At 41.0% G+C, this 144,179-nt stretch overlaps 4 protein-coding genes across 10 annotated transcripts; 3 read left to right on the plus strand and 1 right to left on the minus strand.

The window, feature by feature from the left end:
- Positions 1–26,592: 26,592 nt before the first annotated feature.
- On the plus strand, positions 26,593–32,560 carry si:ch211-203k16.3 (techylectin-5B). Its single transcript, XM_040125977.1, has 9 exons — positions 26,593–26,606; positions 27,271–27,454; positions 28,300–28,515; positions 30,237–30,356; positions 30,503–30,617; positions 30,726–30,863; positions 31,091–31,307; positions 31,410–31,605; positions 31,681–32,560. The coding sequence occupies exons 1-9, from the start codon at positions 26,593–26,595 to the stop codon at positions 31,825–31,827; spliced, it is 1,347 nt and encodes a 448-aa protein (XP_039981911.1). The 3' UTR covers positions 31,828–32,560.
- A 977-nt stretch (positions 32,561–33,537) lies between these two features.
- Positions 33,538–50,543, minus strand: snx9b (sorting nexin 9b). 6 transcript variants are annotated; one of them, XM_040124951.1, is made up of 20 exons: positions 50,186–50,543; positions 47,977–48,063; positions 46,495–46,569; positions 45,288–45,419; positions 44,679–44,756; positions 43,374–43,536; positions 41,920–41,955; positions 40,082–40,220; positions 39,580–39,667; positions 39,205–39,330; positions 38,872–38,989; positions 38,622–38,752; positions 38,272–38,375; positions 38,027–38,130; positions 37,785–37,862; positions 37,436–37,512; positions 36,066–36,155; positions 35,437–35,551; positions 35,251–35,342; positions 33,538–35,079 (listed from the first exon to the last, which is right to left on the minus strand). In XM_040124951.1, the coding sequence occupies exons 1-20, from the start codon at positions 50,195–50,197 to the stop codon at positions 35,032–35,034; spliced, it is 1,893 nt and encodes a 630-aa protein (XP_039980885.1). In that variant the 5' UTR covers positions 50,198–50,543; the 3' UTR covers positions 33,538–35,031. The 6 variants fall into 6 exon arrangements, with proteins under 6 accessions (XP_039980885.1, XP_039980886.1, XP_039980890.1 ...); XM_040124952.1 differs by having other exon boundaries at positions 39,580–39,664; positions 50,186–50,542; XM_040124956.1 differs by lacking the exon at positions 44,679–44,756 and having other exon boundaries at positions 50,186–50,541.
- On the plus strand, positions 50,451–59,038 carry moxd1l (monooxygenase, DBH-like 1, like). 2 transcript variants are annotated; one of them, XM_040124959.1, is made up of 14 exons: positions 50,451–50,512; positions 52,508–52,725; positions 52,910–53,056; positions 54,066–54,218; positions 54,489–54,572; positions 54,846–55,001; positions 55,131–55,233; positions 56,214–56,386; positions 56,509–56,597; positions 56,839–56,935; positions 57,090–57,149; positions 57,666–57,784; positions 57,960–58,053; positions 58,452–59,038. In XM_040124959.1, exons 2-14 carry the CDS (start codon positions 52,528–52,530, stop codon positions 58,608–58,610), a joined length of 1,632 nt encoding a protein of 543 aa, XP_039980893.1. In that variant the 5' UTR covers positions 50,451–50,512; positions 52,508–52,527; the 3' UTR covers positions 58,611–59,038. The 2 variants fall into 2 exon arrangements, with proteins under 2 accessions (XP_039980893.1, XP_039980892.1); XM_040124958.1 differs by lacking the exon at positions 50,451–50,512 and having other exon boundaries at positions 52,434–52,725.
- Positions 59,039–59,506: 468 nt separating this feature from the next.
- On the plus strand, positions 59,507–85,443 carry rps6kc1 (ribosomal protein S6 kinase polypeptide 1). Its single transcript, XM_040125883.1, has 16 exons — positions 59,507–59,696; positions 60,848–60,883; positions 62,200–62,320; positions 63,802–63,917; positions 63,996–64,089; positions 64,193–64,246; positions 64,373–64,795; positions 65,441–65,565; positions 65,994–66,092; positions 68,233–68,280; positions 68,913–69,045; positions 70,917–72,560; positions 74,039–74,128; positions 80,796–80,878; positions 82,634–82,729; positions 83,700–85,443. Exons 1-16 carry the CDS (start codon positions 59,595–59,597, stop codon positions 83,799–83,801), a joined length of 3,366 nt encoding a protein of 1,121 aa, XP_039981817.1. The 5' UTR covers positions 59,507–59,594; the 3' UTR covers positions 83,802–85,443.
- The last annotated feature ends 58,736 nt before the right edge of the window (positions 85,444–144,179 follow it).

Below are 144,179 nucleotides of genomic sequence, written 5' to 3' on the forward strand. Positions count from 1 at the left end.
TTGAGCTGCGTTTAACAAAGCACTGGTTCACTGGCTCTTGATTGCAGGCAGAGCTCAAAAAGAATAATTGTGGTTTCGCAGTAGACCCGAGTCTTTCATCTCCTGCTTAGTCAACTGAGCCCTGCGAAAACCAATCCTCACGTACGACTGAGCGAAATTTACTCCAGCGATGTGCATGTACACATGAAACACCTGCAAAAGCACACACACACACACACACGCATGCACATCCTTGGCCTGTTAGACGAACACACAGGATGTGAACTCTCTCTGGTGCCTGTGGCGCTTTGAAGTATGAAAGCCTGGAGAGCAGTTTTGAAGTGTGAAGTTTGTGCTGCTACAATAATCAGGTGACAGTCTTGAATACGTACATCATCAGGCCGTCGAGGGCACCTTATGCACATGTTAGACTATCAAAGAAGGTGAATGAGTAAAAGTAGTTAATGCCAACAGTGTTTCCCTCAGTTCAGATTAATGAACATTGCTCTATTTGCCTCCTGATGAGCAAAAATAGCGCTGAGGCATGTACTGCTAGATCGAATGCTTTGCGTAAATGCATTAACTGTAACAGACTCAAAATCAGGTAGAATTATTTTAATGTCTGAACTAGGTTAAACTTGTCTGGACCTGCTGGATTTAGATGAGGTTGAAGTTCAGTGTTGGTGTAGATTGTTTTGGTTCAGCAACAGTAGGGGTAAGAGTAAAAACATCTTTAAGGTCACTGACGTTCTATTATCACTGGATTTCTGCTTGAAGAGACAATTTCAAGTGTCATACTGTGCAAAGCCCAATGCTTTTTCTTTCCATTTAGAGTCTAAGTAGAGTCTATTTTTTTGTCTGGTCACTTCTACTGTAGAAAGTTACAAATAAACGCCCACACGCAGGACTCTTGCATAACTGCTGAAAATAGTCAGAAGAGGTCAAAACTTCAGCAACACTTGTAGTATAAAAAAACAAAAACTTTATTGTGAGACCAACACTTTTTGACTTGTAAGCCTTCATCAGGGTTATAATTCAATACATGACAAAGAATATTTAAATAGCATGAGCATAAAAATTTAAAAATGTAATAAAGTAAAGAATACATGCATATATATATACTCTCAATCAATTATATACATACACCTACGTATGAGTTTGTGTGGTTAAAAGTAGCATAATGATCAGTCATGGAAGAAGTATTCAGATCAGATCTTTTCTCTAAGTAAAAAGTACCAATACATTAATGTAACAATAATCAACTGCAAGTAAAAGTCCTGCATTCAAAATCCTACTGAAGTAAAAATACAAAAGCATAATCTGCAAAATGTACATGTTACATAGAAAAATGGCCCCAGGAACTGATATATTATTTTGCAGTATTCGACATTATAAGATTGTTAATACTGATGCATCAATGTGTAAGCAGCAGTAACTATATAAAGTTAGTAGTTTAGTCCAGTGGCTCCCAAACTAGGGGTCGGGACCCTCCAAAGGGTCACAGGATAAATCAGCGGGCTCATGTATACATATTTCTATACACACACACAGACGGGTGACAAAATAGAGGAAAAACCTGAAAAATAATTGGAGAAACAGGATGACAATGCCCCCGTCTGTGGGGCACAATGGGTCACTGAGTGGTTTGATGAATATGAAAATTTGTGAATCATATGCTGTGGCCTTTGAAGTCACTAGATCTCAACCCAGCTGAACACCTATGGGAGATTTTAGACCGACGTGCTGGACAGCGCTCTCCACCACCATCATCACAACACCAAATGAGGGAGCCTCTTTTGGAAGAATGGTGTTCATCCTCCTGCAGAGATCCAGAGACTTGTAGAGTCAATGCAAGGGCGTATTGAAGCTGGTTTGTCGGCTCATGGTGATGAGCCGACAGATGCAGTGAAATGTATTCACGAGACTGCAATTCAATATGGAAATAGAAAGTTATAAGGATAAAATATTGATGTTCTTACTGCGCATCTCAAGTGTAACAGATCAGAAACTTTCATTTCATCTGCTAAAATGATGAGTGTTTATTACAACAGAAAGCACAGGAGGGCCAGACTACAGATTTTGTTGATACTGAATACAGTTTATACTAGACCCGCACCAAACAGATTAACAGGCAACATCATATCATGGTCCTTGTTTGAGTTAATTCAGTTTCTTGTTAAGATTTTAGTTATATTTAAGTTTTTGTCATTCTATTTTCTTATCCACCTCTTTGCATGTCCTTATGTTGTATTGTGTTGTGATTCATGCGGGACTTGGCTGTTTTAATGCTCCAATTCCCACCTGGGATTAATAAAGTACTCAAATCTTTATGATGAAACTGAACCAGATACGTTAATATCATGCGTCTGAATAAAAGTAAGGCCCACGTGGATGTCCCTGAACTAAACTCATTCAGGATTGTTTACGTGTGGAGAAGCATGTTCTAGCCTGGATAAATTCATTATTTGCTTTGGTCTCGTCAGGGGAATATTTAATAATAAGGAAAAAGATAAAAACAATACCAGCTCTAATGAGGTGCAGGAGGAAGGTATTACGTTGAATATCTATCAGCTGCTGACAAAAAAAGCAGCAGGTGGTGTGGCTGAAGCTGTGAGAATACTGCTTGTTGAGAGTTGCTTGAACCAATTACATATTAGATGTGGTAACGTGTCACATATAAAGCTGCAGAATTCTCTTTGTTGCTGAAAATAGCTTTTTTCCCCCTTTTTCTTTCTTTCTTTTTTTTTTTTTTTACCTATGACTCTGCTCTTTCCAGCATTTTCTTCCTCCTGCAGGATCCAAGATTATTATGGGATCGGTGCCACATCCTGTCATGAAGAAAATAAGGAACTTCTCCTCTGGGGCTGTTTGTTTGACAGGGACACAGACACACACACACACACACACACAGTTGTTTAACTATATTCGTGGGGACCCTTCATTGACATGATGCATTCCCTAGCCCCTTACCCTAACCCTAAAACCAAGTCTTAACCGTCAGACAGCCATTCAAAGTTGTGGGGTCCAGCATTTTGGTCCCCATAGGTATGGTGGACTCGTGGTTTATCTGACCCCACGAATCTCGTAAAACAAGGCTTTGCCCATGCACACACACATAGACAGCAGCAGCTGCAGAACCAGCACTTGAGGTGAGCTTTTTAAATAATATCACCGTGTGTGGTCAAATGATGGAAGCTATTCATACAAGTGACAAAATTGCATTTTTGTCTAATGGTCTGAATTTCACTCCCGACAGTAGATTGATTCGTAAATTAAGAAGGTGTCGCTGGAGCAGAAAAGTGATGAGTTTAATCATGCCTGTGAAGATTCTCAGTCATCCAGGGCATGGTTATCCAAGAAGAGTTGAATCGAGGGCAGCTGGATTTGGTTGTAGATAGGTTTTAGATGGGTTTAATAATAGCTTGAGTTTCTCCATTTTCTGTTGCTGCTCACCTACTGTCACTCTGGTTCTCTGTGTATTTGTGGATAGCCACACACACACACACACACACACACACACACAATATACACCGGGGAATCTGCACTTTATTTTTAGAGCACTTGCCTGAGTATTTGCCTCCATCTTCAGAAAGAAAGTAACAAACAGTGTTCAGAGACAATGACAGACCAATCAATACACACCTGAGAGCTGAACTGGGAAATCCATACAAGTGAAATGGGCTCATACATTTAACTCCCAACTCATCATTCCCTGTAGACACAACCACTAAACAACAACATCATGATTTTTAACAAAGAGGATGTTGCTGTAGAGACGAATAGAAAATGCCTATTGTAAGATAATCACTCTTTTAGATGTCAGGGAAACCTGGGTCTGACTGTGAGTCTGCTGAAGCATGTATGACTGGGGTTTTGCAACTTGCATAACAAGCTCTCGCCCAAGGATATTATTATGTGGTGGGCTTTGATAAGGAAGCACCCACAGAAGTCCTCCCTCTGCTCCTATCACATTGAATTTTGTAGTTACCCGTTTCCTTTTGGAGTTTTAATTATATATATATATATGTGTGTGTGTGTGTGTGTGTGTGTGTGTGTGTGTGTGTGTGTGTGTGTATAAATATATTTATATATGTATGTGTGTTTGTGTATGTGTGTGTGTGTGTGTGTGTGTCTGTGTATGTGTATACACCATGCGGCCACATTAGAATCAGTAACTGCTGTTAATGTTGTGGCTGAATGGTGTATATGTATTTAAGGTGATAGTTGCATAACAGTCTATATATAAACTAAACTGTTACCATGTGCAAAAATCCATATTCAATTTATTCTGGTGTTTACTGTACCTCTCATTTGAGAAGGAGTTGAAAGTGATTGACATTCCCAACTTGTCCTGCAGCACAGACCAGACATTTTTATCGCTGCACTCATTGTGATACACATCTATTAGATAAATAGTGTGGGTGTTGGATCACAGTGCTCCCTGCCATGTGGGTCACAGCAGATAAAGCTTGTTCTGTCACTCTTAGGTACACACGCAATGAATAGGAAGAGGGAAATTTATCTGTGTTTGAAATTCATCTCCATGTGTTGTGGGCTTTCTCCTATCATGCAATCCACACCAGGAAGCAGGTGCCATCTGGGTGGACATTATGCTGGTAGGGAATGGGTATGGGCTAACCAGATGTTAATACATGGCCTTCTGTTACTCTGCAACATGTGAATTTAATCAACAGTTATATCTTGTCTTGGTGGTTACTACTGTCTGTTTTGCTGCCAGTGGCTCAAGTGGCCGATCACAGTAACAATTGAAGGGTAGATCTGACGATATTGTCCACAAATTCCATCCCATGAAAATAACAAAACCCACAATGGATTAATTCTGCCAACAAGTAACCAAAACCTGATACAGATTATTCCTCAAGCATAGACCCCACGTTCCTAATTACATTTTCTATCAACGTAATGACGATACGTTTTTAATTTATGCATTTGGCAAGTTGCAAATATGTATATACTAAATCTAACACTAAACCTGCTGCTTAAAATAGTCCCCAACAAATACACTATTTATTTCTGTTTGCTAAAAACTACAGTACCAAGCTGTTTTAGGAAATTATTTTGCTTTTTTTTTGTTTGAAAAAATACAAGTGTATATTCATGACCTTTTTTAAAAAGAAAGATTTATGTCTTCAATAAGAAAAAATTGTCTTTCTAGGTAAAACCTACCATACAAACTTACAGTAACTACCTTGTTTGGGGTAATTCAAGGTAACTCAACACTAACAACTGGAAATTGCACTGGAAGAGGAGTGCCAACCAAAAGGTCATTGAAATTCCTCTTTCACTCACAACTGGAAAAATTATTAGTCCAGGGGCTTGTACTCTCCTTTTCCAAAAATTGTGTTTTGTATGAAACATGTCATACGACCAGCATTCATATAGGCCCACTGTTTAAAAGGCCTCCATAAATTTCTGTCTTTTTTTTTTTTGATGAGTGCCCACATTTAAAAGAGTATTATTGAAATGAGGAAACAGCTCAGTCTGTTAAGTTCAAGCCTTTGTAAAATTCCTCAAAAAACACACCAAACTTGGTACAACCGCTTGCCATTACCAGCCCTTTCTCTAATATGGCTTATCTGTTAGGCTGCATTTTGTTTTATAGCTATTGTCACAAAAAAGTAGTATCAATATCCCTGTGTTTAATTTTCTCCTCAAAGCTCATCATTCTTTTTCAAGCGAATCATTTTCTTTTTTCTACACCCTGGAGGTTAATTGCAGTCTGCTGTGCTCCTTGTGGGTCAATGTGCCTCCCTGCTCGCATCAGGTCACAGTTATCGTCCTAGTGCCGTTGAACCTCAAATGGTAGGTGCAGGTAGTCCAAGAGAGCACAAATTAGTTTTTTTTGTTTGTTTGTCTTTTTTAACAGTGAAATTGAACTCATTATATTTAAGTGATAAAACAGACCTAAGAGAGGGTGCTAGTGGTTTGACGTTCCACCTCGGTCAAACAGGAGAGTGTAGGAACAATAGCTTGGGCATTTTTTCACCTGTTTGGCGCCGTCTTCAGGTGTGAGGTGTAGAGTGGGATGCTATGCAGGATCTGCGCATTTGGCAGCATCACAGTCTGCAATACGATTATGCAGCATTTGAAAGAAAAATCTGAGCCTATTTCTATTTGGCAACGATCTCTCTGAATACACACATAGGACTGTAAGAGGTGTGAAGCTGAAGCATTACAACAAATCCTCATTTTATAGATTACATAACACTGAATAAAGAACAGATTGGAGCTCTAGGATATGATTGCCTTCAAATGGGATGCTGATTTAAAGGGCATGGGAAATGGAGGTTAAGAGTCAGAACTGTGACTGACTGACCTGTATTTGCTCCTTGATGCCCGTGACACAGGTGTGATAGCGAAAAGAAAGCAGTAACTGCAGGTTGTGTTGCTGGGCAACCGAATTGCAACCCCCCCGCCTTGCTTCCATACTACACAAACACACACACCAGTAATAGTTACTTACTTTAGATGAACTCACTTCACAACTCATCTGGTATGCAGTTTTCAAAAGCTACAGTGTTTCTCCCTTTTTGACTCAGTCTATCCACTTGGTCTGGACCTTTTTTCAGTATCATATTGTGAGCACACAAAAAGCTTTTCACATTTTGATAAGGTTGCTTAGAAAGAAAACCTAGTGGTGCACAAAATATAGAGGTTATGATGTTGAATGAAGGGAAATGAGTATAATCTTCTTGGCGACAGTGGCATTAAGATGCATCAAAAATGCAATAAAACTTTGATCAAAAGAAAACATTTTTCACAGAAGGCGTTCTGTGCTGAGCAGAAGCCTCTAAAGGAAACATCTTTCTCCTGAAGCTACCATTACTTTCTCCCTGCTGCAGTTCAAAGACTGAAAAATGTATTTTTTCTGAACAAGCACTGTCAGCATTGACTAACACAGCTCGCTACTACAATCTCTTCTTCCACTACTGTGAAACATAAGTGCTGTGGGCTGTTCGTTCTTTTCAAGTGTAGCTGCCAACCTGAGGAACAGCTAACCAGATGGCTACAGCAACAGATATTTCAGGGCCAGATGAGCTTGGTAATTCTCAGAGGCGTTGCCCGTTCATATGTCAAGTGTTGCGTGATGAGGTGTTGGACAAAACGTTTTCTCACCGTGAGACTCGGATGTTGTTTACAGCTCTGCAACTAATGTAGAAGTCAATTTCTAGAAAAGAACGGGGTGTGGACTGTAATTTCAAACTTTTCTCTCCTGGATACTGTGGGCATCTGAAGCTCCATTAGCTGAGCCAGAACATGACGTGAGATGGAACAGCAATGACGTACAATACTGCAGGTACCTGCGGTTACCTATTAGCAGTCATTAAACGCAATCATCTCAAATCCATGCTTATTCTCATAGCCATTTTGATATTTTGTGAATCGTCTTGCTGAGAGTACACAGTGATGACAGGTGACATTACTAGCTGAACTATTCAGAGGAAACGTGCAGAGCTGCCAAGGTGAAGCTTCTTCAGTTTCTTCTTTGTACACTTAAGGTCTAACATTGCTGGTATTCTATATTTTCTTGCTGTCAACAAATCCCATGAAAAGAGCAAAAGCAACAATAAACTGATAGTGTTGGCTATGTCGTAAGTCTGATATCGCTCACTCCTCTGTGTCAGAGGCCTCCATTGTTGTTGTAGTTTATTAGATGGTGTTGATGATGTGAAGAGGATGAAGGATACTCCACTGACAACTTCTTGATTGCATACAAAGGTTTATTACAAAGAAGTACACCGTCAAGTCAAGCATCTGCAGATCTGCTTGTGAGAGGGTGTGAAGCCGATGAACCACTCTGAAAATCAGCCTTGGTCACCGACTCTAAATAGGACAGTTGTTTTCCTAAGAACTGTCACTCACATATGGTTTCAGTTACAAAGATTTACCTTCCTTTTCAAACTGCAAGGCACCTTCTGAGGACTTTTGACCTACGGCCTGTGAGCCATATCTCTATTTTCAACACATGGTTTCAATTCTACATATATGACCATACACCTCATTGTGTTAAAAACACGTTAATGAGCTACAATGTTGCACTGGATGATGTTTTCCCTCATGACGTGTACCTGAGTGCCGTAGTTTACTTTGAATCAATCCCACATACTCTTACTCTTGTTTGAGTAACATTTGCTAAAAACTACAGGGCCCAGCTCGTTTAGGAAAGTGATGAGTGTTTTCAAAATAATACATCTTCAGAAGCAATAAACGGGCTTGGGTTTGAGGGCCACAGGAAATATTGAGACACGGACTAATGTTTTATTGGTTTTGGTGATTTATTGGGATTTGTTCACAAAATTAAATATATATAATAACTTATATTTTTTTGATGAGACTTATCCTTTGATAGATAAGTATCCTTGAAGAGCTAAAGATCTGTTCCTCATTCATCAGTACTACAAAATTGCATCTTATATGGAACGCTGAATCTTACATGTGGTGTGATGAGCCAGATCCATGACCTCCTGATTTGCATAGATTTTGAATTTATGGACCTTGAATACCGGAAAATTGTCAATGTGAAATTCATCAAATTTATCTATAATTCAAACATTTAGTGAGCTTCTTTCTCACAGTTATTTGTGGACCATGAAAATACTGGAAAATTGAGGCAATGAAAGAAATATCACAACCTTGTATCTTTCTCAGCGTTGCAATTTGTCAGCCACTGATGTGCTACCAAGAGCAGGAGCGCGTTTGATACTAGTATACTGGTGTGCAGTAGCCTATAATCATTACCATGATCATTACCAAAATAAGAGGATATAGTTTGATGGAAAATGTAAAATATTAAACTATGACATGTACCTCATCGGTGGAAAAGAGGGTGTAAGAGTGTGAGATTACAACACATAGTGTTGCCATGCTGGCAAATACATGACAGTAGCTTTGAGTCTGCAGAGAGATGAAAGACTCACCCTGAGTGGTGGCTCCTGTATTTGTTACCACGAATGACCCCTGGTTTTAGGGAAAATGAAATTACCCTTCTCCTCTGGTTGAAATATAATCCTTGATTTAATTCAAGAATGCAGTTTTCATTATCTTTGTCTCATGCCTGTAAGCACTGGCACAGGTCTTGGGCTTTCAGACTAGGAGGGAGACTTACAGTCTCATAAAATTTTGAGAAGGTAAAATGAGCATGAACTGCCTGACAACCCACATTACGCGAATCCTTGTCTCTTAAATGGTTCTTCCTCTCTACCATTCTGACCACAGGCAAGACATCCAATATTGTAGAAGTAAAAAATCTTCAGGCTCCAATAAAGCCTAAAGTTTTTTCACATGACCCACTAAAGTATTAAGTGAAAATATCACAAATTGGATTTTATGGCTAATTTTTATGGCTAATTTACTGCGAAAATGATATCCATAACAGTTTTGGTTAAAGGCTGATCAGGCTGGGGGGACATGTCAACCCCCAGTAATTCACTGTTTTGATCAGCAAGAGGCACAGCCACACATCAAAATGTTTCTCTCATCAATGGTGTTGCTGGCTAACATTTTCCAACATTTACACCCTGCTGAGGTTAGCCACGCACTGTAGATGACTAATGTTAGCTATCGTTATCCCAACAGTCGTGAAGGTTCAGACATCAATTTCAGGGTGTTTGCGCTAGCTAGCTAACCTTAGCATGCAACCTATCCCCATTTGTGACACCACTTTGTCTGGTATTCCATGAAGCAGCTTGTTCTTCAAAGTTTTGATTGTAATATTTCCACAGTCTGCTTTCTTTCAGTGGATGTAAATTAAGGTAGCCTATGGCATGTTGGGAAAGTGGCTGGAGCAATCTCTGGCAATATTGGATTGAAAAGTTGGTTTCGCCCCAGGTAAAACATTTTAGAATTCTGGGCAAACAGCAGACAACTGTTAGACCACAAAACACCTTCGAAGATGCAATTCGCTGCTGGACAACAGGTAAAAAATAAGATTTTGATTTTCCACTAGGGTTTGTGTAGGTAAAGCTCTCAGACCGAATGATAGCAAAATGTAGGGGGTGCTTCTAAGGTCACAAATGGGGCCACAGGCAACCTGGTAAACAAGATGTGGCTAGATTCATTTGGAAGTGTGTGTGTGTGTGTGTGTGTGTGTGTGTGTGTGTGTGTGTGTGTGTGTGTGTGTGTGTGTGTGTGTGTAAGGCAAAGCAGCCCTTATGAGAAAACTGTAAGTTTAAACCTCAGTCAGACAAAAACATTTAACATTACCACTACCACTGTGTAAATCACAGTTTGAGTAACATACTCCTTTCTCATACTTGTCGGCACAAGTTGTCAGTTTACGTACCAAAGACGTAAATACAGTGTACTGTAAAGACACACCTCTCCTGCTGGTGAACACTTAAACCGTCATGGCTCCAGCAGTAATCAGTAGATGTCTCCTCAAAAGCTAAAATGAATATCATGCCCCTGACTGTGCTGGTCTGTGTCGTTAACAGAAATTGAGCTATTAACAGCCACTTCATCAAGTGGTCTGACCTCCCCATATATCACCTTTCATGCTTCATCTTGGGAAAATAATTGTACATGTTCACAAGCCCCCTCGACAAGGCACAAGTTTTCAGTATCAGATGTTTAACTTGATGAATAAAATATGAAAATAAGGACCATTGCGTTTATTGAGCAGACTGACTAGTGGTGATCTTGCTATATACAGACTGAAAACTGACTTTAGAAATGCAGGAGCAATTGAGAACAAGTGGGATTAATTCCTTTGAATAAAACCGAATTAATATCAGACTGAAATTCATGGATTCAAGAGAATTCACTTCATCCTCTGGGTATAAGACATATAATATTACAAACTAGCTTTGTCATTGGCTACACATAAGGGTCTAGTGCCGAGGCTTTTATGAATCAGAGAAAGTCTGATCCCAGCTGAGCATACAAGTATCTGTGTATAGTGACCACGTCTACAACAGATGTTGGACAATATCTCTCACAATTATCAGTGACTCAAGTATTAGAATGGATTGCCATTAAAATTGGTGCAGACATTCTTGTTCCACTTGGGATGAATTGTAATCATTTTGGTGATAACTTTTCATCCAGCACCATCATCTGGTTAAAACTGTACTTTGGTTTCTACACACAAACGCAAGTGCTTCATGCAAATGTTAGCACGCTAACACGCGTAACTAAGATGGTGACAATGGTAAGCATTATTCATTTTAAAACATCACCATGTTAGCATTGTTATTGTGAGTATGTTAGCAAGTTGATTTTGGCATTTAGCTCAGAGCACTGCTGTGCAGCAGCCTCTCAGACTTTTGGTCTTGTTTTAAGTATTCGACTGTCCTGAACAGGACTATACAAAAAATTACAAATCATAATTTGTGTTGGTGGTAGTATCGACTTTGCATTTTAGAAGTGGACCAGAACCAAAACTACCATATGCCACCACCGTCTTTCATATACTTTCCCTTTCCTTCGTTTTTACAACATTTTTTTTAACAATTATGAATCACTGGTTGTTTGTTGCACAGGTTATGACTTTTATCTGAAAACCACGGTGAGGATAATCTCGTGTTTATATTTGACCTAAAAGACTGCATTTTAAATCAGATGATATAATGAATGATGAGTCATCTGTAGGATTCCCAGTTTTTAAGCTGGGTAATCGCTCTCTTGTTGCCAGGAATGGGGATACCCACTAAAACCTGTTGATAGTCCTAATAGAGGCAGCAGAATCCTCTAATTACAGCTTGCCAGGCTGCAGAGTGGCCAAACACATGCGTGTGCACACACACAAACACACAATCCTCGTATCACTATCATTATGCGAATGCAAATGAAAAAGAGAGCATGCCACTGTGATTAGAATATGAAGTGGGCAGAGAGAATTATAAGTTAAAAGACCAGAGTGGGAGGATGGAGTTATGCTTTGACGTACAGTCTGACGGATTATGGAAATTCACCATTCATTGTCAGTCATGAAAGCAGAGGGCAGCATCGGAAGCTGGCTTCTATGCGTCTTCTGTAGCCTTATGCGAACATCTGTTCTTGGTCTCTCTGTGTTTCATCTTTTAATTGTTTTTTCACCTTCATCTGAACAGAGAGGAGAGTCTTTCCTCTCCACAATCGACCACGTGGTGTTGTTGCCATGGTTACTAGGTCATGTCAGGCAAATGTAATATGTGGCTGGGTATTGGATTTATAGACTCATAGTATATGTTGCTTACTGAAACTTATGTCAGCCTTTATCTTATTCAATTTTCAGCCGGACTGTGGTCACTTGGTTGTTGTTTGCTGAAAGTTGTTTTATTGTCCGTTTGCACTGGGTCATGTTTTTGGCCACAGCTTCTTCCTGCAGCAAATTATATTTTGTTGTAGATTATAACATGAAAGACTGAACTGAACTGAACTGGAGTGAACCTCTGGTGTATCCTATAATATTGCTTTTGCAGCCTTCAGCAAAGAGGAAACCAAAATGATGAAGGTCACACAGATCCCATTGAAAACATTTCTGGAAGTACTGCTTCAGAAATATGTAAATACAGTTGTATAAGTTGCTTATTTGTTTCTTTGCATGGCAGGATGCACAAGTTGCAACTTTACAAACTTTTATATACCACGTCAGTTTGCATTCATTACCAAAAGTGAACAAGTGATTAATTTTAATTGCTGTTAAAATTTCTGTTGATATATAGTGTGTCTGCATTCTTGGTGTGTTCAGAGCCTTTCCAGGCAATTTGGCCAAAAAGCTTAAAGCATAAATACACTTCAGCTACCTCTTCAACAATTTAAGTTTCTCATAAAGTTCTCTGAACACCAGTGATTAGTTAAAAATAAACTTACCTGTAATGTGAATGAAATAAATTACCTGACAAATCCACTCTCACAGAGGTATACAAGGCAGCACATACCATTTTCTCTTTTCTCTCAGTTTATTGATGCCTGTCCAGTGTCAACAAGATGCATACACACGTAACATTGCATACACACTATTGCTGCATTCCTGCTTTGAAAATGTGAAACCCTGGGAAAAAAATGCAAGCACAGTTACAGTAATTGCTTCCCAAACAAGAGATATATCAAAGAAGGACTTAAAGAATACTGTAAGATGGGAATCCATAAGTACAAGTGAACCAGTTCATTTCTAGTGATCATCATGTGAAAATCTCAGACCTCCAATTTTATTACCTTTAAGTTCTTCTAAGTGGGACCGTCGGGATGCTGTAGAGGAAAAAACACACCTGTCCACAACTGCAGAGACCCTGAGACTCAGTCCTTCATTGTTTTCAGCTCGCAGCCAGTTGGCACCACAGTGAACACAAGTGGGTGTGTTCGTGGGTGGGAAGTCAGTGAGGGATCATGACCTTCTTACTACATTAGAAACTCCTACAGGTTAGTGATGGCACCTGTGTGAAGAGGGTGGGACAGTGGGAACCCACTTACATTCTATATGTTTCCAGTGTACGGTAAAAGGGAAATTACCATTCCTCTTTAACTACAAAATGTTATTGTCTGCATCGAGAAAATCTCACAATTTGTATATTTGTGTACCGTATATAAACTGCTTTAAAACCCACTGAAACCTGCACACTGGCCAATCTGAATTTCTTTAAGGTCACAAAGTCTGTCATTGAGGAGATACAAGGTTTCCTAGTGTCTACCGTGTCATGCTAATTAGCAAGATGTTAAATTCTGTGCTGAAAGGGGACAGATAGCCCACTGCTGCTAATATAGCTGCTCTAATTCAGTGTGAAAAAAAAACTAAAGTGGGATTAAAAAATTTCACCCAAAATGCACACAAATACTTGACACTTGATTACATAAAACTCTTCAAGTGTGAGTCATTGTCACGGCTCGGCCCGACTCAATAACGTAACAAATGTGGAAAAAAACGTGAGGTGTATGGTCATATACGTGGAATATAAACCATGTGTGAAAATAGAGATATGGCTCAGAGGCCATGGGTCGGGGGTCCTCAAAAGGGGTCTTGCAGACCCCAAAGGCAGGTAATGCTTTGTAACTAAAACCATATGTGCCTGACAGTTTTTAGGAAAACAACTGTCCTATTTAAGAGTCGGTGACCAAGGCTGAATTTCAGAGTGGTTCATTGGCTTCACACCCTCTCACAAGCAGATCTGCAGATGCTTGACTTGACGCTGTTCTTCTTTATAATAAACCTTTATATGTAATCAAGAAAGTGTCAGCGGAGTCTCCTTCATCCTCTTCACATCATCAACACCATCTAATAAACTACAAACGCATCAAGGGTGATTAACTGATTTGTTCGAGTAACCCTAAGAGAAACAGAAAACAATATCAGTGAGGTCAATGCATTTTCCAGTCCACAAACATTTACCAACCACTTTGAACAAATTTAAAACAATTTTACAAATAAATACAACTCAACTTGAATAAATGTCATTATTCTACAGATATACAGATACAGATATATTTCCGAAGTTTATTATTCTGACATTACATTAATAACAACTAACACTAGCATTAATCCTGTAAATTGTCACCAGCACTGACATAAATTTGTCTCCACAGAATAAACACTGAGGTCATGGGAAAAGCTGGAGAAAGGCAAGGCAGTGATATTTATTTCTTTATTTAAAGTATAGTATAATACAATCGTTCAGTTCAGATCAAACCTGAATTCCCCTTCCCCGCCATCAGTGCATCTATGTGTGTGTGTGTTGTCGTAATGGAGGCGCCCTTATCTTATCTCAGCTATCAGAGGATGTATTGGCAGGCAGGGAAAGAGTCAGTATGGATAATGCAATTGGCAGAAAAACCACAGTCCCTTTTTTACATCATCAGCTGGGAGAGAGACTTCACATCCATAAAACATTCATTCAGCAGTTCATTCTGCTAGAGAGTAGCCACATGCTGTGACTAAGGATTTCATGTGTGCAGGGTGGTACATTTTTGGGTTAGCAGTGGAGGCTTTGAAAATATTCATGCCAAGCAAAATAATGTGAGTTCAGCATTTTACAACAGGGGACTAATGTGTCGTGACTCACCAGTTTTACCACTGCTGAGGTTTTACATAACCTCAACAATTGTCAAATCAATGTTATGAATTGACTTTATGATCCAGGTGTGTCTGTGAACTGTGTTTTTTAGTCACTCGCAGGCAGAATCTGTGTGCACGTGAGTGTTTTTGAGTGTATGGTGTTGCTCTTTTCTTGTTCGATCTTTGAGTGTCTCCATGCCATAGCTGGCCGCAGGGTATGTGTACAGACACAGGGGCACCAAGAGGCGACAAAAACAACAGTCGTCTCATTTAATCAGTAGCCTTCATCAAATTTTAGGAGAAATGCTAAAAATAGCATGATTTAAAAAATAACCCATTTCTAAGAATTAGAGAAGAAGGTGTGGCTGTTGAAGCTGTAGCTACACTTGTGTCTATGGGGATGGCCACGCCATATGTCTGTCACTTGGTCGGTCCACCATCTTGGTCCAGACTGAAATATGTCATCAATTATCAGATGGATTGCATTTACATTCGTGGTCCCCAGAGGGTGAATCCTACTAAATTGGGTGATCACCTGACTTTTCCTCTAACACTACCAGGAGAATGACATTTCTGGTTTTGAGTAAATATGAATAAATATTCACATCCCCTTCAGGATGAATGGTAATAAATTTGGTAATTCCTTAATTTCTCCTCCAGCACCATCATCAGGTCAAAATTGTGATATATTCAATACTTTTGATTTACGACAAAATACCCGACTTTTCCATCAGTCACAGCTATACTTTGTGTTTAGTGTTAATAACCAAATGTTAGCATGCTAACATAGTAAACGTCATACCCGTCAAACATTAGCATGTTAGCATGTTAGTGTTAACACTGCTGTGCCTAAGTGCAACCTCACAGGGCCACTAGCATGACTATAGTCTATTACTCTAGTTTTCCTACTGCCTCACTGAGCAGCTGCTTCCCAACACTGTGTTAAATTATCTTTCTTTCCCTGTCGCTTTTGATTTGCACCTCATGCAGAGGACTCCAAAGAAAGAACAAAACAACTTGCAGAGGCAATTTTTTTTGTTTTTGTTTTTGTTAGAGACAACTGCTGAACAAGACGAGATATGTCAGTTTCAACATTGATTTTCTTTGTTCTTTATGCCTTGGTGCATGTAAGAACAAACGCTAAACAGAAACAATATAATGATGAACATCTGGAATATGTGTGAAACAGCTGGAGGAGGGCTATCAACTGTCTCTTTAAAAAAATATCCTGCTTGCTTATTCATTGAACACACATTTAAAAAAAAATAATTTAGCAAAAATGATTATAAATGCTATTGTTTTCATTAAAAAAAAAAGGATTAAAGTTGAATTGTTCCTAAAGTCTATACCACTCTCTTGCTGATCTTGGTAAATTATATGTTAATTCATTTGACATCTTCATTTATCATAGATTTTTATTTCAAGTCACGTTTTAAGAGACAAATTTTTATGTGTCGGAAGTTAAAGGGAAAACATCTCAAAATCTCTCTACTTAAATACAACAGTAATTATCTGAAGTGAAATTCCATTGTCAGAGCAGACACTTAAATAGTCATGAAATCCAGTTTGTCAGCATTAGATGGAGTCTAACAAGAGGCCGTTTCAATGATCTGTGTCTCTAATTTAGTCATTTTTGGTTGGTGCTATCTGCTTCTCCTCTCAGAGAGATTTCTAGAGTGCTTTTCACATTAGCCAAAGAATATTGATTTAAATGCTAACAATAACATACAATTTACCTTGAGAACTTGTTTCTTATTTTCTGGGATTGTACTCTTCTAAATAGATTCTTTCCATTACTATGTGTTTGTACTGAATTTCATTTCCTTGTACTCACTTCCCTCAATCACTCTGTGGGTTGAAAAGAAGCTATACTCTAAAAAAAGGCATAATATTGTTAGGGGTGACTGTTCCTGTACATGTGTCAGGTTTTCTGATAAGAAGCGCACATAAAATGTATATGTATTGTTATAGTAACAATTGATCAGGTGACTATGTGTAGTATGTTAAAGAGGCCACTCTTAGTAACAAACTGTGTAAATTTGCAGACCAGCTTTAAAGCTGTGACGAAGATGGTTGACATAGTTGTTGCTTTTTCATCCATGGCTTTGGTGGTTTTCTGTTTTTTTTTTTTCTTTTGCCGGATTTACCTTTTAGAAAATGTTCCTTGACAAGATGTTGGATATCTTCTGATGGTGACATTTTGACGAGATGTTTGACAAGACATCGTTTTCGAGATGTCCAAACTGATCAGAGCTAGCAACGACGTCAATGCTTAGTTCATTCTTAGCATGAGTTAGCATACTCATCTACGCTGCAGTGTGGGAGAGTAATTTAAGTCTGCCCTCAGGAAAGGCAATGAAACAGAGGCAGTGGTCTGTTTGATGAACCTGCCGACATGCCACTGACATGGTAAATTAGGGTAAGTGATGTTTTTGAAGTGGACTCTGTTGTCTCAGAGTCCATCCAACTCCCAGGGGTACTAGAAAAACAAAAAATGCTGCTGGGAGTAAATTATCAAATAAGTGTGACCCCTTCCAATTTGCGATGATGAACGCTGATGCAGTTGCCATCAAAGATACTAACAGTCTGTGTTAGCTTGAGCCACCTCGTCTCACTGTTTCTGCCTTTTACTTTAGTAATCTGCTTTATCTCTTCCCTGTGGTGCATTCAGGTAATAATTTCAATTCAGTTCTACCAAACGGCCTTTATCCGTTTAATGTATTGAGGCTGTAAGTAATGTGCAGTCTTTATCAACCTCCAAGGGTGACCAGCAGGAACTACATTAAGACTTTAGAGGACACTAGTACAGTTTTTCAAGTCTGTGTTTATAAGAATAGTTGGGTGCCCGTATGAACATTTGAACATGTTTTGTTTATTGTAATTGTTCACTGTAAGTTATGGGGGGCAATATACACAGTCCCTCTTCTGTACAAAAATGTATTTAAAAGTTGATCTGAAGCCAATATTAGGTGTCAGGTGGATATCTTCCAAAGGTACAATCTTTTTAGTATAAAGTGCACTCGCACTTTGAACTTTTACCCTCAGGGAGATGCTCTGGACAAGTAAGAACCACCAAAAATGTGTACACCAAGTCTGTCTTGCCAATATCATCTTCTGCTAGAGTTTTGGAATGTTTTTTTGTACGGAACATGGATCGTGGATATTGTCCCCAATCACTTACATTGAAATTGCTTGAGAAGAGATCTCATTAGGACCAGTAGGATCAGGAGGAATGATTACAGCAAACAAAACGTGTTTCAGTGCTCATATGGGCACCTGACCATGGTTTTAGGGCAGACTTGAATAACTGTATCCTGTAATGTGACAAACTCCATCAGCTGAGAATTGGTACAGTCTGTATCTAAACACATCTGGCTTTCCATCGAGACAAATTTATATTTTTATGAAATATTCACACACGTGTAAATATAACTAAATATTTCCTAATATTTCTTAACGTCATTCTCCATCTTGATAAAGGCTAGGACTTTGAAAACATCAGGGACAATATAAAAAAACATAAAATGGAAATAAGTTCAACAGTCAATTATTTCATCCCTAGCAAAGTCTGATTTATTGTATTTTAGAAAATATCAGAATGTCGTCAAAGAAAAAACCCAGACCAAAATTAACTTTGAATTCAGAGAGAAGATACCGGGGCAGTTTAAAGGTTGTGGACATATTTTGTCCTCTGGCAGACACAACTCAACACTACACCTACTCAAGCCCATCACAGCAGTCCATCGAATCCTACACAAAATATCTGGCAAAACATATCTACACAGACATATCAATAAATGTGAAGTCAGCTTGTGAATAATGGAGGATAAGAGTTAAAAAATACTGTTTTGATTTACTTCACAAGCTCTTTGTCCAGTCAGCAGGGGTGAAGAAGCTCTAACTTGAGAACCAGGGTAAGATTTTTTCATTCAACCAAGAGAAACATGTTTGGCAAAGATTTTATTCACCACTGCACTAAAGCAGAGGCAAGTCTTCTATTTATCTTCTTCATATTTTGGTCAAAAGCCTGAACAAACGCAACAAATCCTTTTGTAGACGGGAGAACCGTCCAACAGTTTGATGAGTTAATATGTCATGGTTAAAATTTATTTTATTTTACCTCACCAATAAGAAGCTACAGCTTATGACTTGTAGGAAAAACAGCCCAAAAATACTGTGAGAAATACTGCAGCTTCGATAAAGTATATTTATATTGATCAACAAATGAAATATGGTGCAATGTTATCGATTAAACTAACCAACAGCATATAAAGTAATTAAAATAATGTTAAAAACTGATTACAAATTAATGCGTCAATGGCATATATGAAAATATAAAATTTTGAAAGGAACCATTCTGCATTTGAGTACTTTTTTTACTATATAATTAAATAATTGATCATAATTCTGTACTTTCACTTCAGTAAAATTTTCACTACAGGTGTTTTACTAGTAACAGGGTATTTTTACAACATTTCATTACATAATGGCTACATTCTCTTAATAAAAGGATCTGAGTACTTCTTCCAGCAGTGAGGATGGGACTAGTTTTAGCAAAACACTTTATGTATATTGTATATTAATGTCTTTCAGGCATCTGGTAGAGTGCAGACTGGCAACACTACCCAGCATTTCAGGCCACAGCATTATGTGCCACATGCAGCAGTGCCTCCCAGCTCGGATGTGCACTCCCCCAGACAAAGCCTTTCTTTCCGCTGAAGACGACAATCTGAACCTGGCCTCTGAAAACGCTGCACTGGGGCAAACAAAACATTGAGGAGTTGGAAAAGGCTCTAGAGGCGACAAAGGCAGGCTAGGATGAGGACAAGAAGAGGGAGGAAACTCACAGAGAGAAGGAAAGAGAACTCCATTCACTTCACAAGCATTCGATCCCTTTCATCCCTGCTGAGCCTCAAAGAGACTGAAATGAACCAGAGCATAAACAGGTACAATGCTTTGGAGGAAAAGTTCAAGAAGGAGCTTGTTGAGAGGGGAGAAGGAGGAGAGCTGGAAGACGAGACAGGAGGAGATGGAAAAGCCGTGGTGCAAAAAAAAAGAATATGCTCTGATGTAAAAGGCGAGCAAAGCAGAGGAGGAACTAAAGCTTCGGACTGGTAAGTAAGTATCCGTCTTCAGGTACGCTGCTTTACCTTGAAATTTTCTTTGGAAAAATGGTTCTTCGGGTTAGGGCACCTTGTGTCAGAATTAGCCTTTTTGAAGTTAAATCGAATATATTGTCTATTTCTTTTCAGGAGCTCACCCTTAGATAGAACAAAAAGAAGGTGAAAACGTGAGGCTTCTGGAGAAAAAAGACAAAAACGTAGCACTGTGGAGGAGGAGGCTGCAGGGTGATCTGCTCCGGCTGGACAGTAGAACTGAAAGACTACTGTGTTTTGGTGGAGGAGGTAGGCTTTCGACACCTCAACAGGAGACTGAAATAGTCAATATTGTTTCAAAAGTGTGTTTGTCAACACTCACCCGTGTCGTACAGTGAGACCACCTATGAATGAAGCAGGTTTACAAGCTGCCGTTCGAGAGGAACTCAGAAAGAGTCAAATTGCGCTATTGCTATGTGCAAGTAAGTCCTATGCATTCCAATTGATTTCATCCACTCAGCACTGTATAGATACATTACTGTATCGTCATGTAATGTTTTGTACTTCACAATATTGACTGCTTTAGGTCTATTTCTGATATCGCCCTGTTGTCTGTTTCAGAGAGCTTTTTGCAGCTTTTTGAGCAACTGCGGCTCCCCATGAATTCATCTTGATTGATGGTTTGGTTTTAACCTCCCAAAAAGGTGGCAGCGGGGAAGGAACGTCCTCGGCCAGCATGCCGTTGTCAAGGGGGGAACATCACCATGTGGTTAGCTCTAAATCACCGAGGCGTTCTTGCATCACCGTTCAACCCTTGGCCCCTACAATACTGCCCAAGTCATTACGTTTCCAGGACACACTACAAAATATCCTCACTACAGCCGAGCTGATGGATGGCCCAGAGCAGCCCAGGTATGTTGTCATCTGGGACGAGTTTCCACCGGGCTACGCTGGTCTGCAACCGCTTCATCTGCCGCCATATTTTACGTTTCTCAACCCTACTGAGGAGTTTTTTGTTTTTCAGTATTACGTTGGATGTTATATGAACGCAAGCCCCATGAGTGCATACCCCACCTGCAAGCAATGGAGGAAGCATGTGGTCGTATGGCTCCTGGATGCCAGGCAATACTTTCCACGCTGCTTGGACATGCAGAACATTGCCTGAGAAATCAATTAGGTCCTGTGGCATGACAGAAACGAGAGGCATTATGCTTTACAGTATATGCAGAAGGCTTCATTTTTGTTTTTCTATTGTTTGTTCTGTATGATGAACACTTTACAAATCCAGCTGTATTTGCTCAGATGTGCACAGTATTAAAATTCTATTCTCGTATTTGTGTTTTTTATACTTGAGTATGAAAACATAACAGTTGACAACAGGCCACTGTATGTACAATATATAGTGTAACACTAAAAAGATCATAGTCATAGTAGTGTGTTTTCCACTGAGCACTTCGTGTTCAATTGGTTCTTAGAAATGTCTGTTCATTTGATGGTGTGTGTGTGTGTGTGTGTGTGTGTGTGTGTGTGTGTGTGTGTGTGTGTGTGTGTGTGTGTGTGTGTGTGTGTGTGTGTGTGTGTGTGTTTGCGTGTTTCATTTGAGGACAAAATTTCATTTTGAGATGACATAACATTGTTTTGAGTCCAGTGTTTGCTATTGCAAGACGTCGGTGGAGTTTTGGGTTTTGTGAGTTTTTGTATTTGTGTTTAGAGTTTTAAGAAAAATGAGCCATGCTTTCAGAAAACATGTGGAAGCAATGGAAAAAAACTTTAAAAACTAAATAAGTTTAATAAATAATGTTGACATTATATATGCTAGCAAGGGTAGTGCAGTGAGGAATAGAAGAGATTATGTCTAGTGTCTCCTAAAATATATTACTGCTCTGTGTGTGTGTGTGTGTGTGTGTGTGTGTGTGTGTGTGTGTGTGTGTGTGTGTGTGTGTGTGTGTGTGTGTGTGACTGAGGGAGACAGAAATCTGATGGATATGGCTGCATTATGATGAGTTACTGCCTGTTGTAATGTACTCCTGATAGATATCCTTCCAGAGAATGGTGCAGACACATTATTCAGTGCTGATTGATATTGATTAATTGATTGATTGATTGATTGATTGATTGATTGATTGATTGATTGATTGATTGATTGATTGATTGATTGATTGATTGATGGTACGGGTGCTCAGAGTCTCTCCCTGCATTTTGTGCATCACAGACGGAGGAAATGACTTGTGATCTGAGGGGAGCTTGGGTAAACAATCTTATTGGAAAGCGATAGGTTAAGCGAGCAGGTCACACTGCTGGTGGCTCTTGGAAATAACTCATGCATCTGTAAATATTCATCTGGTCATCAGAGGCTAAAGGCAATCTGTCCAGCAAAATGCATGTCCTGTATATTCAGTACTTTTGAATCACACTTGACAAAAGCCCCCCCCCTCCCTCTCTGTTGCGAATGAGGACATGGTCACGTCATCTCTCAAATGTCAGCCTCGCGGCCGCAGCTCTGGCCCCTGACTCTATTGTTCCACAACATCAGTTCGGAATGACCCAACAGTTTATTTCTGGGATGAGAGTGCCCTGAAGAGGCATGATTCATTTAATGTTTCTAAAAGGAAAGTAAAGTTCATTCTTATGCTGGGAAACGTGTGGGTCAATACACAATGGCTTAACAGCAGTCCCCTCAGACGTGACGGTTCATCTATTAGTTTTTATCAGAGCGCCGACAACTGCAGCACATGAATATGTAAAGGCTGCAATGGATGTACAGCATGTTGCAGTGAGAAGAATATCTCATGGAAGTGAAGTAGCAGACTCAAGTTGACCGCCTTAACTAGTACTAATGACGTTTTAGGCAGTAGTGTATATTGCTTTTGTGAAAGCGCATAGATCGTGACTCTGAAGAGGCAGTTAAGGACTGAGCGTGAATGAAGGAGCTATGTACATGTAGAGATGGGCGGCCAATTAAAGAAAAAAAAAAACAACCATAAAGGAGTGTGTTCCAAAATAATAAAAGTATATTCAAAGAAGTCAGTATGCATACTGCAAAAACAACTACTAACAATAGGTATTCAGTTGTAGATGATGACAGTTCCAGAGATCTCAGACAACAAAAAAAATAAATACTATGACAGACATTTTGTTTTTGTTTTTTTAAAAGTTTACAAGGCCAGAGGTGTTCTAAAGTTGTTGTTTGAAATCCAGCAGCACATATTGTATGGCACATGTTCAACGAGATTGAAATCTGCTGACTGCGAAGGCCATAGCATACGACTCCCATCATTTTCATACTAATCAAACCATTCAGTGACTCCTGCCCCATTCCCTGTATGGAAGCATCTGCATTCATAATGCATAAGGACTCATTTATTCAGGTTTTTCTTTTTAATATGTCACCCATCTGTATGCGTCACAGAGATAACGGTAATTCTGTGAAGAAAGACATTTCGTTTGTTCAGTCTCCACAGAACCAAAATTCAACTCACTTGAGACACTGTATGTCTCATGGTGAGAAGGGTTTGTGTAGCTCCTTCCATTCAGAAAATATAGAGTAAGCTGTGTCGGATCGAAGGAGTAACATGCTGTGTGTGAGTTGACTGGGTTTCACCGGGTTTCGCTGGGTTTTGATGATTACCCCCCCCACCCAACTACATACACATACACACGCACGCTCACAGCTATTCGTAATTTAGCATCTTTTCCAGGAACCAGCCATGGTTCACGGAGCCTATTTACATCAAATCCAACGTCTCACTAAGTACAACGTCCTCATTCCGCGTCAGTGTAGAGCAACAGCTGCTTTACCCTTAGTCACGGTTATTTCACCCCGTGTGATGGACGTTTGCCCCTTAGTTACACATGACTGGTCTTTGGGTTCGAAACAGGCAGTTAGCCTTTCAGCAAAAGGTCTTGTGTTGTTAGTCAGAGGACGTGAGACGGATAAATCAATTCAAACTCTATTTATTTGCTCATGAACTCTATTCATGTTGCTCTACACAGGCATCATGTTCCCAACACGAACAGTGAGATACCTCCCACGCTCATCCCCTCTCTTAAAACATCACCACTTGTCCTCCAGCCTGTCAAACCGTCATGGCGCTCGGCCTCAGCTTCTAGCTCAATGTCAGCGTGTCGCAAAGCGTCACTTAGCATCGTGACAAATGTTTACCTGCCTTTTTCCTGATAATGAAAAAATTAGCGAGGTGAATCTCTTTAAATGCAACAAACACAAGTAAACAGCGCGTCAGCGTGTTGTCACTGACATGAAGTTATTTCAAAAGGCTGTACCAGAAGTCGTAAATAAGGTAAAAATCATTAATTTACCTTTTGCAGCAGCAGGTTTAAAGTCCATAAATAAAATAACTAAAGGGTCAGAAGGGTAAACTTCACATCTCCACCTATGTCCTTAAAATGAGAAAGCGTAACTTTGGAAAGAAGGAATAACACAATCTTCCTCAAAGATTGTGGAGTTGACATCGTAAGCAATGAAACACATTCTTGTTCAATTCAATACGCTCTGGGGTTTTCCCGTTACAAGCATCCTTGGACCGGAGGGACCAGCATCTTATCTTAGCTGCATTATGGTGCATTTTAGCACGTCACAGAAAAACACGATGAAGCCTTTAAAGAAACCGACTCAGGAGAATCTTGGGAAAGGAAGGCAAATTCCATGTGCAGTCATCCTGTAGTTGATAGTCATAACCACAAAAGTGACGTGACTTTGCCTTAGTTTCGTTAAAGTTTTTCTCATTGTGATTTTTGATTACACTTCAACCTTTAAAATAACACCATCAACAGCTATCGATCCTCGAGCAGATGTGCTCATGCTGCTGGATCTGACTCTGTCGCTGCAGAGAAAGCGCGCAGTCAAAGGTAAGAGCCGCTTATCAAACAGCCCTGCTGCGTGGCAAAAATATTTTTATTTACCTCTGTGTGTACTGATTGAATGCTTTATGATGGATGGCTGTGAAATGCGATCAATTTGATCATTTTTAACAATTCTGACTAAAAAAAATGACCAGGAGGCTCAGCTTCAACCATACTTTGTGCACTGAATGCTGTAGCTTTTCTAAATCCTGTTGTTCTTCTCATATAGCAAACAATATAAATTCAGCGAGGCTCTGAGAATGTAAACTGCTGAGCAAAGACATTTTCTTCATCAAACTGATAATAAATGAATAGTTGAAAGTTGAAATTTATAAGTAAAAGATCGTGTCACCTGTTTATAGTGCATGCAATGTACTGTATTAAACAGCAGGACTTTGGGCTCTGGTGCCAGATAACGAACGTCCCACTACTACCAAGCTTTGCGGAACCTTTCTGAATGAACTCTGCTATACTATTTTTGGCTTCAGTGCCTTCTGCTGAAAAACAGTGGCAAATGATTTCCGTCCTTGTCGTGGAATTCTGTTGAGTTACTTGCTGCCTGTATTGTTTCTCTGGGGCGCTTCAGTGGGGGGAGCTCCTTGTCACTACAGCCGAGACCAGCAGGTAATTAAGTTGTAACATGGGGCCACCATGTGGCCTGACATGCACGGTTTCTCTCACATGCATACTCCATGTATATCACTACATGTATATCATAACAGGATCAACACAAAAGTAAAACATTAAATGAGGGAAACTTTACTTTCCTGAGCTCTTATATGTAAATCATGAATTATATGTATTTAAATATATTATATGTATTAAAGTAAACACTGCACTATTGCTGTGTAATGTGCTGAACCCTGAGCCCGTTTCACAGGTGAAACCTTTGAAAATAACAAAAGCGCAGGATCGCTCAGGAAGTTTTTCTCTGCATGGCCTGAGGAGAGGCGCCTCAGGCAGTGTTTCAAATTGATACTGTACGGCCACCGGGTGGTCAGCTGGTTTGGGAAATGTTTTGGAATTTTCACAGTTATATTCTAGTTGCACCCGAAGACATATAACGGGGCTGTCATCGGCAACTGAATTTCTTCGTAGCAATCAGACTGTGTATGTTTAAGAGCCATAGTTGAAGGTATAAAGATGGAAAGAGCAGCTTGGCTACTGTAATAGGATCAGCACCCCTCATACTCCCACTCTCATCAGCCTTCATTACCACTGGCTTTGAGAAGGATTATTGTGCCTCCGGGTGATGCTTATTTACTGTATGTGGGCATTTTGCTTATGCGTGTAATTCATGTGCATTAAGTTCTCCAGCATCGCACTGACTCCATACATCCTTTTCTGTTATAGATTTAAAATCTGACTCTGTTGCAGCAAACCATACCTTCTCTCTTTCTATTGTATATTCAGTAAAACCCGGAAAGCTTTATAACCATGAAACATAGTTCAGCATATGGCGGCATTTGAGGTAATGAATGAAAAAACCCAATAAAAAATACATTTTTTTCTGCATTTTTTCTTATGCCTCACTTTTAGCCATAATTTTATTACCGCTTCCCTATTTGTCTGCCTCTCTCCATCCCTCAGTCACTGTGAATCCTCTTAGAGGTGGATTATGGGACTAAGATACCTATACAGAGAGAGAGAGAGAGAGAGAGAATGAGCATGTGGGACACAGAGTGAGAGAGAAAGCAATTCAGGAAGAGATACAGAGAAGCAGGAGAAAAAAAATGGCGAGAACCCCTCAGCCTGAAGTGGGCCAGGAATGGGGTTGGAGAGGGTCTATAACGGGGGTGAGTACACCATTTCCACAGGTGCTACAGGTGCACAATAAACGTCTAATATATATATTTGCACCAGAGAATAATACCGAATTTTATCACGTTATGTTCGATTACTGTTTTTATGGTATTGAGTAAGATTTAGAAAAATTAGAAAGCACTGAAGACTATCGCCTCTTTCCTAATTAGGCTCAGTTGAAGTCAGAACCTCAGTTTGGCTACAAGCGTAGCTGACGTGCGTGAGCTTGTGTCTGTGTCTTTACTGAGTGACCTGAGGACAAACTACAGTAATGTGATAAACCGAGGGATCCCCTTCTTCTTAAGTAATCTCACTTTCCTAAGTTCATGTCTCGTTAGTCATACTGAGACAAAGACACAGAGATGTGTGACAGAGAGGGAGAATATGACTTTGTGTGCTAAAAGCTGTCTTGATAGCTTTGTGACTTCGACAATGCTCTATGAGAGGAATATGATACACTCAGCTTCTATGTTGTTCACCTTGTAGGGAGAGCCAGCAAAACCTGATACACACCGGAGTCTGACCCCCGCTCTCACACACAAGGCAGGGACAGACTAACTGGGTGGCAACAATGTCTCTCCTGTCCTTAACCAACCCCCCTGGCTGGAGCATGTGCTCCGCTCTCTGTATCCTCATCGTGTTGCTCCCAGAGGCCAAAGCAGACGAGCTGAACGCTACCACTCAGCGCAATGGTGGAGGTTCCCAGTGCGGGGAGTATACGAACCAGGTAATTATTATAAGCAAACTGAATACACAGTAAAATGATGTTCTCTGAACAAGCTACTGCAGTAGAAACTTCTTACTGCCCTGAATTTCCTTCTTTTACCCCAGAGATGTGTCCGCTCTGTGAAAGAGCATCTCTGCTCAGCAGGAATAAGAATAATGTTTCATTTGCAAGTCCATTTACAGTACTGACAAAGTGACTTTATGAATGTGGTGCAATGCCAGGAATATATAATTAGACACACAAGACAGAAGTGGAGGAAGAAACGCTCAGATCCTCGAGTAAAAGTACCAATAAAACAATGTAAAAATAGTCCATTAGAAGTTACAGTCTAAATATACTTGGAGTTTAAAAGTAAAAGTATCTTTTCCTTAGAAAAACGGCTCCTGTGACTGATACATTATTGTATATGACATTATTAGATTGTTAATACTGATATGTAAGTTAACTGTGACTAGTTTATCTACTTCAGATACTATTTTGGACTTTTTTCTAATCTTTTTTTGTGACATATTGAATACCTTTACCTCTTTCGGCCGCAAACATTTACTTAAACAAAATAGTTAATGTTACTACAAAGTAAAATCGATCACCTTTTTGTAGTTTAGATTAGGTATTTGAGCTGACTGGGAGGTCCTCTCTCTAAGGACAGGACAATGAAAAAGGGTCTTTCCAGTCAGCTGGAAAGTTCAGTTCATTGAATTGGAGGCAGTAGCTGTTTTTTTTCAATCCCACTGGAGATCATGGGTGAAAAGACCCCCAATTATTATTTTTTGACCGTACACGCTGTTCCCTGTCTGACATGAAGCTGGAGGACTCTCTTGATCTCTCCTCTCCTCATCAAACAGGTGATGGAGGATGGGATGTGCCGGCTGGTGGCCACGCTGCCTCAGCTGGACGAGCAGAGATGCCCGGATATGTTTCGCTGCACGGATGAGGTCTCGTACTGGCTGCACGAGAACGAGGAGAGGAAGCAGCAGATTGGGGCACTGAAGGAGACCACCTCTGAGCTGCAGGAGGAGCTCAGGAACCATCGACACCGCATCAAAGTGCTCGAGCTGCAGGTGAGATTTCCATATCGACTTAGCAGACCTGGGTCAACTACCAGTAACAATCCCTTCAACTGCTTTGAGTACCTGCTCTAGTCTACTTGCAGACTCTGTGGATGTAGGGACAATGTGACTGGTTACTTTTTCTTAGACTTGTAAAAGAAATCACGTTTGTCCTCATTTGGAAAGTAAAGTTATTCTGTTCTTTTGTGTGTGTGTGTGTGTGTGTGTGTGTGTGTGTGTGTGTGTGTGTGTGTGTGTGTGTGTGTGTGTGTGTGTGTGTGTGTGTGTTCGCGTGTGTGGGGTATTAAATATACCATTTCAGACGCAGACTTTTTGTTAGATATTTACTTCATTTTTGTATTTCCTCCGCTCAGGACCTAATGGCTGAGAAACAATTCAGACTAGACAGAAATATTTGATCAAATAAGGCTTGGACATGGTTAGATTGCAAATGTAGTTTTGCATCAACAAGAGTGTTCATTATATAGTCTGACCAGCTTTTAAATGTCAGTGTTTGCAATTTTGTGGAACACCCATGAGACGTGGTTCACCCACCATGATTAAAAATGCTCACCTGTGCTGTATTTAAGAAGAGGAAACAGATTACCTTATTTCTTGTGAACACTTCTGCACTGTAATGTGGTGCCTGGTCATCAAGCTGGCTTCCGACCAGCATGTCCTTGACCTCGGTCACTAACAGGATTAGCCTCCTACTCTTCCACGTGCTGCCTCATGCGTCTCAGGCAGTGAGCCTATACATACAGAGACTCCCAGCTGGACCGGTCAAGGGCCACAGGTGGATGGCGGAAAGCGCAGACGTGTTGTGCATTGGAAGAGGGCAGGAGATAAGGGTCCAGGGTTTGTGGTAATGGGAGTTAGCGTCATCCTCCATGTCCAGGCTAGGAAAATAAAACATATTGAAGTGTTAGGACAAAAAGGACAGGTCCTCTGTTCTAAAACTTGAGGCCAGAGAGCACCAGCAGATGTTGCATGTTTGAGTTTCAATGTGTGCATAGAGATTGACTAGAAAAACTGAGTAGTCAATTGTAGTCTTAGTGGATTTTATGTGTTACCCACAAAAAAGTGGGTGCCGATCCACCCTAGTGTCCCTTGAGGACAGGCAAGGGTGCCACAAGATTTGGTCATTTTAATTTTTTGCTGTAGCATATTTCTAGTAACATTTCAGCACATGACAAAGTGAGGCAACATTGACAATAAATACATTTTTATATTACGCTTTCAGTCACGTCAAAACTGAGGAAACAAGCCATAAACACTGAAATCACTGTGTTAACAGTTCGTTTTAAATATGCCAGGATGCCTCATCTGCAGTGACGGGATTTCAGATGCAGCAAACGCTGCAATGCTGCACTCCTGCAAAACTTAAAGGAGCTAAATGAAAAACAAAATCAGTGCGCGATGTCACGTGGCTGTGTTTCTCTTTGCATGTTTCTTGTCACCTAATATATGTATATATTATATATATATATATATATAATATACATTTGTTATTTCAAAATCAGTATTAATCTGCTAAACTGCACAGCAGCATAGCAAAAACAGCTACCTTTTATCTTTTATTCCACTAAAAATGATGATAGTTCATGTACTGTATGTCACATATTTTTCATCATTGTTATAAGTTTTTTTTGTTTGTTTGCTTTTTACATAGACTTCCATTTACTGCATATGTTTTTGGTTGTGTGTCTGTGTATTTGTGTGGATAATGTCAGAGTGAAGAGAGAAACCATTTGAATATCTCCTTGGAACAGCGTTTTCATGAGTTGGAGGTGCACTACGCCGAAGCCACCACCCTGCTGCACCTTCAGGGCACTCTGATCTTGGACCTACAGGTACACTGTATCTCCTTATCCTTACTGGCGCTATTTCAATTTTAGCGAGTGTTTTAAGCAATCTCTTGAAGTTTTTCGAAGGGGAGCAAAGGCTTTCAGTGCTTATGTGCACTGAGTGGTTCTTGACAGTTTGACTTTCTTTTTAGAACCAACTCCATAATCTGACACTTTTGGTGAATAAAGTAAAGAGAAGCCCTGGTTGTTTGATCAACATCGTCCGTCCCAACCCTCTCATGAGTGCTCAAGAAGCCCTGCACCCAGGTAAACACCTCCAGAAAACACTCATGCAATGATCTCCCAGCAGAGGGTGCCAAACTCCCCTGGTTGATTTACTCCTACTCCGTCCTGTCTCACACATTCTTCCATCAGAGATTCAGCATATGAGGAACTGTCCCATAGACTGTGCCTCTATCTACTACAATGGAGTGAGGAGATCAGGCCTCTACACTGTAGTGCCAGCACTGGCAGGCATGCCTGTGGAGGTTTACTGTGATATGGACACAGATGGTGAGTCACCTACACGGCACATTACACGTGGGTCAAAAGTTGGTTGAGCGTCGTCTATATTTCAGCTGAATGGCCAGAGTGTCAATCTTTGTGTTGGCATGCACCCACTCCACTTTGCTGTGACTGAATATTGTGTAGTTGACCTGAGGTCCTCAGTTGAGCAGAGGGGAACCCACGAGACGTGGCATATGCTTTCCTTACCTTGCGACGCCTTCCCTTTCCCTCAGGTGGTGGCTGGACCGTGATCCAGCGGCGAACTGACGGGTCAGTGAGCTTTGACCGCAGCTGGAGGAACTATAGGGACGGTTTTGGCGACCTGCAATCAGAGTTCTGGCTGGGCAACGACCACATACATGACCTGAGCACCCAGGGAGACTACAGCCTCCGCATTGACCTGGAGGACTGGAGCAACAAGCACAAACACGCCCTCTACCAGAGCTTCAGGTCAGTCTCATACCCAAGTGCGCAAGCAGTTGACAAACAAACTCACAGCCATCTGTATCTCTCGCGTAATTTCTTTCTGTTCTCCTCTGTTTGTCTTTGCAGTGTTGAAGATGAGGAGCATCAGTACCGTCTCCATGTGTCAGGCTTCACTGGCACGGTGCAGGACTCTTTCAGCTGGTACCATGACAAGCAGGGCTTCAGTACACCAGACAGTGGTAACATTTGTGCGGAGATCTCCCATGGCGGTTGGTGGTACAACCAGTGCTTCTACACCAACCTTAATGGCGTCTACTACAGGGTAAGTGCACACAGATTGACCCTCACTTTAAACTTTTAAAGTCATGAGAGTTCTTAATCCTTCTTGATCCCACAGGGAGGCCATTACACGCCAAAAGGCCGGGGGCCGCTGGGTCCGGATGGGATCGTTTGGTATTCCTGGAGAGACTCTGACTATTACTCTCTACGAAGAGTCAGCATGATGATCCGACCACGCAGCTTCCGAACCCGTTCGTCACCCTGAGACTGGGTCTCTGGGTTCCTGTGTCTGGGCTGGGACACAGGAACAGTGCTTTGGCAACAGAGATGACAGAGATGACTCATTGGACACAACAGTGATGGTGACATCCAATGATGTTTTTATTGACAGAGTTTTTCCACAGGGAAGTGAATGTCAATTATGTCAATAACAGTTTTTGTAGTGAGTGACTAACATGTGGAAAAAGCATCTCTTCTGCTATTCTTGAACTGATTGTATATGCAAATATGGCTGGTATGCCTGATATTCTCAGGAAATACGGACTCATTTTTTCCTCTGCGTATTTTTGGAAACTCAAACTTCAAACTGTAGAGTTGTTTTTGGGACATGGACATTTTTCACTCAGTCATGGGAAGTGAGTTCTTCCTTATTTTGTACTTCTATTTTGTACCTGTAGCTTGATAGTTGACACACTATTAGTAACTCAGCCAAAATAAAAAGGGCAGATTCTGTATGATTTGTTGACAGCGTGAAGGGGCTTGCAGAGGCATGTACAACTGGCAGGCAGAGCATGCGAGACCATTTACTCAATGCTTTGCATACGCTGTGTGCATGTACTCTTTATGATATTTATATTATGCCAATTTCCATTCACTTTGAATTTCAGCCAAACATGAATTTAATCAAATATGTACATTTTTATTGAAATATGAAGTGTATTATTGCTATTAATCAGTCATAATAACACTGAATTGTATTAGAAAAAAGACCCCAATCCTTTGATTCGATAAGTGCTACTGTCTCACTGATTAGGCTCAGGCAGTGAAGATGAGCTCTTGTACAACTGTGTATACGTATGTGCTGTACAATAAAAACACTCCATATAACATGTGTCACAGGACACGGTTTCAGTGTTATAAGTTTTTAAAACCATTTTTGATTAAAAGTACAAAAAGAATGATCTGACCAGCAGCCTGAAATAATAAATAAATCTTATTAAGTATACATCCTACTGTTTCTCAGAACTGTCAGTAAGTGTGCAAATTCAGATTACTACACACAGGGGTTTCCACAGACCTTTAGCATACTGGTAGGTTTGTGTCAACATAGCAGGCATGTGTTGGGCAGAAGTAAAGTCTGTAGGCCAACAGAAAAAGAGGCTGCCGGTTGTAATCAGTTCACTTTAGATTTTACTTTACTTTCACTTTAAAACTACCTGTGTTGTACAAGATTTTACAGACTGAGAAAAAATAACTAAATAAAATAAAGTTTTAAACTTTTAAATGATTGCACCTAGCCCTACTAACACACTGGAGCATGTACACTGAAAATAACTGATAAACATGAGCATGCACCTACTATCTGGTGTATGTGATGTCGGCGCCTGGTGACTTTTTGTGGCCTAGGCATCCAGCTGCACCTGATGGAAGCAAGAGCTGAAAGTGGGGTAAAAGGGTTCTTTCACTTCCTCCACTAGAAGACTGCACAAACACACTCTTTGACCCTTCGCACAGGCTGCGGACTCATTCTCATTCCTATCCATCTCTATGCAAGAATCTGCTGGTGCGAATAAGGGCTTTACTGTGAGAAAAATCAGAGAATGCGTAGTGTGTTGTACACCCTGAACCATACAGAGAACAAGACGAGGTTTCTTTCAAACACACACACACACACACACACACAAACGCAAAAAACAAATGAAGTCCCAATGAATACAAATCATTGTTTAATAAATCAAACATAATTTTTGCTCCTCTCTGAGTTGCACTGTATTGAAAATACTTCTATACATAAAATAGTATCTCAATGACAAGACGCACCTGATATGTCCAATAGAATGTATATGTGTATATTATATATATATAAATATATATATATATATATTTTTTTAAATTTTTTTATTTATTTTTTTCATGAATCAAGTGATATGAAAACAAAGAATGAACAAGATTAGTGACTGATTGAAAACTGGGCGGTGAAAAGCAACAAAGAAAAACTGCATACATGACATAATCCATGACTCTGTCTCAAAATCTGCTCAAACTCTTGCTGTTACACCTTCATATAAAACACCATAATCTGGTCAAACGAGAAAAAGGACTGAACTGGGAGAAGAGAATCGTGTTGGCACTATCTACAGAGAAGCAGTGATTCACTGACTTTTGGTTGAAATGTACAAAGCTTAAAATAATGAACCCCAACCTGAGTATCATTTATCCCACATTTTGTATCCTATCCTTAAATGTAAACTGCAGTATCATAGTACACAGGCCGGGGGGCAATTAACTCAAGCTTTTTCTATCTTCCTCAAAGGCACAAGGCATGTGGGCAAGACAGGAAGGAGGTGGGGCTTCCTGTTAGCTTTTGAGGAAGTGCAGGATGAAAGAGGGCTTGGCACTGCCAGCAGTGGACATACAGAGGACACATACTCTGCCTTTGCCAACTCTTGAAAGAAGGATTCTTAAGGGAATGCGCCACTGCTTCTACTAATGAAATTAGGCAACTCTTGAACATTAACTGTATTTATAGAAGCAAAAATAATTCAAATAAACTCAACATTTGCTGGGAAATAGGCAGTAAAGCTCTGATATGCTGTCAAAGCCATCTTTAGAAATCAACTCCCCGGATGTCCGTACTGACAAGAGGGAGAATGGCTTTGGTTTTTATTGTCAGTACATCACTTTGCAGATAACAGTTTTGCTACATGTGTAAATCATTTGCTTTACCTTTTTTTTTTTTAAACATGGAAAAAAAAAAAAGTATTGCTTTAAAATCATGTGAGGACAGGCATGTTTGCCCCCATAGCTGTGCAGAAACTGGTCTCGTATCACATTAGGACAACTCTGGGGTCTGACTCATGCAATGAAGCAATTCATGGTCACAAACTGAGACTTGGATGTTTATTTCCTCTGTCCAAGCTCTGGACCTTGGACAGATGGAAGGATGTGTGTAAATAGTGTGTCTTATTCTGCGCTCGTTGCTGACCCTAAAAACCACTAGTGCCAAAGCCTTTTCAGCTGCTGCCCATGCTCATAAACTGTTGGGCAACTTCTGAGCGCAGCGGAAAAAATGTAACACCATGAGCTGGGACTGTTGGCACAAGTAGTAAAGGAAGAGATGAGATAAGAGTGAAACAAAGAGAGAGGTGAAATTTAAATTAAAGGTAAGGGAAAGAATGCAGTATAAGTGAGAATATTTTGGATGATGAGCTGGTTGAACTCTTGTCTTGTAGTGCGAGACTGAAGGCTTTCACATTGTAGTGAACTGACTGTGCGCTTGTCTCAGCTTTGCAGCAATCTGAGGATCCAGGAGAAGAAAAACTGGCATTAATACACACTCAGTGGGCGGTCAGGATGTTTTAGTATCCAAGCACTACGCATCTGTTCCCCAGGTAATAAGGCAACAAAAAGGACCGACTGTTATAGACTCTGGTTTATTGTGATAGAGGGTCGATAAAAATGCCTTTACCGTCTCGTAAAACTTGACTTGCTCCTCCAAGTACAACTGCATGACCCTGTTGTAGTCATAGATACGGTTGTTATGGAAGTGGTTCATCTCAGCTGAGGCGGAAAAGAGGAGAAAACCACAGAGATCAGGCGACATGTCATGATAAACTGCACTACTTCAACGCCTGTGGCTGAGAGAGTGTGGTACCTTGTAAAGCATATGACATGGTGCTGACTCGTTTAGCCATGGTGACTTTGTCCTGAAGGGTAATTTTACTGGTGGCCACCAGCTTGTCTGCTTCCTTCACCTTGTCTATGGCTGCCTGCAAGAAATAAAAATAAGCAAATAACAACACGGGAGTCTTCAGTTACACTGTATAACAGAAAATTCCTTAACTCAGCTACATCCAAATAAGGTGAAGCAAAATGACAGCTCGATATCTTAATAACAATATTTGTACATGTCCACGACCAGGTTACATCAGTTGTATGCAAATGTTTTTAACATTTTGATCAAGATTCACGTCAGATGTGTGGATACATCCCATTACCTCTTTTACTCTAAATGGGCGAGCTGACTTCAGCTTTGTCAGTTGGCTCAGTTAGCCACACAACTATTTTGTGCGGTACAACCTATTCTAATTTAGCAATGGGCAAAACTCCACTTAGTAAAAAGTTAGGGCTAAGTTTGAACTTAACAGCTAGTGCAACCGGCTCATGCTGCAGAACCACTTGCCCTTTGAAGACACTGCCCTTAAAACTTAAGTATAGGGTGTAGATACATCCCCATTAAATTTGTTTTCTAATAAACCTTTGTGTAACTATTTCCCGATGTACCTTATGGACTCCAATGGTGTCTGGGAAGCATCCAAGAAGACCCTTATATTCATTGTTGGTCTCCATGAGGAAGTGGAGGTCTTTCTTGGGCTGAAAAAGGAGCAAAGACAAACAAGAAAGACAAATGTAAAAGGGAAAAGGTGAGAGTCTCTAGTAAGTTTCTAAATTCGGGACAAAACGACAAAGTTAAATCCAGAAGAGGAAATACTACACAGATTTGAAAAAAAAAAAAAAAAAAAAAATATATATATATATATATATATATATATATATATTTCAAATCTGTGTAGTATATGTAGTGTATATATATATATATATATATATATCCGTGCTCTATCTGATAAGATAGAGCACAGAGAGAACATGGAACACGTCATTGAAGTTTAATTTTAACACAACCGCGTGGCTGAAACACTCTATTTTATGAGGCCATAGATTCAACGCCTGTGAAGGAATCACAACGCCACGAGAATAACAGAAAAAGCAAAAATATTTAGCTGCACTTATCCTGCAGTACATTAAGCTATTTTTACATATGTAAAACAACACTTCAACACTTAGATTCTTCCCTTATTCTTGAATATATAAGGGAATGCTCTATGCAGCCTCCACGGTTAATGCAACAGATAAACTGCACTGTTTTAGCCTTTTGACTCCTGAGATGAATCCATGTCTGTAAACTGTATCACAGGCAATGCTAAACTAAAGCCAACAACTCTACAGGAGCACTGACAAAGTGTCAGCACAAGCTTACCAGATGAATCCTCCTCCCTCTGGAAGCTGCTGGGACATTAAAAAAAAGCCCAGGTTTGATTTTATAACAGACCACACTGATCAGACTAGACAGAATGTTCAGCTAAGCCACATTCAAATGGTAGGTCGAAACAAGATTTAGGAAATACTAGAGATAAGTTTGCCGTGACTTCTTCCTTTACAGATACATAATTCACGAGCAGGACGCTGGGTTGAAGGGGTCATTAAAAATCCACAGCTAGGATGTAAACACTGACTGCAAGCAGGAAATGTTCACTGACACTGTGAGATATTGTGAATCGAGAGTGAACACACAACAGTATGGTTGAGTGTAAAGCCTAAAATAAACTTCAAGACCTTTGAGACACCAGAGGTCTGACAGTCTCGCTCAACTGCCTCGTTTCTGAAGGGAAACAAGCACTGTATATCCAACACCCATGACAGGATCCGTGTTGAATTTTAAGACATGAACATTATAACAATGGCTGTGTGGGTGAAAGAAACACTAAAGATTTCCAAAGAATACCTACACGAAGAAAACTCAAGGCAGAAACAGTTCTGTAACCTTTTGAATAGCAGTAATATTGAAGTATCTTACTACAACAGTCAAAACCTACCTGCTCTGCAACCATCTGAGCGATCTCCTCGTATGTCTTCCCTGCTGCTGTCATGGCATCAGTCAGGGTTGACTCGCCTGAGGGATAAAAATATGTCATCTCCATGTTCCTCAAGAGTACCTGTTTGTCAAATTGATTCAAAACAGATGCCTGCATAATGAATGACTGCATAGTAAATTGCATCTACTTCTGCTGTTAACATTATGATTATATTGTGTTGATTACAGCAATCTTTTGAAGATGGTACCAAAAACAGAAAAGTGAAAAGACACAACTAGCAGGTGCCTGCATGTGGGAAAATGCCTATGGCTCTCAAAATAACATTTGATGGCATACATGTGTTCATTACCTTGGTATCCACTGCTGGTGAAGACGGAGGAGAGGTTTTGGAAGGCTTTGCCAATTCTCTGGTACTCCTTTGGCAAAGCTGTGGAAGGGAATAAATCAAACAAACAAGTTTTTTTCCAAGTTGACAAAATACTAAATAATAATGAATCTTTCTTTGATATAAACAGTAATTACAGCACAAAGCGAAGGTGGGGCCTGTGTGGGGTAAAACATTTATTTAGCTTCAGTGCAGTGTACACATACGGCCTGTACATCTCTTCCAGTGCTCGTGTCCCACTGTGAGGATTTCCTTCACTCCATCGTCCATGGCTTTGGTAAACCTGCTGAACTGCTCACATTTCTGTTCCCTGTTGATAAGGAACACATGTACTGAACATACAGTGCACCATCACTGTGGCATGCATTAACACATAAAGTAATGCACACAAGTAACTTCACTGCTTTTTTGAGCCATGGTTTTGCTCTTTGCAAAGTTTGACTTAACTCACACTTCTACAGGATCTAGGTCTGGAGCTTCAGGCTCTATTGTGGAGAAGATCATCACTCCCACTGTCTCATCCTTCTCTGCTTTTCTCTTCCCCATCTTCCAGTCCTGCACAAAACCAATCACAATAAAGGAATAAAGCAATAAAGTCCCAGTAATCAGAGATCATCTTAGGTCTTCACTCTAAAATAATGAGTCCAAGCTATATGCAGCTGTTGAAAGTTCAATAAAACCTTTCATAAAATGGTCGATTTCCATAATAAAGGCAGGCACTTTCAATCCTCCAGTAATACAGTCTCTTAAGTACACATAATTTAAGACCTAGAGGGAGAAGGAGGAGGAAGCATAGAATACCTTCTCATCCTTGTAGGTGAGGAAAAGCTGGAAAACTTCACTGCTGGAAACAACTGGGTGCCTGCACATCCTGGTCATCCAGCCCTGCAACCGCTCCATACGCATCTTAATAAACTCTTCCTCAAAACGCCCTGGAATAGAGCGAAAGCCACAAAGAACAGATTTAATTTGCGTGTTGACTTCAGCTATGTTTATCTTCATTGTGAAAAAATTTGTCGTGCGTCTGCTGTTCCTAGGTTCGAACACCTACCTGTAACTTGCTTGTCTGGTAAAGAGGGGATGGGAATGGCTGACCCAAATTTGTCCAGGAGCCTCTCATACAGCCAATCAAAGTGCTTGTATCTGTGATTGACTGTTCGGTTTGTGGTCTGCAAGCCAATAACATGGAGTTATAGACACTGTAAGTCATGAAAACTGGGGAAATTATTACTTTAGACAGCACAGGAAAAGGCTGTACAGCTCCCCTTGAAAAGAACGGAGATATGCATTTTCAGGTGGCCTTCTTGCAATTATTTGTTGTTGAGCAGTGTCTAAACTCCAGTTAAAAAGCATTAAAGATTTGAAAATACTACTGGATACTTACACTGGGTGTGATGTGGTACTCAATGTAGCTCTTGAGGCCGTACATCTTTGAGCCTTTCTTGGGGTCAGCCACTACACAGTCTTGCTGAGTTTCTGGGTAAGACCACACGGGACCAACTTCTCCCATCTAAGTATGAAACATTAGGCTTAAAAACCTGCTACTCTGTATTTTATGGCATTAAAAACATAGATACTATTGAATACTGTTTTTATTAGTTTTCCAACTCACTGTAAGAAGTATAACATCTAGCACTTCAGTAATCTGCCTGAAACAAGTTCTCTCATAATACTGAGAGCCTCTACCATTGATATAACATGTAAAGATATCTGATACGATATTGCATAAAACTTACACGGATATTTAGAGATAACCTACATAGATTGATAGCTTGTCTTTGCCCTTAGTAAGCTGCTTGCATAGGAGGTAGAGCTCTGGACCAGACTTGGAGAACCCAGGAAACCTGCTCAAAGAGAATTGACAAAGTTTGAAAAGTGATGGTCTTGATTGCTCTTTTTAACTCATCCACAGAGTCCGAGGAGTGTACTGAAATTGCTCAAGGAAGCCTTCTGTGGCCATATTTAAGATACTACCGCCACTGATAACACACTTCTATGTGGTCCTTAGTGTTTGTGGCTCATAACTCATTACTGGAAGCAATACATTCTCAAAGGCTGAGCACATTTCAATAGAAGCTTTTTGTTCAGCTCCAAACCAAAGATCAATCTAATGACAAACCACTTCTAAAATATATCACAATATTTTTACAATTTTTGTTTTCAGACACTTGTTTGGCTGCACCGTGTCCAACAATCTCCTGCTGCTTCATTTTCATAATCAAACAAAGCCTCATGGGTTACTGTCTTTTATCAACTCTTACTTGTTGAGGGAGATTTTCATTGAGGATGCGTGAGCTCCACCTCTCTGGATTGCTCCGCTGTCTCCAGATTCTGACTCGTTGTAACCTCCACTGGACTTCATGTCATCCCACTCATCATCCCACTCATCATCTTCGGCTCCTGAGGTCAGATACATGCACACTCAGTTGTTAGTTTTAAAATTACAGACACAAGAAAAACAAGGTCTGTACAGCCGTACAATGTGTTCGTCATTCTACTGTACTGTAATATTTTTCCCATTTCAAGAAGTAGACTGTAAGAAGTTTTGGGAAAATATATTAAATAAACGCGAGCAGAGATGGACATTTGATCAGTTCTGTTTATTAAACAAATTCCTAATTATTTCCATGATTAATTATTATTGTGTTGGATAGAATCAACTAAAGGTTGCACCAAGAGTATTTTTCCATAAATATTAACTTAAGTAGATGAAATGGAAGAATATTGTAATGTGAAGGCAAAATGTCCATTTTTTAATATAGGTTTTCCTATTCTTATTTCATAAACTGAAAAAATGCTAAGCCTTACTCTGTGGCCCTAAACATTCAATTAGAAAGGTTTTTCCAGAAGTAATAGATGCATTAGCGCTAGCTTGAGGGCATGCAGCCTATGAGCTGTCAAATACACTGTATTTCTATAATGGCATGAATCACCAACACATGTATAAGGGTACTGGAACCAATTTAGTCGCCAATGTTGCACTTTGCCCCTGTTTTGATGTTTGGTTAAATGTGCTCAAGGGTTCAAAGATTTCTTTCCTGCCATAGTTTCTCATGAAAATGGAGAGCATGCATCTTGGTTTTTATTCTATGTTTGAAAAGTGCATTTACAGCTAAGAGAAATCAGTAGCCAAAGGTTTAAAAATGGTTTTTACTTGGAACCAATTCTCCATTTCCATTCCTAGACGTTACTTAAGAAACTAAAAACTACTAAAAAAAAAGAAATGATTTGTGTAGTGTAATTTTCTCAAGAGCTGTACACTTCCAAAATGACTTTTGAAAGCACATAATACAGTATACAGGTTGTAAAGCAAAAGGACTGAGAACATGGTGAAAGGCAGATTTTAAAGTCTGAATTTGGCTGCGAGCAATTAGAGAAAATATTTCCACACATACACAACAAGCAAGTTAGGAAATAATTCATTTTATTGACTGTATTGCTGCATTACATCTGCCCTACAAAAGCCAAAATGCATTAACTACATATTTGGTCAAAATTAAGACTTTCTGAGATTTGTTTTACCATATACAATATTAGTATGCCATAGAAACATATAATTTCATAGAAAAAACATGTTAAGTTTGAAAAACTTACAAACAAAACACTTAGTTAAGTTAACAATTCACCTGTCACATGGTCTGGCTAACCAGCCTTCATTCTATCTTTCATTACTGCTCTCTGTCTGTTGTAGGTCAGCCATGCTCTGACACAAACTCAAACTCACTATGGAACCCATCATTGAACACTACCAACTACAACTCAAGTCTGAGAGATGTCAATGTGTTCACATTGTGATTCTGACTTCACAAATACAATGGACGTACGAAATGAACAATTTAATCCAGTCGCACTCTTCTTAAATTTCAGGCGTGAGTCACAACTGGCACTTTCCCCACATCACAATAAAGTTAATATAGTGTTAATATCAAGATATCATGTTAATTCAAGGTACAAGTCGAATGCCTCACACACATGCTTTTACGAAAGTAAATCCTTTCCAAAAACTATTTGCTAGAAGCTGTCAGTCTTTTTGAGTACCTATAGCCAGTCCACACTCAAAAATTAGGAAAAAGCTTCCACCAGGCAATGCATGGGATACCTGTGTATTCAATAAGGTAAGGATATGGGTAGATGTCTTTGGCAGGAGAGAAAGAAAGGAAAAGTCTGTTAAATCCTCTCTTCACAATTTATCCCCTCTGCTCTCTTTTTACAAAAACAACTGGAGAATTTAAAAAACAGGTCAAGTAATTCATCCTTCTGAGTCATGCGTGAGGCTAACTTTTCCACAGTCTGGCAAAAACAGAATCATGACCTGATGGTTCTGGCCACATACTGGAGTATCTCTTCGGAGGGACTGGCCAGAGACTGAGCAGTCACTGGGTGAAAGTGAATTTGCAAATAGTAAATGCTGAATACTCTGAGTACTACATTAGAAGGGTTCACTCTATATTGTCAAGGTATTGCAGTTAATATCAGGTTAAGATGGAGGTCTTTATGCCCAGTATTCCAGAGTATAAACAATATTCTTTCTCATATTGTTCTATGATGAAAACCCCATCTGTTACTCCAAAGAAGCTGAATTTAAGAATTATTTGCAAGGACAACTTGACCAAAATGGGTTGTATAATCTTGTATCTGAACATAAAATGTTTGTTCAAGATTAAAAATAAGCGGGGAAAAGAAAAACCAAGAAACTTTTCATAGTTCCTGATAATTTTACTCTTCTCAAACATTCAGGATATCTTCCATTTTTCATCCAAACAGAGACGTTTCACCATGAGCCTTGGAGAACTTGATTGTGGTCAAAAAACTCAAACATTTATATAGGATGTGTACTAAAACACTGAATACTGTGGGATGTATCCCAACAGAAAGCTGATTCTGACATCTGACTGGGGCCATTATAAATGTACACAGCACACACAGTTCACATGCCACATAATCCAAATGTAGTATAAGGCGAGCGTTCTTAATTTAAACTCACACCTGCAGAGGACTCAGCAGTAAATCTTGGTTCTCTAGAACAACCTTGTCCACTGCAGCCATATATTCTACTCTGTTCCCACATTTACATTTTTGTGAGCAAACAATCTGCGAACAGTAAGATAAACTTTTTAAGCAAAAAAATGAATCCAAGAATTAAAAACAGTGTGTGACGTTCCCAACCACATTGAGACATTATGATAGGCAGGTCTCCATAATCTCTGTTTGTAGCATGACATTTTTTAGATTATTAGGTTTGCTACTTCAGAAATCTGAGAATTCAATATACTTGAATTATCCTGTTAAACATTACACAGCTTACAAATATAACCACTTTAAGTGGAAGCAGAAACTCTTAAGAATACTGTATACGGCATAGTCTTTATTTCCTGATTTTAAATACCATGTGGTTTTGAACAGCAGTACTAAGTAGTGGAAGTACAATCACAAATATGAAACTTACAATTTATAAATGAAACAAGATCATACGAAGTGATTTTATTGTACTGATACATAATATGTTTCTAATATCAGGCCATCAATTGCTGCTAACTGACAGGCTGTCCTTACCTGGGCCTTGGTAAGCCTGAGGGTGGCCCTGTGATATGGAGCCCCAGGGGTCAGCAGCACTCTTCCCAGTCTGGGTGCCCTCCGGATTTGAAGCCCAGTTGTTGTTAGAGCCGCCCGAGGGGTCCGTGTTCCACACTGACCAGGGATCATTACCGTTACTAGCCTGGAAGAGACAGACAGAGAAAATGTGAGGGATGAAAGAAGCAGAGAAAAGACAGATCGAGGATTGAGAGGGAGAGGGAAGAGAGAGAACAAAGAGTGGAGTCCAGCCTAGTTTGGAGTCTGTTTAATGAGAAGCTGACAGTGGTCTTAAAACAACATGCTTTTTCAAACACATAATGCAGAGCTGGCCTCTAACAGATAGTCTGGTAAGATAATCAATCAACTTGTCGGTGACAGTGTGGTTTTTGGTTTAAAAGTAAATGCTTCTTAACCCATGCAGTAACTAGAAATATCAAAATTATACAAAATATTGTATATTTCGAAAAAGCAAACACTACCATTCTCAAGTCTTGTTCACACTATTTTTTACAGTACTTGCAGGCTGAAAATGCAACTACGTGCCATGCTTGCAAGGCAGGCAAATACAGCACTACAAAAACCTGGGCATAGGCATGCAACAGACTGTGTGTGTGTGTGCCTTTTGTTGGTTGCAGTTAGCTTTATGCTAACCAAGCAATGAGCTTTCGTGAACACAGAACTGGCGCAGTGTCGCTAAATACACCATGTAATACACATTCACATACAGAAAATAAAGAAACCACTAGTTTCAGCGCCAAATGACAGTGACAAATAAACAGTGAGGTGCGGTGAGGAACAACACTCCAACAGCAGTTTCTGGATTTAACAGCACCTTTACGGTACGTTAATAGACAACATTTTGTTCAAAAGTCAGTCAAGATGGCATTTTTTTAAAAACTGATGATTATTTGTATTTGTGAAATTGTGATCATCATCTGGAGTAAATGCATGTGTTGTAGTCAAACGATTGGCCAGTGTGATTAGTCGATTGTATTTTAAGGATCATTGACTAAATGTTTTCACTGTGGTGCTGATTCATACAATTTAGATGAAAGGTGTGGGAGTTGATTGGTGAATTGTGAGTGTTCTATGTGTCTGTACTGTGGTGTGAGGCTGAATGGAGAAGATGAGATCATGCTTTCTTCAGGCAGTAGGAGTAGGAGGGGGAATTTGCCAAAGCAGACCAATCAGAGAGGAGGGGGTTTTGGGGCAGACCCTGGGCGAGTGTGGGAGGGCTTGGGTTCATGCCTCTGGCCACACCCATCACCCCTAAGTGGCGGTTACCTCATCAGGGGACGAAAGGTAGGGGGAAACTGGGGTGTCGGGGGTGTCCGTCTGGGGACTCAAGCCCCCAGCATCCACCTTGAGGGGAAAAAAAGGTGACAACATCACAAGGCGCCGGCAGTGAAGGTTTACGGGATGGGTTAAAGTGATGCTGGTTATAGATGTGATTGTGTTTCCGTGTGCGTGTCTGTGTGTGGTTGAGAGAGAGAATGAAGGAAGACGCTTGACACGGTTCCTGCTTTTACTCAACCCGTTACCGTGCAAATCTACTGATCAAGCAGTACACTCATTTTTGTGGAAAATTTACAAATGACATGACCCCAATGTATATCTTCACTAGCAGTTGCTCTCACTTCTGCATCTGCAGGGTTCACACAAGCTGCACGAACAGTAAATCGGTCATCGCTGACTTCTGCTTTTTTCCTTCAACATCACACCACCACTCATACTATAGAGTGAGAAAACTGGAACAATGCAGGTGTGCTATGCATGGCATCACTTTATATATTTACACCTACTTCCCGAGCACTGGTCTAGCAAAGTAAAGGGCGTATGTTCATTTTATACTGAGTTTTATAAACCCATACCTTCATGGGGTGAATGAATTACCTGGTTTTGTGCAGGTGTCGATGCGGGAGCGTAGGCATCAAAGAAGGACAGGTCTGGAGATGCAACATTTCCTACACTTGGAGTAGGTGCTGTGCTTCCTGCTCCGGGGAACGATGGAAACGTCTTACCGAGCTACAAGCGAAAGGATAAAAGACAAAGGAAAAGAAAAAAAATAGTCCCATTAGAAAAAACAAATCCAGACATTCCAGAGTAATCTGATGACTTTTAAAGGTACATTCCTCTGTGGTAATGTGATCATGTCTCCTTGGCAAACTGGCTCTTTAATTTTCTCAATTTTTCCAAAATGTGATACCACTGGTAGGTGACACTTAAATTCACACATTTGAATTTGCTTTACCACTTGCTAATTTAATACCACACCTAATCATGTTGGCTATTCCTGTTGTACGGCATATTTTTGTTTTCGCAGATCTTATTTATACCAGTAGAGTGCAGTGAAATAGAAAATGAGTTGCTTGAGAATCAGACTGCGTCCTGATGTTTTTTATTAGATCGTACATAAGCTACAAGTGCAATTGTCATCAGTGGATTTTTATTATTTTGGAAAAAAAAAAATCTAAATAATCTTGGGGCAGATGGAGAGGTAACTTAAGGTCAGACAAACACACACATCCACATGGGCTTGTTTTCAGAGTTAAGCAGAAGGATAGTATCAGTCTCTCTCTTGTAAACAGATGCTACACTGTTAAATGTTGTAAGTGGTGTTTATAGTGAGGCTAAACTGTGAAACAGACTTAACAGACTTTACTTTTAAATCAAGCTCTTTCTCGGTCTCTTTGTGAATGTCTTCAGAGTGAATCATATCCTCATGATGAAGTCAGAGCTTCTGGATCAAACTGGACACGAACACGCAAAGGCCCTAATCAGCAAAACCTTGAAGGAGGCACATCCTGTTGTGATTTTACTTTCAGGCAAGCGACTGCACCACAGTATGCAGTCACCGCAGAGACACATCCTTATCTATGATGACAAATATCATACTGATAGATGCAGTGAGAGGTTAAAAAGCCAAATATTTGTTTTGTGCTCTGACATGGATAGTACGTATTGTTCATCTTGACCTCAAAGTGTGATAGCAGATGGCTTTGTTGCTTTTTCTGGAGGTAAATTTATTTCAAAAACTGTGTGGGATGTGAGATGTCTGTGTAGAAATCACCACCATACACTACGTGACTGTCTAACATACCTCGATGTAGTCTTCTGGCACCAGTCCAATCTCCCCTTTGGAGTTCTGTGCTTCAATCCAGCCGCCTCCAATATTCTGAAATTAGAGTGAGACCAAAGACAACATGTTAACAAGAATGACTGAGAATTGGCTCAGACCAGCAGAGAGAAGATGCCTGTATCACAGACACAAAAGACCAGGTTTATGGGAAACATCACATTAAAAGGAAATCTGAGAATGTGTTACCTTGCATTGCAGTAACCTGATTACTTTAAAACCCACATTTACATAAAGATGGTCAGAAATAAGATTACTCTGCTCCTTTCTACAGTATTTTTGAATGATGCTGCAGCCTAAAATTTTTATGAGCATTTGGACTGATAGCAAGAGCACAGGCTTTGCAATGAGAAAGCAAAACCGAATTGTGCTGTTCCCCTTTGATCTTGTTTCTCTGCTGCCACAGTAGTACTAGTTTCCCATGAGGTATCTGATATAAACATGCACTTGTGCTGAAGCCCCAGAGAAACACGTTTCACCAGACAAATGTAGCTGTGTTACTGTAAATGTGTTTCTCTTAATTCATTACTGCAATTAGGGTAACCAGATTTCCCATTTACATGTTTTTTAGGAGTTGGGGTTGGAGCAAAAATCTGAAAGTAACCAGGTTACCCAAGTATCTGTACACAGAAACACCGAATGCTCCCAGGAGAAATTCCTCGACTCAGTTTATTTAGTGGAGAAAAAAAAAAGAATCTGTTTTCTTGATACAGTAGCTCCTGATTGGCTTCAGACAGACTTTGAATAGAAAACTAAGTAGGTCAGCACACAGTGAGTGACCTTTGAACTGTTGGCAAGTAGCTGTAATGACATCATGTTCAATCCCTCTTCTGTGCATGTTTGTGACACTCAGTGTTTATAGACAACCTGAGATCACGTGAGTTGGGCCTTTACAGGACTGGTCATTTTCAGTAATAAATTTACAAGGAGCCTTATGAACATTTACCTTGAGGCTACAGTACAAAAAGCTATTATAGTTAACCAATTCTAACATTGAGGCAGAAATACCACCACTTAAAAAGTTACTGAGAAATTAAATCAAAAAATAAACTGAAACTTTGAAGTATGAGGTGGAAATATTGAGTCAACTGATTTAGATATTTTGATCCTCCAACCTCTTCCACAGTGTAAGTGGTGGCAACAGTTTGGTCCAAATTAATTCTTTATTATCGGATAATGCAGACAATATCCATTGCAATACAATTTTTTTCATGGTTTACACAAAACAGGTACCAACAATATCAAGGGCGCAACAACTTGATGTAAACATAAAATGATGATCAAATTTGAAAATCAAAACAGACAACTTACGCAAACAATGAAGCCCTGATAGTAGAAAATTCACATATACACAAGTGCTTTGCAGCAGAGTGTACTGCGATAGGGCACCCAGCATCTTCTTACGATAAATAGAGGAAAGGTAGAGGTACAGTTGTATGGATTTACCTGATTGGTGATAGTGATTGTCTCGCCTTCTTTCACCGTCAGTTCGTTGTTTCCAGGCTCAGCAGTGAAGTCATATAAAACCTGTGCCTGAACAAAATCAAGAAAAAAAACAAAAAACAAAAAACCCCAAAAAGCTTACTGTAAGTTTGATTGGCACTTTTTTGAGGCAAGCATCTGAAAATAATACTTGCACATTTATGTGCATGTGAATGTACATAGCCACACACCCAATAACACCGTCAGCAGTCTTAACTCTTGTGAAGTGAAATAAGGGCCCAGTGAAACAGACCAAACTAGTTCTTCTGGGCTTGTTATGCTGACCTTTAACTAGGCACCAATAACAACCGAAAACAAGGCCACAACCATCACATTACTTGTTTAATACAGGAAGCTGAGGTTCTTCTCACACTGGCCCACATCTACTAATCTGTCCTTCCCCCAGGAACCAGAAGATGCACATGCATGCCACACACACACACACACACACACACACACACACACACACACACACACACACACACACACACACACACACACACACACACACACATTCACAATCACACATTCAACCATGACAAGTTATAGGAGTAGAAAACTATTCTAAATATGTCCCTTTTGACAGTTCACTTCATGACTGATTTTTAGGCCTAACCACTCATTTGTTTTCATAAATTTGACTATTGCAAATTCATTTGGCTTCCCAGTTCTTATCCAAACTCCAGAGTCAGCATGCCATGTGATATCAAAAAAGCATCAAATTCAGAGTGTGACTATGTAACTTTGTTCATTAACCAATGAGATGGTATGCAAGGGTATTTGGTCTTCCTTGAACAGAGACCGGTTTCAATGTCAGCCTGCCACCTCCAGGCAATCAAGTAAGCTAATTAATGTTTTTAATAATAATTGTGATAACTGTGTTATTTCTGAAGCATCCACAGCACGTCCGCTGAGAATTGACTTTTTAGTAAAGAAGGAAACATATTGGGTCTAGTAGTTAAGCTGTTAAAATGAACAACGTTTATGCAAATAGGTTCTGCATTTTTTTTTAATGAGGGAGAAAGTGTAGCTTTTATTTTAAAAACTTTTAACTAGGTAGCTGAACTTTTCTGCAGAGACGTTCAGTGCAGCTGAGTATTTCAGTGTGTCTTAAAATTCATCTGAAGGGGATCTTTAACTTTGAAGGGAAGGAGTCTGGAATAAAAAATATAAATTTGTAATCAAACAAAGCCTCAGACTCACCCATCTATTTCCTATTATCATAATAGCAATACTCATAGGCTGCTCATACTATTAATTCTAATAGTAACTCAAATAATTATACTAATAATAGTAAAACTGTATTTAATATAATTGTATTGTATTAATTGTATATAATCATCATAAACTGTAATCTCCTTATAATGATGATAAACATTAATCACTGTCACTCACATGTACACTCAGTGGTCATATCCTCAGATACACCTAGCTAAAACTAACGCAGTCCAATACAACAGTCCTGCAATAAATCCTCCTTACATGGAGGATATTATGTGCACCCCATTCATATCAGTGAGGGTAGGTTAAACAACGGAAACACCTCTCTGTACCGTAACACGGATCAACAGCAACACAAACTACTTCCTCCAAAGTGAAGTTGAATCAACACCCCTCTAAAAAAAGTTTCAATAAAAACTACACAATATGACTTTCATGGAGGCGGGATTTACTGCAGGACTGCCGCATTAGGCTGCATTCATTCTAGCTAAGTGTTTCTGATAAACTGACGACTTAGTGTGTACTGTGATGAATGAACAAAGCCCTATACAAGTCAATGACTACATTTCCCAGAATGCCACGGAGGGAGAAATGACCCGCAATGCAAAGGTAATAAAATGTCACAAGACACTTTCTTAATGAGACACATTTTCCGTGCATAGCCAAAGCATTCGTCACACTTTTACTGTAAACATGTGTTGTAAGCGTCCATTACACGCTACTAAAGCAGAGTCCTGAAATGTCCTTGATTCTTAACATGTAGCTTATCGAGTGTTCACCGCAAACCTAATGCGAGAAACTGCAACTGTGTTTATGCCTCTACAAATCCATAGCCTGCATTTTTCGTACAAAAAAAAGAGAGAGAAAGACAACAAAAGAAAACAAAACAACTGTCAGGAGACAGTAAACCTAGGTTGACGTTAAACCAGGCTAGAAAAGTTGTCAGACCTACCTTTAGCGCCATTGTCGAAGCATTGATCAATCATTACAAAAACAGGCCCTGTGGTTTTCAGGATTTCCACTCCTCAGCTGGACATTTCCCCCCGCTGCTTTTCAACTAAAAGCGAAGAACACACGGCGATTCCTCCCGCAGACTTTAGCACGCCACCGAAAAAACGGGTTTCCCTTTCAAAACTCAAAAGCCTGCGGAGGGGGGGAAAAAAACAAAAAAGACGGCGGGGACGGGACTAGTTCAGTGCGACTGTAAGTTTGAACCGCGGAGAGAGCTGCTGACAGTACAGAGGGAGTGACCTGCACCACGGAGAGAGAAACCGGAAAGGTAGTCCCAGTCTGGTATGACCCTCTAAAACATGAATACAACAAATAAAGTGGCGTAAAATTAGAAATTGGTGCACTTCATGAAAAATGCGAAGAAAATATAAGGCGAAGATAACAACATTTATACAAAATAATACTAATGGTAAATGTTTAAATCACTAAAACAACAACTTAATAATAATAATAATAATGTCTTGATTCCTTAACAACCTAATGACATTTTGCAGCTATAATAACAGTTTGCCGTAGCCTAAATAACAATAACAATAGCATCCGTATAATTGCAAATATGCCTTGTAAAACAACAGCAGCACTCCAAATGCTTCCTTTAAAAAAAATATGCGAAATCTTTACAATTCGTCTTCTTATTGGCTAATTTTCTGATGATTAGTGGGCCAATGTCCGTACTGTATCAACTATTTCCAGGCTTATATTCGGGTTTTCTTGTGAACCCACGCAATGGTGATAAAGTTCCGGCGTATTATTTCGATCCCAAGGCGGCTACTGTGTGTTTACTGTCGCTGACAGCTCACAGCTGGCACAACGGCTCAAAGGGAGTGACCCTGAACTAATTTCTTATGCTTAAGTCGGCCTCTGGCGGGATCAGCGTGCTACTACATTTTAAGCCAAGGTCCATCTTGCACATCAGTGTGGTCAGTATCGGTTACACTCAGTTGTCAGTGGATTCGGTACATCTAGCTAGATGTACATACAGTTGACTCAGTCCCTGTCTACAGTTTCAATAAAAACTGCCCATTATAACCTTCATGGAGGAGGATTTATTGCATTACTGTTTTATTACACTGCATTAGCAGTAATAGCAGAAATGATACAGTTAACTCACAGCCTATTATCCCTCTAGTGTATACTGCAAAACTAGAAAATTTGTTAAGGAAAATTGGATTAAGGCTTAAGATGAAAATTCCACTTGTAAACTCTATAAACATATTTAAATGTCTTAAAATGTTAATCGTACGCATCGGGGGTTGATGAATGGTTGAAGCACTTAAAGCAATTGAAGTTTCAGCTGAGCTTAAAGCACTGAAAGGATATGAAGTGTCTTTTGAAGTGTAAAAGTTGACAGCAGCTGAAATGAGTTAAAGGGAAATGCTAAAATCATACTGAAATTTTAGTTGAATTGTCAGTGTATATTTAAGCCTGCTCAGCTGTGATTTAAAGGAGTGAGGAATGAAAGCAGTTGAAGTGTCAGTAGAATTAACCGATGAGAGCAAATAAAATTTCAGCAGAAGCTCAAGCGCTCTGGATATTTAAAGTTCACTGTAAATAGTTGAAGTGTCAGCCACTATGTAAGGGGGGACGGCAGTTGAAATGTCAGGATCTGAATGCAACACTCAAAGAATGATTACAGTATTCGCATTCTATAAGACAAAATTGTTTTCGCTGGAAGCCCCAAGTGTTATACACATGAGAAGGTGACAAAGAGAGAGAGGGGATAAGAGGTATAGCTTTCATTTTGGCCGGAGTCACTGTCTCTCTCGTCACCTCTTCATACATCAAACACCTGAGTCCAGCAGTGGTCTCATTTGTCTGTCAAAGGAAAAGAACCAGGGGAACAGGTTGATATCGATGAGGGTGGGGTTGTAAGGGGATACACTTTACTGAAAATAGGCAAAGTCCACAGCCATTTTCAATGTTCTGACATCAAGGCCATTTAACACTGAGAATAAGCTTTGAAGAAATACTTGAATTTTAAACTACAGTGAAATTTAGCACAAAAATGCGAATGTCATTGAGTTCACAGGCAAAGTGCTGTACAGTTATTCGTTGTTCTACAAAGCCAAGTGTGAAATGACCGAGCACTTTTTGCCTGTATCACCTGAGCTCATCTGGCAGTGCAGGTGTGTCGGAGGAAGGGGGGAGGGCTTTTGGCAAGTCCACAGACAGTGAGCTCAGTTCAAAGATTTCCAACTTCACAGAGACATCATGCGCTCTCTGCTTCTTTTCCTCTGCCTGTCCCTGGCCGGGACAAAAGCAGCAGGGGCATCGGACCCTACTATGCCCTTCACGGTGTACCTGGACCAGGACCATCTGGTTTGCCTGAAGTGGAGATTTGATCATCTGCAGGGTAACATTGCATTCAAACTGATTGTCAACACGACAGGCTGGGTGGGCTTTGGCTTGAGTCCGAACGGTGGAATGAAGGGGTCAGATATCGTCATAGGGGGACTTGGACCCAGTGGAAGCTACTTCACAGTAAGCCATTGCCACATATTAACCACAAATGTAGCAGTTTGTTTTATGTTTCCCTCCATACTTGTATATCTTTAAATATTAATGACAGAATGTCTTGAGTGTATTTTTTTCACATTCCACAGCAAACATAACAGAATGACAGGCCAATATCAGGCTGAGATTTTTTTTCTCTTTTGTCCAATAGGATCGTTATGCCACAGGGAACTCCGTGCCTCTGGTGGATACGCAGCAGAGCTACACTCTCCTGTCTCTGAATGAAACTCAAGGTCAAACCATCATGACGTTTCAGAGGTCCATTCAGGCGTGTGATGACCAAGACTTCCATATCACTGTAAGACATTTTGTTGTTCTCTCCCTGCCACATTCCGCATATACGGGGTTAGATGCAAAGCTGATAAGGGTACTGCGAATGCACTGTACAACGCCAGCATCATTGTAGGAAAACATAACGGTGAAAAGCAGCAGGAGTTGCTGTTACCGTTTAGTGTTCTGAATACTTTATTTGGTTTAAATAACAATTTGGTTGTTGCTTTCTCCAGTTAAGTTCTATTTTTCATTGAGTAACTGATGTCTGGTAAGAAATAGTGTTGAAGTTTTCGCACTATATAAAATCTGAAAAATGTCAGACTTGCTGATGCCAGACACACTGAAACTTTCTACAGTGTGAAAGAAAAATTCTAAAATAAATAATATCAAACTGATGAACCATGTTGTCTAAGGATGGGTGGAACATTACTCCTTCTAAGAGACTGGTGTTTCTGTGGTAATCATAACATGCCTATAGGCCTCACTTAAACTTTGTTGTTTTAGACCATAGAAATTTAACTCACTCCTGTTTGTTGTGCTTTTTCTTCACTGTTGTGGCTCATTATTTATAATGCTATAGTCTCTTGTATAGCTGATCTAATTCTCTATGTGAAGTTTCCTGCTTGTAAACATGTAAACTATGTTGCGGGAGTTCTTTCGTTACGTTCACCTGCACGTTCCTTTACAGTGGCTTCGATTGGATGGTTTCAGATGTAAATACAATGGCCATAGTGAGACACACAAGAGGCACATAATGTTTTGTTTTCCATCGAACACCTGAAACGCTATATGGTTTTGGTAATAAAACCTGGCTGGGCGTGTTGCCATTTATAGGTATGGACAGTAAACTGCAAAGTCAGAGCATTAAATTGTCTCGGTTCATTACTTGAATCTTCAAAATAACTGGTTTTGTGAGGTAAATAAAGACTTGATTTTTCAATGTTGGGAACAGAAGAACATGCCTGCATAACTCCTTTCATGTTATCGCTCTTCTGCTGATTCATAGTTGCCTAAAGCTGCCATCTCTCTAACAGGCTCAACCCATTAAGCTGATCTATGCCTATGGAACAACAGATGAGATCACTTACCATGGTGCCCGCAGAGGCACTAAGGAGGTCAATCTGCTGAACTATATGCCCAGGACCTCCCTACCCAACCTCAACTATCTCAGTGCCACCGTGGACAATGTAAGAATAATTGAAAACAAATTGAAGACAAATTTTAGGGAAATTTTGTAGATTTTCATATTGTGTTTGATTTTTTTTTTTTACCCTTTAGCTAATTTTTTGACACATTTTCTATCCAACAGCAGAACTGGAATACATTACAAATACATTCAATATACAGTGTGGATGAATGAGTCGAAATGTTAGAAAACTATTCTGACATGAGTAGTCATCCAAACTAAGACATAGAAAAAATGTGTTTTATTTACCTTTATTCTTTATTTTTTGCAGATCACTATCCCCCCCATTCATACCTACTACCACTGCAAGGTCATGAACTTTCCAAACTTAAATACAAAACATCATATATATCAGGTAATCATCCTTTCTTCATATTAGGTTTACCAATCTGACAAAAGTATATACATTAAAAACCCTACATTAATATATAGGTACTAGGTAACTGTCATAAACTAATTCATAGCTGTGGGAGAGTAGCCATCAACTAATATAAAACTAGTCCCTAAAGTGAAAAAACTGAATATAAAAATGAACTAAAAGCAGAATCATTTTCATGTTTAATTTCCCTGCCCCTCCATTCTTTATCCTTTAAACCTTCTGTACAAAATCTCTCCTACTTTTCCTCAGATTGAACCAGTGATTGAGCACCATGACATTGTTCGTCACATGCTTCTGTACAGCTGTCCCTCCTTTGTGACGCAACCGCGTGACAAGCCCTGCTACATGGGCGACATGGGGGATCCCTGCTTCGGGGTGGTGGCCGCATGGGCAGTGGGAGGAGGGGTGAGGGAGAATCGAGTGTCCATGCTCTAGTTTTAGTCCATCTTTGTATTCCTAGATTCATTATGTTGTAATTTGATGTCGGGGGTGTGCTTGCGCAAGTTGAGCCCCATTTTCTCCCTGAAACCTCAGGTATTTGAGCTTCCAGAAAATGTGGGTATTCCTGTTGGAGGTGGGGACAGTGATACATACTACAGGTTGGAAATCCATTACAATAACCCAAACCTTGTAGCAGGTAAATACCCCTTTTCATGCTGTCTTTCTTTTTGGAGCTACTGTAATTTTGAATCTTGAATTTTGATATTAAAAGTACACATACATTAAATGTCTGATTTTACAGGTTAGACATGTACCTACATCAAATCTAGAGCTGATATGATCAATTATTCAATTGACAAAAAAATAATCAGAAAGTATTTTGATAATGAGTTAATTTTTTTAGGAATTTAGTTTAAAAAAAAGCCAATTATTTTCTAGTTCCTTTTTATGTTATTGTAACCTGAATTTTTTGGGGTTTTGGACTGTTGACTGGAAAAACACGACATTTGAACATGTCATCTTAGGCTCTGGGAGACTGGAATGGAGATTTTTCATTATTTTTTGATATTTTATAGAATAAACCATTAAAAAAATCGTCAGATTAATCAATAATGAAAATAATCTGTAGTTGTGGCCATAATTTAATTCCCCCGGTAAACTTTTGGTACTCCACAACTTCAGTATTGTGAAACCAGAGGCCAAGATGCTGTATCCTGACTTTTGGGCACTAGTATGAGTCAAGTTCCAATAAGGTTAGGTCCTACATTTCCCATGATGCGGCCAATAGCACCTTTTGTCCCCAATAGCACTTTCTAAACCCGAGCCATAAAATGAAAGATGACCCCGATGACGTCATTTTCTAAGTCTTGACGTAGCTCGTTTATGGACCTGTTCTCACAGACTGAGCAGTGCTCTCCAAGATCAGTAAATTTACCTTTATGTGTAAAATAGGTGGAATTCCTCTTTCATATGCCACTAGTGCATTTTAATACAACTTCTGCTTTGGCTTCTGTCTTGACAATAACACACAGTATGCAGTCATACTAATGTTGGGTTACATACTGTATAAACAAAGTACTGCAACATACTGCGTGTCTTCTTTTCTTTATTCTATAGTCTCATCATCACATGACCAAGATGCAACATTTTTAAAACTTCTTGTCTCTCTCTGGACAGGCAAGACAGACAGCTCAGGACTAAGACTACACTATACAGCCCAACTTCGGCAGCATGATGTGGGCATCCTGTCCACAGGTCTGCTGCTGTCTGACCATATGGAGTACAGGATCCCCCCAAACGCCCCTCAATTCCACACCTACGGCATCTGTAATACCACTCTCTTCCCTCAGGTAAGCATTGGTTCCAGTATGGATTTCAAGGTATGGGAGTGGTTATTAGAAAGAAAGTAAAGAAAAGAAGATTTTTTTTCATGTTTATGACTGAGTTCTTGATAGTCTTTACTTTCCCCTAGTTTGTGAATCCTGTGCCTGATCTTCAAGTGTTCGCTGTGATGTTGCACACTCACTTGGCTGGGAGGAAAGTCAGAGTTGGCCACTACAGGTAAGGAAGAGGGGATTTGCTTTAGATCAGTCAATATCCAAGCTGAAGAATTAAAAAATTGATTTTTGATTTGACTGTTTATGTAAAAAAAATCAAGAAATTGTTGGTAACTATATAATATTAAATAAAGAATTACCATTGTTGTGTTTTGGAATAAAATCCATTTTAGGATTTGCACTGTACCATTGTTTTCTTGTAAACCTAGTGTTTACTCTTATTTCATACCTCTCGGTCTCTGAAGAAATGGACAGCAGATCGACTTCTTGGGCTTGGATGAAAACTACAACTTTGAGATACAGCAGATCGTCAGCTTGGGAAACATCAAGAACATCAAGCAGGTAAGTCTCCATTGACTCATTGCCCATATATTATGTCCATATGCTAAAAGGCTTTTTTTTTTAGTGAGGTATTGGTTGTTTGATCTGTTAAAACTCTTTAATATAAACAGTGCTACATAGTTTATGATGCCACGTTACTTGTCTCCCGTTACAGGATGATGAGCTTGCAGTGGAGTGCACTTACAGCACTGTCAATCGCACTGGAATCACTAAGGTGGGCAAAAACTGTATGACCTAATTTCAGTAAACATCTAATGTACTTTAAATGAAATCAGTGTTGTCCAAGAAAATAATAAAAACAAACACAAGTAACATGAAGACTTTTGAGTAAACACATGATTGATTACACACTGTGTTTATACTAATGACTTATTATCTTTTATATCTCCAGAGCTGGAAAACTAAACTATAAACCTAATGGAGGTGGGCACATTAACATGAACACCTGTGTCATTTAGTGCAATCTAATTAAAAAGTTCTGCAAAAAACTGTAATGTTACTCCCTGTACAAAATAACGCCGTATGATTTTAAGACTGGACTCCTTCAGAGAAGCATACAGCTACTGGTCAATAGAATATACAACATATAATACTATAATATTATAGTGCCTGGCTCTCATGTTTCCATGCATGTATGTCATACACTCTCTTTTAAATTCATCCACAATTTAGAAGAGAATATTGTTGTTGTTTTTTAATGCCTGCCATGTTTCCAATTTTCCTCCTTCAGATGGGGTTAGCAACCACTGATGAGATGTGCCTGGCCTTTCTATTCTACTACCCTGCAATCAAAATTACCTCATGTATTAGCCATCCAAATACAATGTCTCTATCGAATACAAGCTACCAGTGAGAACCGATACGCTACTTCACATAATATTTCTGCTAAGACTGAATCTATAGCACCACTTCTAGTTTACAAACATCATACCTATTTACATACATTATATATATACATATTTTTGTCAGGCAGATGTATATTGATATGCTCTTTGTCAAGTAGCTCTATTCTCATTTCTGACAGGATGTCTGAGGAGACCACATCCGACCTCGATGAAATTGCTGAGTATCAGAGTTTGCTAAATTCCCTACCACAAATTCAGCTGATCTCTGATGATGTAAGTAACAGTGAGTTGTTTGATAATATCTTTTCATCTCTACCTCCAATCAGACAAGTTCCTCAAACAATTATTTAAGAAGTTTCCCCTTTTTATTGAATCACTCATAGATAATGTATTTCCATCAACTTGCATTTCCCCTCCTGTTTTAGACATGCAGTGGTTCGACTATTTAACGTAAACAAATAACCTCAAGCCATCAGCGATTACAAAACTGTCTGTGACCTACCATTTTTAACAACTTTTCTAATTTACTAGTGCAGTGTCCGTCAAGGTAGAGCATGACCTTTGATGATTTCATCAGTCAATTACAACAAAGCATACTTACCAATACCATAAAAAGAGGATTTTTTATTCTATTTTTTTATATTATATCATCTTTTCTTTTCTTTTCACAGCACAACTTCACATTTTACGAAAATGGCATCATCAGGGAGATGATGAAGACTCCTACTGTCACTTGTCAGAGTAACAACGCGTTGAGTAGACTCTACACTCCCTGGACTATGAACCCAGCAGGAATCATGCTTTTGCTGCTCTGGATTGCAATAATGTAACGTGGTTGTATGAGCGACAGATCCAATCCATTGCAATCATTATAAAGGAGGGCACAGCTGATAAAATCTCTGTTTGATTGATAAAATTGAATTGGGTATATTCAACTTTACCAGACAAGGTGTATACCATATTATATATGTATATTCTATCTCTTCATAACATGCGTTTTCTCTTTGGTATTAATTGTTAATCATGGATTGGATGTCATATTATTGAGATTTACATTGCTATTCTTACTTTAAACTCTGTTTAAGAAAAGCCAAAGTTGTCTATAATGTTAGGCCATGTACCATCCCTTCAATATTTCTGAATGAATTAGACCATTTTGGCTAGTGTTGCAAATCTATGAAAAAACTGCTTTATGGCAGTAATACATTTTTATATTATTTTTGTATCCATGTGAATGTGATATGGTATTTAATTTGCTGGATTAAACAAAGACAGATATTCTTGTCTTGTTATTTTATCTTATATCAGTTTCTGAACAGACCTTTTTTACAGGTGTTACTAATAACATAAACAATGGCTCCGTTCTATTCAAGTTTCCCGGTAAGCCATAGGTAAGCCAGCAAGCACTATAGCCCAACTTTGCTTTATCTTATATATTTCTCATTTAGTGTATGCATATGTCATGTTTATGTATTAGAAGATAAGGCACTAACACATATTATTACTGTTTGTGTACATAATTATTTTCATTATTTGCACTGATGATTGCTGATTGTTGAGTTGTATAAAAGAGCCTATCACTTAATAATCACTCACTCTTTATATCCGAAATAATATTTAAAACTGATGTCATCACAATAAAAACAAAAAAACAAAAAAAAACAAGTGGATGCGAGTCACATTAAGGCGGGTAGTTTCACAAGCTTTCCTCAGGGGGGAGCTCTAACTCATTCGCCTGCCTGTCACTGTGCTGTCAGTGAATGAATGTACACGGCTAGCCGGCTAGTAGCTTTGGAAATGTTGTCACTATCAGAATGATATCGCAGCGGGACAGAGGAGAACTTGCTCGGTTTTATACTGTCACAGACCCTAAAAAGCACCAGAAGGGCTATACAGTGTACAAAGTCACGGCAAGGGTAGGTAAAGGGAGGATGGGCACTCCGAAAGCTAGGCTAATGCTAGGTGTTGTTAGCTAGCTGTCCAGCTAGCAGAGCTAATATGATGCAAACAGAAGTAACGCTAATTTAACCTCTTTGTTATCAGCTGACAGTGGTAACAGCTTTTGTGGACACTGCAGATGTACCTAACAGGCACATTCAGACTTAATTAAGTTTTATAATATGGGGTTTTTACTTCCAGTGGGTTGTCTTGTTGCTAACTTACATTAGCAATATTAGCCACACTGTTTGAATCTGACCTGACGCTGTGTTAAACCAGTGTTAACTGCTGGATAGCTAAGGAGGTAGAAGCTAAGTTACTGTCGAATGTAGGGTTACAATAGACGGGCTTTAAGGGAGATAACGTCAACGAGAACAGCTGGTGCGTATTGTCATTATATTTTGAGGCAAGTTTCCCAGTGAAATGCTTTGAAAGACGTATTGAACGTTGTGTAGGATCCTTATTATCAAGCCAGATCCGTTACTTAACGTAGATTGGATCGTGAAATGTCAAAGCCGGGGTTAACTTTATAACCGACATGTCAATGGCATAAACTCTATAAAATTGTTTTCTTTTGTTTTCTTTCTTAATTGTTTTTCTGTAATTTGTAAGCATGGGCCCCTGTCCCCATACTATACAGCAACTCACAGATCAACTGCTGACATGGAGAAATATGTTCTCTGACGATGAAATGAATAGAAATATCCCATTATTTATCCACGTTTCTGTCAGACGTACAGTCACCAGTCTGTTCCGTGATATTACAGATACATGGACTGGGAATGTGCCCATAACTGGGGGAGGCTCAGTCTCTTTGTTCCTGCCTGCCTGAAATCCTGTTTATGAATGTTGGTGATGTCTCGTTCTAACTCTTACGACTTCCGTCATTCGCTTTATAATGCACTCATTGTCAGACTCAGAGCTGTGTCCCGGCTCATACTTCCGACAGCTCCACAACAAAATCCTTGCAGCAAAACCAGCTCTCACATCGTACATTTCAAAATTATTTTTTATTATTTATTATTGTATTTTAATTATATTTTATTTTTTTAATTTATTGTTTTTAGATAGGAATCACGCACGTAGGGGATTCTAAAGCCTTGAGCTCCTTTCTCCCTCTTCCACACAGATAATCTCCAGGAGGAACCCAGAAGATGTCCAAGAGGTAAGACATGAAACCATTATTAGATTTTTATGGCGACTTTGTGAGTGTGCAAATCTTTGACAGACAGCTGACTTTCTTGAAAAAGAGGAGTTTGACGGAATATTCCTCAGCCTAAGTTGGTTGAGACATTACAACACCAATATAATAACATATTTCAAAACGTTTCTCTATTCTAACAAATATAAGCTTAAAGTGACATTGCTACACTTGTATTAAAAGTCAGCAAGTTGTGTGTGGCTCTCCGTCCCTTATCTGCCTCCTTACTCATGAGATTGTACAAAGCAAGGCTTAATTTTTCTCACCAGAATATTGAGTTGAGGAAATATTTCATTTAAAAAAATTAAGAATCAGCGTACATCAGGGGAAATGTGGGATTCCTCTTGCGCACACAGTCATTCATTGTGCATTTTTTACATTGCAAGCTTTTATTGTCCACACATTAAATGTTTAGGAAATCTTAATGAATCCCTGCTACAGCATCAAAGTCCAGTTTTTCTGTGACCATGTGTGACCATTTAAAGGATTTTTTTTGCTCAACGCAACTGTTCTGTTAAACCTTTTAAAAGACATTAAAAATATCTGTCTTTATCACATTATACCACGAACCTGCAGTAAAAATACACGTACATGCTCTCTTGCTTCAGAGACACACTGAGGAATGCAGTCTGGCCTGGAACCAGCGTTAATGCAACCGGCATGATGTCAATTACTGCATTTGTGTCTCAGAGACAGAGTAAAAGGGTCTTGCCTGGAAACACACATACTTCCATTATTGAGTGGTGCTCCTGTTTGGGAGTGCTGTTCAGCCCAATTTGTCTCACACCAGCCGCCAAACCAAGATTTTAGCAAACCGGACTTGCATCTCAACATTAGTCCATTATGTTTTGCTTTATCCCTCAGAATAAGGAACTACATCATCCAGGTTTGTGTGTGAATGGTGTGACTTGTATTTGAAGATTTTTTGCACAAGATGGTGGTGAGATGAGGAATTTAGCTTGTCATATGATTTACACTGATTTATGTGTTGGCATAGGAGCAATAGCTGACATAAAATTTGTTGTAGTTTTAGGTTGTGAAATGCTTTTGTTAAAGTTTGCTAAAATTTTGTTGTCTTTAACAAGACATAATAAATATTTAAATGAATCAGGCATTTAAAAACCAGTTAAACAATAATGAGATTACAGTACAAAATCAAATTACTCTATCAAGCAGTGTTTGATAAAGAACATTGATTTAATCCATTTGATTCCCGAACTCCTCTCTTAATTCAGCGGCCTCTGTGTCCTCATCCATCTCCCCTCTCTCTCTTTCTGTAGATAACAGTATGGAAAAGATACAGTGATTTCCGCAAGCTTCATCAGAATCTGTGGCAGCTGCACAAGAATGTATGTAGCCAGTCGGAGCTGTTTCCTCCCTTTGCCAAGGCCAAAGTCTTTGGTAAGAAACTAACCCCTTCAATTCTCCTGTGTCTAACATTTGCCCAGATTTTTGCATTGGACCTAGATACGCAGAGACCTCTTCTCCCTTTTTTATTTTTATGGTTCTTTGGTACCTAAGTACTTGGTTGTTAGATATTAACCAAAGAAAATCTGTAACAGCGACAGACAATAAATCCTGGACCTTTGGACTAGAGAATAAGACCAGGTCAAAACCTAGAATATGGCTGGACCATGCATGGTCAATGTGCAAAACTGAAGACGTAGTTGAAAACTGTTGCGGAACCACTGTAAAAAACCACTTTTAATGGAAAGTAGCTAAAGCCTGCTCGAAAACTCACTAACGGTCACTAGATCAATTAATATGCTAATTAGCATATTCATGCATATTGCATTCATCACAGCTGAATTCCCCATTAAGTTGTCCTTATTTACATGTTTTTCTGTGTCTGTTGTCAGAAAATGAAATAAGTATGAAATAGTGACTAAAACGCAACCCCTTAAGACAACATGTTAACCAGCAGTCACTTCCAAGCCATTTTCCTTTCATTTTGAAAGAGCAATGGCCAGTGGGAAGAACTCAAACACTCAGCCGGCCAACCAATGGTGCAACGTAAGCACTCAGTCATGCAGCATTCGGGTGACCAGTGGTGTAATTTTGTCAGTAAGTCATTCAGCGACAGACATTTGTTTATAGGGCTGGCTTCACTGTTGGGGACTCTGACCCCTTGAGGCAGCTTAGTGTTATTCCTCAGTCAGCAAGCACCACTCTTAAGCCCGTTCACAGTGGACAAAAAGCTCACTTACACCCACTAACATCTGGATTTTGTTCTCAGTAGTAAAGGGTTCTATCGGCACTCATTCGCGGGACACATTACTCTGCTGTAGTGGGTATTTATCAGCTCCAGCTCCGATCGGCAGTAATGGTGAGATGACACCCATGTGGACACGCTAATTTTCGCCCCTTTTCTGGCGCAATGCTATGACACGTGTTGCTTTGAGGCGCATTGCCTCTGTCGTTAACCTCTGTGACTCATCTCAGCCACAACTTCCATCCATGTCCGTTCAAGCAGTGCTTGAACATCGTTCAGTCGGCGTTGAGTTTGAAGAGACTGAAGTAAAAGATATGAAATATTAACCGCAGTAACATAGTTGCTGGCCTCCATGTTGCCTTCTACTGTTTACTAACCCCGTTTTCCACTGGGTTTGTAACGTGAATGTGACACACCAAAAAAGAAAAACAAAGGCAAACTCGTCTACTGGCAATGGGCAATGGGAAAGGAGTCAATTGCCTTCTTTAGCGGGTTTACCCGCATCTAAAAAATCTGCATATAGGCACTAATTTTGGTGTATAAAGGGTATTAACAGATATGATCACTCGCCAGACTTGAATATCACTATGTGTGTCTGCGTGTGTGTGTGTGTGCGTGTGTGTGTGTGTGTGTGTGTGTATCTGTACGTTCTTTGTCTATGCATGTGCAGGTCGTTTCGATGACTCAGTGATTGAGGAAAGAAGACAGTGCTCTGAGGATCTGCTACAGTTCTCTGCTAATATCCCTGCTCTCTACAGTAGTCAGCACATCCAAGACTTCTTCAAGGTACAATATACACACACCCACACAAACACATAATTTAGAGAGAGACTGTTTACTGCAATGTTTTTAATACTTTTCCAGGGAGGCGACGTCCACGACGGCTCGGAGCTCATTGGACCAGCTGAGCCCTTTTCTGATTTCCTGGCAGACAGTTTATCAGACTGCAGCTCCGATGGTAGGGTTACAGACACTAACTCTTCCTCACAATCAGTCTTCCTCTTAATTTACTGTTGCTTTAAATTCAAACTTTCTCAGTGATGTGTGGACATGTTTTTCAGTTCAAAGGGACTTCAGTGGTGCAGATGATCTGACTATCACATCTGAGTATGGAGGTAGAGTTTATTCATTAAATTAGAAATACATTAGATTTCCTAAAGTTTTTCATCATATATGGAATTATTATTAAGTGTGTACATATGTATCTGTCCATATTGACCCTAGCATTCTTCCCTCCCCAGGTCCATCCAGTGACAGCGACCTGACCTCCCTGGCTGTGGATACGGACTCTCTGGCTGAGCTGGATGATGGCATGGCCTCAGGACGCACCTCCCCAAACCAGCCACAGGGGGGAGCTACCAACATTAGCAGCAGCTGCAGCCCTCGCTTGCCCTCCTTGCATGAACACCGCACCCCGTCTCCTGCCCCAGTCCCTGCCTCCTCAGCCCCTAACCCAGAGGTCAGCTGGCCAGGCCGAACTCCGCTCTTCTCTGGCAGTTTGAAGAAAGCCAGCGGTGGCAACCCTAACGACGTAAAGTCAGACTACCTAGACAAAGCCAGCGAGCTCATTGGTCTGGCTGTACAGAAGGAGAAAGAGCAGGACTACCAGGCAGCTTTTTCTTACTATCGCAGTGGAGTGGACCTGCTGCTGCAAGGAGTGCAAGGTCAGTTTTGTCAAGAGCCTGGTACCATTTCTGTTAGGTCAGTGGAGTCCACTTTAGTGCCATTTAAGATTTAAGAATTAGACAAAATACGTATAGACAGCAACACAACTTTTGTATATGATCACAACTGTTTCTGTCACTGTAGACCAAAGCTGGATGATAATTCCTTTGAGTACTAATTAGTGTGTTTTCACAGACTGAGTAAGACTCTCTGTGACTAGTTAACCCATTAAAAATCCTCCACAGCCCACAAGTAGGTCATGACCCAGACCTTGAAAGCATCCTCCTTTTACTAATCCAAAGTAACACAAATTGATATAGCTATCTAAGCTCATTACTTTATACTTAGTGGTAACCATGGATATGTTTTTGCTCAGATGGGTGGCCTCGTGCCACCCTGTCCATGAGCCAGACACTGACCCTACCAGCATGACAGTTTCTGTTCTTTAGTTGACCCTGACCTTGCATCCCAATATGGAGGACCAGATCTAAAAGATTACTTTTCCTTGTAGGTTTATTAGCGTATCACAATAATAACAGCATGTTTTGTCGGTAAATAAAATGCTAGTACAGAAACTTTAAACCTTACACTATAAAAACTGCTTTGCAAAGAAAAATCATTGATCTCACTCACCCCTATTTCAGGCGAGCCCAGTCCCACACGGCGAGAGGCAGTGAAGAAGAAGACTGCAGAGTACCTGATGCGTGCAGAACAGATATCCAGTCAGCATCTAAGAAGCAACATGGGTCAAGGGTCAACGCAGAAAGTGGTGAGTGGGAGGGAAATGTTGTTGGCTCTTAGGTTAGATGGCTATGTTAGATTACGCAAACGTACTTCATATGCATGCATCCACAAGGGTTCTCAAACCACTTGAGGCAGTGTATTGGAGTGTGCTTGGGTTTATTAAAGTTGAAAACATCAAAGCAAATCTGTTTTGAAAAAATGATAAACCTACCTTTTAAGATACACATTGACAGTCCAAACTGTTGTAGTCAGTGCTTTCCTTAAAATGCCATTTTGGTTTGTTTGTATGAGTCATTGTCTGCCTTGTGATGATCAAAAACTGTTACATGTTTTCACATATCACTTGAGTCACATTTTGCCAGAGGTAACAATGCCTAATGGATGTCACAATATTTTAAGGAGAAATTTGCACTCCATTAAAACACTGTGAAATGTTTCTTTTGTTTTTCCAAGGCTTTGGGGACACAGTGCTGCCCTTCCACCAGCAGAGGAGGCCAGCAGAGTCCATCTGAGGAGCTGAGAGCTTACAGGGTGTTGGGGGTCATAGATAAGGTCAGTTTATTATGCACAAGCCTTACATCTTGCCCCCAGATTTTGTGATTTCTATTATGATGTTGTTTCATTCATAACCCCAATAAACAATTTGACTTTTTTTTCTACCAAGAGAGTGTGTAATGGATACAAAGATAAAGATAAAAAGATAAAGATAAAAGATCTGTGATAAAAAGAAACACTTCACTTTGCTTGATGCAGTTGCAGAACTTTCTCCTTGAATATTAAAAATGGAAGAATTAAATGTTTATGGTGAAAACAAAACGATAACCTAACAAAATTATTATACTTAAGTTTGGCAGGCACTCATTTATTTAATAATTTGTACCAGCCCAGATAAATGTGGAGGTATCCATCTCCAAATTTCTCCTCCTTATGTCCTTCCTTCTTCAACCATCTCCTTTATCTGAAGCAATAAAACGTAATAGATTTAGTGAATGGCATAGTAAGGGCTGAGGGGTGTGTATGTTTAGCGTCAGTTATGACCAACACAAGGTCAGTTTGGGTTGCTGGTCCTCTCAGCCAGCTGCCGGCGAAGCAACTTCACCACTCAGCCATGAAATGACTTGGCAAGCAACTCAGAGAGCAGCACACAACACTGAGTCAATGATGCTCATCCCACATACACACACACACACACACACACACACACACACACACACACACACACACACACACACACAGCCACGAAACCTCAAGTAAAATGTTGACACCAACATGTGTTGCTCTACAGAATCTACATAAAATCCAAAATATTTCAGAAAACTAATCAAAACACACAGTGAAAAAAACACCATAAGTGAAAACTAAGCTACCCAGAAATGGCCCCGACCTTCCTCTCCTGTTTTTCCTCCTCCTCCTCCTTCCTCCTTTCACTTTTAATGGGGTACAGAGGGGACAGATGGAGAGAGCTCCTCACCCTAGTGCCCCCACCCCCACCCCTCCTCTCCACCTCCCCCCTTTCCTGATGTTTGTGTCTTAATTATATTAGCGCCCTGGCTAGCACTGCCACTCTGTTTACCCACAGCTCCATTCATATCCATTTAGCCTGCACCTGTTTGGTCCCAGCCAGGGTCACATGGAGAGAACGCACCCACAAAACATACGTACTCACTACACTACGCACAAACACACACCAGGTCACACAGATATACTCAAGCTCCCCCCTGAGGAGCAGAAGAGCAATGGAGGGCTGAAGGCAGGAAGAAATAAAGACATTAGGAAGAATGAGAGTGAGATGAGAGGTGGTAGGAGATTCTTTTTTTTTTTTTTGTTGGAATCTGGGTGCAGATTGGAAAAAAGGTAGGGATTTAGACATGGCACTGCTAGCCTTTACTGTGTCTGCTATGACCCCTTGCACAGGTTTCTGGTGACATATTTTTCAAGGAACACATGTTTTCGAAAATTAAAAAAATTAGGAGCGCAGTAATGAAATATGTAAATCTCATATGAACATAGATATGAATGACCACTAGTTTGGCTTGTAGACTGCTCATATGTCCCTTTTTTTTTTTTGGTATTTTAAAACCTGCAACTAATGATTATTTTCAGTAATGATCACTCTTGCAGTTTTTTTTTTTTTTTTTTTTGAAACATCCAAAAATAATGAAAAATGGCCACTGTAAAATTCTAGAGACCAAGTTTCAGATTGATTTGTTCAAACAGCAGTCCAGGATCCAAAGATATTCAAGCTACCAAAAATTTAAAAACAAAAAGGGAAAAGCAGAAAATCTCCATTAGCTTTAGAGGAAATGGAGCTGGAGAAGGCTTGGCATTTTTGATTGATAAATGTCTTGGGATAAATTTTAATGATAAGATCAAAAATTGTTGTCATTTAATCTTCTGTCAATCAACTAATTGATTTAGGTATAATCGTATTGATGAAAATATGTGTTAATTCTCTCACCTTTACACCTTTCACCTTTTTCCTCTTTTTTGTGCTTTTACACTTGGACTCGGTTTGGTGAACACAGCAGGATCCAACATGTTGATGCCAGTTTTTCCAATATATTTTAGGGACCTACATTTAACTTGCAGTGACCCTTGTGTTTGCCCTGACCCAGTCTCTGGAGGACATAACCACTACATCATCTTGTAGGTCTGTTCATACATGGCAATTAATGGCACTTTTCTATCACAGGTTCTTTTGGTCATGGACAAGAGAACAGAAGAGACATTCATCCTGAAAGTAAGTGTTGTGTGTGTGTGTGTGTGTGTGTGCGTGTGCGTGTGCATGTGCGTGTGCGTGTGTGTGTGTCCCTCTCATCCTTATCTTCCTGACTGTGAGTGTAAGTGTGAGGTGTGCCAGAAGCTCCTGTGTGTGACCGGTGTAATTGATTCTAATGGGCCTGTCCCCGTCAGCTCCTCTGCTCTCAGGTGTGAGACGTGTGCCAGATGCCAACGCACAGTGGCTGGTGGCACAGATGACTAAACACACGTGCGCACATACATACACACATACCTACACACACTTGCAGCCAATGTGAACTTTACATGTAGCGCTGAGAGATTTATGTGGCTCTTTTAAAGTCACGCGCTGTATGTGGCTTGATGAATCCAGTGACTTTGGGCTGCCACTGGGCATAGCTGGCACTTTGTTAATGGGAGCTTTCTCCTTTGCCACACTCCCTTTCTCATTATTTTACACCTTAGTCTTCTCACAACCTAAACGCTCATCTTCCTTGTCCTCCTCCTGTCCATGCCCTCCTTATTTGGGTTAATTTTCCTTTTCTCCCTGGTCCTTAAATGTCTTATTTTGTGTGTGCCTGCTTCAGCTTTAATTATTCACCTCCTTCCCTCTTCTCTCCCTTCTTATTGTAGGGTCTGAGGAAGAGCAGTGACTGTGGGCGGACTAAGAGGACCATCATGCCTCACACTGTGCCCCACATGGTGCAGCTGAGGAAGTTCCTCGTCTCTGAAGACACGGTTTTCCTTCTGCTGCAGTATGCTGAAGGTAAGACACACACATCTCATGCTCATCTTTTTCATCTTCCCTCTTTTGTTTCCCCTCTTTCATACCTCCAGCTGTCTTTTCTCTCCTATACCCGATCTCTGTTTCTCTTGTCTCCCATCCCTGTGTGTGCCCTTGTTCCAGACAGATGTTTGATAGAGATGGGTGTATGTCACAGGTCATTATTCTGAATACCAGGTGGCGCCATGCTTCATTAGCTATGCCAACACCTGGGCCTCCTTACATCCCACTCACTCTAGGATCTGTGTGTAGATTGTGTGTGTGGGTGAGTGCATACAGTGAAATGCAGCCATATTTTTTTAATGCCCTGTAACCTATTCAATCTGGTGTACTCCATAATCACTCTGCGCTAATATTAGTGGACAGTATTGAATATCATATGGGGCTGTTAAACATGATCTAATAAAGCTAATCAAATGCCAGAGAAAACATAGTTTCACCACTGTTATATCGCAGCTCTGTTATTCAGAAAATTCAGGGTTGCTCCTTATTCCTCTACAGTAGGCTGTAAAGAGCTGACGGTTTGAATGAGGACAGACAGGCAGACGCAGGGAGGCAGTGACCTGAGTGACATTGGACAAAACAACATATGGATGGTTTTACTTTCTAAGCCATCGAGCTGCCCCACTATCATTATCATCACTGTGAACTCCCTATCCATTCTCATCACACACAACAGATGCTGGCTTCCAATTGCTCACGCTACAGCTGTGTGTGTATCTGTATGCCTGCGTGTGCGTGTGTCTGTGTGTATGTAAGACAGTGAGAAGTCAAACCGCTAACATTACACTGGGAACCTAAAACACACACCCACCCAACCCCATTTAGCCAAATTGGTTTCAGTCACAATTGTTGTTGTTTACCTTGGTTACGCATTCCTAAGTGGAAACTAATGACCCTTTTCAACAAATAGTCCCAGTAACCAACGACCATCAGAAACTAAAGTCAGGAACTAAAGGTCCCTTTTGCACATTCCTATTCATGTTACCATCACATCTTAAGAACAATGAAAATTGGATAAATTAGACAGGAGAAAGTCAGAGATCCTTTTGATAATATGGACTACTAAAGCACAAGTAAAAAGTGAAATGGTAAAGGCTTTGAGCTCGCTCCTGTTTTGTTTTTTCTCCAGTCTTGAAGCCCCTTGACGTCCCCGTTTCAAAATCTAGTTTTAACACTAAATATTTCCATTGATGTTTTACTAACATGGTGATATTTGAAACACATTCTCAAATGTATGTTAAATAAAACCATCACAGTAAATGACATACAGTAAAGCCAGGACAGGTGGTATTCTAGCCCTAGAAACACTCATTGGTTTCTCAGACTCTGGGGGAATGTTTGTGAGGGGCCATATCATGGCCCACAGCTTATTATTGCCACAGACCTCATTGTGGGATAATTCAACTCTGTTTTCTGTTGTAGAATGTAACCACATTGAAACAACTTTTAGAAGTCTACTTACACAATTTTGTTTAAACATGAATAAACCAACCCTCTTCCTTAATTCATATGGCTGGCACCCAGCACTTGCTCACAATAAGGCTTGTGTTTGACCAGTCAGCAACGTTCAGTGCTGCTACACACTAGAGCAGAGACATTTTTGAAAATGGCAACTAAAGCCCAGGAACAAAATTCAGACCTATGTTCCTCCTAAAAAATTGATGAAGTTGCTGAGTTCCTAAAAACATTCATAGAAAAGTTCATTCAGTGGAAAAGGAGTAATTATCTAGAAATGGCACAGCTTTCTCTCTAATTCGTCATTCCTTCTTTTAATATTTCTGCTATATCTTCTTATGTATTAGAGGCACTTGCCTTTTTTTTCTTTAATTCCCTGTTTCTTTCATCTTCAGGGGGGAAACTGTGGTCTCACATTGGAAAGTACCTACATAATTCAAGCCCGGAGGAGAGCTTTGACATTCCTTTCATCCAGAAAAGCCACACAACGGCTGTACACTCTCCACAACTTGCTGTACCACAGCTGGATGTAGGTTCAGCCAGTTCTGGTTCAGGGGCTGTTGCTGGCTGTGATTCTGTCTCAGAGCTGCAGAAGGAGGGAGAAAACCTCATCACCTTTCCTCTTAAAAGTGTTCTCCCTCCCAGGCTTATCGAACAAATTAGAGTGCAGTCAGACTCTGGAGCCACCTCTGAGGAAGAGTGCACAAACAGTTATTTGACGCTTTGCAATGAGTATGAACAAGATAAAGTAGAACCAGATGCACTAGAGGAGGAACAAGAGAAGAGTGAACAGGAAATGCTGTCGTTGGAAGTGCCCATTGCGACGACCACCACTTCCTTACGTAGCCGCTCGCTGCTGAGCAACGACAGCCTCTCTTCACCTCTCAGCTCTCAGGAACTCTGCTTCTTCACTGAGTCATCTGACAAAAATGGCCACAGCCATGACAATGAGCAAGACCGTGGCGAGGGACAGGACCACGGTGAAGTTTTTAGTCCTTTATCCTCCCCTGCTGTGCCTCTGTCTCTGGATCAGTCCAAGCACACACCAATGGAGTTTTTCCGTATTGACAGCAAAGACAGTGCAAGCGAGGTGACCTGCCTCGACTTAGGAGAGCAGCGCCCCCCTCATACACAGGTCCCACTCTTTTCCACATCTGACCTGGGCTCGGATGTCACCGAGGATCTTCCAGAGCTGGCTCAGGAGGTCAAGGGCCACAGTTCAGAGCTTTGGTGGTTGGACTGCAGTGATAAAGGCTCCAATGAGTCCGTGCCAGTCATCTCATTTAAAGAGGCAGTAGTGGAGGATGAGGGTCACCCACCAGATCTTTTGGTCAACCTTCCTGTAATGAGTGGGACTGTGGACTCGTTACAGGAGGAATTAGAGACTTCAGGAGTGTGTCTGGGCCTTGAGGCCACAGCCTCTCCTCAGAAGTTCATCCAGCCCGATGTTTTACAGCTTCACAGCCAGCCTGAGGAAGGGGAGGAGCAGCCACTGGAGCAGGAGCTTTCATCTTTGTGTACAGCCTCTGCAACATGTGACACCAGTGTTGCTTCTTCCTCTCCCCTCAACTCACTGTGGGACGACTACAGCCTGGCATTTGGACAAGAGGCCTCTGACAAAATGGTTGTTGATCCTGCATGCCAAAATAATGACCTTCCCCATGATGCAGAAATTCCAGATACTGACTCCTGTAGTGAAAAACTAGAGGCTGGTACAAGAGTAAACACAGACTCCAGTGCAGACTCTGTCCTAGCCACAAATGGGACTGAGGCCTCTGCGGTGGTTGATAGTTTATTAGATCTTGATGGTGAATCATCAGGAGTTGTTAGTAATACAGGTGGCACTGAAATTGATAAAGAAGTGTCGCGGCTGTTTGCAGAGCTGGACGAGCTGTCGTTGGCTGCATCCCAAGCTCGTATCCCAGAGGAGTTTGTACGATGCTGGGCCGTAGAGATGGTGACAGCCCTGGATGCTCTGCACCAAGAAGGCATCATCTGTCGAGACCTAAACCCCAACAACATCCTGCTCGACCAAAGAGGTTAGACATCCATTATTACCACAGCCTTTTTATCGTGAGCTGTAGCCAAGAATGTCTGTGAAAATATTTCATTAAGATTGGCTCAGTAAGATTCCACACCCTTGTCATCTCTTTCATAGGTTTCCTAAAGCTTGTACTAGCCTAATTTGGCTCTGCTTGGGTGTTTTGGTCTGCTATTATGTACATAGATGACAGTATATGTCCTAAATGTCTGTCTGTGTGTTGGGTGTCTATGGGGAAAAAAAAAAATCTGAAATGTTTTTTTTCAAAACTCCACCTTTAGTCTGTGTTCTTGCAATATTTGCTGGAATACTGCTATACAATAATACACAACTACCTAGAGATGTAATGTTTAAAAAAAATTAGATTAGCTTCGTGCGGGATATATGTGCACCAGCTGAGCCTTTGAAAACTAAATTAAAGCAAACTTTTAAAGCAAAGATGGACAACAATGATAAATGACTAGAGATCTTTAACAAGAGATATGTATATTTAACAGGGGCCTAAACCCACATGAGAAACTGAAATCCAGCAAAAACTTGCACTAAATCATGGAACCAGAGAACTTGGAGTTAATCTTATGTTGGCCCGTGAAAAAATTTGAAATGTCAACTTTCAAGAAACATGAATTAGAAAATGAATTCTGCCAATTCAGATGCACTGAACATAGGCTGCTTCAGGAGCAAAAACTTAGTCTGTTAAATTGCCTATTGAGAGTTTCACCACAGGTATTTCAGACGTAAATAGGTCAATAAGTACCTAATCAAAATCCTATAATCTCTTGGTGGCATATGCTCATCTTTCTTTTACAACAAATATAAAATCAAATCCCTCTGAAGCTGTTGTGCTATGTAGATGTCTTATTTTTTGGGTGCATTCTCCAGCAAAGAGATTTGAAGTCAGGATCTCTGCCTATTCCTTTCTTAGAGTCAGTAGTACAGATTGAGGGACTTTCTCCATCAGTCATCCATGTTCTAATCTATTTACCAAAATGAAGGCTCTTCCAGAAAGGAAAGTGTTGTTTTACCAGGAGGTCACAGATTTCCCCTCAACTTCTTCTTTTGTTGTCCTACAATCACCTCTCTCCACCTCGTTATCAACAAGCGTCTAATTAGCTGAGTGGCTGTTTTCGTCTCCCTGGTGGTAATTATTGTTCTAAAGGGCCCATCAACGGCATAGTGTGGTGCATCAGTCTGGCTAGCCCAGGCTAATGGCCACGGCTACCTAATGACACCATTAGTTCTAATGATAGCGTTAACGGGTAGCCGCTAAATAGGAGTAATCGCCAGGGCTGTGTGCTTGAAAAGCTCGCAGAGAGATTTCGAGAGGCAGAAAGGAACGGAGGAAGGAAATTCTCTAAAGGTGAATAAACAGTTTCAAAAGTAGAGAGTCAGAGTGACACTTGACTGTGTGAGGTTGACAAGAGGCAGAACATCAGATGAAAGTTTCACACTTTCTATCTTCTCCTCTCTGTTTAGGTCATGTTCAGATTACCTACTTTTGTAGCTGGAGTGACGTGGAGGAGTCCTGTGACAAAGACGCCATTGCCAATATGTACTGTGCACCAGGTGAGATATACATACACTTAATTCCTTTTTTTCTTATTTACTCATTCTGTACTTATTAATTAGGAACCTCATTTTGGGTACGTTTGGCTGTCAGCTTGGAGGTTTACAGTCCTAGAAGCTTCTTGCACCTGTCTGCTGGGAGTTTCTGTCACTTTTCCATTGCTATACGTTCAAGCTCTTCATTTTGCAGGAGTCCTTTCTGCAATCGCAGATTTCAGCTCTCTCCAAAGGTTTTCAATATAATTTAGGTTAGGACTCATTACTGGCCAGTTTAAAACAGTCCATCTTTTCCTTTTCAAACTTCTTTTGTACAGCGGGATGTGTGCTTTGGGTCGTTGTCCCGCTAAAAGACCCAAGACCTTCTCCTCAAACCTAGTTTTCCGACACTGGGTAACACATTTCACTCTAAAATGCCTTGGTAATCTTCTGATTTCATCGTTCCTTCAATACATTCAATGCCTCGACTAGCAGAGGCTGCAAAGCAGCCTCACAGCATGATAGACCTTCCACCTTGTTTTACTGTAGGTACGGTGTTCTTTTCCTTATGGGCTTCATTTTGCCGACTATAAACATAGTGATGCACTGCATTCCCAAAGAGTTCTACTTTGGTCTCATCTGTCCATAGAACATTATCCAAGCAAAGTTTTTGCAAACATTACTCTTGGCTTGTTGTGTCTTTCTTTCAAAAGTGGTGTCCTCCTTGGCGTTCGCCCAATGAGCCCTACACGGTTTAGTGTGCGGTGTATGATATGGGCTGAAACCACCACTGCAGGTTGGTAGAGGTCAGCCTGAAGCTCTTTAGATGTCTTGCGTGATGTTTTTTCCACAATCTGCATCAACCTTTGCAGACTTGTCTCATTGAGTTTCTTCTTAGCACCGTCTGTTAGCAACCTTCAGTTTTATGACTGTGAACTTGCTAACATAACAAACTGTTGAAAGAGGGATTTCAAGATCTTTGCCGAGTCCATTGTAGCCTGTGGAACTTTTATGTTTTTTGTTAATAGCATTTCTGATGCTCTCAGACGGCTCTCTTGTCTTCGCCATTGTGAAAAATAAACTGGAAACAATCAGCCCCTTTTTATCAAGTAAAACCATCATTACTTGGTTAATTCAGGTCATGTGGAAATTTCATGTGGAAATTTAAAAATTATGAACAGGTGAGTTTTTTTTTTTTTTGTTTTGTGTGAGGAACTGATTTAAATTCATCAAAAGGGTGCCCATAATTGTGTCAAGTGACATTTTATGTCTGTATTTTTTATTTCACTTTATGAAAGCCTTTTTTTTTTGCTGCTGTTCAGTGACTGGACATTTTATTAATTATTCAGATAATACAGAATGAGTTAATTTGCATTTATTTCTGAAGATATTCTAAATTCTTTACTTAAAATTCAAGGGTGCCAATAATTTCAACTGGGACTTTATATGGGGTTAATTTTATGCAGGCATGCAGGGCCATAAGTAGGCCACTTTCCCATGGTCAGAAAAACCCCTCATTCATAGCCATACATGATGAAACTATCTAAACGTACACGCACTACTCAAAAGGGAAGAAACAAATGAACGCTGTGATTCTTTTTGCCTGATTGGTTGACAGAAATCCCAATGCAAAGGTGTTCCTGCATTTTGTCCTGTTGTTTTTATGAGGTAGATAAAGGAACCATGTATAAACGGTACAAAAGGTATACATCTTGGCAGTGTTGTTTTCACATTTTAATTAACACTCAGATTGGTTAATTACTCTGAGAATAAATTGGAAATATCTGTTCTTCTACTCATGCAGTCACAGTTTTGAGGAAGCTGGCTTGTGTTGTAAAACTCTTGTTGTCCTGTAGAGTGTGCTGTTGTGTAACAGTGAGCCAGTAGCGTGGTAACCCCGTGTGTTGCCCCCAGCAAGCTTGTGGCAGCTCTGGCATGCTGTTTAAAAGCTGCTTAAAACAAACTGCTGCTAGACTAAAGCACCATGTCCCTACTTGGCACTTCTGTGTGTGGCGAGTCTTTTTGTGTGTGTGTGTGTGTGTGTGTGCGTGCGTGCGTGCGTGCGTGCGTGCGCGTGTGCATTTGACATCTATGGGTGGATAACTTTTTCAATATGTTGCTGCTTTAAGCATATGGCTTCACACTTGGGCCGTTGGATAGATTGTATGTGATGTGTTTAATTACATCTGTCTTAAATATGCAGGATGGATAACTGTTCGCTGAAAACACTGGATGCACTCAGAGACGTACACAATGACCCTCACACTCATTCACTCTCCCACACACTTATATCAAGCTATTCTCTCATATTCATCCTCTCTCTCAAGCCAGGAAGGTCACTTCAGATTTAAATCCTCCTTGTGTCTAGAACATACAGCATGACACCGTTGTAATAAATCTGAAAGCAACAAATGCTCTATCCAATATCCAAAGTGTGCATTTTTATTCCCTTAGCAACAGCTTGTTTAAAAGCCTACTAATGGAAATAGAAGCACAGAGAGGCATATGTTCCAGTGGCCAGCCATAGATGACCTAAAGATACAGGAGAAAAGCTCGGCACAAGGAGATGTATGCATAATGTAGCTTAAAATCTAAGCCTAGACATGTTTGCTACTTAAGTCATTGTTTCACTAATGTAATGATGTTGGTATAAGCAGTGTGAGATTTTTACTCTAGCAGTGGTGTGGGGCTGGTAGATTTGGCAGGTAACCTGGAATATGCACACTAGTTAAAAAAAAAAAACTGTTATGGTGATCAAAAAATTAAAATACACAGTGTTAACTTGGTTACCGATGAGTTCACTGAAGAAACAACCATCAGATCACCTATAGACTATTTTTCAAAGGTCAATACAAAAGTTCTCTCGTCATATTTCCTTATGTTTTTTTGACCAGAGGCATTCAGTTTAAAATATGAACCAAAGAAAATCGGGCAAATCTTTCTTTTATAAGAAGCTGTGAGCATTTTTTTTCATGTGTGAATTTTCACATGAACCATGCTTAATTGTGACATCCATCGTCATAACTAACTTTTAGTAATTAATTACACATTGGTCAGTTGACTAAAATGACTGTAAAATTTAGTTGCATTTCAGTATGATAGACACAGTTGCTTTGAGATGGGGTGAGTGAGTGATTTGGGGAAAAAAGCAAAGGGAAGAGAAACTTAAGTGTGATAAAGTAAAAATCATTAGAGTGGTACTGTCTGAATCATAGTTGGGTGATGTTTACATTCGGTTCACACAAATCATACTACAAATGGATTCAATGTAAGAATACTTTTATGGAAAAAGATTTCCAGTAGAACAGGCTCGGGCTTTAAGAGATGGTGTCAGCAGAGTGAACTGGAATTAAACTGACTTAAGCCCAGGTGTGAAAGGTCCTATTAGTTTAGCTACTGTTGATGACATGTGGATCAATACACAATAGCAGCCAGCAGGGGGTGTGTTCTGCTGCTGTTAAGTGAGAAGACCACTTCCACATCCACTGACTGTCCTACTCAAACACTGGCAACTTTCTCTCTTTTTCTCGTCCCTCATTCTGTCCACCTTTTTGTTGTTGTTGTTGCTACACACATTACAAAGTAATGGCTATCACTTATTTTACTTGCTTGTATTTTTCCGATTCCCGCAGACCCTAGATCAGGTACATGCATTTATCTGTAGATGTATGGGCTTGTGAAAAAACACACACACACACACACACACTAACGCAGAGGTTAGTGAGTGTGTGTGTCTCTCCTGCCCTTGTTATGTATTGCTGTTTATCCAGACAGGGTCAGCTCTAGCGATGGCTTCATTCCTGATGACAGATTTATGACTGTTTGCCAGAAAGCTAGCAGGGGGCCTGCTGTGACCGTATGTGTGTGTGTGTGCGTGTGTGTGTGTATATATTATGTGGTTGTGTATGTGTGTGTGTGTGTGTGTGTGTGTGTGTAAGAAGGAGGGAAACATGTTTTCAAAACGCACACATTCACACCCAAAAAAACACAGGAGTGGACTCGGAAAATACATTGGCAGGGTGTTAATCTGTTTATTCTGCACTTCTGCTTATTTACTTTCCAGCCGTTTCGTCATTACTGATAAACATTAGATGGCTAATTTATTGTTCTCTAATAAGAAAAAAAACAAGTGGTTGAGTGACAGTGTGACACAGCATAGTTTGAGCAGAAATGGGAATTGTTTATTGTTCTGTTGAGAGGGAAGCAAGGTCAAAACCAATTGTCTTCAAAGTCTAAGAAAGGGGAAATTCAATATTCTTCCCCTCTGAGGTAACAAGTCTGTTATTAAGGCCTAAAAGATCATACTCGCTGTTTGTTGTCTGTACCTTTTTTTTCACTTACCTGCTCAGCCACACCATTGTCCAATGGAAGATTAAGTTCAGTTCCGCTTTTGACACTGAGCTGTCATCTCATTGTTTTGAAAAGATTTTCAGGGAAGAAGTTATACCCTGACAGAACTTCTGCTTTATTATTTGAATATTTTTACTCTGCCCTCACAGTGAAGATGAGACACAGGTTTATACTAAGTTTGTTCTGCATATATATTTCAATTGGTTTTATCAACAAATGGCACCATTTCAACTGAGCCTCCCCAGCTCACAAGACACACACTCACAGTCTTGGAACGTCACACACCGATCCCTCCTTACTTCCTACCTGCATATACTTTACTTCCTCTTTCAACAATGACTGTCAGTTAATTTTTTAGGGAAGTCGGTCTAAGAGGAGAAGAGAGAGAGTTCCTTATGGCCCCCAGGAGGGAATAGATGGAGTGTGATTGAGATACAAAGCGGGAGGGAACTGCATTGTTGAGGGGAAAGGGAAGAAGAGGCCACCAGGTGAACACACGGTATTGTTGTAATGTTGTATCTGAACTCCTCAGTATCCTTTTGTATTCTTAGAATTCTCATGATTTATATTGAAAGTTTTCAATATGCAGTTCAAGAGAGAAAATCCCAAGTTAGTGGAAGTATGGTCAAATACGAAAATGTACACATCATACAGCACACTGTAACAACTGGCTTTGAATGACCCATGGCCTGTGGACGCAGTTAATTCTGCCTTCCCATCCTCTTTCTCTCTGTCTCTATTTCTCCCTGCCTCGCTCTGACAGAGCAGTAAGTGTAGCCAGCTCCGCTGTACTCTCCCTCCAGCTCCTTAGACATTAATCTATTGTGATGACATCGACCTTGCTCTGAGACGTGTGTTTGTGCATGCGTGTGTGTGTGTGTTTCCAGTATCACCCCTCCAGCTCATAACTGCACAGGTATCACTAGTCCGTTCAATGACGATCTTCTCTCCTTGGCTGTCAAAACAGTAGTCCTGGGGAGCCCTGAAGACTGGTTGCTCAGTTGGCTTGTGTATATGTGTGTGTTTGTGTGTATACAAAACGTGCAAGTCGTATCATAACCCTCTGTAACCTTGGCTGCAAGAGAGCCGCACAGGCCTCTGGAGATCCCGGTAGCCTCCAGGAGATGAGGGGTCTTTGTCTCTTATGCTCCCACAGCTGAGGAGCCTGGTCTCTGGGCACACACAGCCGTGACCCTGGGTCCCGGCCCTGTGGGTGACCAGGCGCTCTCCCTCTGGAGAGAGCAGAGCAGAGGGAAGCTGAGCGACACAAGAGGCCATCTGGTACCCAGTGGAGCTCACACACACACATATACTCACTGATACACTTTTAACTTTTTCAGCAAACGAGTGTCACTCTTGGTTTCTGTGTCTTGCTTGAATACACACCGTGAGTCCCAGCAGCCTTCCATTGCGCTGGGTGTGCATCCGGATCTCATAGAGTGTGGCCATGAGCTATAGTTTTAGCGATTAGTCAGTCGACAGAAGATGAACTGGCAGCTGATTTGGCAAATCGACTCATCATATAAGTCATTTTTCGAGCAAAGATACTAACCATTTAATGGTTACAGCTTTTTAAATATGAAAATTTGCCGCTTTGCTTTTGTTGTTATGTCAACTGACTGTCTCTTGAGTTTGGACTGTTGAATGGACGAAACAGACAGTTGATGTAATGACTTTTACTAATTGCCACAATTTCCTGACAATTTACAGACCAAACATTAATCATTTAAATGAAGAAATAATCAGCAGATGAATTAATAAATAAAGTTGTAAATTGCAGCCTTAGTCTGTGGTATAGATTATTTTCAGGGGCTCAAAATAAGTAAATTCCTGCTTTACATTTCTTTGTGTCTGTGTGTGTGTGTGTTATATTCATGTGTGTTTGAGGTCAGGTCATGCAGATGGTGTGAAGTTGCAGCACAGACGGTTTCCTCAATTTAACTGCTTTTTTATTATGCAAATAACCCTTTTATGAGACACACACTTGTTTGTGTGCGTGTGTGTGTGTGTGTGTGCGTGTGTGTGTGTATGAGAGAGAGAGAGAGAGAATGTTTGTGCTCATTTTTAATCAATTGTATGCTTCAATGAAATATTAAGTAATCCGAGATATCGTTCTGAAACAGTGTTTAATGTTGAGGGTTTCAAAGCAAGATACCGGAAACAGCTTGTAAGCGTAAGATCAATAGATGATTGTAGTTATATATTTTTGATTAGTCTTATCATTTTCCATCTACCGCTGGTTGATTATTCTCGCCTATGTTCTTCCTCAACACATAAGCTATTTTCTCTGCTTGTTTATTGATTTAATTGTGTCTCTTCCTCTTTTTTGCTCCTGTTTTAGAGGTGGGAGGTATCAGTGAGGAAACAGCAGCGTGTGATTGGTGGAGTTTGGGTGCCGTCCTGTTTGAGCTCCTGACAGGCATGGTGAGTCAAAAAGTATTAAAAAAAAAATGTTATCTTTGTTGCTAAGGTGTTATGGGATGTCTGTAGGTGTCTTGGCTTTCAACTCTCTCACACTCTTTATGGTCGTGCCAGGTTGTGTGTGATTCTGTGCGCGTGTCTGTATGTGTTTGAGTAGGTGGAGTTTGTTTTGTTGTTTTTTTTTTTTGTGTGTGTGCGCCTATGTGTGCGAGGTGCATCTTGGCTGCCATCTCTTACTCTGGTTCTCGGGGAGTGCCAGGGGTGTCGGTGTGACTTTCTCCCCCAACCTGGGCTCCATCTGCTGGGCCAGGGGGTCAGCTCTCCCTGGGCCTCTATGCTGGCTCCTGGAGCAGCACGGGGCTCGAAGCACGCCGACCTCGGATCGGCATGGAAGGCGAAGACTGGGGCAGGTCTCAAGGTGCTGCAGCTTGGCTGGTCCAGGATCAGGGCTGTCTGAGGGACCTTCTTTCAAGACAGGCTTGAGAGGAGGGGGAGAATCTTGTTTGCAAGACAACAGATACATACTCAGCTGTTACGTACATGTACACAAACAAATGCACATGCTACTTATAAATTGCTGCTCTCTTGAAGGACAAACACATGCAAAGTAGCATGCATAGACACCCAATGCAGGTGCATCGCATCCCTTAAATTTTTCATTGTCTATTAAATTTGAATGATTTTTAACTGATTGCCAGTGGGCATACTTTCATATCAGCCATCAGTGTTTCCATTGAATGGCCCTAAATATGAGTCAGAGTGTTAGGTTTGTGTTATTATGTTAAACAATATAGACCCACGCATACCTGAGAAAAAAAACGAGAAAAAAAAACAACAAAAAAAAACCTCAGTCCCACAGATGTGTCCTTTGATGATTATGTCTGGGTACAGTCCTGGCAAGGATACACACACACAGGCACACATAGTGTCTCTTGATCCTTGCAGGATAAGATCTTGCCTAGAGCAGTCTTGACTGCAGCTAGGAACCCAGCCAGAACTCCTGCACCACGTATGGGGAGAGAGAGAGGCAACCGACCTAACTGATGTAAAAAAAAACAACACAGGGTCCCCCAACACAAACACACAGTTTTCGGCTTTCTCTTGCCACACACGTTCCGCTCTAGCATTTCCATTTTGTAGGTGTAGATGCACAAAAAGATGTGTAGTTGCAGTATACAGTGATTACACTCATTATTGTCAATTATTTTAACAATGGCACTATATTCTGTGGTTAGAAAAGCTCTTGCAGGTCTTGTGCTCCCTCTTACTCACCTCTGGGATTAGTTTTACTTTATTTTATTTTCCTGTGAGTGCAGCAATTTCTTGTTAACCGAATTGACCTGGTCAGGTTTTACTGTGAAAAACAAATCAATAAGCTTCATATTTACTGCTGATTAACCTTTGGCCCTTCCAGTAAGCTTGCTGTGTATAAACACAGAACAAACTAACCAAAAACAATATGTTTTTCCATGTCATTCTTTGTGTGACTCTCACTCTGTCTGACACACACAGCAGTTCCAAGAAAGACCAACAGTAGTGAAATCATGCCCTTGTTGTAGTTGGTGGGATCAGTGTTGTTTCAGGTGCTCTGGCTCTTTGGTCTCCTCCTATTTGTCCAGTCCCACTGCTCTCAAATTGACCTAGGCTCTGCGGGTGTCATCATATCTGTCCCCTCAGCTCTCAGTGTGTCAGGTGTTCTTTGTTTTAATTGATGGTTATCTACCTCTCTCCTTTCCACCACTTCTTCCCTCTACACAGTCTCTGCTCCGGTGCCATCCAGCAGGAATCAGTCGCCACACGGCTCTCAACATCCCCGAGTCTGTTTCAGAGGAGGCCAGATCTCTGCTGGAGCAGGTGAGAGTCTGTGGCACTATTTGTTACTTTTTCTGTATGAAATTCAATCTTTTGCAGAAACAGAATTTTAAAAAAAAAAGAAGAAGAAAAAAGAAACACACACACAAATAGACTAACCTGCCTTGGTAGCATGGTACATAAAAATGTATGTATTGCTCACTCATTCAAAGTAATTTTCATATAAATGAAATCACTACCACACAGCCTACACAGTTCATGAACGCTTGTTCATTTGCTATCGACTGTCCAGTTTTAGTCAGGTCGTTTCCCTGAGAAAAGGCTGCACAATATAAAAATATCCTTTGCCAGCAAGAGCATACTGTTGGGAATAAATACAATAGAAGTGGGTAGTTGGCATGAGCAGCAGTAGTCACTGTGGTTGAACACACATAGAACACAGCAGTGATAATTCATCACCAAAGATAGTAATAATATAAGAATGGAAAACTACACTTACTTATAACTACTTTAAAAGACTAGGATTTTGTGTGTTTTTATGATAGATTATGACACGTAAACAAATATACACTACATGTGGTGGACATATGCTTAATGACAGAGCATGTACCATGCTAATATCTAAACACTAATGCAAAACCTTTAAACTGACTGATCTTTAGATGTGTATTAATATGGTTAGGCCGGACTTATCTCTGCTGAGTGTAGAACAAATCTGCCATGAATCCAGCGTTGTTGTGCCGTGAAGGACTGGACATAAAGACACAGCAGTATCCCTTGTTACTTAAACTGTAAAATTTTAATCTGGACTGCCTCATGTCTGGGCTCTGGTGGCTGAGCTCATTAGTCATGACACTTAGTAATTGAAGTTTGGCATACTTAGCTCACTGGCTGAGAAATGCTTCTATGAATTTTTTTTTTTTTTTTTTTTTTTTCTTTCTCTTTCAGATATATCAATCGCCTCAAAGTTCGTTTAATTAATAATTTGTCTCTGTCTTGTCCTACTGTGCAGCTGCTCCAGTACAACCCAATGGAGAGACTGGGGGCCGGAGTGGGAGGTGTAGATGATATTAAATCCCACCCTTTCTTTGCCAGAGTAGACTGGCCCAAGTAGACGCTGTGCATTAGCAGAGTTGCATGGTGGGAAAACTGGCAGCCCCGAATGAACTCCTGTCAGACTGGACACACAAGTAGATATACAGTAAATCCATATTATGCATTTCTGCACACATTTCCCATTTTGTGTACGACCATTCAGTCCCAATGTACTTGTCAGATTTTTTTTTTTTTTTAATATAGTTTACTGAGCAGCAGTATTACCTTCCCTGTAAAATTTGCTCCTTTCTTTATATCGTAGAGGTTTAACTATGTAACTTTTTTGGTGCAGGGAACACTTAACAATGTCAGGTGCAATAATTTATACAGTAAGTGCTTGTACTGATTGATAATCCACTACAGCATTGTTGCTTTTACAATCCTCGTACAGTAGCTGTAAGCCAAAATGACACAACTGAAAGTGAGAGGTGACATTTTGTCCTGATGTTGTCACTGCATGTTTTGCATTCAAACTGACACAGACTTGAGGCTCCCCTCCTAAAGACCCCATATGCAATACACTAAAGTTGTTGCCACATGTAACACTTAAGTCCTTCCTCATGGAGCCCATTGAGATTAAATTTAGACAGGTTGAGCTTTTGTTTCGATGCTGGGGTTTTGCTGTTGCTCTGATCAAGAAACAGATATGATATTTCATTTCCTACAACACCGTCAAACTTTTTTTTTTTTTTTTTTTCAAACCAACCCCTTTTACTTCCAACCGCCCCGTATACAATAATAGATGGACACTATGCAAGGTGAATGAACAAAATCTTCTGAGGTAGGAGATGGGTTCGGATTCTGAGTGTAGAATTTAGTTATATCAACATTGAGTTATTTAGCAGATTATAGATGGAAGAAGGGCCAGTTAAACAAAGCAAGACTTCTCCCTGTGTGGACAGTGAGAGTTTTTCATTCAGGAAAGAGAGAATAATGAAGGACGAGGCTTGAACCATGCATTTGAAACCAGCCCTTTTACAGATTGTCGTTGATTTTATGATTATCAGAGGAAACTCTGTACTGTACAACATTGCATTTCGTGCATGTAAGAATATGATTTATGTAAAATATTTAATACTATGAAAAATCTATCGAACAATAAATAATGAGTGTTTTGTAAATATACCTTTTAAAGGATGTTGTGCTGAGTGAAAGGTACAGCCAGGTGTCAAAGCCTTGATTATGTCCAACGTGTCAATCACTTACTGCCACATCAATCAAATCCTTTTTGATTGTGTTTTGTGTTTTGTGTTTGAGCAACACATCCACTAACTTGCCACGTAGATCTTAATCCCGATTTTATAATATCTATAATGACTGAATGATATGGTAAACATTTACATGGTAACATTACATGGCATATACAGTATCATCTCTTTGTATAATCAGATGAGACAAATACATTTCTCTTAGGTATACTCAGATAATCACTCTACTGTAGAAGCTGCACTGTTTACTCCACCGCACTGCGGTATAATACACCTTAACTAATAGATACCGTACATTACAAGATCCATATTCCACCTATTAACCATTTTCAGACATAAACATCACAGTGAGATCGAATTTTTTTTTCTGGTTGATATTGAATGCTCACTCTTCTCTGTGCTGTGTGTCTGTACTGTTCTGTCAGTGCATTCTGGAAAAACAATAAACATACCTGGATGAGTACATGAACAGCAGTGATGATTTCATTGTAGATAGTGTGTTGTGTGTTGTCTGAGTTTGCTCTGAGGCTACAGCCCCTCTGTTATCAGCTGGACTGATGATACTCCTTGAAAGCTGCTGTCACTCCCGTGGAGTGTCACCATGACCTTAATACAAGCTAGCACGCAAACACACACACACACACACATGTAGCATGGTATAAATACTCAGCGCACTCTGATCCACTTGGGCCTTTTTTCGAGGTGCAGTTTTTGTTTTTTTTTCTGCCCTGCTTCTGCTCGTGTAGCTACTCATTAGTGTGTCACTTCAACCCTTTAAGTAAAAATTACATCTACTTTTAAGTTTTCCATTAAGCAGCAAGATACATCCAGGTACACTAAGGACTTGTGAAAATTGCTCGTTAAATACACCACTATCAGGCAACGCAATGCAAAGAAATGGCTGATTTGCTAATGTTGCATCTCAAAGAAGAGACTTATTTTTGACAAAACTCAAAATGATGGCCAACTATAAAGGAACACTTTGACATTTTGGGAAGTACGCTTGTTTGCTTTCATGCTGAGAGTTAGATGAGAAGATTGATACTACTCATATGCCTGTACGGTAAATACAGTCCTGGTTGAAATGATTTACACCCCTGAATTTTAGTAAAGAATTTAGAATATCTTCATAAATAAATGCAAATTAACCAATTTTGTATAATCAATATTTTTAATTAAATTTCCAAGGTGAACAAAAGAAAAAAAACAAAAAAAACAAAACCTGCATAATAGTGAAATAATACAACCACAAAATGTACCCCAGAGACAATTATTGGCACCTGTCTGCTGGGAGTTTCTGCCACTTTTCCATTGCTATGCGTTCAAGCTCTTCATTTTGCAGGAGTCCTTTCTGCAATGGCAGATTTCAGCTCTCTCCAAAGGTTTTCAATGGAATTTAGGTTAGGACTCATTACTGGCCAGTTTAAAACAGTCCATCTTTTCCTTTTCAACCATTTTTTTGTACAGCGGGATGTGTGCTTTGGGTCGTTGTCCTGCTGAGAGACCCAAGACCTTCTCCTCAAACCTAGTTTTCCAACACTGGGTAACACATTTCACTCTAAAATGCCTTGGTAATCTTCTGATTTCATCATTCCTTCAATACATTCAATGCCTCGACTAGCAGAGGCAGCAAAGCAGCCTCACAGCATGATAGACCCTCCACCATGTTTTACTGTAGGCAGAGTGTTCTTTTCCTTATGGGCTTCATTTTGCCGACTATAAACATAGTGATGCACTGCATTCCCAAAGAGTTCTACTTTGGTCTCATCTGTCCATAGAACATCATCCAAGCAAAGTTTTTGCAAACATTACTCTTGGCTTTTTGTGTCTTTCTTTCAAAAGTGGTGTCCTCCTTGGCCTTCGCCCAATGAGCCCTACACGGTTTAGTGTGTGGTGTATGATATGGGCTGAAACCACCACTGCAGGTTGGTAGAGGTCAGCCTGAAGCTCTTTAGATGTCTTGCGTGATGTTTTTTCCACAATCTGCATCAACCTTTGCAGACTTGTCTCATTGAGTTTCTTCTTAGCACCGTCTGTTAGCAACCTTCAGTTTTATGACTGTGAACTTGCTAACATTACAAACTGTTGAAAGAGGGATTTCAAGATCTTTGCCGAGTCCGTTGTAGCCTGTGGAACTTTTATGTTTTTTGATAATAGCATTTCTGATGCTCTCAGACGGCTCTCTTGTCTTCGCCATTGTGAAAAATAAACTGGAAACAATCAGCCCCTTTTTATCAAGTAAAACCATCATTACTTGGTTAATTCAGGTCATGTGGAAATTTCATGTGGAAATTTAAAAATTATGAAGAGGTGAGTTTTATTTGTTTTTTTTGTTTTGTGTGAGGAACTGATTTAAATTCATCAAAAGGGTGCCCATAATTGTGTCAAGTGACATTTTATGTCTGTATTTTTTATTTCACTTTATGAAAGCCTTTTTTTTTTTGCTGCTGTTCAGTGACTGGACATTTTATTAAATATTCAGATAATACAGAATGAGTTAATTTGCATTTATTTCTGAAGATATTCTAAATTCTTTACTTAAAATTCAGGGGTGTGAATAATTTCAACCAGGACTGTATGAAGCTGGAGCCAGAAACGCTTAGCTTAGCTTAGTATAAAGACTGGGAACAGGGGGAAAGAGCTAGCCTAGTTCTAGTTCACACTAGATGTCGTTTGTTTAATTCATACAAAAATAAAGTGTACAGTTTCTTGGTCGGAACAGGTGCCAGGCAACCAGTGGAGTCTCCAGGAAGTTAGCACTCCTAGCTAAGAAACAGTGCAGCTGATTGATTTCTTGTACCATGTCTTGATACTAGACCAGGGAAAAGGAAATTGTGACTCACCACAGGAGTTTTATCTTAAAATGTGAGTTGAACTTGGTAATTTTCAAGGACTCTGGCATCTGGAAACTAATCAAATTTCCTTTGTGGGTCAATAAGATCACCTAATATTTGTTTCTTCTTTGTTATGTCTTTACAAATCTTTTACAATAATAATTTACCATTTTAAAGAAATTTCACATTCGAGGTAGACTGAACTGACTGTGAACTCATCCCTGCTATTTCTCTATTACCTGAAATGACACATGCTCATACAGACACACACAGGTCAGAGCAGTTTGTTAGCAGTGTCGGTGTGTATTCCCTTGTGTCAGCCTCACTGCCACAGGGTCAAGAGTCTGGGCTGATTAGTGCTCATTGTAAGACCTGTCTCTCATTACACACACACGCAAGGTGAGAGGTTCACTTCAGCTCAGAGAAGAAACCTGTCAATCTTCCTCAGTGTAGATGTGAGATGTGCCTTCAATGTGTTCACAATAGCCACCGAATCCCTCCAAGCACATTCTATGCTGCTACATGAAGAATTTCTTACGCTAAAGGTCCAAAGTTGTATGGTATTGTCTTAGATGGACTTAAACATCCCATAATACAAGCCTGCATTTTATATCCTCGTGTATTATGTGGTTCAGCACTACATGATACCCTGCCCTTGAAATATCTCAAAGAAGTATTGTACTTAAGTGCAGTTTTTAGGTACTTCTTCAACCTGGGTATTTCCATTTTCTGCTACTTTATACTTCTACTCCACTGCATTGCAGAGGGAATTATTGTACTTTTTACTCCGCTATTATCAGCTGCAATTATTTCTGTAGTTTTTTATAGTTATTTTGCAGATTAAGATTTTACATTAAAAAGACACAACTATGAAACACAGTCCTAGAGCTTAAACCAGTGGTTCCCAGCCTTTGTGGCTGGTGACCTCTTACAGAAACAAAAACGTCTAGTTGGGGCCCCATTCCACGTTTAAGATGTCCATGAGTTGTTAGTTGTTCCACCAAAGAGACATTTCATTTAAATAACTGTTTAAGGCCAAAAGAAGTAAAATTATCCAATATTTCACAGACAAGCAAATATCATAGAAAAGTCTTGAAAAATGAAGATAGATTGGTATGTCAGAACTGAAGAAGCCTTGAGGGGCGGAATGTCTTCAAGAACTTCAAGCAAGTCCAGTTGCCTTCACATAGCACTTAAAGAATACCATGACCTGGATGACTGAGAGTCTTCACAGTCATATAGAGTAGTTGATAATACTGATAGTGATAGCTGATAAGCTGATAATACTTATGTACTTTGTCTTAAGTAGGATTTTGAAATGAGGGCTTAGAGTAATTTAAAATTGTTGTACTTGTACTTTTGCTTGAGTAAAAGATCTGAGTACTTTTCCACCACTGTCTGTTTGGCTCCTCACACACAAAGAACCAAGGTGCATGTGTTTTACGTGTGTTTGTGAGTGTGTGTGTGTGTATGTCCAAAGCCAAAGGGAGGATTCGTCTGGTCCGAGGCAAGATTAAGAGGACACGCGAAGGACTCCCATGATGCAATATAGGCCTCTTTTTAAGAGCCCTGACAGCGTCACCCAGGCCTGCAGGCTGAATTGACCTCTGAACCCCTTCTGCAACTTCCTGGACATCCCTCTCTTTCTCTCTCTTTCACTCTCTTTCTCTGTGGTATTTTCCCACCTCCCTCGCTCTCTCCTCAAATGTGCCACCCCTCAGCCCTCGCACCCATCGCTTTCACACAGGGGCACCAGCGAGTGGGCAGCAGCCAAATGGCCTGCCCTCTGCTTCATATTGCTGGTGGTCAGGTTTTGTTTTTGTCTTTGACGGTTTGACTTTCGTTCACAAAGCCCAGGAGGACTCCTATAGCCCAGGGACGGACACACACATACACACACTCTTATGCCAAGCTGAAGAGTTCTGCTCTGAGACCTCAGGCATCTTCTCCAGCTTCTGTCAGAGCCATGATGTCATTATGAAGAGACACAATGCCTCTTCATTACCCCCCCACACCCCCCGCACACACACACAAGAACACGCACACATCTTTACCACCGTGCAGACACACACAAAAGCTACACAGTCGACAGCAATAGAAGCAGCACATGGTGAGGTACAGGTGAGCTGCATGTAAAAAAGTAAAAACAATTAAATTAACGATTTATTCCAGTTATCGTGACAAATTCTTTATATCAAGAGTAGTTGTTCTTTAAGGCTGATTTTAATGACTTCTTGTATTTAACATTGGGATTAAGAGGATATAGACAATTCATCATTCTGTTTTCACTGATGTATTAGTTACCTTCTCACATTACCCACACTATAAGATGCGAAATCTGTGCGACAATAAAACACTTATGCGGCTGCAAATTGTACTTTCCTTACATTTAAAAATGATAAATTCATACTCTCCATTCTGTCCAAACAGTTTCCGACAATTGTTTAAATGTAGTTTTGCAGTATAAGAAGCAGCAGCAGCTTGTGTCCAGTGTCATCCTTAGGGAAGGGATCATGACCAAACAGTATCAATGAACAGAAGAAAAAAGCAGAGCCACAAGCAAAACCCACTGGTGTTCAGTTGTACAAAATCTGTGTCCAGTTACCACCCACAGCACAAATGTGTATTTTTCAAAATGATATCATAAAATCTACTGACATTTGTAAGTAAGAAAAGGGCTCGATATATTCAGTGCAAAAAATGTCAAAATATTCTTACTCCTCCTTCCAGTGTACCTACTATAACTCAGCGGCTCTGAATGAGAGTCACTACAGATTATACAAAAAGTGAAAATACAGCATATCATAGCAAGAAACATCAGCTCTGGATAAAAATAAAGTTCTAATTAAATCTCCTCTTGATCTGACTTTAATTAACAGCTGTAATACGACTTGTCAACGCGGGGTCACTGCCCTCGCGCCTTGGGCTGTCTTGAGCCTTGATCTGAACAGATAGTACAAGGCAGCTTTGTCACTTACCTCAGCTCTGCCAGTAGACTGAAAAATTTAACAGATATTTGACTATAAAAGTCACAGAATCAGTTGCAGTAAATGTCAATCTCTGTAAACACAACGCCCAAAATTAACCACAAATTGGCCTTAAGGGTTCAGTGAGCTTAAAGGGTCATTGACCTACAGTGTGCTGGTGCACCACTTTGGCCTTATGGCTTCATACTGTGATGCTTGGCTTTCCCATCTTGAGACAACATAACGGGGTCACTGAGAGGTCACTGCAAACATTGTAAGTCCGTGAGGAAACGTGAAGCAACCCCAAAAAAATTACTCTTAAATTAACATTCAGTATATGACCTTTGACCCTTAAATACGTATAATGTATTGTCAGATGCTTTAGAAAAAAAAGTATGAGAATTCACTGTATTTTGAGGAATTTATTAGTCCGTGTTTGTTTTCCACAAAAGACATGTAGGAAAAAGGCAGCACTCTAGTGTTAAGGAAAAAAATCCCCTCATGCCTCTTGTTTCTTGATAATTTTTATTAAAAAAACCTTCTTCAGAGCTTATACGGCATCCGAGAGGTTTTTTTTTTTTAAAGGACACATAATGCAGTCAACAATCAGCAGGAAAACAATAATACCTGGACACATGCAAGAAAAAAAAAAAAATACATAAATTCATTACTTTTTAAAAAGTAAAACAAAAAATGGCATTTAAGTGGCAAGTAAATTCATGAAGCAGACCGGTTTATTAATTTGTTTATATAGAGCATTCCTCTTCGGGACAGAAGTTTGGGATCTATCCATTATCCATTAATGATACTTGTTCAAAACTAACAGACTGTATAAAGGACCACGGTAAACTTCTATACGCAGTGGTCTAATGTTTTTATTTTCAGAATATTGTGACTTCAGCTTTCCTTTTTTTTTCAGCCAACATACATCTTCAAGCATATGTATAATTTTGTTAGGGATGTGTGGTGGATCTGAAGGTGTGCTGTCAGATTTGTGCATTTTAACAGTCGAGTTAAGTCAAGACGGGAAACAGTCTCCAGCAAAAGAGAGAGTAAGTACAGACTAAATGCCTGCTAACCCTGAGAGGTGTCTCAGCTCCCTTCAAGTCAAATTATCCAAGGTGTCTTGCTGCATAAAGCATCCTCCATATACCTCGACTTTAAGTGCTGGTTATTTTTCCTGCTCTGAGCGTTGTTGTACCTCACCTTCCCCGCCACATTAGATTTAGGAGTGTCTTTATATAACCCACACGCCTGCGCGTGAGTCATGATACGAGAGGCTCAGATGGTAAAGGAGTCCCAACCGGTGCCCAAAAGACGTGTCACTAGTAATACCTCCCCCCCAGACCTGAGATGTCTCCTTTTGTTGCACTTTGGGCCTCTGTGATCTGTGTGGAAGGGCGGCGAGCCAGGACCCAGGCATGCCGTTAGCAGCTCACTAACATAGCATTAGCTCCACGGTCATCTCAATGGGCCCGTGCTGTCTCAACGGTTTCCTCACGCTCGGCTACACACACCTTCTGTGGCTCCGCACCGCTTGTTTGCCACAGACCCCCTCTGTCATAAGACCACCATCCCTTTCTCCCCTCTCTCCTTCCCCCTGACCGTGTCTCCTCCCAGGCCCTTATTCTCCCTCCCTCTTTTTCTCTCTTTCTCCCCTCTCCCTCTCTTCATCCACTCTTTCTCGAGGGTTCTCGGCAGGGGATCCTGTTAGTGCCACACACAAACAAACACATGCGAAAACATCTTATGGCCGCAGCTCAGGGACAAAAGCGTTTGACTATCCCACAAAGAAAAGAGAGATAAGGAAAAATAACAGAGCAGGAGAGAGTGCCATCAGATCACTTTCTCCCCTCTTTGTATGTGGGGTTGTGGGGTTGCTGCGGGCGACCGGGAGGGGGATGTGATGCCTGTTAAGGAGGAGATGTTCCTGGGAATGCAGCTTGAACGATGCGCTGGGAGCGAGAATCTACCCGCTAATCTGTCTGTTCCTCCGAGGCGCAAGTCTTCCTGGCAATGAGACACATTTTGTTACCACACACGCGCACACATAAACACATACACACACACACAGAGCCTAAGTTAAAGTCCCAGCCAGACGACATCTCTCTCACCCTCGGGGACAAAGCAAAGGAGGAGGTTCAGGGGGAGGCAGGGGTTGGGTTGGGGAAAAAGGGGTAGCAGATTAGGGAGATAGATGACATCTCACACATTTTGACAGGGGGCATTAGACGGAAATGAGGGGAGGAAGGAGGGCTGTCAGGGAAGTAGAGAGGAGAAGGGTGGGGCCAAATGAGACTAGGAAAAGAAGGAACCAGGTAGAAGGGGAGGTGAAGAAGCTGTAAGACGAAAGTGAAGAGTGATGGGTAAGAAAGATGAGGATAGCAGCGGAGAGGAAAGGAGAGGGGAGGTGAGGAGGGCTAGTTTTAGGCACTGATGAGCAAATGCCACAGAGTTAGCTGGACTTCATGATATCATGGTGTCTAAGGTAATGAGGGAAGAGTGCAACATCTGAGGGTGAGGTGTACTGGGAATTAAAAGGGGTGAAGGGTGGGGTTAGCCTAGCCTAGAACAGTGTTCTTGAGGGAGTGTGGAGGATCCTTGGAGTCCTGGCACCTTATGGCATGGCCTGCAGTCAAACAGATGCTGCAGGCCATGCCAGCCTTGAGCAGGGCACAGATGAGACCATTTAGAAGCAAAAGGGGGACGTGCCTTGTCTTACCAAGCAGTGCAAGAGAGTGTGTGTGTTTGTGTGTATGTGTGGACCTGTCTCTCAAAGAAAATGGAGCGTGAGTTGGTTGTTGAAGTTATGCTAATGCACAGCAGTTGTCTTCAGTTTATCGTACATTCACTGTGTTTAGACCAGGATGCCCTTGCAGCCAGCTGCTGACAGGAAACCGTGGTCACAGCAGGTACCCGTTGAGCAGGTACACATTTAGCAAACTCTGTGCTTATTGTGTTAAAACTGGCCAACATTTGAGTTAATGGACCATCATTCATCTTACCCATCTGGTACATATCATCTTTTTAGGGAGGATGAAGCAACAGCAAGAAAACAGCAGAGGAAAAAAAAAACTGTCAACAAACCCTTTTAATGACTTAAAGGGGCAATCCACTGATTTTACTACTTTATTTCCTGAGCACAGGTCAAACTGAAATGACGAACATTTATGTCTTCTCCCGTGTGGAGGAGCTTTATCAATTCTGAGTAAATGGTAAATGGTACATGGACTGTACTTATATATAAAAATCTCTAGTCTATTATGACCTCACCAAAAGCGCTACTGCCACGCCACATTTACCCATTCACACACACACTCATACAGCGCTCTTTTCTATACATACTGTGCTTTCTACACAAACACACACTCACAGACCGATGATACATCGAGGGCAATTTGGGGTTCGGTATCTTGCTCAAGGACACTTCGACATGCGGACTGGAGGAGCCGGGGATCGAACCACCGACCTTCCGGTTAGTGGACGACCCGCTCTACCATCTGAGCCATCCGAGTTAAAAAAAAAAAAAAAAGCCCTGCAAGGTCCGCAGGTTCATCTGGGATTAGTCTGATAATGACTTGTCATTTCATCACACATCCTTCATTCAGGCTGACATCGTACTGATGTTAGCCGATTCCTGTTCAGGGCCGTGTTTTGTTTTATTTTGCTCAAACCACTCGAAACTGCAGTGGCTGTTGCTAGCAGTTAGCCTGATGTTTTTGAAGAGATTTAATAGCTGTCGTTTCAGGAAGTCGCCTTACAGCAACCTGTACAGGTGCAACAGTGTCATCCACACTTGTTGTCACTTCTGTTGCCCTTTCTCTGTGGCTATTTGTCGTGATTGTGGCTCATGGATGTATGAAAGAAAACTGGATACCACCCATTCAATCCAATGAAAGTTGCTTATGGAACGCATGCGCTGACAAATGCCCTGCAGGCTTCCTCATGTTTGGGCCCATAGAGCTTTCGGACTAGAGCCCTTCTCCGGCTGAGAATTGATCATACGGCTCTTCTACAATTTCCAAATGTTATTGGACTGGCTGACTGATAATGCAAAGAGTCATATTGGCAGGTTTGCGACACTCCAAAAAAAATTCCCTCCTTTTGACAGCTGCTTCTTTTCCAATGTGTGTGTGCGGGAAAAATGCTTCTTGGGCCAGTGCGCAACAGGTAATGCTACTGGAAGCTGTGATACCCATTGTGGACACGACACCAAAATCTCCCCACAGCCCAGCCACGTTCTTGGGGGCTTGTTGTAGCTAGGTAGCTAGCTATGTAGGCAGAGGCATCCTTATTTATAATACCTACTACAAAGCTCTTAATCGGTTAACTGTTTCTCCATGTGAGGGAAAACAACCACCAATGAGCACAACACCATAATTCTGAAACGCTGAACAACTCGGAGATGTGTGTGGTGATTCTGAGGTGTGGAACCAGGCTCATCTCAGTTTGAGTTTGGAGACTATAAAATTTAAATTTTATAAAAAAGGTTGTGTTAAAAACTAGGGGGGGGGGTTAAGGACATGGGGTTTTATATAGGGAGGGTCTAAAAGTTGGGATATCATGTCCTTTGCTTTCTCTTTTTAAAAATGTTGATCGTTTCACTTTCGATTGTACTTGTGGGATACTAAACCTCCTGGGTTTCCTCCTTTGACAAAACTAAACATTTTCAAACATAAATCACAAAATGTGGGAAAATGACTTGAACATATGGTGACAGATCAATGACTGGCCTTAGCAGGGTCATTTCTTCTCTCTTTTATTCCTGTCTCTCTCCACAAATCACACCTGCATGTTTGAAGAAAGGAAAAAAAACATCAGCTGTATCTTAACTTGAGAATCTATGCCTCTGCTTTGGAAAACTACCGACTCTAGTGGGTGGAAGCATGAAGTAAGTGGAAGGAGAGCAGCACCAACTCTCTCCTCGCTTTCTATTCTCTCCCCTCCATCTCTATTTTTTCAAGTGTAAGTGATAATATCCTCCCTTTTTCTACCTCTCACCGGCTTGAGTGATTTGCTAAGGCGGTGTGTTCATGTGTGTGTACGTGTACGTGTATGTGTGTGTGTGTGTGCATCTCACATTAGCCTTTTTCCATTAAAGCAATTTCGCCGCCCATTGTATTCCTGAAGAGGACCTGGGAAGTCACTAATGGTGCCTTGCGTCCACACTTGCGCGCTCGCACACACACCCGCCGCACACGCACACAGCAGAACATCTCTCAGCGCGTGCTATCATCACCTGTCGCCTGATTGCTGTAAAACACGCACATTAGCATAGAATGAGACACATTATCACTCCTGATTATGGGATGCTAAGAGGTTTTACAGAAAAAAAAAGACCTCGCACCTTTTCTCCACAATGCCTGCTGCTAGTGAGATAAATGCATGTTGTCCAACATCTCTGACGCTACCGAAACAGCCTGAAGACTCTGCTGATGGATTTAATGGCCTCTTGTTGTCCATGTTCATAACTGCTCAGATTTGTCATGTCAATACTGATTTTTTTAAAATTCAGATGGTGCTGTGATCCAGCTGCCACCATCAAAACATGTACATTGTATGTTTCTGGCTTTTTTTTTACGTTTCCGAAAGTGTAGTGAAAAGCGCCTCGCTTGTGGTGATTTCAATAGGTTATTACTTAGTGCGATCAAATCTAAGTAGGAACAGGGCAGAGACACACATGCACAAACACACACACACAGCACATCTGTCATGAGAGAGGTAACAGTGCGTGGTTAGCAGGTGCCCTCCTCTTCCCTGTCTTGATGAGTACAGGAAGTGGCAGCCATGGACGGTGGAAGCAGCAGACACTTGTCTGAGTCAAAGGGCATCCCTCCCTGGTTTTTGCACTGTTTTCTTAAGTCTCGGGTCGCTGATGAGGTCCTGCCACCTTTGAAAGCCCTCACTTATTTCAGGGGTGGAGGAAGGACAGGAGGAAGGAGGGATGATGCTGTCATTGATGAGTTTTAACTATTTTCTTTTGCCTTTCCGGGATTTTTTCACCAAGGCCATGTCTGGATCCCTATATAGCCTGGAAAGGTCACAAGGTGATGGGTGGAAGCGGCTAACATGGGACTTCCCTTGCATTTGAGTTTAGCTCATCGTGTATGAAAACTGTAGACTTTCAGCGTTGAAAAAAGATTCACATTCTCTGGAGAAATTCTATTTTCTGGCATAAAATCAGGAATCATTCTACATAAAGGGTTGAAAGCACAAATATTTTGAGGTCTTTGAGATAAAGAAATAGTCCCAGATAACATTTTGGGAAATACTCTTATTCGCTTTCTTTATGTTAAACTAAGCTAACCGCCTGTTGGCTCCAGCTTCATAGCTGGCGTACAGACACAAGAATGTTAGCCTACTGTATGAATCTTCCCACTCAACTCTCAGCAAGACAGCAAAATATTAAAAAAATGTTCCTTTAAGCTGTGGACAAACATTACAGGTGATGCAGGGAGTCCACTTTTTGGAGACAAATCAAGAAGAATCACTACAAAAAAGTAGCAGACAAAGATTTAGAGGTTTTTGAGTTAAAACCAAATTATTTAAAAAAAAATAACTGTTGAGATTGACAGACAACGTGATATTTAAAGAGATTTTTAAAAGCAACAGAAAAAGTGAAAAGGAGTGAGTTCAGATTTCCTTGGCACTTAGTAGCTTTGTTTGCCCACCTGTCACCCAGCACACATACACTCACACACACACACACACACACACACACACACACACACACACACACACACACACACACACACACACACACACACACACACACACAAACACACACACGGACGTCTGTGATAATGACATAATTGTCCCGGAGCACACAGCCATGCAAATAGGGAAGATGGCTTGTGTTGCCATCCGTAGGTCTCTGCCATCTATTTCCATTATTCTAATGCACTGCTACTGATGACCTGCTCTCACACAATTAACAGTCAGCGAGTGAGAGAGGCTGAAGCAGAGATAGAGCAAGAGAGGGAGAGATAGAGAGAGAGAGAGAGAGAGAGAGAGAGAGAGAGGAGGGAATGTTTGGTATTTGAGAAAAGCATTTTTCTGCCCTCATCTTTCTACCCTAATCTGGCCTATTTTTTTTAAAACTGCTGTCCCAGCTGTAGCATATGGGAACTTTTTCCCCCTTCGTTTTTGTTTGACTTTTGTCATCTCTTCATCAATTCCTGGAGGCAGAGTTGGAGCTACTTGAACTTAGAAAAAAAGAATAAAAGGTGAATATATTCCTCACTTTTCTGTCTACACTCCCTCCCCCATAGTCTTTTCTGTGTCTCTTCTTGTCCCTTTATTTTCTGTGTGTGTGTGTGTGTGTGTGTGTATGTGTGTGATCTTAGGAGAATGGGCTGTTGATTCTGGTCTGTTCCTTGGCTCCCCATCTCATGGTCTTGGCCCAGGTCTGATCCCTGTGATTGGATCGGGAGGCTTTTGTGGTGGCTGATGGGACAGAATTAAGCCAAGTGGCACATACTGAGCACGCTCCATGGCGGGCAGATGGACGGAAAGTGAAAGAGCTGTGATTTCTCATTGTGTCCCGCTGTCTTTTGGGGTGTGTGTGATACCCCCAGAGCACATCCTCCATCCAAGAGCTCTATTCTCCAATCAGTGGCCACCGCTTCCTGGGTCCAGAGACACGCCTCTCCAAGATTTCATCTCTGTATCAGACCACAACTGGGTTGTAAGCAGCTTAGAGAAGAATAATGCAGGGCAAGATATAGCTGCTCAGTCTTTGTTTAAGGTTCTGTCCAAACTGTGCAATACACTGACTCTTTCACATTATTTCAAGAGAGTAACTGAAATTTCCTGGCGGTTCTTCCACATAAGATTTTTTTCTTTTTTAGATAAATTTGCAGCTCTGCTTCTTGCACATATTTGTTCTCACACGGATCATTTTAAAATATAGTGACGCTATTTAAGTGAAGTCACTGGATCAGTGCGCTTGCAGTTGTGTCCAGCTGTTGACAATGAGCTTGTGTGCTCAAGAGATTTGAGAAGTATACAGATGCCTAAAGTGTCTGTTTAAACATATTCCCAAACCGATTAAAAAGATATAAAGGGGTTAAATGACAGAGGCGGTAAAAGTTCACATAGATCATATTTAACCTCTTACCTTTGTAGCCACCCCCTGTGCTCAACCCCTGCAGCTTAGCCTCAATGGGATTTACACCACAAGTGTGTGTAATAGTTATTTGACCCACCGCTTTTCTGTGCATACATATGTGAGTGTGTTTGGGTGAATGTGCCGATTACAGCAGATTACTTACACTCATGTAAAAACAGGAATTAGTTCCCAATAAGAACTGCTTAAATGGCCTAAAAACGTCAAAGATAATCATTAGGCAAAGGGGAACATCGCTCATTGCATCACGCAAACACCCACTCATACACATACCCCTACCCCTCCTTTCTCCATCCCCTCCACCCTCCCGAAACTAGCAAACTGAGCTGGCGGCAGCGGCACTTAACTGCTCCTCTGATTTGGACATTGGCCAGGGGGCTTCGGAGTTTTATTTTGAGGGGGGAAAAATCACGTGGAAGTTCTAGCCAGGAAGGGTGGACAAAATGCTTTCCATCCAGCCCATCCTCTGTCTAGGACCGATTCAGGCAGAACCTTTTGTCTCCTGTTCTGTGAGCTGAGAGACAACAGCGAGAGAGAGAAAGAAAGAGAGACCGTAGGAGATAACAGCGGTAACATGGCGTCCCCAGTATGGGTTGAGTGATCTACTTAGAAGGGCCATGGCAGGCCTGGCCGGCAGAAGCCAGATAGATGCCTGAGCAGCCTGGCCGAGGACCAGACGCCCCTTTAAATCTGCTACTATGGCTAATCTCTAATCTGGAGATTTACTCTATCTGTTCCCCTCTCCCTCTCTTTCTCTTTCTCTCTCTCTGTTTCTACTTCTCCACATCTATAAATGGAGCAATCTGTGAGTATTTCAAAAATGCATTTATCCCCAAAATGTGTTATTAAAGACTGTCTAATTCCCTGCACATCACTCAGCTACCCCAGCCCCACCCCCTTAACCAAGCCCCAACACACACACACACACACACACACACACACACACACACACACTCCCAATTTTTTGCAGATGGTCACATAATGCACAATCAGCCAAACAAGACTGCTGATTTTAGGGTGGAATGTTGGACTCCCTTTCCCTTGGAGGGCATCCTTGGTGGACGTTGCTTGCTAGTAGCCATCAAATGTTAGCTGCATGAAGCGAGCCAGCGGCGGTCACAACCAATCCCGAATTTTTCTTCAGCTGGACCAAGTTCCAGTCCACAAACTGGAGCGAGGAAGAGCTTGCCTGCTTGAAACAATGTAGTCAGAGAGACATGCTGGGTGGCATGCATATACCAGATGATTACCTCACACGCCTTGTAAGAAATAAAACTCTAAAAAGCAGTTATTTGCACAGGTCTTCTTAACACATTTTTGGTCTTTTAATAGACATTGTAGTTATTTGGTTGGTTTTCATCATTGGTTTCCTTCAGTGCCAACAAAAGCACCTTTCTGCCTAAAGCACTCCACACATGGCAGTTTTGAAACTTGCATGATAAAGACATGATGTGTCATAATAATTTGGAGTTGGACTGAAGACTTGCTGCTTAACATGGAAATTTATACAGTCCCCTGTGTCTTCTCTGACACTAAATTCTAGCATTTTCCTTCATTTTTTAATTGTTATCAGTGGATTGGTTCAATTCATTTTCACTATCTCTCCATCGAGGGCGGATGAGTGTTCACTGACACTAATGTTGCACAGGTCAAGAGAAGAAGGGTTCCACCTAATGTGCATCTTCCTCTCTGCTCTCCTCTTCGCCACCGCCAAAAAAAACAATGCTTCCCTCCTTCCTCGTTCCCGCTTCCCCATACTTAGGCCCTCGCGGCAATTATGCCCAATCACAGGGCCTCAAAAGGAAGCAACCAGGGCTTGTTTGTGCCTCTGCGGTCATTAAGAGGGGGGCGAAGAAAGGAATTAATGACTTAATTGAGGAGGAAAGAAAAGGGGGAAATCACACAGACTCTGGGAGCAAAGCGGAGAGTATGAAAGGGGCGCCTGGAACGCTCCTAGAGCAGGGGATTGTGGGATTGCTGAAGTGTGTCAAGATTTTGGTCGTCCTCCAGAGCAGATGGTGGCTTGTCGTTCGCATACCATCTATTCTCCTCTTTGTCAACCCAGAACGGCTTCTTTTGTTCCTCCCCATTGCTTTGCTGCAAAAGTTCATGGGTGGAGAGAAGAAAAAAAAAAAAAAAAAAAACAACACAACAAAACTGAAACACTGATCCAGTTTGCTCCAGATCAACAGTTTCATCATCTCTCTCGCTCTCTCTCTCTCTCTTTCCTAAAGTTTTGACCAAATCAGAAAGGATGCTGTGTCTAAAGTGCTGGTTTGCCAGGCTTGGCACATTGCTATTCATTCCTCTCTAATGTGGCAGGGTCCCCCCACTGCCAAGCCTCCGCTCCTGCTCCACAGACTCCTGATTACTGTGGATAAACACGCAGGAGGAGATCCCCCTCCTCTCCTCCATCCACACCAACTGAGACTTGAGAGATACGCTACCTCCAGGAAATTCTGGCTCGCATCGCTCTCGCAATTTCTCTTCCCATCCAAGATTTCAAACCGATAAAGCAATCAGTAGGAAACTGAAAAACAGCTTGCTGACTATTCAACACTGTCCACACCTCTGAAATTTTCCTCTCTGATTGTTGCATAAAAAAAAAGTGAAACAAGGACGGACGTAGCACTGTTGAGCCCCAGGGTCGACAAAGCTGATGATTGCAAGCTGAGATGCTTTTAACAGTTTCCTTTTTTCTTTTTTCTTTCATGTGTCCACATTCCTGGAAGCATTCCTTCTGTAAACAGCAACTAAAAAAAACAACTGAGGCTCATTTGGAAAATGGCAAGCACCTTTGCCGGGCTGAATAATTAATGTATGCTAACAATGTATTAGTTATTCAAATGTGATCCTTTTAGACAACAGCACTGTTTACCCTCTATTACTCCCTCTGATCGTCCACTCCAAAAGGGGAGCACGTAAAGAGAAGAAAGCAAAGGAAGAGAGGAGAGATGAGTGAATGTGACACTAGCAGACACCAGCCAACACAACAAAGAAACACAGTGAGATTAGCATGACAGAGAATAGTAGCGCTTCACACATTAATATACAACATGAACTATAGCCATAACCCTCAGGGGCCCGATGCAATATGCATCTCCTCTACCTCCTCCTTCAATCTTTCTCTTTTCACATCTCTCTGTCATTTCTTTTATTACATTTTTTTTTTTTTTTTACTTTCTCTCCTCTCTCCAGTCTTTTCTGTTCTTTGCTCGTCTCCTCTCCTTCTCTTTCCCACCCCTCTGCTCTTTCTCAGTAGACGTCTGAAGGGCCCTTCAGTCCAGAGCAGATGGGGACTGGTCTTACCAAGGGCAGGGGCCACTGTGTGGGGAGCAGGGTGGCACAGGAGGAGAGGAGAGGGCTCTCTGTCTGGAGGATGGAAGGATGGTTATGTGTCTGCATGTTGGGAGAAGAGGGCCTCCCATTGATAGATTAAGGACCAGGTTGGCTGTACTTGAGAACTATGGTTTTCTATCGCAGGAGGTGAGACTCGAGAGCCAGGTCACACATTAGCATGTGTTTTGTTTTCGGGTCGGTTATCCCAGAGTCGGTTACTCAGTTGTATCACTAACAACGAGGGGGATGGAGAGGAGGGTAAAGCTACCGTCTTGTTTGCTGTGCAGTATTTACACAGCGTGTTAGGCTTATGTAAAGTATGTAAATCTTTCTAACACACATTTATAGACAGGTGGTTGGTCAAAGCTTTGCTTCCCTACTGCTACCTGTAAATATACTGTACGATGTTTGACTTTGTCTTAACGTTTTTTTTAGCTGAGAACCTTAGATGGCCACAGTACAAAATATAATTCATTTAAACTAAATTGTAAAGAAAAGTTTAGCTGATTATGAATGATTATGGTGATAATCCGTGTAGTTTAAATTGCATGGGATTTCAGGCTACATCATCTCCTGTGAATCCCTTGTGCTGGATCCAGTGCAGGAATGGCAGACTCCACCAGTACTTCTAAAAACCACTGCATGGAAAGGTATTTACAGAATGTAAATGCATTGAACGGTAATTGCAGGAAAAAAATGATGAACAGTTTCAAAAATGGGGCTTTATTTCATAAAAATCTTAAGGATTAAAACTTTAAATCACATAAAATGAATGGTGATGAAACATAAAGTTTATTATCATGAAAGTTTTTATTAAAGTTCATTAATATGCAGATTGAATACAACTGAATGTCATTAACAGGTCTTCTGGATCTCTTATATGGAGCCACTGGTGCTCAGTGGCTGTACTAAAGAAACTAGACAAAATAGAGGCTGTAATGGCAAAATTGTACTCTAAACAAAATCATTTTTGTCTTCAGGGAAGCTAGTTTTATAGATAATCTATCAACTGCTTTTGCATGATTTATATTAGAGTTGAGGTTTGTGCATCAGTAATTTAGGAACTGTTTTTTTCCGCAATTACACCTGGAGGAGTGGCTCTAAATATACACACTTCTCAAATACAATTATATGCATAGAAATAAGTGTTGGCCCCTTGTTTTTTACAACTTTGGTCTTATCTTTGCAATTTTAGCCATCATTTCTATTATGATGACTCACCAAAGTAATCGCTGAAATCCAGGAACACACTTGTGTTTCTGGCCACATCAAACTCCCCACATCATAGCAATTAACTTGGGTTGTACAATTTTATTATTACCAATAGGGAAGATGACTAAAAACTACTACTACTAGCAGTAAGAAATAAGAATTTCCCTCTAAGGAATAACATAATTTTGTTGAAACTCATCTTAATATAAGTTGTTCACACCCAAGTCACTGGCCAAGAATATCGTTCAAAATTAACCTCAACATTTGCTTTTCCATGTTACCTGTAATCAAAATTCGATTACTTAAATATATTTGCATTTCAAGGGTCCTTAAACATATTTTTATGCCAGCTCCCATCCATGAGCCGCTTCCATTAGCAAGTCAGTGGTGCTAAGACCGCCTGAAGCAAGATCCTCAAGGTGATTCAGTCTGGGAATGTCTTTGAATCTCCCCGAAGCTACTCCTGCCAGCACAAAAGATCAATGTGTCTGTGAAAATGCAAGCACAGTTGAGCCCCCCCCCTCTCCTCATCAAAGATGAGCTTGAATTAGGTGCAATTAAGGTATTTCCACAGCCACCATAAAACAAAAAACACATGACAGGGGAGCCGTGGCTTCACCATTACCAATAATCGCCCACTAACTTCACACATTGTAACTCAGCAGCAACAAGGTCAAAGATGTGAAGCTGACCTGTTTTTCAAAAAAAGTATATGCCAATCACGACAACAGTAAAATCCCACTAAGGGGCTGTAAAACAAAGTAATTTGGATTCTGAAAGCTATAGACCCCCTCCTCCATTTCCCTATTTGATAATGATATCAGTAATAGAGTCTTTTGTTTGATAATGAGAGCTGCTATTTCTGATGAGGAATAATAATACATGGCTATTACAGTTTCATCTGTTGGGATTGAATGAGTAACAATTCTTTGTGCATTATTCAGCGTCACACTAAAACACACACATTCTGTATGTCTATAATTGTGGGGTTGATACTGAAGTGGCCAGCCACCTCGGCCGGGCAACATGGAGAGGAAAGCAAAGGTCCTTGAAGTTATTGTTACGGTTGTAACAATGAAGTCGATTTGGAGTGTTAATCATATGCTTTCGTCCAGCAATAAAGTCCTGGATGTGTTCACCCTTTGATGATACTGTTTTGATGCTAATTGTACGGTAGAATAATAATTAAGTTAATGACATGGAGCTCTTTGCATGTGATTTAAGAGAACATGTTTGTGGTGATGGGAAAGACTGGCACTTGTAATGAATGACTCAGTCTTCACTGTTTGCAAAAGTTGGAGAGGTCAAGATCACAATTCACAATGGTAATTATAGCGTAAATCTTGCAAACGCAACATTAATGGAATCTCAAAATTTTAGCACATACTATGTAAGAAAGATCTGAACAGTACGTCTACTATGAGGGACCCTTTCAAAGTTGAAGTTGACTAGTAATCTTTTTTTCACTGCAGTCTGTGAGAGTGAAAGACCAAAAAGACGAAAACTCCGCAACAAACTGACAACTTTCCGCTGCTCCTGCTGCCTGCCAACTTCAATGACTCCAGCTGCAACTGCCAAAACACTGATTCACAACCCGACAAAACTGGATGATGGCAAAAAAGTTCATTCTTAACTCAAAAACTGTGCCGATGCTTGAGATAGAATTTCTCTCCTTTGTGGGATGGATGATAATAGGTGAAAACAAAGAAGCGGGGTGTAAAATGCTTCAGCTGAGCGTGATTACAGCTGTGACCATCATTAGGCAGCCTCTTTAATGTAATTGATGGAGTGGATTCTCATAGCAGACCTCAATAGACTGGGCAGGGTCTCCTCGTTTATTTGGACTCATCTGCATTTGGTCTGTGTGTGTGTGTGTGTGTGTGTGTGTGTGTGTGTGTGTGTGTGTGTGTGTGTGTGTGTGTGTGTGTGTGTGTGTGTGTGTTTATGTGTTTATGTGTGTATGTGCACACACAGGCATGAGGTAGAGCCAGAGTGTGCAATAATTACGACTTCACACTCTTCAGACACTTAGAGAAAAGAGCAAAACAAAGCGCAGTAATCAGTGTGTGTGTGTGTGTGTGTGTGTGTGTGTGTGTGTGTGTGTGTGGTTTGGTACATTCTAAGTGCAATTGTGCAAATGTGGTCTCAGTGTCTACATGTGTTTGCGAACACATGCTTATGTGAATGTGTGCGCAGCTACTGAGTCCCATAAGTGCATGTGTGTATGTGTGAAAGAGAGGGAGAGAGACTGTTTGCATTTGCTCAAGGATCCTGACCCTTCAGAAATGACACGTTTTCTCTATCTACCCCATCCTTTCCCCACACATTAGGTGCTTACAAAAGACAGAGCACTAATGCATCATCTAATTGGCCTAGGCTCCTGCCTCTGCCTCTCCCTCCATCACTCTATTAGCTCAGTAATTACCCATATGCCTCGGCGAGGCGGGCGTCCAGATAATGGCCGCCTCAAGGGCCCTTGAGCGCGGCAGAGAGGGGCCGCAGTCTGTCGCCGCGGGAACACAGCAAGCTCTCCAAACTATCCCAGCACAGCACTGGGAAAAACACAATGGGGAAGGAGTTTGGCAACTTCCTACCCCCCATCCTCTCCCAAAAAAAGAAAAAAAAGTTATGAGTTGAGGGAGTGGAGATGCAAATTGGGGGCTGTTCAAATTGGATGTTTTCTATTTAGCTAATGTGGGTTTCGGCGTGTGTTTGTGTGCGTGACTAAATCCCCGACATACTTTTGCATGTCTTTAACGGAGAGCCAGGAATTGTTCCACATCTGTCCGAAAACAATACTCCAGCCCAGTATCCTTGCTATTAAGTCCACATTGGATGATTGGGGCAGCTCACAATTTACATTCAGTGCCAAAGTTGTGTGCCCTTTTTGCAGGGAAGCGGCAAGTAAGGGTTTCGGATAGCAGATAGGTGAGTAGTGTGTTGGCCTACGATAACGCGAGGGGCTGCGGTGGTGGGGGCGAGTTGTTGCAGATACGGGTGAGACATTAAATACGATCCAGTTTGAGTAACAGATCCACAAGTCTGACGGCATACACAATGACGCTGCATTGCTGTGAAGCAAAAGGTGTGCCAGGTTCAACTTTATTCACCAGACATTTGAAGGAGCCCTCTGCGTTGGCATTTCCTCAACATATGTTCTTTAAAAGAGTGATCAAAAGATCACTGACAAAATCCACCATCCTGTTCTGTTTAAGGCCTCCGACGATGCTCCAGAGTTGGCCAAATATGAGGGTATTTTCGTCTTCCTGCTCAACTACCAGGACAAATCCTTCTCAAGTGGCTAGGCAAGAAAACACTGTCTGGTAAAGTACAGGGACTGAATCTTGCACTAAAAAGATTAACTCTGGGAGATACCCACTTGATCTGACAAACTCAGAGTGCCGAAGCCTCATATTAAGCTCACTGAACTTTAGAATGCCTTTTTGCACAAAATGTGGACTGTGGTTTTGTCCCCCATTTCTTACAGTGTAGCCACACTATATGGACAGGAGGAATGATTACAGCGACTATTAACTCTTATAGTGAATAAGGCAGATGTGTAGTGTATCAAGACAGACTTGAAAATATCCAAACCTATCCTAAAACCAAGTGTTTTCTCTATTCCGTGTTCTTCTTTCTGTCATTCTCTTTCTTTTTTCCTATCAAAATCACTCTCAATCTTACATCATTTGAAAACGGAAACCATAATTCTCCAATCTTAGATCTTCAGCCTCCACAGAATACAACTGGCCGCCCTCATCCCATCCCCAAATGACGCTTCCGAAAAGAGTACAACAAAGAGCTTCTTAAATAATTCCCTTGCTTTCGGCAGCATATAATATGGATTACAGAGCGCTCCGCCTCTTTCTCTCTCCACCTCCCACTCTTGCTCTTGCTCACTCAATCTGGGATATGGTCTCATCCCTCCATCCCATCCCATCCACCCAAGGCAGATTTTGTGACACTCAAGCTGACCATGCCGCATTATCTGTTTTTAAAATCAGATAAATATATAAATAAAGCATCCAGCAGTAATGCTAATATATGCCCTAAGAGGGTCTAAGGCTTCAGATCTGTGGACTTAATCTGGGTTTTGTGGAGGTATCTTCCCTTGGCCGTTCAGAGATTTGCGAGATCACTGTCAGTCCTGGGCCGGCTGAATTATCTTTGCGTATTGTGTTAATCTGTTGGCATGCAGATTGTGGTGGACTAAGGTTCAAGTGGGAAGGATTAGGGGAGATCTCAGCAAAGCTGATGCAGGCAGCCTTCTCAAAAAACGGCCCATGCGTTTGGGCCCCTCCGTGGGTTTTTTTGCATACTGACCAAAGGGACCACTGAAGCATGGTCTCTCACTGTCTCTTTCTCATACACATTCACACACAAAGATACACACAAATCGCCACACAAATCCACCCTCTCCATTCCAGATAATTCCCCTCTTAAAATCTCCCCTCAGACCAACCACTGCGAGTGCAGGACCCAAAATGCAAAAACCAGTGGCCATGCCCACTCCACAAATCCCAAAACCTTTTAGAGCCACTTGACAGAGAGAAATCCATCTGAAGAGGATATCCACTGTCCATTACTTAGAGACTAATGTCTAGTTTTAACTCAGCAGTGTTTATTTACATCATAGCATCTAAATAAAGCACATTTTATGCCCCAAACTCAGCCCAGTAATACCTTATTAAGATTCTTCTAACACACAGCCAGAACACTGACAAGGTTTGTAACTTTGTTAATTGTTCGTTGTCAGTTCAATAACCCAGCACTTTGTGTCGGACTCTCCATGATTATCTCTGGAGAGTGATAAAATCACTTCAGGTAAATGAGTGATTGGACTGGAGGACCGCTGAAGTACAACTTAGCAGTCCTTTAGCAGCTTCTGTTTGCTAAATGGAGCCATGGAGTTGGGAGGATGAGGAGGCTGGAGGGGTCAGAGGGGTCCATATGGACCAGCAATTGGACAACTCTCGGAGGGACGAGCAACCAATCACGTTCTCCCCAAATCCTCGACCCTGGGACCCGGAGATCCAGCAGGAGAGCCGGGATTTCATTTCCACCAATCACTTGGCTTCAATGAAAGCTAATTGAACAATTCTAATCTCTCAAATCGTTTTATTTGGTTTAAGTTCTCGGTGACAGAAATAACAGTGTTGGAGGTGCACTTGTCTTTATGGAAATGTAAGAAAAAAAATCTTTTTCTGAGGAGATCTCTGTTGAGTCGTCCAGAACAAACGGATTACGTTAATTCTTAGGAAGACAAGAGGGATTAAAATGGACAAGTTGCTTTAGCTCTTGCACCAAATGACATGAATAAAATTGGAAAAAAATAGTTATCACATATTCATGTATAAATTTATATATAATATACCCTCAGAAAAATCAGTGTTGTTGCATTTTGCACACAGACTAATAAGTCTACTAACCAAGACATAGAAAAAGAGTGTTCGTGGCTGCATCTATGTAGTTTAATCAACCAAATGTCTTCGTTTGGGTTCCATCTCACAATTCTGCTTTATTAGATGCAGAATCTTCTGGGTCTTTCTGCCTGCGTTGATAAGCTTAATAGGTCTCTAATATGGTAATTGTCCGGTCAGGGAGAAAGAAGACCAAAAAATTTTAATTAAGGAGCGAGCGGCTTTTTTCATCTCACTTCGTTTGTACTCTGGCCCTTAAATTATCTTCCAGATATCAAGACTTCCAGAGCAGTTGTTTTGTCATCTCTCCAATTAAAACAAGCGGAGGAAGTCGCTGGCTAATTTCTTTTTTGCATTTGTGATCCATGAACGAGCAATAAGGACACTAATAAAATCCGATTAGCGTTGGCCACAGGACTCCTTGATTGATTCTTGTCCAATATTGTTTTGCACAAATGTAATTAGGTTTAGCTCTGGATACTAATCTAGCTCCTTTTCATTTCATCACTATGGCATTAGTTTGCTCTTTTAAGATTCTTTACTAAATGTTCTATAATTACGACCTATTATCATTGCACCTCTTTTTCCTGAGAAATCATTTTTCTAAACAAATCATAAAATGAAATTTCTTTAGAAAGAAAAAATATCAAGCAGGACAGAGGGTAAATGTGAAAGAAATACTTGTAAGCCTGGTGGAGAAGTTACAAAGAAAAACAAAAGCTTGATTAGCATTAATGTCAAACGATTAAAGCAGGAGTATTCATAAAGGGAAGGATCTTATTAGCTGGAGAAAAACAGAGTGAGATGGACCATTTCTCGGTTGCTTAAGCCTCAGGATTACTCAACCTTTGGTGGCGGAGAGGAACAATGTGGCTTTTAAAAACCCATTTTGGAGAGAAGCGTCTGGTTGACAATTATATGCCTATAAGCTGTTTAATAGGTGGTCGGGAGAGGTCTTTAAGATCCTCATTCAGGACTAGCGATCTGGGCCGTGCTGTTTGAGGCATCTCAGAGTGTGTGTCTGTCTGTGCGGTGTATATGGGGGGTATGAGAAGGGTTTTAGGAAGAGACTAACATAAGAAAGAGTGAAAGGACAGAGGGAGAGGGAGAATTTTAAGCCTGCTAAGCAGATCAGTGTCTTTGTGTGCGGTCAACAGAGGCACTTGAAACTTTTTGTGAGCCCCAGCTGTCTGGAGCTTATTCTTCCTTTTTATTGCTTTTGTACAGAGATGACAAAAAGACCGAAGAAGGGCATTTATGAAATACTTACAAAGCTTTTTTTTTGTGCCTCTACACTTGTTGAAATAATTTACTGCAAAAATGTTACCTATCAAGGGATGAGGTTCCATGAAACTAAGGGATCAAGAAAATCTAATGATATAAAAAACACAAAATTATGAGTAATATTATTCATGAAACTTCTAAAGTGAGGTGAAATCTAAATTAACAGATAAAATGTTAACTGTTTCTGACCTCTTTTGACTCCTTAAAGCAGCCTGTTTGTGTTTACAGATTGATTTTTTTCAAAAAAAAAAAGAAAAACAGTCAATAATCTGTTTTCCCAAACGATTTTTAATCACCCTTTCAAATATTTGTGCCGTCGCTTGTGTGGAGTCATGTCCTTTAGGATTTGAGATGGCCACAAACAACAGGAGAAAAAAAAAAAAAAGGCACTGCCAGAAAAAAGATCAACAAACAGGCGAAGCATAGAGACAGAACAGTTTGAGGATGAACGCTGCTAATCCTGACCTCAGCTAATGCTAATGCAAATGCATGTTTATCAAATATGTAATCGACATTAGTTAGAAAAACAAGGATCTGCCAGCACTCTGCTCTTTGTTCCGTGATTGTTGAAGAGGGAGATTAAGATGGGCTTTAGTGATGCTCAGATGGAGGGAAGGAGAGCGAGATGGAGGGACGACGGGTGCACTTACGCTCACATTCAAGAAACGAAGTGAACCTTGCAGCTGAATCTGCTCCTTGTTTTAATTTGAATAAAAGAGGAATTTCACCCAGCCAGTGTTCATTTGGGCAATTATTCTGATTTAACTTAACTAAAATAAGTCTACAAAAACTAAAAGACATTTCAGTCTAGTTTTCTCAACTGTGAAATTTTAGTCTCACTTTAATTCATTTTTAAGTTTTTTGTCATTTTGAGGCTACAGCTCTCGTCATTTTGAGAAATACGATTATTCGCTTTCTAGCATAAAGTTTGGAAATGGTGGAACGAGTAAGACTGGCTCTTTCCTAAAGAAAAAAAAATCCACCTACCGGCACCTCCCGAACTTTGGTTTTTTTACCGATAAAACAAGAAGTTTCAATCAGTGAGCTTTAGAGGTACCTTTAGGCTTTTTTTTTTTAGCTTTGAGCAGAGCAAGGCTAGCTGTTTCCCAATTTCCTGTCTTAACTTTACAGTCAAGACATCTAGGTGATGTAAATGTGGATGGTTGACTGCCTACATAAATACTGCACCCATTCCTGATAGCAACAAAAAATATAGCCAGGTGAAAGTAACATTACGTTACACATCAACACTTGTTAATGTCAAACAATGTTAGCTTAAATTTTTATAAACTTATTTGATTTTGTCATGAAAAAAACCAGATAGTAACGTTAACTCTAACATTACACCCACAGCCCCTTGACAATGCTACGTTATCATTAGTTCACCTTTTCATTAATGTAAGTGTAAGTTTCCAGGTTTTGTCCTCGCTCTTTATTGCTGCTCCCTGTCCGATTTTAAGTGGGATTGCAGAGGACTTTAGGCCAGAAATCTGTTACGTTTTCCTTCCAAGAGCTGGTAACATGAGCTAACGTCACTGGCAGAGACAAACATTGCTAAAATCCAAGATTTTGCTTATTGGTGTAAGTCAAGCTGCTAAATCAACTTTTGAAGAAGAGATGTTTTTGGGTGGCGAGGATATTTTTACTAATAAGAGGGATACAGTGTGTCGTTCCGCAGACGCCTGCAGGTAATTGAATAAGACTTGAACAGTATTTGTTCATTCATTAGTATTTCATTTTAGCATTTTGTTTTTATTCATAGTCAATAAAAATGTAATACTTCTCATCAGTAGGATAGGATATTTATTTATCTAGTATTACTCTCATTTTCATCATGAAAAAAAAAGATTGTCAACTAATATTTTTCATCATAGTTTTGTTCGATCAAACACCCATTTCTTTTTTAGAGTGAGCATTAGACTAAAATTGTTTGCCATTGTGTGACCCTAAAACACAATTTAGATTTTACATTACACGTCACTCATCCTCCTGTGTTACGAGGGAAGTGGTTGGGGAGCGTTGTCTGTAGTGTTGCGGGGCAGTTTTGGTGGTTAAATGTTTACAGGGTGACACACAGGGGCATAAGTCTTGCCAGTCTGTACCTCCCCTGGGCACCCGGAGAAACAGAGGTAACCTATTTTCTTTGGCAAGGTTGAGCAGTCACACACAGACTGTGTTTGTGCTGTTTGATTGCATTGTTCCTTTAGGCTCTCTTACCTCACTGTCTCCATCTCTCCTCTCTCATCTTTTACCTTCTTCTTACTCTTCTTCTCCACCTCTCTCTCTTCTTTTTCTCTCTTGTCTCCATGATCACTTATTCTTTCGTGGCCCTCCATCCTTCTCTCCCTCCATTCACTGACACACAGGGATAAAGGAAAGGTCTTGCTGTGCTGTGTGTTTGCCTGCTTGGTTGCAGGCTTTGTTGTTAGTAAATGAGGTCATTAGAAGACACTCTGACCTAACCAAAGGCATTTGCTCAGCACGCTGTATTTTTTCACTCTCTTCTTCTCAGTATAAATATACACTTTTGATGGAATGGCCAGATGCTGGGATCATTAACATATCATTACATCACCCAACAAATTAGGGTGCAAAATTCCTTTCCATATTCCTTACACCTCCTTAAGCCTTAGTTACAGTGAAGTCTGTGTCACTAATAACTTTAAATCCGTATACACCCAGTCTAGTAGTATCTATCCAGATAGTATCTATCCAGTATCTATTCTCTTCTCTGCTTACAAACGTGGTCACCTTAACATGTTATCTCCCTCCTTATCTCCATCCTCTCCTGACCTCTTCCCTTGATGTGTTGGAAAATCTTGCAGCAGGGTGACACCTCCAGGCGAGCCTCAGGGGCCTTTGGGTCTTCGCTCCCTGTGGCACGTAGCCAGATCCCTGATGACACCTGTGAGCCTTGGCAGAGCTCCTGGTTTACAGTAGCTGTTAGCAGGCTTTTATGTCAAACAAAACAGCAACACAATGTGTTCTCTCTCACTGTACCTCAACAATTCCCCACCCCCAAATGACTCCAGCCTGCTTTCTCCTGCACTCAAAGTGGCTACAGCTCTTTCTGTTATCATATGCTACTGTAAACACTGCTAGTCAATCAGTCTTTTTCTAACCATTTCAACGGGTTTTAATTATCATTGAATGTCAAGGATGGCTGCTGGGTCCACCTCATTTCTCTCTGAGCCAAACCCATTTCTTGTGTTGTGTAACATTGTCCCCCATTGTCTGAGCGCACTCATAAAAAATACTTCATATGCAGCATCTCTGAAGTGTATTCCATTGTTCCTCAAGTGGGGAGACGAGTGTTGCTGCTCTCCAAATGGACATTGGCACATCTCCTGAAACAATACGGTTCCCCCACACCACATCACTCACATGCATTTAAAAACGCCAGACCTTCACCACTTACGCCTGGAAAGAAAATTACCTGAGCACAAAGCGGGAGCTCTTGTCTGCACCCTAAAATACATCATAGCACTTTTGTCATTGCAAGTGGAGGGTCTATTATAAACAATTATTTTAGCCCTTCGCGGACAGTTTGGTCTTTGTGATGCATTGTGTTTTTGAGCGAAGAAGTATAGGCAGTAATCAATGGAGGAACTGTACGGTCAAGGTAAGGCTGCTGGGTGATCTAACACATACGTCCATGGGAGGGAGGGGGAGGGTGCTGTGCCTGAGATACTGATGTATGATGTATTGCATGCATAAAGGTTGATTATAACACAGCCATGGATAATATGGGTTTCCGCATGGCTGGCAGTTGTCTGTTAAGATAATATAACAGGAACTTTTAAACAAAGTTTTTTCCGGCATAAATGTATCCACTGTTTTACAGCTGTGCACAAAATATATTACTGTAAACTTGAGGTTACCATAGCAGCTGTACTTTGTTCTGAATATCCTCCAGTTCTCAGTGGTTAAATGTCCCTAACAATGGGTTAAGCTGACTACAAGCAAAATTCCAAAAAATGGATGACAATTTGAACCAAGCCTCTGTTTTTGCTAGTAGTTAGCGGCGAGGGTATAAGCACAGCAATATACCGAGGGGGGTCCTGATATAATAAATTTGACTTTGTTGAGGAAACACCTGAGAGTCCAGTCCTCTATTAGGACATGGAGTTCTTAGCTCAAAAAATACCTCAACGACAGTAGGTAGTTTTCTGGAGGAATCTGATTTCTTACATGTACAGTTTATATACAGTTGTATTTTTACATTAATTTAAATTTTATCCATGTCAGCTAGTCCAGATATCATCAGATAGCATTCCAATTTATATGTGTAATAGAAATATGGAAAGAGAAAGAAGCACGGAGATAAGAGACAAAAAGCGAGAAACAGAGGTGTGAGACGTGTGGGTGGACACTGGGCATGGTGGCAGTAGGCACAGGGGCTTAATGAGAGGTGAGCCAGAGGAGAAACAGAACAAGGACAGACAGAGAGAAGGTAGCAGGGAGAGGGAGAGGTGAGAAGGAGGGAGTGAGTGATAGATGGTGCAGCGGGAGAGGGGGAATAGAGGAAGAAAGGGAGGACAGGACTTTATATAACACGTTTACAGTGTTATGAAATACTTTACAAGTGGAAAGATTAAAAAAAAAATCATTTTAATAACAAACACAAATCATAGACTGAGCAACAAGCTATAAAATAAGTTAAAAAATAAAGAACTATATGTCTATATCAGGAAGTCTATAGACTATACATGCCAATGTCTGTCACGATACCTCCCTGAGCATCTCTCTACTTTCTCTATATTGTGCTGTTTACTCCCCGCTGGCAATTTTGTCCTCAGGCGTTGAACACCATTTCATTCACTAAAAAGTTTTATTTAAGAGAGACAGAGAGAACGTATTTGTAACCCCGCCTCATAATCCATTCCTCTTTTATGGAACACTGTATACTCTGACAGAAAAGAGATAAATAAGATGGTGCAACATAGCTAATAAGCCACGATAGCTTCTTCCAGTTTGGATTCTCTAGCTCTCCGTGCTCTCCGTTTAACAATGTCAAGACGGCTTAGGTCAGTGACGTGCATTCGCAGGTCAAAGTTGAAGTCAACACAAAAAAGATGCTTGGATTTACTTCATCCCCTGAGTGAAACTTGCTACGATTCCATTTGAATTATTTGCAAAATTCTGTTGTTTTAAAGCGTTGAAGTGATCAGTCCTAATTCCAGCTGATGCACTATTTGCAAGCCTACTAGACTAGAGAGCTTCTCGCCTCAAATGTTGAACCGGAATAAATACCTTTGGAGAATGCTTACAGTATGAATCTTTATGGGATTTTGGGAGACATGAAAAAAGAGACGAGAAAATTAACAGACAAAGTAACCCACTCCTCAGACACAAAGGAAAATCAGGAAGGGACAAAGAGAAACTTGGCTCTGTCCCAACTTGTGAAGGAGTTTGGGACAACACCACGTCCCCCACCCAACTCCACCACCCCCCTATAAAGGTGATGTATGGCCAGGGGATGGATGTGCCCTTGTCAGAGCCCTGTGTCTGAAAATGCTGATGGATGGAGGGATGGAGAGGAGAAGGCGAAGGAGGAGAAGGAATGCCGGTGATATGGAGATGACAATGATGAAGCATGGGTGCGCCACGCCGCCACATCTCAGACAGCTGTTTAACGACGGGGGCTAACACTCAAAATGTGTGTGTGTGTGCGTATCTGTGTATGCGGAGGATGTAGGGGACAGGGCACGCATATGTGGAGGAGGCTGCACTGTGCTTCTGCATGTGTATTTATAGAAGACAGAACATACAGGACGTGAAAGAAAAACTTCCTTATAGTTTCCCTAAACACAGTTTCTATTTTCTGTCAGAATCTATTGCCTTGGTGCAGGAGAGAGGCAGTGTCTCCTATCTATGTCTTATGTCCTTCAAGGCCTGGCTGTAGCCTCTAGGCAAGCCTCGGGCTCCAAGGCCTCCCTCAGTGTGGCAGGATACCAGATCGGACTCAGACACACACAGCTGTGGCCCAGGGGCCTTCGCTCCTCCCGGAGTATGATACTCAAACTCCCCAGAGCCATATTTAAGTGCAACAGTAAGTGATTATGTTTATGTATATAAACCGTATCTGTGTGTTTGTGTGTGGCTGAGTGTGTGACTTTTAGCCTGCAGCCAGCAGGCATCCAAGGGCCCTTTCAAATTAGAAACTGGGGGAGGGGGGGCTGGATTAGCCGATTCCCCTTGGAGCCCAGTGGGTTTCAGAGCAAGGACTCTGGGAATATCAGGAATATCTGTCACAGTGGAACATGGCAGAACATCACAGAAGAAATCATAAACCACACAGCTTGTTCTGCTCATCATCTAGCCGCCACAGGTTACACTGAGTCTGAGTTTTACTGAACAACGAAACAAGAGTAGAATATGATAGAATGCAACAGATTATAATAAACTGCAGCAACCAGGATTAAGTAACAAATATCTGCTCTGCTCAACTGACTATGAATCCCTATCAGACATGTTTCAGGAATGACTTTTAAAGGAAAATTTCAGTGTTTGTGGTTTGGATTGCAGGCAAGTCATCCTGTAGTTTCCTAATGGCTAATCCAGAGGGCTAATTTCTGTGATTACTTTTGGTCTGATTCAAAGACAAGCATTTAAAATGATCTATGTAAAACTGGAATTTATTTTTCTCAAATTTAGCTACACCTATAGTCAGAAAGGCCACAATTATGAGAATAAGACCCAGGTTGAAAAATACAAAAATTTCCTGTAAATGTAATCACTCCAGTATCACTTTGTCGGTTTTTTATTTTTGTACTTAATAAAGTTTCTCTTCATCTCATTATTTTCTTGTGAACAAGGAGCTTACAACCACTTAATGGCTGCGTTGGAAATTGTCTTTTTCCTTCCCTCCTCGTGTGGTATAGCTGTCCCTAGGTGGAAATGAGCAGAAAAGATCATGGTACTGATAACAATACAATAAAAACCTATCAATCCAAAAAAAATATCATTCAAGATCCACTTAGTAGCTTTTTCTGGAGCTTTCACCTATATCCCACTCTCTTCCTCAGCGCATGGCGTTTGCTCACTTGTCTTGGGGATAGCTCAGTGGTCATTCAAATTTTTTTCAACCCATTTTCCAGGGACAACAAATAAACTTTTGCACTCAAAATATTAAGGTTTTTAATAGTGTCTGAGTTTTGTTTTGATTTTTTCACGTTCATGTAGCAAATTACCATTGGAAGAGAAGAAGTTCCTAGTATTAAGCCAAGAAAACTTTAGTTACCAGTGTGTTATTGAAATTAATCAGAATATTTGATCAGAATATTCCTATAAGAGGATACATGGTACGAGGCTGAGAGGATGATAAAGAAAAGAAAGGGGCTGAATTTAAAAAATAAAATAAAGGGAAATAGAAGGGAGATGGGGTGATGCAGATTAAGGGAGGAATGTGAAGGGGGGGGGGGTTAATCATCAAGTTTAACTGAGAACTGTAAATTTAGTGGGGGGTATGTTGAGAAGGGGAAGGGTGAGGGAGAGTTCTGGCTTGGGACAGTGAACTGGAAGGGTGTGTGAGCGTGTGTATGCGAGTGTGTACAAAATGCACTTGTGACACAGAGCAGTATTGACAAGCAGGGCTGATGCCCCTGAGAAAACCTTCAGAATTCAATCTCATTGATTCCTACAGAGGAGTGGAGGACGCTGCCTCTGGTCCAGACCCTGAGTCATTATACACACACGTGCACAAACACACACACACACACACACACACACACACACACAATATAGTACAGTAAAGAGACATATTACTTAAATTCATGCACTACGAGCTTTTTCTCATGGAAGTGAAATGTGGAAATTCAGCATAAAAGAAGGAAGTTTATACACATATTTTTCAAAATAAAATCCATATATTAAACCAAACTGTTGGCAAATGTTGTACACAAGAAAAAGAAACATTATCTCTTTTTTTAACCATTCACAGAACCACCCCCGAATCTCTGTCTGAGCCCTCAGCATGAAAACATTCTGAGGGCTAATCTGACTCATTTCTATAGCTGCCTCACTTAGGACTTCATTACATTGTTAATGCCTTTCCCTTTGTGCAAGTATGTCTGATAGAGTGAATGCATCCACACAACTCATACATGCATGTGTCCACATCATGTGTGTGAGAAATGAGGAGCAGGAAGAGATTGTGGTGGTTGTTGAAGAGGTGGTGGTGGTGATAGGTTGGGGGGGGGGGGGTGGCACAGAGTCCATGTGTGTATGACCTTGGTCACTGCTGAGGGGACCTAGTTTCTTGCCAAGCCAATCAATAAGCTAAACAGGCGGAGGATGGCTATTTGGAGCATGGGAAGCCAAACTCAAATACTGATAGGTTATCTGCCTGTCCCAGCACCACTTCTGTGCAAATATTGGACCAGCACATTTTTCACGGTGACTTGCATTTGGAAAAAAAGAAAAAAAAAAAAAGGAACAGAGTCAGAGAGGAGCGAGAGGGGGAGTTGAGAACAGACATGGTTGAGTGGATACGTTGCAGAGGGCAAAATCCTCCAAATCCTCCCTCAGACCCCCTCTTCTTACCCCTTAGACCTTCAACCAACAAGTGCATCTCTCTCTCTCTCTCTCTGTCTTTCTCTATGGGGCAAGTGAACACAGCAGAGCACAGAAACACAATGGAGGAAATACTACTTCATTTGAAAGTAGTTTCTTTCCTTTGGTTACTCTTTAAATGTCATATATTTTGCTTTCAGAGTTTTCTCATATACTTACCTAATGTTGTTACTTTCTTTCTACTATTTCATCCAATTTTAAAGCATTTTGAATTGCAGTTGGACTACATTGTGCTAATGAACTTGAACTTAAATTTGAAATCAAACTTACCACTTACTAATAAGACACCCTTTGTAAAGGGTTTGAAAGTTGAACTAATGTTTTTTTTTTTTAATTGTTAATCATATTCTGATGCTTTCAGCTCTTCACAATTAATAAGAATATGTTTTTGGTTTCCAGATTGTGGAAAATCTTACATTGTTGTATACCGGTCTCATGCTTGACACTTGATAAGTAATTGATAAAGTGTTCTTAAAATAAACCAAGTCTGCAGTTGCAAATGTCAGTTAGTTGTTAATAAATGGATTGTTGCCCGGACTCTCTACAAATCTTTTTAAGAAGGTAAGTGGTCAAATGGTTCATTGAAGGGGTCTTCTTAGCCTGATAATCATTTTGTTTTTGTTCGTATTTAAATACCTGAAAGACTGTAAGCGGTGATTCAGATATCTGGAACAGGCTATATTCTTCCTGATGAATTAAGGAGTTAAAAAGACAAAGTAAGAAACAGACTGACGCAGATTAAACAACCGCCAAAGAAATTTTCCACAACCAGAAAAAGTTGGTTTTAGCTATAATAATATAAGAATTTTCAACTTTTGTACAACAACAAGTCTTGTATTTTAGGGGGAATTTGTTCCCTTTCTTGTCAAAAAATGTGAAGTAATTCAAAGTTAGCGTAGGAATAATTATAGCTAAAATAATTACAAATTATGAGATGAAATTATGAATGAGCTAATAAACAGAGAAAGCTAGATAGATGAGCAAAGAAGCAAGTTCGCTTGGGTTTGTGTGTGCGTGTGTACTTGTTTTTGTTTTGGGACCTTTTCGTGTAAACACCGACCTTGTCAGGACCAGTAGTCATCATGGGGACAAAAGCTTGGTCTTAATGAGGCAAAACGCCATTTCTGAGGTCCTGGCTAAGGTTAGGGGATAGGGAATGCATTATGTCAATGAGTGTCCTCAGAGTTATATAAAGACCAGTGTGTGTGTGTGTGTGTGTGTGTGTGTGTGTGTGTGTGTGTGTGTGTGTGTGTGTGTGTGTGTGTGTGTGTGTGTGTGTGTCTGTGTGGATGTTTGTCTACGTGTGTGTGTGTGTGTGTGTGTGTGTGTGTGTGTGTCTGTGTGCCTGTCACAGAGACAATGGTGTATCTCGAAGTGATCTGTAGTAGATGATGGCAGCTGGATCTGATCAATAATGGATAAGTGACACATGCCAACCACTGTATCCCAACCACTCTGGAGAGACACTAGACAGTCCAATGTGTGTGTGTGTGTGTGTGTGTGTGTGTGTGTGTGTGTGTGTGTGTGTGTGTGTGTGTGTGTGTGTGTGTGTGTGTGTGTGTGAGAGTACAAATTTATGAGACCCCTTTGAGACGATTCAAAGCTCAGAGAAAGAGAGAAAAAAGTAATGGAGAGATATAAAAAGTAGACAGAGGGAAGGAGGGTGAGGTGAGGGGGAGAGTGCTGTGCTTTTCCCATCAGGTGTAGAAGTCAAAGCCAGCTTGTGTTGGTGCAGCAGAGATTGGAACAATGACTTCAAGAGCAGCGCACTGCAAAACCACATTAATTATTAGAGAGCAGCGATCAAAGCACAACTGTGACATGAAATAAATGAATTAAAGCTGGAAAAAAATATTGCCATCTGGACGAAGGGTTTCACATCCCTCAACAACTCCCTGCTCAGATGCCTGCCCTTTTTTGTGTTTCTGCTTTTCAACTGAATAGTTTTACAGTATGTAGGCTGAACTAGATTCAACAATTGCTTGTATTTACTTGTCTCGCTATTTCAAATTGATTTACTACCTGTTGTTGTATATGGATAAAAGGCATTTTATGTAATTTGAGCTATTAACCGCTTGATCTTCAGAGGGCTTTTTTTGCTTTCTTTCATTCACAAGTTGTCATTAAGACTTTGAGAAGCTGGTGGATGTTTCAGTTCAGTGGAGGCATGTGATTACAGATTGTGTGTGTTTGGTAACAGAGATGGCCCTTTTTTTCGGTCTGTCTGCAGCTCTGGCTGGCTGAACTGGTGTAATGTTGTCTTCCTGTTTCAGCTCCTCCACTTGTGTCTGGCTCCCATCCCTCATCTCACCCTCTCCCTATCGCGCTTTCTCCCTTTTCTCTCTCACTCTTTCCATTTCTCTCTTTCTCTCTCACTGACACTGGGCACTGCTCCACTCCCTGACCATCTGGGCACTCTCCTCCACGAATATATGTGCGTGCGTGCGTCCGTGCATGCGTGTGTTTGTGTGCGTGTGTGTGTGTGTTTGTGTGTTTGTGCGTGTGTGCACCACTCAGACAGGCATGTGTGAGCAAGAGTTTGAGAGCAGTTTCCCCTCAAGAGGGCAAATGTGTATGTCTGTGTTTGTGTGTTTGTGTTAAGGTGTGTGTGTGTCTGTGAGCTGTGTTTGTGTGTGTGTGTGTGTGTGTGTGTGTGTGTTTGTGTGTGTGTGTGTGTGTGTGTGTGTGTGTGTGTGTGTGTGTGTGTGTGTGTGTGTGTGTGTGTGTGTCAGTAGAAGGGCCTTCCTTCGCCAGGTGGACAGCTGCTACTTAGTAGCTTTACAGCCTAGCCAGCAAAGTCAGGGAGAGTTAGCTGGCGGACTTAACCCTTAATTCTCCAAAACAATGCAGAACATGAATATGTGAGTGTGTGTGTGTGTGTGTGTGTGTGTGTGTGTGTGTGTGTGTGTGTGTGTGTGTGTGTGTGTGTGTGTTTGTAGCATTATTATTATGCATGCTGATGTGTCTTGTCAGTATTACTTTACTCACTAATACCTCATACCAGTTTATTGGTGTATGCTCAATTTATAGGGATGCAACCACACAAATCTTTTAGTTTAGTGTGTCTGTGTCATTGCGTTGTGTGTACTATATGTATAATCTGTGAAGGTGAGCGTGGGTGTTATCCGTGTTGCGAATGACACCGTATGGTTTTTAGTATTTAATTTTGCCTTCTGTGGTAGACAGAAACTAAATGAGATATTAAGGTCTTGTAATTGATTTTGGATTTTTGTCTTACATTAAATTGTCTTTATCTTTGTTTTTCTTGTAATTTCTTTAAATAAATTAGTAGGACTGGTCTCTATAGTAAGAGATGGACTGACTTTTTTCAGATTAGAGGAATGGCATTTCAAAACGACAGACTCCCACACGTAGCTGCACAAATTATAGTGCTGCGATATATACCTATATTTTAACCCCTCAAAATGGAATCTAATCTTAATGTAAAGTAACTCAAAACTTAGTACAATTAACCAACGTTATAGTTAGGCAAACAATATACAGGAAGATCCACTGCTGCTGTGTGTGTAACATATTCACTTTGTAGCATCACTGACTGTGTGTGTACGTTATACGCGGTCTAACATCTGTGTGTTTGTCAGCCTGGCAGTCAGATTTAATACTCTTATCTGTCCCTGTGGTCCTGTCTTTGTCTGGTCCTTAAATGGTGGTTTAGTCTCTGCGGTGCAGGCCTGGCTGGATGAGCTTAATCAAACCATTAGAGTCCTGAGCCCCGAGGAGCATCTCACCACCTCCTACTGAGATCTGCTTTAAGACATGGTGGCAGTGGCAAACACTCAAACCTCTGGATTAGATGGGCTCTCAACGACTTAGCGCTGTCCCTCTCGCTTTCTCTCCTCTCTCAGCTCTCTGTAAGGCTTTATCTGTCAGTCGGACTAAAAGCGCTTTCTTTAGAGGCCTTTTAAAAGAGTCTTAGGGTAGATGCAAACAAGCAATTGCAAATGAGCAGACGGCATGTGGAAGTACAAACAAAGACATACAGCATTGGACTTTTTTCAAAGATAGGTGAGGGATAACTGTTGACAAGAGCAAGCACACTTATTTTAAAATATGTACTTAAACTTTTTAAACGCTTAGTAGAAATAGTAGTTGTAAATTAGACTTTAGTCCTGCTAAGTTGCAGTGACTGGGATGTGCAGGTATTTTGGAACCTGTATTGAACAACATCTGTTAAGTAATGACCTTCATGTAACCCCAAACTACTCCCATGTCCTTGAATGTACACATTTCCCACTCTCCCAAAATTTGGAACTCATTTATGGCCATCACTAGGCGAGTACCCCTCAGAGTGATCCTCTCTCCTGGTTTTCCACGGGCTCTACCCTTAATTGATTTCACATGCGACAACTTTGGATGGTCTCTCCGAAATGTCCCTCTATGACCAGTGTGCAAATGACGAGCAGTGACAATGCCTGTTTTGTCCCTGGCCTCCTTTCTTGGCTGCTTGTGTTTCAGTGTTCTTGCTTTGATAAGCAGTATCGGAGCACATTCTTCCTTGCCCCCAGAGGAGGATGGGTATTAGTGTTTTCTGAAGAGTCTAGAGTCCACTTCCTCCGCAGCCTTCGTCCAAGGGAGACAAGCGTATCAAAATACTTCCCCTCAGTCCGGCTGATGCGCTATGTTAAAAGATTAGAAACAGTGGCTTAATTTGAAGGGACAGCTTTGGAAATATCAAGAAGAGGCCATCATCCCCTGTGTTTAGTTTGTAGGAAGTGGATAGAGATATCCTCCATTGTAAATCTTTCACTGTGACATTTGTTTGAAAAAAAGGGATAGGGAGAAAGAAAGAAGTAGGACATATTCTAAAGCCTTTCTGTGTTGCAGGAATTAAACAAACGCAAAAAAGGGATAAAATCGGCTTAGACTGTTGAGACAAGTACATCTAAGAGAATGCACAAAAGGAGGGGTGTAAACGGTGGATTCTTCCCAGCTAAAAACTTATCAAGCACAGGCTTTGTGCTCAATCCATTTAAGTGAGTCCCTAACACGCCCCTATTGTATGCCTTTAATGGTCGAAAAGTGACTTGTGTAGGGCTATCGCCTCTTCATGGGGATTACAGCTAAGTGCTTAAGTTGTAGTGAAACCCGGATTTACTGATGGCAAAGAGAAAAGGGCGAGGGAGGGAGGGCAGAAAAAGGACCCTTACCAAGGATTTGTGTCAGGATCGCACTGTTCCCCTTGTCTGTCTATGGCAGAGTTGAGAGAGGACAACTGGTGTTCACATGCGAGCCAGCAAACAGACACACACGTAACAATGCTTTTGCACAACATCCTTTTACTCTGCCAGTCTGTATTTTCCTTGTGATCCCTTTCTGTCTGTCCCTCTCTCTCTCTCTCTCTCTCTCTCTCTCCCTCTCTGTCTCTTGCCCCCCTCTCTATCTCTCTTGCTCTCTCTCACTCTCATTCCCTGTTTTAATTAATTTCTAGCTGTGCTGCTGTATGAGACTTGGCCCTGGAAGTGTCTGCTCCTGCAATTTCAGCCCTTGTCTCCTGCGGCTGCCAGAAAATGACTCAATGCTCCTTGCACTTCAAGAAGGAGAGGTAAACAAGGCCAGAAAAAAAAAAACTAAGAGGCAGAGAGATAAACTGTGCACAATATTTAGGTTTAATGATTCGTAAAGGGGCTCAGTGTGAAGGATGTGTTTTATATTTGGTTTCATGAATTCACCTTGTGCAACTATGATTCCCATTATCTGTTGCAGAAACTTTACCCACAGCTTTATCTCAATTCTTGCTTTCATTTTAAATGGGTACTCCGGTGATCATAAAATGAGAGACTTGGGAAGGCCAGGGTATACTTGAAAACAATTATTTTGTACAAATTGTTATCCGACCATGTCTAAAAGAATAGCTGTTCTGAATGGCCGCACTTGGAGATCACAAAGGCGCGACATGAGATAATCGTTCAAATGTGGGGATAACGGCCAGCCAGACAGTCTTACCTCAAAGGCATTTATGGTGTTGTCCAGGGTTTTACATACAAAGAGTTATGGAAACAGTTGTGTGAAAGATTTCAAATGAGAGCTTGAGAGAGAAGTTCAGATCCTGTCGATTGTTGCATGAAATTGGCATGCTTGTTGGTTGTCAGTTTTGGAAACTCACCAGAGTGAAAAGGCTGCCATCATAGAGCGAGGCGAAATGTAATAATCGTTATGTATACCGTACCGTTGAATATGTCGTGGCTCGCACTTTTAGACGGTCAATCTTGGAAGGTATTCATATCGTTGCAGTAGGCCGTACACACAATAAGCGACAGAAATAGTTGTAATGTAAGAAATGAAAACTGTTGGAATATACCGACCCCTTAAGACAGCCTGACTATAGGTTGCCAATATGGGTCAAAACCCTAGATCCTATGTTTCCCATAATGAAATGTGATAGTGTCTCTTAAAATTTGTAGTCTCCGATCACTTAAAACTTTCTGACACCTTACAAAGCTCCCTCCAGAATGCCAGAAGACATTATACAACTGTTTTCAGTAGCAGTACTCCCCAGTAACTAGTAAATTGACTTCACTGTGTAAAATCAGTGGAGTGCCCCTTTAAACAAATTAAATTACCGGATTTAAACAGGGAGTACAGGGTGTTATGTGTGTTTTCAACACAGGAAGTGGATGCCTTTCATCTACTTGCGCCAGTGGCAAAGCGCTGTCACTTTCAGACACGAGTGATATGATACACATGCATTTCATAAGCAAGAGATCATGCTGGCAGCGATGATAGACGGGTGTGCAAGTGTCAGAGAGAGAACGCTTCTCCTTGAGCATTGTGTGTGTTTGTGTGTCTTTTCCCTGAGCTAACAAACTGTATGATGGTAAACTCGGGAGCACCTGCCTCCATTGTCATGCTCTCACTCACCCACACTCACACACCTTTCCCTTGAGCACACAACACCCAATGCTGAGTAAAGATGAAGAAAGGGGCCAAGCCCTGCATGAGGCAAAAGCCTTCCATTCAAATAAAGACAGTAAACCCTCTGTCTTTTCTCTCACTAAGCCTTGATATGTTCCTCAAAGCCACTGAGGGCCATTGTGTGTCTCTGCCTTTGTTGTCTTGTGTTTAAGCTAGCTGATGATTATAATGATGATGATGATGGTAATGATGACGGCGATGGCAGTGGCTTAAGGAGAAGCAGCTGCCGAGGGGTACAGACAATCGGCCTGTTTACTCAAGAAAAGGTACACTCTGGATGTTCAAAGTGACGGCTGCTGAATGGCGCCTAACTTGCATGTGTGTGTGTGTGTGTGTGTGTGTGTGTGTGTGTGTGTGTGTGTGTGTGTGTGTGTGTGTGTGTGTGTGTGTAAAATGTGTCTATGCAGCAGGGGTGCCTTCAGGTCCACCTTACACTGTCTGCCATTACTGCTTCAGCCTCCTGCTTGATTTCACTTCACCTTTGTGTTTGTCATTTAGTTTGGAGGTTTATATGCATATTATATTATCACAATAATGCTCTGTGAAATGACTTGTGCTAAGTAAAGAAGACTAAGTGGATTAAATACCTCAACAGATCTATATTCTTTAATGGGGAATAGTTTGATTTCTTGGGAATTGCACTGTTTCCATGTCTTTTGTTATGTCTTTGCATGAATATCAAAGGTGTATTTATACGTGAGATTAGAAGGAGCTCAGTTAGCTCAGTTACTCCATGTCTGTGTGACGAAAAGCAACTCAGTTCAACCACAGAAAACTTGAAGGAAAAGGAACATTTTTTCTGGTCTCTTGAGGGCACTGGAACAATCTGTAAATATTGGCATATTTTCACCTCAGAAAGATGTTATAGTAAACACCTTAGGAAACAATTGCCTATTTCAACATCCAGCAGACATGAAGCCACATTAGCATTTATTTAGAGTCATTACATCTAGTCATTAAGTATGTTTTTAATATAAAAATACTGATTAACGCAGCTTTAACAGAAGTTTCCACAGGAGCATACAAAGTCATATTACTTATTTAAGGTGAAGTTGATTGGATTTTTTTTAACAGTGACTTTATAAGAAATGTTTAATTACGACGACAGCTTCAGTCACCATTTAGCTAACCTTCAAAGTGCACACTGAGAGACTAAAGGAGTAGTCCAGTTGTTGGCTGCTAAAATCATTTGTCAATGTGACGGACAAAAGTGAAAATACTCATCATCACCAGATTAACGAAAAACTTGGCTTCTATAGACGCAAACTGTACATCTCTTTAGAGGTTTGCGGTTTGTAATAGTCTCACAATAAATGTTAATATCACACTGGCTTATGTAACACAAAGAAATGCCATTTAAGAAGATGCATTTTTTTTAAATGTGAAAAAGAGCTGCATTTTCTCTCTCTTTTTTTTTTTTTTTTTTTACATAACCAGGTCAATGACAGCTAGTAGACTAGTTTAGACTAACTCATGAAAAGGCAGTCACTAAGTGTTCATGAAACCTCTACTGCTCACAGAGACGTATGGCTTTAATGAGTTTGGTAAAAACTCAAAAATCAAACTATTGCTTTAAATGTTTAAGATGCTGATGTTTGTTCAAAAAAAAAAAAAAAAAAAAAAAGATGATGATGGTGTAAGCTTGTTTCACTGTTTTGTCGGGAAGTTAGTTTTTAACAAAGGTGTAGCATGTAATCGTATGCATCGACCTGCTGTGTCTTTTACATTTGTGGTGGCATGACCTACTCTTCCATCTTGCAGCCTGTTTCCAGGATTTTCTGTCCCCTCGCTGAGGCGACAGTGATATTTTCGCCCGACTTAAGCTCCAGATGCTGAGAGGCTCCTTGTACTGGCACTGCTGCAAGAGGGCCAAAGAGGTTAATGCACCCAGGGAGGGAGAAGCAACCAGCTGTTGGCCTTCTAATGTTTAAAACCTCCTCCCTTCCATCCATCCCTGCTTCCCTCCATCTATCCTATTCTTTTTCCCTCCCTCCACCCCTCAAAGGAAGAAAGCCCAGGCAATAAAAAGTGCTCGAATGGTGAAACATCTGCTGGGAGCATTTCAGTGCAGCCAAGAGCGTCTTAACTCCTCCTGAGCAACAATATGAGGCCATTTTCTGGGCAGGGGCGACGGGGACTTAGAAAGAGATAAGAGGAGATAATGGCTGGATGGAGGACTTGGGGGCTGCAAATGCACAATCAAGAGGTCCGCACGGAGATGGGGGTGGGAAGGGAGGAGGAGGGTCTAGGAGGCCGGAGGAAAGTGGTTTGGTAAACAATGCCTCTGCATTAGCATGATAATCTGAAACATGCCTTTATTTAGATAAAGATGTAGGTTATACTGGGGGAGGAGTGCATGCTATGCAAGTGTCTGTGTGTTTCCGTGTGCAGGAGTGTGTGCATCTGTATGAATGCGTACGACTGTGTCTCCACATGCATGTGTATGTGCGCTTCAGACATGAGAAATGTATAATGATGTACAAAAGAGCGCTTGTCCATGGATGCGTGGACAGGCAGTCACAACATAGCAAGTCTGAATGCTAAGCAGCTTATGCCGGGGCTATTACAGCCTGTCTGCATTACACTCTGTTTTACCATTCAACATTTATGAAACAGACTGACTTGAAATGCCCTCAGTGTGGTTGAAAATCTGGATTAAAGCAGGACTATGTAACTTTTGAAAGAGGAAATAGCACAGTCTTCCTCTTACAAATTAGAATTCATAAGCAATAAAATTCACTTTTGCTCAGTTCAATACCCTTGGGGGTTCTCTCGGCCTCATTTGGTCTGGTATGACCAGTAGCTTATAGGGGGCAAATTTTAGCTAATGTTAGCAAAGAGCTGGACAGACATTGCTGTGTAACTTGCATTAGTGAGTCAGTTCTGCAAAGTTTATGACTTCTCTGCTTGTGCTACTCTTACACCATGTTTCAGTAGGTCAAAGATAAACATTTTAATGATTTTATTACAAAAGTAAAACTTCTACCAGAAGATACGTTTCTCGTTCCCTTTTTGTTGAGAATCTACTGTTGAATAAAGCCATGCTGCTTGTAATGCTATACATTGTGACAAATATGCATTGAAATGGGATTTATAGAACCCAAAATTCAAGAATCCATGATTCACAGGCAGAATTTTGAGAAATGATGACAGGTACATTTGCTTTTAATTGTTTTTGTCAATCCTTTTTTTTCCAGTCTTGCTGTTACCGCAAGAAATATACGACTGATTTTAAGTTTTCTCTACTATCCCGCTGTTTAGTGGCTAAGGTGTGCAGACATTTGTCACATTGCCACTGTCAAACATTCAGTTAACTACCAGTTTGCCTTTTTTTTAAAAAAGTCTGATATAACGCATTACTATTTCACATGTTTTACTTTTATCACCTCCTAGAACCTGCAGGTTTAGTTTTGAGGTTATGCATGCAGTGAGTCAAGTGCAACCAGCTGTCAGTCTATTTTCCTTTGCTGAGGTTATAATTGCAGTGCTACTCACATCTTCTGTGAGAGGATAATATTGCAGTTACCGAGCACAGCTACATGCTTCTCTCTTTGTAATAGCATCATTAGTAATTGTAATGACTCTTGTAAATGTTAGTAGCTTAAATCTGTTGAGTGAGGAAAGGCATCCTAAACATTACCATTTAGGCAAAGTCTCCACCGTTCCACATCTATACTGAAAGATGCAACGTACTGTAGCTGTCATGTTTTCAAAAGGAACTTAACATTTAACAGGGCACTATATCATGGTTTTCCATGATGTAAGAACATACTAATCATTTATTGCATATACTGATTATGATAAGAATTAGTTACTTCATCTTTTTTTCAGTTAACTGAATTAAAATGCAGAATATAAAAATAAAAATTCTTAAAGTCTTGGATAAATATCTTAATGTACTTTCAAAAGCCAGTGGATGTTGTAGGCTGAGACAGAAAAGGAGAAGTAAGAAGAAAGAAATGAAGTGTGCGGGACTGTTCATAGTGATGCTTTAAGATGACACACACACACACACACTGCTGTTGCATGTCCTAATCACATGCTCTTCTCATGTACTCTGAAAGTGAGAAGTAGCAACAGCTGGGTTCACCACTGTGTCTGGCAAGACGGACCAGGAAGTGTGTGCGTGTGTGTGTGTGTGTGTGTGTGTGTGTGTGTGTGTGTGAGTGAGTGTGTGTGTGTTTGTGTGTGTGTGTGTGTGTCATAGAGTGTGTTTTTAATTGCTTTTTTATGATATATTTGCAATATCCTAACATACCTACACGGTGTGTGTGTGTGTGTGTGTGTGTGTGTGTGTGTGTGTGTGTGTGTGAGTGTGTTTATGTATAGCCTCAGTCTAATTTGATGCATTGATATGGTACATGAATGTGTGAGTGGTGTGAAAGATGTGTGTGCATGTGTGTGTGTGTCAGTACAGGCGCCACTCGCCCTGATAAAAGCCCTTTGACACTCAGCTGTTTAACAGCTCAAACTGTCTTTGCTCAATGGATTAATCACACACACGCGCACTCCAACGAACACGCGTACACAGAGCTTCAATGACCTCCACGACACCTCCAATACACTCCTTTCCAATTCAACAAGGAATTACTTGTGAGTATGTGCATGTGTTTATGAGTGTGTGCATGCAAATTGAAGCATTTACACACATATCCTGTGGCCTGCTGAGGGCGTCCTATTCCATACGGCCAATCTCCTCCACATTTTAACACTGTGGTGGCAGGTGCTGGACCAAGAGACAATAGAGCTTCTCCAGAGCTGGCAGCCAGCGCACCAGAGAGAGAGAGAGAGACAGAAAGAGGCTTTTGTAATTGTGAGCAGACGCAAAAGAGAGACTTTTCCCAATCTATTCTTTCTCCCAAGTTTTGCCTAAATTCAAAGGTGAGAATAAGTGGATTGAAAAAAGCAAAAAAGGAGTGTGAGATACTGTAGAAATGAAAAACGTAGACTGAGTAAGTGAACTTGAGTACCACAGAGAAAAGGAGAGGTAAATTTAAAAAAGCAGCATGAAAGATGTGGCGCTACACCCTGATCACAGCTCTTTCAACTCAAAAGGAGACTAAAAAGACTGTTGAAAGTTTTCAGCGAGTCTTTGATTCCACCAGTTTGCAATGTGACTCCTCACGAGCACAAAGACGAGATGTCAGAGCACTTCTGGTTTTTGCACCGGCCACACAATACAAACCCCTGCTGCCAAATTGGAATCTGTGGCTCTGATTCAACATGTTTGGTGGTTTGTGGCAGTGTATTTTTAGTAAGAGTGTAACGTATGTTTCCTGGGTGAGAGCATATACAAATAAAAAGCTCCCTCTGGCCCGTAGCCTGGTTCTGAATAAAGCTCATCTCTGGCAAGCACACACACACACACACACATTGATATAAACACCCACCTCAAAATTCTTAGAAAGCATTGCCCATATACTGGTGCATTCAGTATGTGTGTGTGTGTGTGTGTGTGTGTGTGTGTGTGTGTGTGTGTGTGTGTGTGTGTGTGTGTGTGTGTGTGTGTGTGTGTGTGTGTGTGTCTGTTTGTGTGTGATAGATTCCCACATTCCCACAGGGAACATATTCTAAGACTGATAGATGTGTTTTTAAAAAATCAACACTTTTCCATTTTATTTAAAATTTCCTTATCATGTCTCCTTCAAAGATGGAGCTAGTTTTGACCTTTGACACCACTTGCCTCCTCTTATGTGTATTCACCACCAGCTGTTGAGTTTTATTTCTGTCCAAAGCCAAAAGCCATAGCCAAAGCCATCACTTTTGCAAGTACTGTCCAGAACACAGATGGATACCATATATTGTTAGATACTTTGGTCAATTTGCTCAAGGTTATCATTACTATTATGACTTTAATAACTCATAAAGCCATCATAAGTTATAAAGTAAATATAGTATTACAGCAATTTTTCCAATTTTAGTCATAGAACCATGTCTTAAGAGAGCTATGAAGATGGATGCCGTTTTAAGGCCTCAGTATACTTCGAACTTTGTTTGAAGTATACTAACAAGGCTTGTTGGATTGTTGGTTATGGAAAAAAATTACAAAAATTGTCAGACACCCATCCAACATCAGAACTGGAGGAGTGTGTCTGACAATTTTTGTAATTTTCCATAACCAACAATCCAACAAGGTGTGTGAAAGTGAGAAATTATGAGGGTTTGAACCTCTCTCTCATGTTCTCTTTTTTCCATTCTTTATACTGCTACTTACAATCGAGTGCAACACCATGAATGCATTTGAGGATAGGTTGTCCCAAAAAGTGCATGATTATCTATATTAGTAAGATTTATAATGTGTCTTGCCTCTGTACCACAGCAGGCTTTTAGGCCCACCTTCAAGTGTGCCCTTCTGAACAGCTATAAACACTTTGGACATGGTTGGACAACACAAACTAGTTTGTTTTAGGTACACAACCATGGCCTTGGAAGTTTACTGTCAGTCGGTGGAACTAAAGAACCACAGGTTTGGCAGGTATAAAGTAAACTTGAAAGGAAAGCACCTCAAAGGATAAATAAAATCTATACAGTGTCATCAATGGCTGTCTTAAAATCTGAACGTCAGCTGGGAGTGCCATCTAACTAATATTAATAGTTTTCATTTTCTTTCTTTCAGGATAATATCCCTCATGAAATGTTTGTGTAACAAACAGTGGTAATACTTTATTTTATGGGTCTATAATGTCAGAATAATGTCCTTTGAAGTTTCCTGGAAAGAAATGTGTAATCTGGTACAAATTATATAGAAAACAGGGATTTCCTTGAACAAACTGCTCCATTTAAACCCAAGAAAATATTCATTCTCTCTTTATTTCTCAATGTCCGTGGGCAAATTTCACATTTTCCCATGATTATCTGACCTGCTGTGCACTGACTAAAACACACTGTGTCACCCAGTTAACTGGGTATTTATTAATTGTACCAAAATGACCACTATCTCTATCCAGAAAATGTCTGGGAAATGAAATAAAATAAACCATGACCCAAAGTAAATGCACTTACAGTGGCGCCGGCAGCTGTAATCCTTTACACACTGTGCGTACATTATTTTAAAGGATTTTTTTTCGTTTTTTTTAACATCCTACCTTCAAAATAAAATTGTGACGGCAGCAGATTCTGTCTTTTTTTTTTCACTAACATTTTTTGTGCCTTTGAAAATAGAAAGCTTACTATCGAGTGCAGTACAAGCATTGAGTCTGCTTACGTTAGTGCAGCTAGCATTAACGTTACGATAAAAGCTAGCAGCCAGCTACGTGTCTGTGATCCAACCGCTTTGCCGTGAGGTATCTACCGTTGCAGCTACCTTCATCAGTGACTGTTGTCCAAGCCCAGATGACTCGGATGTTTTGTCACAGCAACAAATATCCACGGTATGTGGCACCTCAGCTCGTCAAGATGCTATTGGCAGTGTTAAAGCCGATGAACTCAAAAGGGCATCTGACTCTGTCAAACTAAAAGCATTACAGTCTAGATTCAAGCCTCCTAGGGGGTAAATATCTCCATCGAAGAACATCTTTGGGAAGCAACGCAAAATTCCAGAGGAATTTTTTTATGAAAACCTTTACCCCACTCTGTGTTACAGCAAAGTGTTTTTTTCTGGGGGTTTTTTTCACATTTTTTCTGTGTAGATTGCAAGATTTTCTCATTAGGAGACATCATTCTGAGAAAGAAGGCACTCCCACGAGTGCATAACTGCGCACAGCTGAATTTCTTAACATCGCCTTGGGAAAGAGCCAGTCTATCTATTCCAAGTTAGATCGCTCACACCAACGAGCAATAGAGCACAATGAAAATTAACTCAAAGAAGGCATTGATCTGACTGCCATTTGTAGACAGCAAAATGTACCCATTCAGGGCCACACAGATGACTGTACTCATTTTCAGGCGCTTCTGAAATATTGTGCGAAGGGAGATGAGTTGCTGAATCAATAAAAAAATAAATACCATAATCATCATATTCAGATTGAGCTGATTGATTGATTGGATCAAGATGGAAAAATGAAATTATGAAATTCTCCAGGGATGCCAAGTGGTTTTCCCCTATTGGCTGATGAGACAGATTATATTCGTAACGTTGAGCAAGTGGCCCATGTAGTTTTTTTGTTTTTTTTTTGTTCTGGCCAGCATTTCAGTTTTTTTTTTTTACAGCAGAATTTCCATTGAACAGATAAAGAAGACTAGATTTAGATCCTGAGATTTAGATCCTGCTCATATGGTTGGACAGGGATATGATGGCATTAGGAATGTCAGTGGAAAAGTACTAGGTGTTCAGGTGCGCGACACAGCACTGAACCCTGCTGCTGTCTACATGCACTGTAGAAATCACGCGTTAAACTTAGCAGTTGTGCATTCCACGCTACACCATCTGATGTTGAACTCTGTTCAAGAAATAGTGAACTTACTTACAGCCTCCCCAAAATGCTTACAGTCCTTATTGAGCAAAAGTAGCAACAAGAAAGTTATCTGATACCCGCTGGTCTCAGCATGATACCTGTTGTCCACTGCTATTGAAAACTATGATGGCGCGTTAACAACCTTGGTTGAGCTGAAAATGGACGGAGTCTCTAAATGCAGTCCCAGGGCATCCTTGCTCACTCGAGCTATGTAGTCGTTTGAATTCATCATCTGTTTAGTTATTACTGAGGAGCTGCTTCACCATCTAACGCAACAGAGCAATGGCTTACAGAACTTGAACTGTGAATTACCGGTAGCCACTCAGATGGCTGGTGATCTTGTGACAGTGCTTGAGAGCAAACAAGATATTTCTATATACAGTGAAATGTGGGAGAAAGCACACTCTCTAGCTGCGAGTGTTGAAGTCACTCCATCATTGCCTCGCATACCCAAAACACAAACCCAAAAGGTCTAACACGCCTACTGCAAAAACCCACAGGAGCACTGGAAAGGAAACATTTTCTTGCCGTTCGTCGACCACCTGATCAGAGGTGAGGGACAGAGCATGCCTTGCACTGCCACATCGAAAAGCCCAGTACTTTCTGCCTGGTAAATTGCCACTGATAACGGACAGTCTATGGCAGGAGATAAAGGAGTATGGTGCTTTGATGCCCAATGTTGACACTGCAGACGTGGAGCTTGAACTATGGAGGCAGCACCATAGGTATACACCTGCCATCGGTGCAATCTGACAGGTTTTTGATATCGTCTGCAGACTTCTACCCAAACATAAACACTGTCATCAGGATTCTCCTAATGGTGCCTTTATCTATTTCCAGTGCCGATCGCTCCTTCAGCTGTTTATGTCGCTTGAAGACATAGCTCTGGAATACAATGACTGACCAACAACTGAGTGGACTTGCACTGATTAACATCCATCATGATATTGGAATTGATGCGGAGGCCATTCTGCAAGAGTTAGATGCAATGGGCACACGCAGAATGAACTTCAAATAGGTAGGAATACTGTTTCATTTTATTTTCTCCTGTGGCTTTTTGATTATTTATTGTAGCAGCTTGGTTTGGTCCTGCTGTTGCACGTTGTTGTTATTATCTTTATGCCTAACTGTTCCTAACTGTTCCTGAATCCATTGCCTGCTTAATGCCGACTTTTACTGCAAATGTCTCTGGGATATTCAATATAGTATATAATAATATACTGTAATTTAGCCTATTATTATAGCCTATTTTTTGGTCTTTGAAATGCACGCGGTAGGCTAATCAGAGTTTTACGGTGGTGTTGTGTCGGTAACTTTAGCGCAAAAAAACCAGAATCAGTCTCTCTCTCTCTCAGGTGGGCGCTTCTTGTGCGTACTATAAAATATAATCCTGCCAGCACCACTGTGCACTCAAGCATCAACATTAAACATGACAGTATAATGCACAAATAAGACTCTAAGTAGCTACTAACAACTGTGTTGTTAATAGCTACTTATTTCTATTGCTGCTTTAAGATTTAAGTGTATACTTTGTCATAATCCACCGGTATTCTTATATGAGTGTGATGGCATACATTGTGTATTTTATGTTTATTCCCATCCTTGTGTCAGTGGAGCAATTTCGTGTGTGTGTGTGTGTGTGTGTGTGTGTGTGTGTGTGTGTGTGTGTGGTTGGAGGAGGTACCAAAGTGTGTGTACTTGGCATGTCACTGGGGCCAGGTGCAGGGCTTGGTTGTAATCACGAGTATGGGTCCTGCTCAGGATAAACAGGGTCTCTTTCTCATCTCTCCAGGGGCCACCATTTCCTGGTACTCTTTGTAATGGGAGGAACACGACATCACAACAGCAGAAAAGATCAAACAGTGGTCGTTCGCTGAGTCAGGGTTAAGAAAAACCTCCAGTTGATTCAAAAACATGCGTGACTGACGGAGGTAAATCACCAGCACTCGGCGGCGAAGGTACCAAGCTTTCGAAAGGTAGCAAATCACACAAGGCAGGTGTCACAAGTGTCTTACGAGTTCATTTTCTATTTGGAACAACTGGTTTATAGGTTTACTGGTTCTTTCTTGTTCATATCTGCCATGTGTAACATTTCCTGTGACTTTTTATTTCCATTATACAAAATTTCTTGTTTTTGGTGTTTGTTTCTCTCCCAACAACAGCACTGAAAAAACATTTAGATATGATCTGATTCAGTGTGTCTGGTGTTATTTTCAATCCTTCATTTAAGCCCAGACCACAAAAGTCTTTATTTTTTCTCTTCAGAATTTCCCCTTCAGCCTGTGATAACCTGCCGTCCATCCCCACCCCTCCTCCCTCTGCCTTGTGGGGCAGGAAGCGGAGCAGCTCAGACGTACTGTACGGTCCCTCGCGTCTGGGCCGGAACCAGGATGTGTTGCTAGGCGCAGGGATGATTGTGTCAGCACTTGCTGGCCGCTTCGTTTCCTTACAGGTGATCTCCTGAATGGACAATGACAGATATACGTTTCCTGCTATTTTTCACTTCTGCAGGAGGGGATCAAAAAAACACGGGACTCGGTGACCATGGGGCCACCTCTGCAAGCAAGCGAGCAGGGTCCCAAAGTTAGCAGAGCTTCAGACCGGGTGAGACAAAGACACATTTAGCCGGTCAGCCGCAAGACCTCGCGGTGACCCCCTCACCTCAGTCTGGAGGCGGGTGGAGGGTAGAGATGAGGGGTGGATGATGAGGAAATATTGAGGAAGCCACTCTTGATTTCTGACGCGTTTGATGAACTTTGATGGGTAGAAGGTCGAGGAGGATGAGAGGGTGGTGGTGTGGCAGGAGGAGGACGGCGAGGAGGGGAGCGGGCGATGGCGTGTGGCAGGATAGCTGAGGTTGTTCTTTTGATTTATGATTTTTCAACTTTTTCTAACTGTGGAGACTGTGGAGTGTATGCACGGCAGGGGAGGGGAAGGGGGGGGGGCATGGGAAGTGAAGGAGGGATGCAGCGGGGAGTTGAAGTGGAGGGGTGGTCATGCTCTTTTGATTTATGACTGGGGTGATTAATGCCTAAGGATATTACCCCTTGGAAAAAGTGCTGGCCCCTTCACTGAAGTTGTGTTTTGCTACATGTCTGACAGGCAGGAACGATTTGGCCTCCTTTTGTTTTGTGACGACAATGTGAAGAGGGGTCATCTCTTGTTCACAAGTCAGGAAATATCTTTATGATCAGTTCATACTGGTTAGATTGATTCAGATTAAATCTTTTTTTTTAAGCAACATATCTGTTTTATGTTACTGTTATGTTGTTATGTTACTGTGTCATGTTATTTTGACGAGATCAGCAGTAAATTTGCTTTTAAAAGGAAATTACATAACAACTTCACCTCCCTCAACTTAAAATGCTTCCCACAGTGGTATCACATAAAAGGCTGTTCCTTAGGATCAGCACAAGTCATTTAAATTACATGAAATGCCCAACACACAAGTAAATATAAACTGTTTCCTCTCATTCAGACTGCAGCTCTCTGGGCTAGACAGTCAGTCTGGAGTCTGTAAATACAAACAATGCATGAGATCTTTGGATTTCTTGTCTTATTATGATAGCTATGATATGTATCTTGTTATGTGGTGGCATAGCTTAAGCAGAGCTATGCCTTTTTAAACTACTTGTTTTCTACCTTTTTCCTACCTTTCTTTGACACCCTTACTAGTCTAGCCTAGGTTTACTCTTCAGGACAAATGTAAATTATGTCCAATCCTTAATCTTCTTCTATCATGTGCATTTTTTTGCGTACCTATCCTCCGCAGAGCAACACACACACACACACACACACACACACACACACACACACACACACACACACACAAATACACACACACACACACACAAATGCACACACACACACACACAAATGCACACGCACACACACACACACACACACACACACACACACACACACACACACACACACACACACACACACACACACAAATGCACAAGGAGATGACAGGAAACACTAAGGTCAGCCATGGTCTGGGACCTCTGCTCAGCCATCTTGTTTTAGAAGACATAAATCACATGAAATCCACCGGTTCCTCTCCTCTTCAAAGGCCTTTGTTTTACAGCCTCGGCACAGAGGTTATCAGAGGGGCAGCAGCAACAGTGTGTATAATAGACCTACTTACACTGCCTGATAAGATGCATTGAGAGTAGACAACTCTCACTTTAGGCTGTCAATAAAATGAGGGAATCAGAGTGTTTTTTCAGTCTGTGAATTATATCACATCAATGTGACAGCAGCACCATTCTTCGACGCAGACTTGTCTGCCAATATAAACCGTAGACAAATTGTTTGGGTTCCTGTCTGTGGGTTTCTAGGACTGACCCTGTCTGGGTGATTAAATGGTTATGCTGCAGGTTTCAGCGCCATCATCCCCGGCTGGATTAGAAGGTTACACACACAGCAGCGTACAGTAGATATTGATGTCGTCAATAAAAGTGTCTTGGAGATATGTCAGCCGACTAGACGCTCCAAGGTTAAGCGGTGTTAAGCACACCTTCTCCTCCTCGTTAGACACTGTCTCAGTGTCAATCACGCCATATGTCAGCCTCTTTAATGTTTGCTTGTTCACAGACAACTTTTCTTGCCCCAACCGCTGTGCCCCCCCCCGCACCACACACATCTAATCGTAGGTCACCCTCACGGTTCTGTGTTGGACCAAGGAGCAATGGTAGGGAGGGGAGGGGTTTGGCTTGGGGGCATCGGCTATTACTAATCACTAACACTATGGGTAACGGTAGTGCTGTGGAAGCAGTAGCCTAGCAGCCGTGTGATCTCCAGCTAACCTTGCCCACGGGCCTCTTTTGTCTGCACACCGCACACGGCTGGCTCCATCCTCTCTCCGTTATTGAGCGGGTTGTGTGTGTGTGTGTGGGGGGGGCTAAATCAATGACGAATCGCTGGCACTGTTCTCAGGACAGTGACCGAAGCCCAGTCTGTTGGCCCCCTTTGCCTCCCTTCCACTGAACTCCCCCCTTTCTCCTGCCTCCCTCAACCGGTCTTCCACCCCTCAGTCACCGCCCCCCCCCTCCAACCCCTCCTGTCTGATTGACACTTGAAAGGTGGCCGAGGACAGGGCCAGAGGCGATGTTCCACGCTCTGGAACCTCCGTGCAGGGGAACAGCTGGTGACATCTGCAGAGAGGCCCACAAAAGGCAGTTGAAAGCGTGCAATCACGTCCCCTCCTTCTCTTCTTCCCTTGCCTCCCTCACTCTCTCCTTCTCTGTCTCCCCCTCTCATCCCGTCTCTCTAACCCCGCTCTCCCTCCTCGTGCTTTCTCTTTCATTCTCTCTGCTCCTGTCTCCCTCCCTCTCTCTGCCTCAGATGTCCCCTCTATCTCCTAAGAGCTGGCCCTTTTGTCGAAAGCAGTGATACAGGCACCCAGGCGCCTTTGAAATGCATGCTTTAAACTTGAAGAGCTTACACTGGAGCATGTGTGTCTGAGCAAAAAGAAAGAGCGGGGACAGAGAGACAACGGAAAAAAGAGGGCGACAGAAAGTGAACGCCTGTATGTTGTACCATGGCAAAACAGAAACACTTTTCTCTCTTTAAATAAACTCCCTGTAGTCATTCCATTTATTTATCTGTCGACTTCTTCAGTGAGAATCCACCCAGTGTCTGTGCGTTTGATCTTCTTACATGGAAAACTATCGGCTGTATTGATATCCACGTGCACACGCCCAGTTAAAAGCTGCCTTTTAAGAGGCCCCATTGTCCCTGTTCAATGGCATTACCCCGGCTCAGCTCACAGTGAGTGCTTGGGAAGCGGAAGGGGGTATCGACTCCCGTTAAAAGAATCCAAACGCACTCACTGACGAGACACACATCGCCCACAGGAATGTCAAACTTCCGACCCATTCCCCGCTCCCTCCCTCTCCATCTTTCTCTCTCATCACTCCATTCCTCTGTCCTAGAGTCAAAGGCTAACACTGTGCTATCTGTCCTCTAGTGATTGTTTTTGAGATTTTTCTCCAAAATTGAGGTAATTCATGTATAAACAATTTGTCAAGGTAAATTCCTGCACAGTGGCTCTCATTTGCATTGAATAAATCTGGAGTATTTGTGCATTTTCAAGTCATTAGGAAAACAAAGTACCTCAAAAGCTGACTGGCTTTTCTACCTGGCCACACCAGCCTCCTTCTCCTTCTCTCCTCCTCTAAGAATGTCTAAGAGAGGTCAAAAGGTCGGCGTGTTCCAGATGCCCTCCTGGCATCAATTTTTCAGAGCTGCGTGAATCCCTCCTTTCAGGGAGCCGCTCTCGCTGACTGAAGGTATCTTCAGGACCCAGGTTACGTGTGTGTTTGTGTGCATTTGAGCCTGTGTGTGTTTGTGTAAGTGGAAGGCTTGGGCAGCTCCCCTGCGGTCTCCTTTGTTGGGCTTACCTGCTGTTTCAATGGAGTGGGAGCTGTGAGTGACAGAGGAAAGTGTAGCTGGCTGTAAAGTGAGATATTGACCTCTCAATCGCCATGGAGGGTGAGCAGGGGAAGTTAGGCGGTCAACAGTTGTGTGTGAGTGTACAGCATGCGTCTGCGAAGGTGTGTGGAGCCTATAAATAAGACTGTAGGTCAAAGGAAGGAAACTGGAAAGTGTAGATTTATGTGATTAGGTGTTTGTGGTTGTACATAAAACCGCTCTCGAAGTTCTTGAAAGTGAACTGTTCCCGTCAGGTGAGGTGACAGTGCACCCAGCGAGCTGGCTTAGCCACTCAGTAACATGAAACAAGATTCCCCCCAATGATAATATTCAGTTTCAGCTCTGCCAGCGTGTCCTGTCTGCCCCTGTCCAGAGCCCCTCCAAGACAAAGGGGGAAGGAGCCTGGCGGGGGAACAGTAGCTTCTTTTTATTATGACATGTGGTAACATGAACTCCTTGGAAGACTTCTCCTGTCATCCCGGCCTGAGGTCCTCTTTATTCCACGGGCAGGGGATGTGGAGGTCACGACCTCCCGGACAGATTATGCTGGAACATGCCACGCTGTGTTGAAACCGACTTGAATAAGTTTATTGGCTAAGCCGGTAACGGCCCTTTGTGAGGACTCCCTCGGGAGGATGAATACAGATTAGTCCATGGATTGACTATTCATATCAGATTGTACTCAGCCAGGGTTTTATCAAACATCACACTACTCACTGTATTTACTTTGGCATGAGGAATTCTTGAGCTAAAATCAAAGGATCACATGATTCCAAATCCCATTTGCTGAAATTTTCATTCTGATCTTTGTTATTTCAGAGCAAATTTAGAGTTGTACCCTTGAAGGTATTTTTCTCTTTCACTTGAGATTTCTGTTATGTGATCAATACTATTACAAGATGCATTCAAATTTTATGAGTTACACACAGTCATGCTTTTAAATATCACCTTATTAAAGTGATTTAAAATATATTCGTAAGTAGTTCTAAGTAATAATTCATTCACAGTGACATCATAATGTCTGTATTCTCTTTTGTGCTGAATGCGTCGCTTCCTATAACAGCTATGGTGTCTTATTGATGACTTATTGATTGACCTAAGATACCTCCTGCAATTAAAAGGTGTCTGCGGGCATCTGTTAGAAACCTTCCCAATAATGCTCGCACTCTAACTTTTTGGAGCAGACACGAATGAAAAAGATTTTTGGGAGTTAAAATTAAAAAAAAAAAAAAAAGAGGCTGTAAATGTTGAAATGGCTATAATGGCTGGGTCCAAATGATTTTATAGATATACATAATTTGGTGATGAAAGGTATTTGTTTAGATGTTTACATGATATAACGACTTTTGATTGGTAACTTCTGAAGTCCTTGTCATAAAATACGTGATAACATGCATTTTCCCCCAACACATTTTTTCTCCTACCGGTTGGACTGCTAGACAAAAAGTGTCAGTGACACTTGGCCTCTGACAGAACCCTGCTATTTTTAAAGTCTTGTTTGTTGCACTATTAATATTCTCACTCTGTAGTCCGTGGCAGGGTTCAAAGGCGCACGCCACGGCATAGGAGATGACAAGTCTGCTGTGGCAGTGAGCGAGCCAACAAAGTGACAGCAACGTGGCTGCTCTCTCTTGTTAACGAAATAAATAAATGTGCTCTGAAAAGCCAATAAGCGGCGGGCGGGAAGCAGAGCCAAGGATCGCTGCGTCAAAAACAACCGCTTCAGCCATTAATCTCTCTAACTCTCTTAGCCCCCCTTCTCACTTTTTCTCTCTCTCTCTCCTCTGAGAGAATTACTGCCATAGATGTATAATTCACGGTGGTTTGGCTTTAGAAGGCAGCGGTTCTGTTGGAAAACACGGTGACAGCCAAGTTAGCGCACCCTCTCATTCAACTCAGCCACCTGTTCACTGGGGAGGGGGCAGAGAGGGACTCTTGATTTATATTTCATCTTTCCTCCCAGTCTAATGACTTTGTTGCGCAGTCGGGGCAGAAATCGTCTCATGTATTAAAGATGACAACTTAAAGGAATCCTAAAGCCCTGACATGATGGAGCACTTAGGAAGACACTTTTGGTTGGAGTTTAGATTGCTTGTGTCAAGTTTAACTTGTCAGGTTCCTACTCCCACACACATAATTTCAAGTCCAATCACTCTCATCAAGTTTAAAAAGACTGGCAAAACTTTGTGCCTTTACTTACTAAACTCTGATAAACATTTTGGCAGCTTGCCCAGTCTTCCTCCACATAGTAGTTCTCATTCAAACAATATTATTTCTTCATCGATCAAGAAATGTTGAAGAGATTGTTACAGTGAAGCCTATATTGTTTGTATGGTTCTGGATTTATGTGTACCTGTGTCAGAGCAGCTGTACACGTGCATGCCCATGTCAGTGCCATTTATTAGCGTGGCATGATTTTTGGAGGTGAGGAGGAATAACAAGTTAGGGCTTTGGCAGCCGCTCACTCTCGCCCATCTGCGCGGCCCCTGCATCAGTCTCAGGGTTTCCTCGCCGATGATGAGGGCTGTCAGGGGCTTTTTAACCTCCTAACTGCTGCTCCCCACCGCCCCTAATCACACATTAATGACATCAGGAAGACCTCGGGGCTGGCCGTGTTGCTGCTTGCGCAGACAGAGTACTGATGAAGAGGGCAATTACCGACCAGCAAACAGCATAACCTCCACTGATCTGTACAGGGGTTATGGGCTATTAGAGCGCGGGTTATGCTCACAAGATACGGCAGAGGCTTAAGGAAGGATCTGGTGCTGAGTGTAATTGGGGAGGTGTGTGTGAGTGTGTGTGTGACTGTGTGCATGTGTGCATTGGTGGGGAGGAGGGACCTTTTTTTATTCTGTTTTTGCATTTCTTCCTGGATCTGTGGCCAAATTCTCACCTTGGACAAACAAGTGTGTGATTACTGATTACTATGCACAAAGAGTCTGACTGTGAAGCACCTCTGAGTGAGAAAACTATTCATATTTGATCAAAATGTCTTTGATTTCTCCCACACACACACACACACACACACCCATACACTTGTCCCTTCACACACTTAATACACGCACTCGTGCTGCGCTCTCAGTCCTGTCCGTTTCCTCGCTAGGAGGTAAGTGAGAATGTTTATATGAAATATTAACAAGCCATTTGCTCCTCTGCTCCTCTGTTTGAGAGCTGGATGTTGGCCCTGTGTCTCTGGTCCCTCTTTGAGGCCATCTGCTGGGTACGGGCACCAGGGAGGTTTCCGGGAGGGGGCCCTGTCACCCAGGCAGGCCAACCCAGAAAGCACCGCCCTGGGGATTGATACACTCGACCTGCTGGGTGACGGAGCATCAAAGCTCTCCAACCTGCCAGATCACTGTACATGCTACAAGGCCACTGATATGTAAACGCTGCTGCTAACCATCAAGCCCTTGGGGAGCCACCACAGTCTTTGTGCCGCTTCTGAGGGGCTGTTTTCAGTGCAGTTTATGTGCTATTTATGTTAGCCTTTGTAGAACGGCAGTTTGGTCACAGAGCCCTTGACAAAATGCCCAGGATCCCTTTGGAGAGGTTCTCATTTCCTTTAAAGGCCGCTTCCCTTGTTTAAAAAACTACTTAGAAGATCTTTTTTTATTCTCTCCCAAGTGGTATTCCTAAAAATTAAGTTAAAATTAAGCGTTCATTTAAAA

The sequence above is a fragment of the Xiphias gladius genome, chromosome 4 (assembly GCF_016859285.1).
Source record: "Xiphias gladius isolate SHS-SW01 ecotype Sanya breed wild chromosome 4, ASM1685928v1, whole genome shotgun sequence".
Taxonomy (NCBI): domain Eukaryota; kingdom Metazoa; phylum Chordata; class Actinopteri; order Istiophoriformes; family Xiphiidae; genus Xiphias; species Xiphias gladius.

Bases quoted from the DNA above. Each gene is read 5' to 3' on its own strand.
- si:ch211-203k16.3 (XM_040125977.1), top strand. The intron at 28,516-30,236 runs GTGAGATTTCCA...GGATAATGTCAG, and splicing joins TCAAAGTGCTCGAGCTGCAG to AGTGAAGAGAGAAACCATTT. The intron at 30,357-30,502 runs GTACACTGTATC...CTTTCTTTTTAG, and splicing joins CTCTGATCTTGGACCTACAG to AACCAACTCCATAATCTGAC.
- snx9b (XM_040124951.1), bottom strand. The intron at 40,221-41,919 runs GTATCCCATGCA...ATCTGACCTCAG, and splicing joins TTACCTTATTGAATACACAG to GAGCCGAAGATGATGAGTGG. The intron at 38,753-38,871 runs GTAGGTGTTCGA...GCTCTATTCCAG, and splicing joins ACCAGACAAGCAAGTTACAG to GGCGTTTTGAGGAAGAGTTT.
- moxd1l (XM_040124958.1), top strand. From the start codon at position 52,456: ATGCGCTCTCTGCTTCTTTTCCTCTGCCTGTCCCTGGCCGGGACAAAA. The intron at 57,785-57,959 runs GTGAGAACCGAT...CATTTCTGACAG, and splicing joins CTATCGAATACAAGCTACCA to GATGTCTGAGGAGACCACAT. The intron at 58,054-58,451 runs GTAAGTAACAGT...TTCTTTTCACAG, and splicing joins TTCAGCTGATCTCTGATGAT to CACAACTTCACATTTTACGA.
- rps6kc1 (XM_040125883.1), top strand. From the start codon at position 59,595: ATGATATCGCAGCGGGACAGAGGAGAACTTGCTCGGTTTTATACTGTC. The intron at 64,247-64,372 runs GTAGAGTTTATT...TTCCCTCCCCAG, and splicing joins TATCACATCTGAGTATGGAG to GTCCATCCAGTGACAGCGAC. The intron at 74,129-80,795 runs GTGAGATATACA...CTCCTGTTTTAG, and splicing joins CAATATGTACTGTGCACCAG to AGGTGGGAGGTATCAGTGAG.